The sequence below is a fragment of the Psammomys obesus genome, unplaced genomic scaffold, assembly GCF_907164565.1.
Source record: "Psammomys obesus unplaced genomic scaffold, mPsaObe1.curated_primary_1811, whole genome shotgun sequence".
In the NCBI taxonomy this organism is placed as follows: domain Eukaryota; kingdom Metazoa; phylum Chordata; class Mammalia; order Rodentia; family Muridae; genus Psammomys; species Psammomys obesus.
In genome coordinates, this window is record NW_026596073.1 from 22677963 (window position 1) to 22786203 (window position 108241).

The window sequence follows — 108241 nt, forward strand, 5'->3', positions numbered from 1 at the left end:
AAAAAAAAAAACACACAAACAAATAACAACAAAAACCCAAAGCATAGAAATCACCTCGCTATGCAAGCTGCAGTATGTCACGGCATGTTCCACAGTATATCCCTCTCTCTACACATCTTCACTTGCAAATGTTCATTGCAATGAGTCATCAGTCTGGTTCAAAATCTCTGGCTTCTGTGACATCATCAATATCGAGCCTCACGGGGACTCCTCTCAGTTATCCTGTTGTTGCCCTGTGTCATGGAGATCCCTCAGCTTTGGATCAGGGCCCTTTTATGTGTCTCAACCATTCGCAGACAATACAGATTCTGGGGTGGGCCAATTCAGAGGCCTGGATCTGAGCCTGGGTGGTAGCTAAGATGGTTAGTGTGCCAGATCTCCCTTGTCCACACCACCAGGGCATGCTCTCCACCACTGCTCCGGTTAGGCCACCCAATGCCACCATCACTGGCAGGAGGCTGAGTCATCTCTCTTGCTCTCATGCTTTCTGGTTTCTGGGGTGACTCATCTGCACCCATGCCTCAGAGCCAGTTCTACCGTGCTGCCCAGTTAAGGTGTGGGGACCACTCACCCAAGTGCTGCAGCCTTCGAGGGGCTGGGCCAGCTCTCTGGCTCTCCCCCTTATGGCCAGTTCACCTGTCCACCCTCCACCGGGGCCAGCTCTACTGCGCTGCCCAGGAGAGGTACAGAACCTGTTCTCCAGAGTGCTGCAGTTAGAGAGGGTCAGAGCCAGTTCACCCATTCTCATGACTCCAGGGCCAGCTCTCTTGACTGCTGCATGTGGTGAGGGACTAGAGAGGTAGGAGGCCATCACCCCTGACACCCAACTTTTTGTGTGGGCTCTGGGGTTACAGTTCAGGTCCTCTTGCTTGTAGGGTAAGCACTTTACTCAGTGAGCTATCTCTCAGGCCCAATTTGTTTGCTCTCAGCTTGTGCTCTTAGCGCTCACTCTTCCATCAGGCTGAGCGGCCATCTCACAAAAGTTATGCGGCAAGAACCTACATTTACAGGAGCCACTGGGGCAAGCAGGTGTTCTTAGAATCTAAAAAGTTTTTCTGCAGCACAGCTCTCTCTCCAAAGCAGAGAAGGGGCTCTCTATATCTTTTTAAGAGCCGCTGTGCACTGGGCCACCTGCTGGCTCAGTGAGAAAACAGCTTGCTTCCAAGTGACCTGAGTTACTTACTCCCTATGTTAAAGGAGAGACCCATATGTTGAAGGAGAGAACCAGCCTCCACATTTCATCCTTTAACCTTCACACGTGCACCATTGCACAATGATAAGCACACACAAAATTTTTAAAAAAAGTAAAAACAACTTTTAAAGAGAAGGGTCAGTATTTAACTCAGCAACACCAACTAAAAGAACCAGATATGATGGCCCATACCTTAATCTCAGTAGTTGGGAGGCAGAGGCAAGAGGATTGCCTCTGAGTTCAGGCCAGTCTACAGTAGATAGACTTCAAGACCCTATCTCCAAAACAAAACACAAACAAATCAGCTCCAGCCCCGCATGCCACCAAGGCACACATCTGGCTTCCTCTTTTACTGTGTGACCCTGAATGCATTCTTTAGCTTTCCTCTTCCTCGGTTTCCACATGTATAAAACTGAGGATAAAAACAGCATCTTATGCAGCTATTAAGAGCATTAAAGCCAGGTAATTACCAGAAACCTCAAGCATATCACCAACACATAAAGTTCCAAAGCAGTAATTGTTGCTGTTACTGACTAAAGTCAAAGGAATTTTCCAGCATTTGAGCTTCTTCCTGTGCACAGTGAAACCTTGAGTTTATGAAAATAAATGTACCAGAATGCAAGTACCTTCTCATGCTTTGGAATGAACACTAGTTACAACACCCACTCAGAATGTGGTAGGAAGGGAAAACAATCTGGTAGGTAAAAGCGAGAGTAAACTACACCATCTTTGTAGGCCAGGAGCTACAACCAGACCTATAATCCTAGCTCTGGTCTTGGGCAGTTTACTTAACCTCGCTCAACCTTACTTTCTTTACATGTATGTTCAGTGTAATTATATTTACTTTGAAGGAGTGTTGTGAAAATTGTGTGAAGAACACATACACAACACAAGAAATGAGAGAGATTTTTGTACGTATGTTTTGTTGTATTTTGGAACAGTGAGAGAGTACATCACCAACTATTTTTCATTTTATTTTATATAGAGAACACTTTTTTCATTCTATTCTCACTAATGTGTCTTCCCTGTCCATCACTTTAGAGTACCTTTTTTTCTGAAAGCACCCTTTGTCTTTGTGTCACTTGGCTTTCTGTGTGCTGTTAGCTTGTATAAATAGTCACTTGACATGGCTAGGACAAGGTAGCATCCTAAGAACCACCTCACTTAGTAGGGCTACCTGATACCTTGGGAAGTCTCTTTTTCCCAGAGGGGCCTATGGAACTTTTCTCTGCTGAAGCTCTGTCTTTTGAAAGATGCTTTTACCTATATTTCTTTCTGCCATTATCTTAGTTTCATATATGTTGCTCTGATAAAATACCTAACCAAAAGCATCTTAGGGAGAAAGGGGTTTGTTTGTCTTACGACATAATGTTGTAGACTATCATTGAGAGAAAAAAATAATAATAAAAGCAGAAACTCAAAGTAGTCACATCAAATGTGTAATAACAGAAAAAAATAAACATCCCCGCTGCCTACCGGAGTTTCTTATGCAATCCAGGACCATCTGTGCAGGGATTGATGCTGCCCACAGTGGGTTGGGCTTCTCATATCAGTCAACAAGACCATCCCCCATAAACACGATAGCCTAATCTAGGCAACTCCTCAGCTGAGGCTCCACTTCCAGGTGAGTTCTCAGTTGTGGCAAGTTGATATTTAAACCAACTACCATGCTCATTAATTATAACCCTATCATTACTATCAAAGCGGCTGTAGGAAGGCTTGCCTCCCACTAAGCTCTAAACAAGAGCCATAAGATAGAAATCTTGTCAGGTCTGAGAAGTAAGCTTTGGGCATTAGTCACAGAGAGCCCTTGGAGTGGCTATTTAACCAAGAAGATGGGTACATGGCAGCTTTGCTGCCAATCCCCATCCTGCCATTTTCTGCCTAAGTCATCTTGAGTAATCCCTCATTTATCTATCCATCAGTGTACTCGTTTACAAAATGGATAATCACTTGAGAGACCGAGTCAATATCTGGTAATACCCAGTCATGCTGGCACATGCCTGTGATCCTACCATGTGAGAGAAAGAAGCAGAATTATCGGGAGTTCAAGGTTAGTATAGTACACATAACAAGTTTGAGGCCAGCCCTGAGCTACACAAGACCATGTCTAGACAAACAACAATGAAAAGAGTGCCCTGATACTCAGTGAGTCCCAGAGAGCTTGTTTCTGCAGCGAGGTCTGGCTTTGTCTGCAGTTTCTGAGGCTGCTGAAGTGTGCACACAAACCCCTTTCTGTGTTTTTCAAGAATGATGGAAACTGCCTGTTATCCTATACCTACAGTATCTAATGTTACAAAAACAAGTTTGGAGTCAGAAAGGTGCCAGCCCTTGCTGTATCTAGAGTGCCTTCGATGCTGTGCATGCAGAATTAACCAAAGCCTGAATGAGCGTCACAGGTCACAGACCTGACCTCCATCATGCAGGGTCTTCTCCGAGCCTCCTTTATTATGACTAGGCCATGTGTCTTCTTGTACTTCCTAGTTTCTTTTTCAGTTATTCTTAACCTGAGCAGAACTGCAGCAGCAAAGTAGTTTGGTTTGGTTTCGTTGAAACATCTGTTCACATGACATTGAAATGGAACTGTTTTCATTTCTACTCTTGTGTTCTTCAGTGAGCAGCTTGAGTAGACCGTCACCTGGGCAGTGATCTCAGCCAACATTTCTCTAAAAGCCACAATCCCTTTCGACAGAGTTCTTCAGATGGGCTCACTTATCACTGCTGCCGCATCTCCTTACAAATCCATGGGCTTTAGGTAGCACATTCCCATTTTTTTAACAAATAATCTTGAAAAATGTATCTTGTTATTGACTGAGCCCATGTGATAACTCTGCATTCGAATACATCCTGCAAGATATCTAAAATGTCTTCGTCCTCAGCACAGGAAATGCTCAAAGAGTTCTCCTTTCTACAGAGGAGGTAATTTAGCACTTCAGTATCAGCACAGAGTCCTGGAGTGGTTCTCTGTGATTGTAGTATCCACAAACTCATTTATAAAGCCTTGTTTCCGTAGCACTCAATCCCTGAACCTCTCACTAGGCTTTGGAACGTTAGGGCAGGAATCTGAAGGGCTTTATGTGCACTTGACTTTTATGCTAAGCTAGGGCCTTATCTATTAGGGATGGCCACTGAGACATTCTTGTTCCCCTTTGTGGTATCTGGGAAGCCCCAGTATCTGTTCCTGGGGAAACTGAGCCTTGGGAGATAACCAGGAGCTCGTGCATAGTTACACTGACCACTATTTTATGACAGAGACAGAATTAGATTGCTTCATTAAGCTTGCTCAAAGCAAAATCGTCCTAGAGCCTTTCTTCCTCCATTTGTTCATAAAGACCATCTTGCACATCTCTACCTCAGGAGCTGAGCCCTGGGCTGCCTGCTGATCAAAAGGTGCCCTTGCATGTCGAAGAGTCTTCCTTCTGACTGCTGATTAGAGCAAATGCAGAAAAGATGGGATGGACTACTTCTAGTCTGTCTAGCTTCCCCAGGGCTCTCTTGTTACTGTTTCTGTAAAGAAAGGGGGAAGGATAGGGTCAAGACAGAAAACTAGGAAAAGAACCAGTCACCTGTCACTTGGTATATATGCATGTGCTAGAACTAGGCAGAGGGTATGCCCTGGCTACCCATTCACCAAGGATGGGACTGTGCTGTGTTTTCTTGTCTGTGCAATGGGAGTGGCGAGTGTACCTGGCTCAAAGGGAGGGGGAAACTACATGAGAACAAGCCTTGGAACTGTATATGATACCGCAAGAGGCACACAGTATCACAAACCCACAGAACTTTGAGCCTATTATTTGGCATTAGTATTCCTTTCATTCTTTTTATTACACTGTTGTGTTGTAAAATCAGAGGTGCCCTGGCTACTTCATCATTCTTGTGCTCTACCTGTCGCAAGAAACACATTGCGAATTCTGTGTTCAATTGCAAGGCACTGTGCCCTTGTTCTGCAGTGGTTAGTTGCCAGTGGTCTTTCCCGAATTGAAACTTGGTCAAATGCTAAGTCAGCACAGACTCTCTAACCCTATGAATGCCTGTGTCACAAGTTAGCTCCTGGAAAGTGTGAGGTCAACAGTCTTGTTTGAAGTAAGGAGTATATGTGATATGGAGCCCATTCAAAGAACAGTAGTGGCCCTTTCATCCAGACCATCTTTGATCAGAGAGCTGTGAGCTGAGGGGATGGTTTGAGGCACTTCCTAAGAAGCTGGATATCTCTCCCACTAGCTGCTTTTACAGTCTCAGTGGGGTCCCCACACATACACCATTTCCGGGAGTTAAAAAACCGGGAACTCTCCAAGGGCAGCCCAGAATTCTTCATCGCCTTCTCATTCCGAATCATTTGTTGTTGTTGTTGTTGTTTTTGTTGTTGTTGTTGTTGTTTTCCTTAGACTAAACAAATTTTGAAGGCCACCTATTGGGCCACTGCATGGAAAGTTTAAATGAAAGTCTCTAATACAGCCTGTAACACTGATTCATTCATTAAACAAATATTTATAGAGAACACTGCTGGGTTCTTATTGGAGGCTTTCCAGAATCTAGTCTTAATATTTCTGATCTAATGTGTCTTCTCCCCAGCCTTACTGACTCCTCTCCCTACCCCATAACATTAACATACAATTAGAAAATATTCTCAAACGTGGATGTTTCCCTGAGTTCAAATAATGGGAAATGTGGTACTTACAATGAACTTTTCTTCATTCTAAGAACAGAACTTAATGTGGAACCTCTGTATACAGAGGTTAATACAACAACTGAAAATATAATGGATAAGAAAATGAACTAAAAAGATGAGTTGAAAGCAAGAGCGGCTGGCTCTTAGGATACCCAGATAACTTGAAATTCAGTGAGCACAGCTGTCAGTTGTGGCCGCTGGTATGACTCTGAGCTTCCTAACACCCAGGAAATGAGGTAAACACAAGCAGTTGTCCATCCAAGAAGAGAAGGTGTGTCCTGTATTGAGCATGCCCAAGAGCGATTATTTACACCCATACCTGTGAGACATCTGCTGTTTAAAGGTGATAACCTCCAGCAAGAAGACAAAGACTGGTAGCTTTGATACTTCTTCATTAAAATTGACTAAGCAGTTTACTTGAAAACAGCATCCGCCTAGGAGTATCCTAAATAGACATGAAAGCAGAGGCTCAGAACTGGCCCCCTGTTGTGGCTGATCTTCCTTAGAGCTACCCAGGAAACATACCTCCAGGTGTGTCCAAGACTGTTTACAGAGAGGTTTAACTGAGGAGGGTGATACCATCCCCTGGGCCAGGGGTCCAGACTAGACAAACAGGAAGGACAAGGCAAGCCAGGTACCAGCTTTCATCGCTCTGCTTCCTGATTCAGCGTGAGCAGTTGCCTGGAGTTCCTAACTCCATGCCTTTCCCACCACAGTAAGCTACGATAAGCCCTTCCATCCTTAGGTTGCTTTTGTTCAGATATTTTTGTCACAGTGATAGAAAAAGTAGTGATTGTACCCCTCTCATTGGTGCAAGAAGGGCCGCTAGGCTACACTAAAATACGGCAATGATTGTATTAACCTGGAGAACATGCTTATTTATTCCCCAGCCAGGAAAAAATATGAAGACTCTATTACAATCTAACTGAGTTTCTAATTTTAAGGAGTTCAACTTTGACAGTGCCTCTAAGAGGATATGAACGAGAACTTGTAGGCTCCTCCCCATTGGTGACCTATCTGCTGTGACTAGAGCTGCTGTCTAGTTGGTTGAAGACATTCTTTTTGATGACAGGACCACGACAATCATTATACATAATTCAGATGCAATCTAAGAATACCGTTTTAGTTCTCTGCTCTCCATTCATTCCAGCCCAGGTTTGTAGTTCTTGTTTTATTTTCACACTTTTCTCCAATATGCAGAGTTCTGTCAGGACCAATTGCAGATGACTGTTTTGTTGATGTTGATGTTTGGGTTTTTGCAATGTTTTCAATTTCCTGTGTGCATGCTGTGAAGGACCTTCAAGCCTTCGAGAGCTGCCTCTGAAGGGCAGGTTTTTCTCAGTCTCTGCAAGGTTTTCTTTCACTCCATCCTAGTCCTAGTTTTCTTTCTGTTACTGTGACAAATACTCTAGCAAAAAGCAACTTTAGACAAAAAGCATTTATTTGGCTTAAAACTCCACCTTGCCATCCATTATTGCATGAAGTCAAGCAGATGGGCACATCACATCCACAAACAAGAGCAGAGAGAAACAAATAAACCCATGCTGCTGGCTTGCTGTCAGCCAGCTTCCCTCACTCTGTAGAGCCTAGCCCAGGAAATGGTGCTGCCTGCAGTGAGCTGGGTCCTCATCCATCAATCAGCAACCAAGACAATTCCCTACAGACATGCTCACAGGCCAACCTGATCTTATCCCTGAATTCTGGGTTGTGTCAAGTAGACAGTTAAAACAAACTAGCACAGTCCCCTTGTACTGTTTTTCAGCTCACAGTCTTCAATACAACAAATATGAGCAATGATACAAAGTATGAGAAACAGACAAAGCAAATGCTCAACAGTGAAGAGGGCTTACTGATCTTGCGGAGGACCAGAATTCAAATCCTAGGATCCAAACTGGGTGGCTAACAGCTGCATGTAACTCCAATTCCAGGGGCTTCCTACACTCTCCCTGATCCCTGAATGTATGTGGTATACATAATTCATTCAGGCACAAACACATACACAAATGAAAATTCAGGAAATAAATCTTTTTTTAAAAAAAAGATAAAACCTGGTATGAAATAGAGACACACAAATAACTATCAATCTAGATCACAAATTTGATAAAAACAAAAATAATATGAATTATAATATGCTCATTAATACTAATAAGAAAACTTCAAAACACTTTAGGAGGATAGTGTTAGGGTTTTTTTTTTCTTTTGCCCAAAGGTTTTTATTCTGTTGAGTGAAAAAAAAAATTTTTGAGACAGAGTCTCACTATATAGCCCTGACTGATCCTAAACTCGTGGCATTTCTTCTGCCTCAGCCCTACAACTAGGTAGGATTACAGCCATGCAGCACCACCGTTTTTTTAATATAATTTTTATTTTTTATATTAATTACAGGTTATTTACTTTGTATCCCAGCTGTAGACCCCTCCTTCATTCCCTCCCAACCCCAACCTCCCTCCCTCATCTCCTCCCTGCCCCTCTCCCTGCCCACTGATAGGGGAGGTCCTCCTCCCCTTCCATATGATCCTAATTTGTCAAGTATCATCAGGACTGGCTGCAATGTCCTCTTCTGTGGCCTAGCAAGGCTGCTCCTCCCTCGTGGGGGGCCGTGGTCAAAGAGCCGGCCACTGAGTTCATGTCGGAGACAGTCCCTGTTCCCCTTACTAGGGAAACCCACTTGGATGCTGAGCTGCCATGGGCTATGTCTGAGCAGGAGTTCTAGGTTATATCCATGCTTGGTCCTTTGTTGTCGAATCAGTTTCAGAAAAGACCCCTGTGCCCGGATATATTTGGTCCTTGTGGTACTCCCGTCCTCTCCAGGTCTTACTAACTCCCCTTTCTTTCATGATTCCCTGCACTCTGCCCAGGGTTTGGTTATGAGTCTCAGCATCTGCTCATGCAGCACCATCTTAGCATGACACATTTTTTAACATGCACCTGCCAGGTATCAGGACTCATGTGAGAGGTTTAATTTGAGCAGGAATTGAGCCTTGGCCTTGTCCTCGAAAAGCTGCTTCTAGCAAGAGCCGTCAAAGGCTTTGTAAGGGACCTCCTTGAAGCCAGAAATTTTTCTTGATGTTTTGATATGTCCCCCTCCAACAGCACCATGCCCAGGAGGAGAGACAGTAAACATCTTTCTAGGAAAGGCATCGACCTTGAGACACACAGGTGGGAGTTGGCAGGGTGCCCTCAGAAGGCTGGGGAAGGCAATTTATTTTTCTAACTTCACAGCAGGAACCTGGCAGATGCCTCTGTGTGACCAGTGGCTGATCTGAGTGAGATCATTATTAATTATTAGCCACTTTTGAGTGTGTTTCTCAGAAGCAGCAGAATACCTGGGAAGCCCTACCTTCTTCAGTTGCAGTCAATATTGTGTATACCTTATGTGGGATCCTGAGTGGCATGTAATTATAGAACGGTATCGATTCTTGGCAGACGGACTAAAAATGGACAGCTCTTCCACATAAAATTCAGCTAAATCTTCAAAGGGCTTGATTTTTTTTTCCTCGAGAAAGAAACCAGTAAGAGTAACAAGCTTGAAATGTTAGCTAAATGAGGGCCATTTCCTGCCAGGAGCCAGATCTGTACACATAATTATTTTATTCTCTGGGATTGAGCTAATTCACTTCAGTCGAGTGTTGGAAATGCCTCTAGCTTTGGGTACGTAATCCAAATTATTCAGTCAGTCCCTACGACGATGTTTTCCCTTCATGCTCCTCTAAATTATTTTTTTTTTCTGAGAAACAAATAATTGCCTGTCTGGCATCACCACGTTTCATCACCTGTTTCTCTCTCTGCTCTTGTTGCACTGTACGGGATGGTTCTCAGCCAAGAGGTCTACCCATTCTCACACACACTGTCTGCAGAACCGCCCTGTTGTAGGTTGGCCTGCTTGTAATTCCTAACTAGACATCCAGGCCATTCATTCTAGAGTGACTAGAAATCTAGAACCTTTCTTCTTCCTCTATACTTCTCCTTCCTCAGCGGTAAGGATGACAGATGTACTCAGCCTGTCTTTGTGACGTCATTGATGCATGTTGGCTCATGCCTAGATCTGTAAGAAGGCCTCACCCTGCTTCTTTGGTGTCTACTCTGACCCCTGCCCGTAGCTGTTGGAGGCCTTTTTGAAATAGCAGGTCCTGTTGTATCATTTGGCTGCACAGAGCCCTGCAGGGGGTCTTCATCATGTACAAGTGCAAGGTGGACACGTAGTTGTCAAGTCAGGAAATGGTGGACATTGAGTATGAAAGGACCACATCTCTCCTAAGGTTCTGAGGTCACTGATACACAGCATGTCTGGAAGATGGCAGCAGAAACTAGAGCAAAAAAGCTTTCTTGGCATTCTGAGGGTCTGGGGCAGACCAGACCAGACGGTGGGCTGGCTCTTTCCTTGCTTCTGCAGAACTGGCCTGTCAATGTGATGTGGTTGTAGGCTGTTCTGTCTGGATGATCTCACCCCTCCTCACCATGCACAGATGTGCCCTGAGAATATCGTGAGGAGTAGTCCCTGGCCTGCTTTCTCAGCACCTCCTGCGGAAGAAAAAAAGTCAATGCTAGTACAGGGCCTGACACAAGAGGTCACAGCTGTTCCCAAAATAGATGGTACCAGTGGTACTGGAGAGCACATTGTTTTAAGTATAGTACTAGGCATTGTAAGATACCTGGCATATCCGCCCCCTCATGCAAATACCAGTCATGTGGCTCAGCTTACTAGGACAGCCACAAAAGGCCTTCAAACATGCCCCTGCAGTTTCTACTGTCCAGAGATGGGGAATGCTACAACCCCTACATGAAAAGCACCAGCTCCTTAGCTCAGTTCTCAGGTCTCCTAGCCAGTTCCTTTTCTGAAAGTGGAATGAAGAATCAGAATAATTTGGTGTGCTTCATTTTCTGTCTCTCCATCTGCATAATAATTGAGCTTAGGTCCTGGAACACATGGCTGACTTTGAACAATTATTCTCCCCCTGCCTTAGTATTCTCCTATAGACCTGGGATAATGACATCTACCTCCAAAGATTAAATAAGATAGATACATAAGATGTGAATTGCTCTATACACTCTTGGGTAGAGCAATTGTGTGGGATGAGGATGACAATGACATCATGATGATGTTCTGTCAGCATAGGGCTGACCCGAGCAAGAAGGTGAAGTCTGCATTCACGAATTGAATCATCTGGCAAACAGAAGCAGCTTGGTGTGAGCAACAGAGATGTGGTCTGAGCAGGAGTCTATCAGTTCTGTTCAGCATGTGGCCTTAAATATCCACTCTTCTTCCCTATCCTTATGTCCTTGGAATCTTTGTATGACATGATATTAGGATGACTGAAGGATGTAAGTATTGTGATGGATTTCAAGAGTCTACGACACCTCAGAGATGGATGGTCTTTTCCAGCCTGGTTGGACAATTCCAACTTGCGTATCTTGGTGATAGTCCACATACATGGTAAATGCCAAAGTGGTCTACATAACCCCAAATCTTGGCATCATCCCTTCCTGCCAATATGGTGCCCAGCAGCCCAGGAGAAAAAGCCTTGGAGCGTTCCGTTATCTGTTCTTGAGAACTCGTGTCTGTCCCTGGGCAGATCTCATGCTAACATCACCAGCTCCCACTGCCATCATGATGTCTGCTTGTCATCCCACAGCAACAAAGGCGAGAAAAGGAGCTTCGGAAGCAGCAGGAGAGGGAACAGCGCCGGCACTATGAAGAGCAGATGCGCCGGGAGGAGGAGAGGAGGCGCGCAGAGCATGAGCAGGTACCGGGAGGTGGAAAGCCCACTCAGGCAGGGCCCCTTGGGAACCACAGCATCAGGGAGCGCTGGGTGTGGGACATAGTCTCCAAAGGCTGCTCTTCTATAGCTTTTGCTTTCTCTCAAGCAACAGTTCTTACCTATTCAAAAAGTCAAGTGCACAGCTTGAGAATACCCACCCTTCCCACCAAAACCAGGACCTCTTCTGGTGTACCTGAAATTTCTGACTTCCCGGCTCTGAACCAAGTTCCCACTCTTCCATCATTGAAGATGAGCCATGTTGATCAGGTCATCTCTGCTCTCCAGCTCTGAACCCTTGGTAGTGGCCTCTCTCTCACTGATAAAAATTACACCAAGTCAGTGAGCTGCAGAATTGGTTCTATTACAATGACCACGAATAAGCAAGCCTTGCACATGTCTTCTATCCTTGTTAATTCCTTAGATTTCATAAGAGAGGAGCCTAATACCGAGCTTTAACATAGTGGTTTCATTAAAAACCAAACAGACAGTGAGATGCCAAGTCAGCTCAGTGAGCAGAGACAAGCAATTGGGCTGTGCTTTTGACTGTGTTGAAAGGCTCGGCTTTGCTAAGGCCTCCTCTTCCTGTTCGGTGAGGTGTTGGGTATTTTTTTCTCCTCCTCTCTCCTGCATTTTACTTGAAAGCTCCTGTCCCTTTGCAATTACTGGTTCTTTCTCTCTCTTTTCCTCCTTCCGTTCTGCCAAACTCTCTGCTGCCGCCTCTCCAGGAATACATCAGGCGACAGTTAGAGGAAGAGCAAAGACAGTTAGAGATCTTGCAGCAGCAGCTACTGCATGAACAAGCTCTACTTCTGGTAATGGGAAAGTTAACACGCCAGCTGATCTGCTTGGTGTCCATGCTGCATGTGTGCGTGCGTGTGTGCATATGTGAGTGCGTGCGTGCATGTGTGTGCGTATATATGTCTGTGTTTCCTCCTCCTAATGTGCCACTTAAAAATGCGAGGTCTTTTCTTCCAACCTCCTAGACCTCAGAACCTCACAGAGGCTTCCTAAAATTGCCTGACCCAATTTGCTAACTCCTCAACCATTTAGCACACTTTATTAACTCCATCTATTTGAGAAAGTTTAGCATGAATCCAGCCTTATTATAAGTTCAAACTGCTTTCAAAACCCACTGTGTTTATTGCAGAGTAATTTTGAAAGCTGTTTGCAACATGCTGGAATACAATCACTGCAAATGCGCCTCGGCCACAGAGCCTGCTCAGCCCTGCAGTCATTTCTCATTTGCAGGCTCTTAGTCTTGCCCTTACAATGGGGAACAGTTTGTTTCTTGCTCAGGCTGTATTCACTAGAAGAACTTTTATTATTATTACTGCATGGCTCTCCAAATGGGCTTCTTGTTTTTGTTTGTTTGTTTGTTTGTTTGTTTTATTTCTTGGTTTTTTATTTTTAACTGAATTTTTTATTCGATGGCATTGTTATTTTTTTTAACTTTATACATAAGCTTCCTAATAGCTTTAGTAGTCCAGGTTTTGCTTAAAGGATGATTTAGATATGAGCGCTGGTTGTTTATTTGACTTTATACTCCGTCACATATGTCTGAATAGCTGATTTACCAAATTAGGTGACTCCTTCTACGAGTGACAGTCTGACCGTCCTGTATCTGCTTTGCAGTTCTCCAGGGTCCTGTCACTTCTCAAGACATGTTCTCTAGGGACTGACATTAAAGCAATCGTGGTTTTATTGACATATTCTTGTGTGGACACTAACATGAGGCCTCAGCTTACTTGGGGGCACCCCTTGTCCTTCTTGGAGTTCTGTTTGTTTTTGGTTCTATTTTGCCTCCACTGTATGCTTTACCGCTGCTTGGTGTGGTGTTGTGGTGCCCTGTGGTCTCACGACTTCTTTGCTCTTCCTGCTCCGGGTAGGAATATAAGCGCAAACAGCTGGAGGAGCAGAGACAAGCAGAAAGACTGCAGAGGCAGCTGAAGCAAGAGAGAGACTACCTGGTTTCCCTCCAACATCAGCGGCAGGAGCAGAGGCCCTTGGAGAAGAAGCCGCTGTACCATTACAAGGAGGGCATGAGTCCCAGTGAGAAGCCTGCATGGGCCAAAGAGGTAAGGAAGGAAGACTTGCTGTGTCCACTGGCCGGGCTGTTCCATGTGAGTCCCTTCACTGGGAGCACAGGATCCAGTTGCTGCTGAAGAGTTCAAAGACAGCCCATCATGAGAGCCATGCTTTACTCTAGAGGAGCCATGAGGTCATCGCAGAGAAATGGTGGTGTACCTGATGCTGTTCAGAGCATTTTTCTTGTGTACCCTTGCGAAGACAGTGGGGTTTTGTAGGGGAAAACAACATAGAGTAATTTTCCTTACAAGAGTCCATTTAGGGGAGCTAGGGTGATGGCCTGGTTGGTGAAATGCTTAGCTTGTAAATATAAGGACTTGAGTGCAACCCCCAGCACCCACATAAACAGCCAGGCATGGTGTCAAACCTTTATGATCCCAGAAATGGAGTAACGGAAACTGGCCATGTAGCCTATCCTCATTGAAGAGACCTGAGTCCCACTGAGAGACTCTGTCTCAAAAAAAAAACAAGGTGATAGCAGAAACCTGCGAAATAATAGCTGAGGCTGGCCCTTGACTTCCACACGCATGTACATGTACACACACACACACACACACACACACACACACACACACACACACACTGTCCTCTCACACAAAGAATCCTGTTGGATATGTGACATGAGGACTGTTCGTGGAACAATGTGATTTACATCATAGAGGATTCTGGGAAGAATTATATCTTGCCCATACCCTAGCTGCTGTTATCATGGGCATTGCTGCTAAACCTGCCTTGTCCATTATGGTCTCAGCGTGCCACAGACCTGTGGCTGTGACGTGCATTTCAGATGCATCCAAAGTAATGTTCCTGCATTTTCTCAACCCTTAGACTAAGGTGAGATTTTTAGGAGTATGACTCTGTAGTGAACTAGTTATGAAATATAATTAAAAACTATTTGGATCAGGGAAATTAAAGGAGTTATAACCACGCAGGTGAAGCAAAAACCAATAATCAAGACAGGATCAACCACCAGGGAGTCACTGTCATCTGACAGAGAGGGACGTCGGTTTTCAGATCTGTCTTTGTGACACCCGGTGACCTCCTGTTATTATTGCGAGCGTAACTAAACACCTAAAATGGTGTTTAGGCTTGTTTCTAAATTGTAAATAGCTTCTTCGGGTATTCATATCTAGGATGTTTTAAAATTATATAGAATACAATATTCCCAGAACCTAAGATGCTATTTTCTTAATCTTTTCTTTTTTCTGTCTCATCTTTGTGTGCATAGGAAATGCTAGAAATGATAGTTTCCTAGTCACAGTGCTGAGAGATAATGGTCAAAGAATAAGATTTTGTAATCTTTTATACCTTTATATACTGTTTGAACTCTTGTAGTTGACATTCACTATTACAGGGAAATAACGTTTCAAATGGCCAAGAACTAAGTCTATAGGGCAAATCATTTTGATTAGAGCAAGGAACATGTTCAGTCACTTTCTGTTACAGTGTATAAACACGATCTGTGTTGACCTTTGTCTGGACTTACTGCTGCTTTTACTTCAGTCAGTAATTCAGTTTTGTGCCTCTGCTCCCTGATAGACCATTGACCCCTCTATTAGTTAGTTCATTCTCTTTCTTATTGTGGTGATGAAATGCCCAACAATGGCAGCTTAAGAAAGGAAGGGTTTATTTAAGCTTACAGCTTCAGGAGATGCGGTCCATCATGGCAGAGAAAGGGTGGCAGTGGGAGCAAGGGGAAGCTGGTCACCTTGTGTCCTCACTGAGGAATCAGAGAGTAATGAATGCCTGTGCTCAGCTCACACTCATTTTTATTCAGTCTGGAACTCCAGCTCATAGCCTAGCACCACCTACATATAGGGCTGGTCTTCCCACCTCAGTTACTCAAATCTAGATAATCCCTCACAGATATGTTCAGAGATTTGTTTCCATAATGATTCTAAGTCTTATTAAGTTGCCAATCAAGATTAATCATAACTTCTTAATAATCGCTACACTTCTGGGTAGGCCGAGTCACTGTGCTATTAAGCAGTAGGCTTCCTGTCTGGCAGGGCACATTCCTCCTCTGCTTAGCCATTTCTTAGCCATGCTAGGTTAAAATCCTCAGCTAAGTCAGACTCACAGCTCCTGCCCCATCACTGTACGCAGAGCTAAAGTGCTGCCCTCTATAGAGCCAATGCCATCGCCATCCAAAGCAAGTATTAACTGCAAGTAGGGACTCTTGATTGACCGTCACTCGAGGAAGGAAGATAGGCCAGCTTAGTTTGGAAGAACAGCTGAAGCCTCAGGACCCTTTAAGGACTAAATTGGGACTGCCAGAGATCTCAATTCCCAGAATCTAGCTGAACTTGGGAATGAGATCTAAAGTCATTTGTATAACCCATTCAGCATTTTCAGTGATCAGCCCCTATTTGTTTATTACGGGAATTAAGGAATGTCATAGATAGCCTCATGGACCACCAAAATAAGAGGCATAAAACAGTCTGTCCTTCCTAGTGCCTGGACTCCTCTACAAAGTACCACATCTACGTCACCTCTTTGTGGTGCATGCCTCTGCCTTTCCATGTTCCTAGCACTTAGGGCAAGTTTAGGAAACAGACACCTATAGAGTGCAAAACTCCTTGAAAAGCATCCCAAAATTCCTTCTTTCTGAGGAAGAAGAGAGCACAGTGTGGTTTCCTCTTCTCCCCAGCAGCTTCTGCTCAGCTCTTACTTGAACTTGTCTGCCTTGGCTTCACTGTTTTCTAGTGTCTTTCTGCCCCCATCATTAAGTTCCCTGGCCTGTCCTCCCTGTGCATCATTAGTCCACAGTCCTTGAGCTGTTGGAAGCACTCCCAGGGGCAAATCTGTACTGATATCAAGGCAGTACTGTAGGCCTCCTGATTTCCCCATTTCTTGACCAGACTTCTAGCAGTAAAAGAAACCTAATAGCTGGGAACACATATCGCACAGCTGTGTCATCAAGCACTGCAGATGTGAGGGTCTCTGGCCACCACAAGTCTGGCCCACACATAGGGGATGACATCATTCAAGATACCAGGCTTCCCAGTCTCCCCACCTCGGGACTTGATACACCTCTAAACATGTGTGCGGACAAGTCCAGGCTCAGCCTTCTCTTCCTGAGTGGTTAACATACTCTGTATCCTAAATAGCCATCAATCTGTGTCCAGAAACTGATTTTTGTTTGTTTGTTTGTTTGTTTGTTTGTTTTTTCATTTTTAGATTGCTCCTCTGTCCACTTCATTCTGAACTGACTTTTTTTTCATCACCAATATGATGTAATGCTTTATCCTTGTGTGTTAGGATTCAGGTACATGCACACATACATACATGCATGAGTGAAGGCCAGAAGAGAATGTGCATTATTCCCTGAATACAGGCTCTCTCTCTCTCTCTCTCTCTCTCTCTCTCTCTCTCTCTCTCTCTCTGAAGCTGGAGCTAGGCTGGCAGCCAGCAAGAAGCTCCAGTCATCCTTCTGTTGCCATCTCCCTCCACCCAATGATGGGGCTGCGTGATCCCTGCGAATCTTGTCAAGCTGTCCCCTTCTTCCTTTGACTTTGTATTCTATTGGGCTTGGATGTTGCTATAGATTTGGTTTTCAGAAAGGAACACGAATGTATCTGTATGAAGAGTCTGGTGAGGCAGGTCCAGTCCTCTCAAATCCCACCATTGTGTCTTGATCTGGATGGGAGTCAGATTCTCTCTGGGGAAGCCTTGGCATGCTGTTGTGCTGTCCAGCGGCAGAATTTGAGCATTTGTTCACATCTTTTGGATCATAGAAATTCCTTTTGCTTTCTGTGTGCCCTGACATTGCATCTGACGGTCTGGATCACCTTTTAGCATGCCAGACAGTATTTTAACTCGCACCAGCGTGCAGCAGATACTCTATTTACAGGATTGCTGCATGCGATAGTCTTTTATTGTTCCAGCACTACCTCAGGTACTCTCACAGTGCACGTCAATCACTGCTGTGTACACGAGGCCACTTGATGTGTGAGCTCCCAGGAATTCTCCTGTCTCCACCTCTCATACGGCCATAAAAGCACTGAGGTTCCAGATGTGCACTGCAGAGACACCACATCTGGCTTTCCTGGGGCTCTGGGGACCTGAGTTCAGGTCCACTTTCCTCACTGGACCATCAGTGCCCCCGGTACTTCCCATCTTCCTGACAGCAGAAGTTTGGAGCAGATCCTCTGCTACTAGACTCCTCCCCAAGCCAACGGAGGCAGATCTGGACTATGCCCAGCTTAGCTGTGTTTGTTTATGCTCTGAGGAAAAGCCGCTTTCTTTTCTTCTCACGTAATTACCTTCTGCTCTGTTAGTAGACATGAGTTGTCATCAATCAGGGAACAGACTTTTGCCTGGTATCAGAAGGAGCTGCCCCTTCATCCAATGGAAGTGCCATTTCTAATGTTTGGTTTGGTGTCTTTCCTCCAGCACTTAAGGGGATATGTTGGTGCATATCCCAACCTTCTCAAAAACTTTAAAAGCAAGATTTTTCTTGAGACAAAAATATTGTCAGGGCCAGCAAGATGGCTCAGCAGCTAAAGATGCTTGCTTCCAGGCCTGGCAACCTGAGTTCATTCCCTGGAATGCACACGGTCGAAAGAGAGAACTAACTCGCCGAGGTTGTCCTCTGACCTCCAGTATGTTTTACAGCATATACATGTGTCCTCGTGCATGCGCACATGCACGCACACACGAACACACACACAAATACAAAAATCTTTTGAATGTGTAACCAATTGCCTCCTTGTTACAACCTTCTCATGGATTTACCATTTTGTTGTCCAAACTCCTACTTAAGACATTTCAGCACATTGAGCCATCTTATGTCACTGACTGAATATTAACAACTGGTTATTTACTTTACATGGCATAGAATTTTAAAGGTTAAGACACGCTAAAGGTAGAATCTAGTGTGTGACATGATTGAAAACATTTTTTAAAATGTTGCTTAGTATCCTCCATTCACAGCTAATCAAACACGCAATGTACCTGTGAAAATAGGCACTCACTTTTCGCCCTGTATTTGACAGTTAAAACTAACACCAATAATCATTCCAAGCATCCCTCACTCTGGATGCATTTGGTTCTGAATACATGAATATATGCTCACTTGTATACCAACAGAGTACCCTGAGCTTGGGATATTCGGTTACCAGAGTGTAGAAATCTACATACTCCTTTCAACTCTGTCTACTCTACAGGGTTCCTGAGTGCAAACACCAGTGGTTTACGTACTATGATTTAGGGGGTGGGGGAGGAAATAAAGAATTGCAGTGGTCAAAGAGTAGTCACTTTCCTTTCTTTCAAGGACTCCATCATTTAGAAGTAATGGATTGCATGCCGTGGGATTCCTTTGCCTGTTGGCATCTTCCTGGGGCTTTGAGGTCTGGTAACAATCGCTGGTTTTGCTCTTCTGCTCAGTTCAATGGACAAATAAATATTGCTGATACAATGCTTTATGTCTTCACAAAGTAAACTTTGGCTAGTTTATAGCCCTGACCTTTGTAGCTAGTATAATTTGGTGTGTGGGGAACTTCGAGGACATGGAATTTGAGAACCAAAGTCAAGTGGAAGCCAATTGGACATACCTCACAAAGCCATTGTGAGGGAAGAGAGGTTCAAATTACACCTCATAGAGGCAGGGAGGCCACTTTCTATCTGTGGCTTAATGTAGCATGTTTAAATGTTTGAAGTTAAAACAGACTTACTGTGAATAGGAAATTTGGCTTGTGTCTAGAAAGATTTTTAGGGTAAAGAAGCCAGGTGCAGTGGTGCATACCTGTAATCCCAGCGCTCAGGGAGACAGAGGCAGGTAGATCTCTGTGAGTTCGAGGCCAGCCTGGTCTACAAAGCAAGTCCAGAACAGCCAAAGCTACACAGAGAAACCTTATCTTGAAAAACAAAATAATAATAACAATAATGTTAATATAAAATAGGGTAAGGAAGATGAAAACTAGTAGGACTTTTGAATTTTGTTTCAAATCAGGCAGCAAAAAAAAAAAAAAGAAAAAAATTTTAAAACCTTTAGCTGGTACATAAAAATATGCGCACAGATCTGAAAATTGAGTAAACCAAAGTGACTCAATAAGAACTCACTCTAATAAGTCATCAAAGTAAGGAGAATGGTACGTGCCATTGTCCTGCAGGTTTGAGAGGCACAACCATTATACTGACCCTAAAGAAATATAAGGTAGTGTAAGATAAACCTCGAACAAAAGTCTTAGCCCTTTGGAGTTAACGCCTTCCATCATGTCTTTTGATGTCCATTTTGTTAATTTAACTTTCTCTTTAAAATCATTCTTTGTAACAGTCTATTTGCTGCTAGAAATATGGACTGACTGATAGTGACCTCTTATCTGTTTACAGAAAGCCACTAGTTCTCTGAACTTCTTCTGGGAAGTCCTTAGGCTGAGAGAAACCATGGAAAATCAGACATGGCAATGGGCTGAAGGGAGAGAAGGTGGGGGTAAGGAGAAGAGGAAGGGCCAGAGTGTAGGGAAAAGGCAGGAGCAGAGTTGGAGGGAGTGGCCAGCAGAGTCCATGCCAAGAATGGAAAGCGTGGGGCGGAGCAGTGTATTTTGGGTATCAGAGAGAGACGTCTAGTTGAAAGGACAGGGCCCTAAGGAGAAAAAGAAAATGATACAGGAAGTCTGTGTAAGACAGCCATGCCATTAAGCAGTATCCAGGACGCCCACGTGCCTATCAGCAGCATGCAGAGAGGAGCAGAGCTCCTGGATGCAACCTTTCCCTCACCAGGCCTTGTGTGGCTCCTGCCCCCCTGCCTCATGAGTCAACCCAAAGCAAGTTTCTATTTTCCCCTAAGCTGTCTCAATGCCTCCATAGCCCCCTTTGATCACCTGGAGCGCACCCCATCTCCCTGCCTGATCCCATGGCTTTGTGACTAATCAGCAGGCTCTTAGCTCAAGGACTACAAGACAAGCTCTTAGCAGGCCAGGAATGCCCAGGCAACTGACGTAACACAAGTTAATGGGTAACATAAGGACAAGACCCCAAGTGTCCTGCATGCTTACTAGAAGTACTTTCGTGAGGAGAATGTAAAAGAGTAAATAGAAGAAAGAAAAAAAAAAAGAGGGAGAGGAGAAAAACAATAGATCTTGTTGCAAAAAAGAAATGGCAAGTTTGGGCTCTTTGAATTCATAGAGGGACATGAAAATGGCTGTGTGGGTTACTTCAGAAAATTCTCACTGGAAAAAAAAAAAAAGCGCTATTCTCTAGCCATTGAGGCAATCTTTTCCTTTGACTTCCAGGTAGAAGAACGATCAAGACTCAACCGACAGAGTTCACCTGCCATGCCTCACAAGGTTGCCAACAGGATCTCTGACCCCAACCTGCCCCCAAGATCAGAGTCCTTCAGCATTAGTGGGGTTCAGCCTGCTCGGACACCCCCGATGCTCAGACCTGTTGATCCCCAGGTATAATCTCCCGTTTGTTCCAGTGGACACTTGTGCCTGGGAAAGCTTATTAAAAGCTTAGACGAGTCTAGCGTGGCATAGGACCAAGGAAGCAAGGACCCTTTTTAGAGAGCTCATGGGCATGGAAGCCGATCTGCATTGGGAGGCTCCAGAATATATAGAGCTGTTGACTTTGAGTCAACTTCAAGGTCATTCTTGGTAAAGTGGTTCTGTGGAGGAGACCCGTGCTAGTGCTGCCGGGTACAGGGTGGAGACAGACATTCTTTTTTTTTTTTTTTTTTTTTTTTTTTTTTTGCCCTACCACAGCTCAATTTTATTGGCAAGTGAGCAAAGAATTGGAAGCCTAATTAATCCAAAATTGACAGGGATTACAGGTGAGTTGGGCCATCAATGCCCTTCAGAATTTAAGTTCAAATACTTAAGAATTAGTCATCATATTAAAATTTCTATTTAGGCCTCTGAGGTAGACTATGTACATGAATTCTTCCCTTCCTTGAAATGCGGGTAGAAGTCTAAACTGGAGGAATGAAATGGGCTTGGTGGAATAAAAGCGTGCCTCTAGAGCCAATGGTTCCAGACACGCTCACCAGGCCAGGAGCCAGGCGCAACCAGCGAGCTTGGTAAAGATGCCTACTCCCAGGTCTGCTTCAGACTTGCTGAGCAGAGACTCAGGGTTGGACCTGGAAGTCTGTTTTTAAAGCCTTCCAGGTTGATTTTGGTGCCCTTTTAGAGATTGAGAAGCACTCAATCTCTGTGTGAAGATATTTGGTAGGGAAAGATTATTTCAGTATTAGGAAAGAAGCTTTCTGCTAAGTTCTTCAAAGATGAAATTCAAAGTGATACAGAATATGGAAATTCCATGGGGGGGGGGGGAGTAATACAGCCTTTCTCACCCAAACATCTTAAATTTCTTCCCGGCACCCAGCTGTGGCAAGGCTTCTTCAGTGCATTTTGAGGTCACCTTTGAAATGTGTACTGCTGTTTGAACTGGAGCTTAAAGGAATGATGATAAAAATCAAGGCTTTCTTGTGTTTTAAGTTGGTAGTAATGAGCAAAATTCAAGATTTTTTTCAGCATCAACCAACTTAACATATTTTTCTCTGGTTTTTTAAAATATGGATATAATTCTTACTTGCAGACTCTTTAAAAAAGGGATATTTTACAAGGTTTCTCTTCTTTTAAAAACTTTCTACTTTGACCTTGTAATGAGCCTTTGTGAAACGAAACCCCTTCTGAAACGATGAGGGAATGAAACTAGACCTTCTGTCAAAACATTCTCTGGTGCTTCAGTTTCTAGGGGTGCTTTCCCGTGGTCTTCTACAGCGAGTTTGGGTTTTGCACTAGATACTGCAGTGTCTTCTCTTTTAATGTTACTTAATATATTTTTTGCTATTTGCCTAAGCATGAACTTTACAATGTCTGTTCCAGTTGAATCAAAACACTCAGCAGAACAAAGCGCTCCCATGATTTTTCTGGTTTGTCGCTGTAAATTCCCAAAAGGCATTATAGACCAAAGGGGGTTTGGCAGGACCTTGGATGAAGCCGGTAGGAAATGGATATTGCTTGAATAAGCAGTTTAGCTTAGGAAGCACTCTAGACCCCTCTAGATTCCTCTTTCCCAGGCATGATTTCTGGATTACAGGCCAGGCCCGCAGATAGACTTGGGCTCCAATGAATGCAGTGTCCGCCCAGAGTTCGGGGACTCGCTGCAATGTTCACAAAACACAGTGGCTTGTGAGCAGTGTGGAGGTGTAGGGATTTTGGTGCACCCTGGATTTGGGTGCTTTTACCTAAGAGGCCAAATGAAAACCCCCTACATGAACAACAGCACCACATGCCCAAGTGTTGAACTGACTCCTCAAGAAACAACCTGGTATCAGGGAATGTGTGTGTTCTCAGTGGTGATGGCCAGCCCTGTAGAGATCAGGACAATACAAGGCCTGAAGAGATGGCCCTTTCAGTAGAATGCTTTCTATATTAGGACCCGCTTCAGTTCCTAGACACACATATAAAATTCATACATGGCAGTGCATGCTTGTAATCCCAGCGTGGGGAGGCAGAGAAGGAGAAACCTTGGGACCTGTTGGACAGCCAGCTTAGTCAAATTGGCAAATTCAAAGCCAGTGAGAAATCCTGTTTTAAACAAACCAAGTGTTGTAGGTGGCCCAAGCCTTTAATCCCAGCACTCAGAAGACGGAGGCAGGTGGATTTCTGTGAGTTGTTAAAGCTCAGCCGTGACTAAGTTGTGTTCCAGACCAGCCTTAGCTACACAAGCAAACCCTGTCTCAAAAAAGAAAGGAGGGAGGGAGACAGACTCAGACAGACTATAAACCAAGTAAACATTCTGAAATTGACTTCTGACCTCCACATGAACATGTGCACCTGTGTGCATACACACACATACACACACACACACACACACACACACGGCTGGAGAAGAAGCATATATGGATGGAAAGATTAGACTACAGAGGTCAAATGCATGGACTCTGAGGTGGGATGCTGGGTTCCAGCTCAGATTCTGGCCTATCAGCTGTGAATTCTAGGCTATGGCTTAATCTCTCTCTACCTGGGACTGCTCATTTCTGAAATAAGGAGGTTGGCTGTGTCGACTCCATGGTGGGACTCAGTGAGTTCACAAAAGGGAAGACATTTAGAGCATTTCTTCTTTCATAAGACAATGGGATTTAAAGTCAAAGCTAAGGACTTTACAGGAAGGAGCCGGGGAGAGCTTATAAAATAGCCTGTGCTGCTGTCCAGGAAGTGCTGAATAACTTTAATTATTGTTCCTGCTACCATTCCGCTCCCAGACCTCTCAGCTGTTCCGGCTAAAACACCGAACCTGTTGCCAGGAACCTTGAGTTAGCCCTACGTATTTTCTGAACTAAAGATTCTGAACAGTCATGAGACGTGCTCCAAGGCAGCTCTGATAGCAGGAGTACCTCAGCCAGTGAGGCTTATGCCAAGCATAATTATTGCTAACAGAACACTGCCCTGTCGATAGCTCTGGCGGATCAATTCTTGCAGAACGTTTTGTTCCTTCCGTCTGTGGGCTTCTACTAATGCTGCTTCTGTACTGTGTGCTTAGATCCCGCAGCTGGTCGCTGTGAAATCCCAGGGACCAGCCCTGACTGCCTCCCAGTCGGTGCACGAGCAACCCACAAAGGGCCTGTCTGGCTTCCAGGAGGCTCTGAATGTGACCTCTCACCGGGTAGAGATGCCACGCCAGAACTCGGATCCCACCTCGGAAAACCCTCCTCTCCCCACTCGCATTGAGAAGTTTGACCGAAGCTCTTGGTTACGACAGGAAGAAGACATTCCACCAAAGGTAACGCCAGGCCTGCTGTGTGTTGGTGTCACTGCGGCCGCCATCACCACCATTTCTTCCCTCTCAGTTTGGACAACGTGACTGTGTGAAAGCACTTTCCCTCTCTCACTTGTCATTGTCCCTTTGCTAGGCCAGTCTTGGGGAGTCACCTATGACTTCTCATCTCTGTTTTCCCGAAGTGGCAGAGATTCATTATGAGTGACAGAGAAGTATATGTCTTAAAACAGAGTTAGACCTCTCAACCCCAAACACGCTAGGCTGTTCATGTTAGAAAATAGGCCAGTGGATATTTTCAATGATTATTGCATTTATAGTCAGACAAACCAAATAAATGAAAGAAAATCTGCTTACTCTTATATTTAATGACGTAAAACTCGACCGGATTTCAAAGGCTCAGAAAATGGTCTGGGGACTGAGAAGTTGACTCAGTCACTAAAGTGTTTGTCATTCAAGCACAAGGATCTGAGTTTGAGTCCCCAGCACTCAAGTAAAAGCCAGGCATGGTGACATATGCCTAGAATCCTAGTGCTGAGGAGATGGAAACAAGAAGATCCCTGGCCAAAGAGTCTAGCCAAATTGGTGAGGGCCAGTTTCAGTGAGAGACTCTTACAGAGAGAGATAGAGAGGGAGGGAGACAGACAGATATAGAGACAGGGGCAGAAAGAGACAGAGATATTGAGAAAAATACCCAACATTGACCCCTGGCATCCACAGGCACACACACACAGAGACACAGGCTGTCATATTCATATATACACATAATACATACAAACAGGCTGGCTTTGTCTTTAAGCATTTCACTTGGCTCCATTTAAGGAGTGCTCCTTCTAGGCTAAGGGGTTCTATATTTCCTGCCTTAAATAATGAAAAGGATTGGACTTCACAGTGAAATGACTAGCTCTCCCACTCTACAGACAACCTTAAATTCTCTTATTTCATTTTACATTAGCTGTTATTTGTCGCAAGCAATGTTCTAGAATACGTCTGTGAATATGTCTACAGGCAAACTGAATGTCTTTAACATGCTGAAGACATTTTTGCACCAGATGCTTCCTGGTCCATGCATCTTTTCTCCCAAGCCCAGCATATGAAGCTGTGACAATTGGAATGTCCTGTGATTTCTATAAAACACTGTTGTTGTTTATTAACTCCAGGAGAAATAAAATGGTTTTAATGATTGACAAACAATTATCATCTCCTTCTCCAGTGGATGACGGGAGGATTGCCATTGTTTTGAGGATGAAAGAGTCACAGTGCTGTCCCTTGTGATCATCAGGGGGGAGTCAGAAACCCCATCCAAAACTGTTACTTAGAAGAAAATTTGAATGTGAAAAATAAGCTATACACAAGAGCAGGAGACATGAAAGAGATGGTGTCTCATTGACTTTCTAAAAATTTCAGGTAGATACCTATATAAAGCTAGGAAGAAATGTTAGGTCAGCTTAAATATTCTAGTTTCAGTCAGTTAGTAAGCCTTTCTCTACGAATGTTTTTGTTTACAGAAAGAAAAGTGAGAACTATCAGCAGCAGTACTGAATTTGAATAGGTGTTATACCAACTTGGTCATTTTGTTTTGCTTCCTTGATTCCACTTTATTTTAAAAGGAATTACAATAAAATGTTTTTTTTTCAGAACAGATGAAGCATAACACTTACATTGAAAATAACTTTCTGCACTAATGTTCATGTGATTTTTATAAACAATGGACTCCCTTTGTACAATACCTGATCCCACAAGCAGGTGTCTGTGTGCTCTGTGAGAGGAGACACATTTGAATTCTACTCCATGCTTTACCTAGTTGAGCTAGTAATATGTTCTTCTGCTGTACTTCCCACTCTTGTATTCTTACACAGGCATTTTGAAGACCCTTCCAGTATTTTCAATATTAATTCTGTTTTGTAAATAGCATTTACTAATTAACCACAAAATCACATTATTTTGGGTTTCGGTTTTTAATCAGCAATAGCAACTTGCTTAGGTAGGAAAACCACATATGTTTTCATGTTCTAAGAATGATATGAAGTGCAGGGATTACCACTGGTTGAACACTTCTGCTCTTGAGAGAACCCTGATTCATTTCCCTACACCCACACTGGGTGGTTCAAAACTACCTGTAACACTGGTAGATCTTATGCCTTCTCCCAGCTTCCATGGGCAACCAGCACATACATGTTATGCATACATGCAAGCATAACATACATGGACTCACACATACACAAATATTTAAAAGTAAATAATGAAGTCATAGATCCTCTGGGCTCCCCAGTATGTGATTTGTTGTCCAAGGCCTGGACTAGTACCCCAGTTTTTCGTTAGCGTTCCTAATCTCTTTGTTCGTTGTGATGATCTAAAATGAAATGTGCCTTCCTCTGCATGGCTCCCAGCTACTGCAGCTTCCCAGGAAGGGCACTCCAAAGAGGTTTCTCCTAGCTTCCACTCTTTCCAAACAAGAGACATTTTCTTATAGCTAATTAGGTCAAAGTCATTAGTGCAATCTGCCTTTTATTTTTAAGATTAAGATGACCTTTCCTGGCTATGGAATGTCTCCCCATTGACTTCTGGCGGCACATCTCCCCTTCAGCCTTGTTTCAGGAGGTCACTGTTTCACTGAAGCATGAAAGACAGTTGTTTCACGGACAAGGCAGCTTCTGTAACTTTTGACCAGTCTTCATAGAGGGGGCGGCTCCTCAAACAGTAGCCTGTCTACACTGGATTAAGGGAAATTTTTGAATTCTGGTTTTCTTCCAGGTGCCTCAAAGAACAACTTCTATATCCCCAGCACTAGCCAGAAAGAATTCCCCTGGGAATGGCAGTGCTCTGGGCCCTAGACTTGGATCTCAACCTATCAGAGCAAGGTAAGAGGAGGAGGTCACCATGATTATCCAAGATGCCTGCTTTCCTAAAGACTGTCTCCGACCTTCTCTTCACTTCTGAAGCAAGTGCACTCGTCTCCTTGACTGTCAGCTTTGATGGCCTTTAATAACTTCAATACGACACTGTTTTAAATCTGGGCCTAAACTTAGACATACAGTTGTGGTTACAACTGTAAACCATTGCTTTGGAGACTTCATTCATGGAGTCAGAAGTACAGAATTAGAGTTGAATCATGGTACTGGGTCAAGAAATGTGTCCCCACTGAGGCATTACAAAGCTCTTGCCTAGAAAACTGTAAGGGACTGCAGAAATTCTATAGCTTGCCCTGACAGGACCAGCTTTGATCAGGAAATCATCCCAGTGACATTATGGAGGGTCTTTGAAATACAGTTATGCTTCCATGATTTACTCTATGTTCTTCCAGAATTTTCTATCTACCATGCATATTCCTATAATCAGGAGGTTGTATTCAACTTCCACTGGTTGGTGCAGAGGTCTCAGAGGATTCTGGGAAGTAAACAGTATCTGCACAGTATCCGGGCAGACTTTATGTGGCAACAGATGCTGTTTGTTGCTCTCGTTCAAGTTTCCCTCGGGTTTGTCATGATGAAGACATTCTTTTTTAGGATCCACTGAAATAGCAAGCGGCCTCTGCCGAGGCTATAAAAAGGATGCACTAGGGCAAGCTGTTTTCTTCCTCATTGTGTTCACGACCAGAGAAAGACCATGAAGAGAAAGGGGGGAGAGTAGAAAAAGAGAGGGGGACTTGTGGCTTTGCTTGTACACAGAATGCTTTTTATCTTAACACATTCACTTTGCTCCTCTGTTGAATGGCTTTAGGAAGGGATCATTTGAAGGAGAAGGAGGCACTCTACTTAGAGCAAATATTCCAGTCTTGTTCTAAGTGGAGTTATAAACTGTAGGTATCTGGGAACCTCCTCTTGTCAAATTCGTGTCCAGCTGGTGTGACTTAGCAGCCTTGGGTTCACTAGACAGTGCTGTGGCCAGGGGACAGAGGCGTGCTAACTCTGGGTGCAGCTGAGCCTCATCAACTCGTCTCTTCCAGTGCCCAGTTAGCAGCACCTCCTGATCTTTTGAGCCACTTAGAGGCTGTTTTCAATTGATTAGTTGCTTGGAATCAGGCTGCTTAGATCAAGCATCATTTCAGCCTGAAGTATTTGTTTCTCTTCTGTCAACCAAAAAGAAAGACTTGCTGTTATAGTAAAGAAGCAGCTGTTTAATTTCTCTGAAATGCTGTTTTAATAACATTAGGGCCTAAGATAATCGGTATCTGATGGTCAGCACCTTATAAAAGGTGAGAGTTTCCCTTGAAACACTAAAATGCTCTATTTTGCATGGAGAATGTAGATAGCGTGATAGATGACCAGAGTCTTTCTACTTACAGTAGAGGGGCGGTGAACTAAGAGGTTGCAGTTATTCCACTACAATGCACATCAGAAATATTTGGGGTGACATTATCTCTTCCTATGAGTCAATCAGCAGAACACCCATGCTTCTGCCTACATTCACCTCCACATGACCAGCACTTAAAATGTAAATCACTGGGCTGATAAGGTGACTCATAAAAGCACTTAAAGGCAATTAGTATAAAAGCCTGGCAACCTGAGTTTTATCTCTAGAACCCATATACAATTAAAAGGCGAGAAGCCCATAAAGTTATCCTCTGACTGCCACAGGCTTGCCAGTAGCTTTCTCTATTTCTCTCTACCTTTTTGAGGCAGGCTCTCTCATTGAACCTAAGAGTTCATTGATGCTACTAGGGTGGCTAGCCAGCAGGTCCCCAGAGGTCCTCCTGTCCTTGCCCTCCCGAGCACTGGGTTATAAGTGGTGCTACTGCACTTTTCAAGTAGATACTGAGACTCAAAATTTGGGTCTTCGTTTTTGCATCTTAAGCACTTTATTGACTAAGCCATCTGTTGAGATGCCGAGCTTTTCTGCACCTCTGCTGTGCAATAAACAGCCCTAAGACTTGGTTGGGCTGAAGTCACTGTTCATACTTCTCACAGTTCTACAAATGAACTAAAAAGTTCTTCTGCTGATCTGAGCTCATTCAGACCACTTCCCTGAGCTGCCTGCTCAGTCGTATATTCCTCACTCTCCAAGTTCTTGCCTCTTGGCTTCTTCAGTTTCGTCCATCTCAGAAAAGAATTTCAAAAGGAAAAACACCAAATACACAGGGTTTTCAAATCCTTTGCTTAGGCCTTCTTCCTGGCATCATAGTGGGTCCCATGGCCAAGACCTGGGCATGGAAAAGAACTTGATGGAGGCATCAAAACGGGGATACATACCTCCTATCTTAATCCTCACAGTTGTTTTACTACCATTCAATAAATGGTCACGCATCAATGAAGCCTTTAGGCGGGGTGTGCTTTTAAGAGATTTGTACTGTTTTACAATACTTGTAAGCTGTATTTCCTATATTTGGTCAATATTTCCTTTATTTCTTTACCGACTTTTCTCTGAAGTGATTCCCAAGGGAAACTGGAAAAGTTAGAGAAGATTTCAGTGAAAATTACACAGCCTCGTCGAGAAAAGATTCAAGAAATTTAGTGTTATTTGTTATTTTGTTTGCTAAATTTAACTAATATATGTCAATGCCATGCTATGTGCAAGACTATATGTGGCCTTGGGACTAAGTGTTCAGAGAGGGACTCCAGGGCCCATACGTCTAAGTGTACCTCATGTTCTTCGGGCTGCATATACCACTGGGCACAAAGGAAGTCTTGCCTCTTTCTTATCTTGCTTTGGAGTCAGTATGTATAAGAACTTACTTAAAGAAATCATCAGTTTGATACCTAGAACCCATGCAAAAATATCAGGTGTGGTAATGTGCTTAGAATCTCAGCAGTGGACAGAAACTGGAGGATCCCTGGGGCTCCCTGATCATCCAGTAGAGCCAATTATGATGAGCTACAGGCCAATGAAGAGCCTGTCTTAAAAGAGTTGGGCAGCTCCTAAGGAATGGCACCTAAGGTTATACCCTGGCATCCATAAACGCACATACACCTGCCTGCACACAAACTCTCACATACATATGCACAGCATTATTTTTAAAAGCAGGACTTCTCTCTTCCTTATGGACAGTTTAGGCACCCAAAGTTCAAGATGATAATGTTTTAACAAAATAGGATCCTGTGTCTCTGAGTCATCCCATAGAGAAGAGCCACCATATTCTGATGTGGGTAAGAAACAAACTATTTGCTAACTGAACAAAAGAGGAAGATTAGACAGAGCCTAAAGGGTAAGAAGTTTGTATCGTGTTTCCTCAATTTTATAATGGTGAATCCCAGATCCTGGGGGCAAGTGTTATATAGTGATGATCAAGAACAATTTGAAAAGCACGTGCTTGAATAAATAGTAACTATGTAGTATCCCTGAATAGAAGAATCCAGAGTCAGGGTGTGCACTTGAGTATGTGTGGCTAATACAAGAAAGACAGAAACTTGCTATTCTGGGAACACTTGCTTCTCATAGGACTACCTCTTCATTATCTCAGTCTTTTGCTGCCTGAGAACAACAAGTATTTGCAGGCAGGCCTTTCAGTACCTTGTCTTCTCTTTCTGAGGCAACTTGTATTTATTTCAGCATTTAATAAACAGCGCTGGAGCACTTACATAGGATTTTCATTGTATTACAAATATTTTTAAATTGTGGGTGTGTGTAGGTGTGTGTAGGTCAGAAGACAGCTTGGTGAAGTTGGTTGTCTGTGGGTCCCAGGAATTGAACTCAGGTCGCCATGGTAGGACAGCAGCAAGTGTCTTTACCCTCTGAGCCATCTTACCAACTAGCATTACAAATATTAACTGTTAAAACCATATAGTGACTCCAAGGTTATGACTTTTCATCACTCTCCTTTAATAGATATGGTGCTGAAATAAACAGAGCTTTAGCAAATTGCCCAATGGGTCAAAGAAGTGGTAGGAGTGGGATTTGAACTCTGGTAGCCTGCCTGACAGGACACCATTTTTGCCCCTAGCTTTCTCACCCTGTTCTATGGTTCTGTTAACAGTCCTTCCTACTCTTGAAGGCATTGACCTCTGCCGTGCTACACTCACTGTCTTTTAAAGGATGTGGTCCTATGGGATTTATCTCTATCCCAAATGCTTCCCACACACCTAGAAACAGTATTTGACAGCTTCCTTCCAGGGGTAAGAGTGGGTGATGGCACAGTCTCCTGCCCTTTTAACTCCTGCCTGTGAAACTGGGCATTGGCTGAGCTCGAGTTTCACATCCAGGACCCACATGCTCCTGGATGTCAATGGCCTCATTATATGAGAGTGATCAGCAGATCTTAAAGAAAGATTTATTTGATCACATAAAAATAGTGCTATTTTAAAACTTCTGGACACTTTAATATTTAATTTGATTTGTGTGTCTTTCTTAAACCGGATTAAAATGTTTAAATACTTTTAGAATGAAAAGATTTACATAAAACCAGAAATACCCAGTCAGAAAACAAACAAACAAACAAACAAACAAAAAACCAAATGATCAGTGATTAAATATTCCTTGTCCCATTCCAAATCTCATAGTAATTTTCCTTATTGGCCATGTTGTCAAAGAACAAAGTAAAGAGAACTTTGGCAGTCAGCCAGTTAATTAAAGACTTGGCCCAAAAATTTGGGCGAAAAAAAATCTTGTTGTAATTCTTATTTTCTGTTTTGACTTTTTACACAATTTAAGTACATAGGATAATTGCCACATATTCCTTCAATGTTGGTCTTATAAAGCAAACATCACTGTTTCCTGGATAGAAAATGTGCAAATTTAAAGTTAGCATTTAAAGAAATGTATTTGGATAATTTTCAGTTTTTGCCTGCATAGATCCAAGTAGTCTTGGTTAATATGTAAACAAGGGAAATCTTTTATTTAATGGAATTCTGAAGTTGAACCCCTATGAACATTTCTTTCAGACCTTTCAGCCCGTAAGGCAGAGCATGCATATGTAATAGGGAAAAGAAAAATATCATATGACAGTTGCTCACATTACTCATATTTTTAATAAAAAAAAAAGTAAGGTAGAAAAAAAATATTAAGTTCTCCTGTTCCTCTGTGTCGTTACACAGACACGAAGTATTTCTTAGTGTGAGGCAGCAAGAGTAGCAGCTTAATACAATCAGTGTCTGGGATGCTGAGCTGGAGTGAAGAGGACCTGTGCTAATGAGGCCCAAGTCAGGATTTAAATGCTCATGGGATCTAATTAGAGTCATACTAGAAGAAGCTCCGAGCTTCATCAAAGACGCATGTGCATCCCAGATATTTCTGCAAATAGCCAGGACCCCTAACATGCCTGCAGCCTTCTGTCTGTTCATTCTTTTCTCCTAGCTAGGCACTCACAATGGGCCCATCATGGGAGGCAGAGAGCATTAAGAGCTTGTGCTGGCCGATGCACCCTTCTCTTCCGATCTGCACCTCCTGTTTCCTACCACAGACTTGGTGATCTGTCCTGCTGGCCCCTTCTTAACATCCATCCATGTGCATAAGAAAAACACCAGCTTTTGTCTCCGCTCGGGCTGTGCCCGGTCTTTCTGGTACTATGCCAGGTTCCCAGAATGTCTCACTCCTCTCTAACGCTACCTGTGACCCCTCAGTGCGCGTGAATTACCCCCAAACAGCAATGGCATTTATAGTCTCTTTTCACATAGCTCTCAGGGTTGCAGTCTGTTAACTATCGTCTCTGCCACATGTTTCTCCTTGCCATGGAAATGGTATTGCTTGACTATATACCTCCTGGCCTGGCCTCCTCTAGTCTTCATCCTAATCCAGGACTCACTGTAGGTGTGAGTCAACAAGATTTTGACTGAGGAATCAAAGGAAAGCTCAATAGAGCAAGTAACTGAATAATGTCACCACAGTCACCATAGAGAACATTTCAGAGAATGTCCCACCAACATTCTCTCAATATTTTTTTAAATACAAAGAAGGTGACATCATCATTTCACAAAATCAGAACTGTATAAGAAACTTTAGAACCATCCACCACTCTTAGTCGATAAGATGTTTGGTTATAATAGCTTTTACAGCAAATAATTTGGGAATTTATTAGTAATTTCCTGATCACTACTGTTTCATAAAAGAGAGCGTTGGGGGAGAAGTCATTATTTGAGGATTAAAGACAGTTGTTTTCTACGAAAAGTAACAAGTTAATGATGTAAGATACTTAGGAAAGAAATATTTATCATTTTAAGTATTTTCTAATTTGGGGGGATTTGCATTTGGGACCCAAATTTATTTCAACCCTGTAGATACAAACAGTTCCCACAAAAATAGTTACTGTACACTAAACAGCATCATTTTTATCAAAAGAAATCCTGGTGCTCATGAGCTTTACCAGCAGTCACTCAGAGCTACTGCTTGCGGTGTGTTGACCCAAGAACTGAGTGTGGAGCTCTTCCCCTGCCCTTCCAGCAGCTGGCTATAGCTGCACCAGGAAGGCGTAGCTTCCGTCTTCCCCCAGCCCTTTGAGTGCAGGGTTTCAGCAGTCTCTACCAATAACACATTAACCCTCCCACACACAGCCTTGTTAATGCATACCAAGTAAAACCTACGTATATTTATGTGTACCGTGTGATATTCTGATAGATGTGTAAATTGTGAACCCAAAAAGTTACCTTTCTGGGGCATGAAAACGTTTAGGATCTGCTTCAAAGCTGGCTGTGGTACAGCAGTCATGTGTACAATGAGATCTTTTCTGAAAAAGATTCTGCTTTAACCTCGCACACTAAATAAAGGCACCACAGTGCACGACAGAGCTCCAGAGCTCGCTCATCCTGTCTATTTGAAACTTTCTTTGCTCACATCTCGTTATCCCCTCACCAAACCCCACAGCTGCTGAAAAGCCACGCTGTACTCTCTGCTACACCGAGTTGTGCCCATGCATATGTAAGTGAGATCATGCAGAGCATGTCTTCTTGTATATACATATATACAAAATATGTATTGCTGCAGTTATGAAAAATATGTCATATTTTCTTTCTCCACTGGTGCATCTGTGGATATATTCTGATTCTGTGTTTTGCCGTTTCAAATAGTGCAGCAATGAATACATCCATCTCTTTCATACGGTTTCCTCTAGATGTATACCCAGAAACAGAATTGTTGGGTCACGTCATAGGTCTGTTAATAATTCTTAGAGGGATCCCCATAGTATTTTCCATACTGGCTATGCTAATTTGCATCCTACCAACAGAGTATATAAGGATTTCCTTTGCAGCATCCTCAGCAGCAATGGCTATCATTCTTTTTGCGAAACCATCTTAGTAAACTCAATAAAAGTAAGGTGATGCTGAGCATTTTTATATACAGCTCTTTATGTGTCTTTTTTTTTATGTCTGTTCAAGGGTGTAGCTCATCTTTAAAGCCTGGGAGTTTGTTTTCTTGCTGCTGAGTTGTTACTGCAGCGCCTTGCATAGTTCAGATGTTGACCTGTAGCCATTGCTTTTTGCCGTCCATGCAGCAACCCTGATCTCCGCAGAACAGAGCCCGTCCTGGAGAGCCCCTTGCAGAGGACCAGCAGTGGCAGTTCCTCCAGCTCCAGCACTCCCAGCTCCCAACCCAGCTCCCAAGGAGGCTCTCAGCCTGGGTCACAAGCCGGATCCAGCGAGCGAACCAGAGTTCGGGGTAAGTCTCCATTCTATCATGCCTGGGCAGAAAGCTATGGACAGAGCGGGCGGGGGGGGGGGGGGGGGGGGCGGTACTTCCTCACTCTGGCAGCCGGGCGGCTGCTGTTGTACGAGGCTGGAAATCATCTAGCGTCTCATGCTTGTGTCTCCTGAAGGGAATGGTCTACCATCCCTCACTATGGGTGTGACATCAGAGTGTGAACAGCAATCCTGTCAGCCTATCGAAAATTTCAGCTTGCAGTGTTTTCCAGACAGATCACCAAGCAGAGGTGTTATTACAAAATATGGCTACTTCCCAGTTCCCCAAATGTCCATTTCCATTTGACTCCTCATTTTCAGTCTCATGCACCCTACTGTCTAGGTCCCATGGTGCCAGAAGTCCCTTCCGGGATTCCAAGCATGCTTCTTGATCTTAGGTATTTCTCAAAATGAATTTTCCTAAAAAACCTATATAAGATAAATACTCAAGAGAGAAGGAAATACCTTTACCTTAAAGACAATGTTCTGGTTGTTTCTACTAGTTAAGTAAAAAAAAAAAAAGTGTGTGTATATATATATAACATATCCTAATATTAAATTCAAAGCATTCATCATCGCCTAGTTTTCAGTAATGAAAAAAAAAAAAAAACACACATGGGAAGAACATGATATAATTAATTAATACCTAGCAAAATACTGTTCTTCCTAGTCGAAATTCACTCTTTCTGTGAAGATCCTTCTTCAGAAGATAAATTTGGTTACAAGTAATTAATACCAGACTTTCTGAAGTACAAGTTGATAAATATTAATGTGCTGATAAGTTGCTATCCCAGAAGAAAACCGCTAATTTCCTTCATGGCCCCTTTAGTAGACATAACCATAGTTTACCTCCTCTATTAGCCTTTTGGGTTTCAGTTAAGTAAAATCTCTGTTTATGTCATTTTTTAAAGTTTCAACTCTAACATGTGACACCCATGCCTTCGAGTTGAGTGTGGATTGTCCCACAGCTGGCTCAGTGTTTCCCTGACATCGGTGGTCTATCCCAGAGTGCTGTGTGTCGTTGTGACACTGATCCAGACAGCTGCCATCCCATCAATATTTTTTAAATGTCCGTTGGAGTCTTTATATCTTTAGAGCAAATTATAATGAAGATCAGGGTTACCCACTCCATTTTAATTTTCTGAACAAGTTCAACTTTAATTCTTATACTCTTTCCTTCATCCCCCTACTTCTTCTGACTACAAATCATCCCCTTCTGGGAATTCACGCCAAACAAGAAACTCTGAGCTCTCCTGCTGCTCTGCCTATGGCATGAACAACACAGCGGCTCTCACTCTGTGGCTGCTGGGACTCTTCCCTCCAACCCCGCCCAGGCCTTGTTCCACAGCTCTCCCTCTATTCCTGGGCCCTTTATCATCAACACCTCCCTCATCCTGCATCATTCCTTTTTCCTTATAAACCTCGGATCACTTTGCAGCCCCTCTTAAAACTCATTCCATCAAATAAATCTTTTTATATTCTTCATAAACTTCCATCAGAATAGCCTGTTGTGATGAAGAGATGATAAGGGAGGAAAATACGCCTAGAATTTTAATTTGGAAGCTCATTTGAAATAAGGATGAAGAGGACTTACAAAATTCAGAAGGATTCCCAACTAAGGTCACAGCTTTAATGTTACCTCGGGTCAGGTGTGTCATCTGTCGAGTCTGTACTCATCTAGAGAATAAGAAAATAGTGCCACACCATTGGGTTGGAGCAAGGACTACTTGCAATAAACAACAGAGAAAGAAAGCATTTGCTGCTGTGCCTGAGATCCAGTAAGCACTGGGTAAACAGCAGGACTCCATGCAGTGCTCGCTGCTGGTCTCATCTCTCCCGTCGGCCTCTGGGTTTCAGGCCTAAGTTGTTTCTGGATTTGTTTTTCTGAGCATTTGTTGTTTTCCCGTAGATATACATGGGCTTGCCTAGTGGGTAGTGTCTCTCCAGTTACTCATTCAGAAGGCAAGGCAGGCTTTTCTAATGGTCACACTTTCTTTCTCGTTCCTGTTCTCTCCTCCAGCCAACAGTAAGTCAGAAGGATCGCCTGTGCTGTCCCATGAGCCTTCCAAGGTGAAACCAGAAGAATCCAGAGACATCACGCGGCCCAGTAGGCCAGCTGTGAGTGCTTTGCTTCCTAAGAACGTTGAACTCTTCACTTACCTAAGCATCCCAATATAATGTAGTTGGCCTTGCATTCATGGCTCAAAGCAAAAAAATAAAAAAATAATAAAATAAAATAAAACAAAACAAAACAAAAAAACAGAGGACAAAGAAGACCACTGTGTCATACATGATTAGCAAGGAACTGAGTGGATCTTAGGCTGCTTCATCTGACTTTTAGTGCTTTTGTTCTCAGCAACATTTCTGTAAAAAATAAAAAAGAAAGAATAGCTCAAACCCACAATATTTGCTCAGCACTTTGACAAAAAAAAAAAAAATGTTAAAAGTAGCAGTTCAGAACACCTAGGCTCTTCCTGTACATTGCTTCATCCACTTTCCACACGGGTTTTCATATGAACTATCATGACAGTCTTCTTCTATTTGTCAGGCCTTAAGGACTAGTCTTTTCTGGTCCCAAATTTAGTATGTTGTGACACGGGGGGTGGTTATCTGAATACGGCGTCATTGCTGGAACATGAAGGGCCCAAGTGTATATAAACAGGGCGTTTCAGCATCAGATGTATAAACTGATAACATAACAGCTCCAAGGTATGTTTGAGGAGATGGTTTTTGTTGTAGATATGAAGGAGCAAATAACCAGAGGTGTTTGGAAGAATCCAAAGTAGGGAGAGAAAGGCTGGCAAGACTGGGCCAGACCGTCAGAGAAAGTCTGAGGATAGTGAGAGAGGAAGACCAAGGGAGTGCTAGCAAAGGAGATAGGGTGGAGCAAGAGGTGTAGACAAGAGCATGGCTGAAATGGCAGGGTTATATGGGAGTGAGAAGGTGGGGGAAGGGAATCCTGTGAGTTAGAGAAGTTTAGGATAGAGGGCTGAGTAAGAAGTTGAGAATAGCCACAGGAAGTTGTGAGCCTGAGGGAGCCTACAGCCCAGCATGCCCTTTGGTATAGATAGATAACCATTTGTTCCTTCTGGCAGGATGATGAGGCAATGGCTACTTTAGTAATGGTGTCAGAGTTTGGGGGGGGGGTGTGTGGAATTCCTTTAGGCCCAACACCAAGCAGCTTGAAAGAAAGAAAGGATATGGGACAGGGATGTAGCTCAGTTGGTTAAGTGCTCATTCTGCACAGATGAAGCCTGGATTCAATCCCCAGCGCCACGTAAAACAAGCATGATGGCTCATATCAGAAGTTCAAAGTCATCTTTGGCTGAATAATGAGTTTAAGGCTGCCCTAGGATACATGAAACACTGTCTCAAATAGATAGATAGATGATGGATGGATAGACAGATAGATGAAATGAAAAGGAAAGGGAAAATAAGGAAAGGAATGGAAAGAAAAGGAAAGCAAAGGAAAGGAGCATGCTGGCTGAAAGTAGAAAATTAATCTGGATGTTCTGAAATGCTGTCCTCTAAATGAATGCCTCTTTCATTTACTATTCCTTGCCTCTTAAAGTAAGGAAAATGTTAAGTAATAACAAAGGAAATGTGCATTGTTCTGGCTTGAACCTGTCTTTGTGTCAGTTTTCTATTAACAATGCCAATTGTGTGTCTAACCTGCTTCTTTCCTTCTGGCTTTTTCCTGCCTGTGGACTCTTCTGGATCTGGTTCCTCTTTTCACAGAGCTATAAGAAAGCTATAGATGAGGTTAGTACTTACTGCCTTTTCTTGCTCATTCTTTCATGAGATGTGAATATTAAACGCATTTCCTAATGTTAATATTTAGAAAGGAGGCCAGTGGAACTGTGGGAAAAGCCTTCTTAAATACAGCCTTGTTTTAGGGAGGAGAGCTCCTTCAACAGGAGCCAGCCCGAGACCCCCGGGCATACCCATAAGATGCTCCAGAGTCCTACTAAACAAAAACATTGCTGTCCCAGTGTCCCAGCTGGGCAGACAACAGGTATTAGTGTTTTGTTAATGGTGTGGTCTCTCTTTCCAGTACCTTCTAATAACAAACCTGTTCTCCAGCCTTGCTGGAGATGACTCTCAGCATTTTTACTAACAACACAAAGAGGCATAATTCTAGCACATCCCAAATTTACAGTGTGTAATTTGGGAACAAGGAGTTACTGGGTATTGTTAGATTAATTCTGTGGGACATTAACAGCACCGTAAGCAACAATATCACCCTTAGCGAATGAATCCTGGCGAGTTTAGTGATCCCTTTCCTTATCTGTGGAGGCATTTTCCGTTAGAAAAATAGGTGGCTGTGTCCCTTGTGGATAGCTTGCTGAGAAAGACGACTGCCTCACTGCTGGTTTGTCAGACCTGCATGAACACAGCACAGCGAAATGGCTCTAAACAGGCAGGCCTTGCAAAGAGTCCCAGATACGTGGAATGGGAGGCTCGCCACTACAGCTTTGAGGCTGGGGCTCTGCAAAGTATATTTCTTGTGAAATTATGTGGAAAAAGCACTAGCTTCAGGGGTCAGCAAGCTACATTTCAGGCTTGACTCCCTCCAGTGGATGCTGGCTAGGGTAAGTCTCATAATCTCAGCCAGTTTAAAAACACCTGCCCTCCTTTACCTCCATGATTGTTTAGGGTCCTTAAGGTCATGTGTACCGAAGCATTTTTTCAAGTGGAGAATGCTATAGAAAACAGATGTGATTGTTCAGGTTTGGGGCATAGGCACAGAACTGATTTTGCAAGTAGGGAAACATGGTTCTGTGAGGTTTTCAAGCACAGCCGTGACCACCCCACCATTTACAGCAATTCGGAAAGTCACTCTCCGAATTAAGGGGTTGCCGTTTATAAAGCAATGTTTCTCCACACATCTACAGCAGAGGGGCTGCTTCTTCTCACCACTGCATGCCATGGCCTTGCTTTTTCCTACAGTAGTAAGAGGGATAGAAAGGCTGTCACAACTTTATATCAGTCACCCAGAGCAGACCAAGAAAGAAAATTATTTTCTAGTAGTGGGTACTGTAACTGTCAATTTAAGCAGCATTCATATGAACAACGTAAGGCATTGCAGAGTCCAGAAATTGGCATGGAGGAGGCTGTCAGGAGGAAAGTTCTCTCAAAGGTTTTAATCTGGTAACCCTGGATGTTCTAGGATTTGAAAATCACTTCATTTACTTTGGTGTGCTGTGCCACAATTGGATAGGGATGAGAGAGGGGAATTTTATGCCAAAATCTCTGGGGCTGTGTATCAGAGCAAACGCCCTCAGTGAACTTTATCACTGGTGTGGACCACTCAAACCACAGGGAAATGATCCTGTCTACGCCAGCAGTTCTTAGCCATGATGGCTACCCATCTTTCACCTAGCTGTTCAGCAAAATCTAAAGTCAGTCTTAGTTGTTATATGAGAAAATACGAGGCAAAGCTACTGGCAGCTTGTGTATACACAAAAGGGTTGTGTATACAACATCCTACAACTTACACAGGAATTCCTCACGACAGAAATTCTCCTAGCTCCAAGTGTTAAAGGTGCTACTGTTGGGAGGTCTTGACCTCAGCTTTCCCATCTATTTCCATTCCTGTTTTGATCTGACTTCCCTTCTGCAACAGTTTTCTTACATGGATGACCCTGGATGAAATGAAAAAACGTCTTCAAATATATTTTTCAAACTTACTTCTTGTTATTGCTACATTGGTAGTTGAGTTTTTCATAGCAATGAATCACAAAGGGTAGCTAGCTGGTAATGTGGCATTACTTTCTGAAGAACTGTGAAATTTTGCAACACTCTGCAGTCATTTAATGCAACTTTTGAAAACAGATACCTTTTACTTTCTCATAACTGAATGTGTGGCATGAAGTCTATGTGCAGAAGCAAACGTTGGCTGTGTGGTTAGTTTTGTTTTGTTTTTATTTAATTGGCCATTTTAAAAAAAATCTGAAATTTTCTAAAATCACCCAGAGGTAGGTTGAAACTTAAATAATAAATTAATTAATAAGCTGGACTTCTTTTCCTTCAGATGAGTCTATCGACATTAAGAGTTGCTCCAGTGGCATTCCTGTAGCTTTCCTTTAAAAAGGGGGTAAATACAACACATAAAAGAGACCAGATTAAAATTTTTTAACAATATAATGGCTCAACCAGTGGAAGTAAAACTTGAATTGACTACATTATTAAAAAAAAAAAAACACTAAAATGTGCATATTTTGACTCAAACCATATGGAAATGTCAGATGAAACAAGCTCACCAGGATGAAGAGGTATAGCATGGAGGAGCTAAGAAATGCTGCATCCGCGGCACCTTTGGATAAGAGCCTCCTACGCCTTAGCATTTGCACTGTCCTATGGGAGAGGGAACAACGAATGGGGCAGTATTTTTGCCATATTTCTCTTTTAGTTAATGCCTTCTCAAATATTTTCATGCTAAATAACACTTTTATTCCCCCTCTTCATGCCTTTTAGCTTCAGGCTTGAGACAGTCAAGCAGTAAATTACCATAAAAGGCTCATTATATAGAGGAAATTGAACTTCTAAGAGAATGAAGTGTCTGAAAACGATATGAATCCAGTGGTGACAATATTACGTCATGTCTATTTTCTTCATAATGAGCCGATTAGAAACAAAAGTTCAGCTAGCCACAGAGGCTACTGGCAACGGGAGATTATTTTTCTTCAGGGGGATTGCTTTTGATTACTCATTATTGCTTCCTTGAAATTTTCATTTGTGCCCCGCTCTCCAAGCTCTTACCAATTAAACTGAAAATAGATTTGCAGTTATTTTTAATTTTTCAGGGAAGAGCCTTTTAATAACACAGAAGTTAAAATTCTTATTAAAAACCAAAATTATAAAGCAGGTCATAATTTTAAAGCATTGCTAAATGCAGTATATATGAAAACGTAGGTCATTATAACAAGTAAAACTTTCTTGAAAGTGATCAGGTTATGGACTTAACTAAATAATTCTACATAGATTTGATTTGTAAAAATCTCTCTTAACTTGTTCTGAAATGTCAGAGATAAGAAGGACATGTCCTAGGGTGGGGGTGGGGGGGAATGCATCATTAATTTAAATGATTACTAGTGATAGTATTATATTTTACTCATACTTTTTGATAGTGGAAACAAACTCCTTTAAACCATATTCTCTCTTTAAATTATAATAAAGTATAGTTTTTAATGATAAGTAACATTTTAAATGTTAGTTATATTCTTTGATGGTCTTCCCTTATAAAAATCAAAGTATGCAGTACTTGTGTCTAATTTGTCATTTTTGCTAGTTCGGAAGCTCACCGTGTCCTCTTGCTTTCAGAGTCTTGACAAACGTGTTAACAGTTCGCTCCCATTGTGCCCATCTAGCATGTTCTCCATACTCTTTTTGTGTGAAAAAAAAAAAAGATAAATGTATCAGTAGCAATCAAGAGGAAACACACAGAAGGCTGAAATTGAGTTCTTAGCCTTTCCTGGTTTGGGTGCATTGCGTAAGAAAGGAGACACGAATAAAGGTCTATGTGTGTGAGGAGGCTTTCCCCTTTCATAGTATGTTTTCTCTCAACACTGTTCAGTCTTTTGGATCCAAGGCTATATTCACTTTCACAGAGGGCGGAGACTGGGGTTGTGTGTTTGAGGGAGTGTGCATGGATGGGAACGCCCCAGCAAGTGTGTCTATGAATAGAATGTGCAGTTGGAATTTCCAGAAGCTTGCCCTTCATGGGCCTTAATTCAGGTGGCTTCAAGACATTCCTGCTTTCTGTTTGAGACATGAAATTAAAAGGGAATGACTCTGACACATTCACTTGACTGCTTGAATTTCCTAAATTTCAGGGAAGCACCAAAGTGATTGCTCCCTGGGCATTTACCAAGATAATGGTGCCTGACAAGCAGCCACAGTACCGGAATGTCATGGCATATGGGTGCCTCAAAATTTCAATTACCATTAACTGTGCATGTTTATCATAATTTTTCTTCTAATTGGGGTCAATTAGCTAATATCAGTTATGTCACTGGGGTTAATCCTACATCAGGTAAATTGGACAAATACATTTCTGGACTGAAATAAAGAGAGAATATGGCCAATTTTTTGGGGAAAAAAAATGTGGGATTTAGTATTTTTCAACGAGTTTTTTTCTCCCTAACTCCCTGTCTCTTGCTGAATGCTCTGATTCCCACATGGGTCCCTAAATAGGGAGAAATGGTAAGACCAATGTCAAATTGCTTTTTCCTCATTTGCATGCTTCGTGCCATGGGCAGTTTAACCCATGCAAAGTAGAGCGGCCATGCTTCTGCAGAACTGCCTCCCTCCGCCTTGCTCTGAAAGCATGTCCATCAAAGGTAGTCAGACGTTCAGCACACTGCCTTGCACTATGCCTGGTGACTAAGCCCTGCCTCATCACATCCATAAGGCTAGAGGTCTCATCACACTCACGGAGAACTGGAAAACTATCTCTTCCTTTGGGTGTTCACACATTCATTTCAGCATTACTTGTAAGGGTGTCCGCCAGGTGACTGGAATTTATAAGTTAAAAATGAAACACCTGTCGTTCTGGAAGAGACTTGTTTGTTTGTTGTTTGTTTGTTTGTTGTTTGTTATTCCTCTTGATTTACTCAGCTCTGTGGCTCTAAATTTCAGTGGCATTAGGATTTGGGGTGGGCTGTCATTTGATGTAGTATCTTTGCTCTTTGGGGAATAATTTTACACCAAATGAACCTTGGAAACTCTGTTCTATGAGTGATGCTAGCTTTCAATCCAGTAGCCCTCACAACAGAAGAAAAGCCATCATCATGGCTTTGGGCAAGAATTCCAGGATACTTGGGGAACAAATTTTAATCCCATTTATTTTCCCATTCAACTCTGAGGGTGATCAACTTCACCCTTTCAAAATAACAAGAAAACGCAACATCTGTATGTATGTGCATGCACATAGCATGGCATGCACATATGTGTACATGCGTAGTCAGTCCCAGGATAGCCAGTGGTTTTGAACAAAGTTTGAATTGATTTCATCTCCTGTCTCTTAGCTCCTACACACCACAAACATCGTTTTCTTAGTTCCATACAGTAACTGTGTATGTCACAGTTCTCTCTAGAGCTTCTTTCTTTCTTTTTCTTTTTTTTTTTTTCTTTTTTTCTTGTTGCTTAAGCTGGAGCGATGACTGGCTGGGAGATACAGCTTCAGTTGGAACTACACTTCATGTGCTTACAAACTTTTCTTTTGTAGGATCTGACGGCATTAGCCAAAGAATTAAGAGAACTCCGGATTGAAGAAACAAATCGCCCACTGAAGAAAGTGACGGATTACTCTTCCTCCAGTGAGGAGTCGGAGAGTAGCGAGGAAGAAGAGGAAGATGGCGAGAGTGAGACACATGATGGGACAGTGGCTGTCAGTGACATCCCCAGACTAATGTAAGAGCTTTTCTGGCTGTTGTTTTTCAGATAGCGTCTATAATAGGTTGCACGTGAATTTCTGTGCTTGAGCTAGCCTTCTGCTTCAGCCTCCAGTGTAGCTCGGATAACAGTTACATCTCACCACGCTTGGACCTAGACTGTTTCCTAAATGAAGACCAGGAAGGAACGGAGTTTCCAAACCAAAGCATGAGAAATGCTAGCTAAATACAAATGACACATAGGTCACTGACAAAGGGAACTGGCTTCGGGGAATTGAGTTCTCATTGGAACATAGTTCTATAACTATCTCTCTGCATAGACGCAGTCACCTAGATCACATAGCACTTCTAGGCCTGTGTGTGCTCTGCCTGCTCGTTGCTGTTGGGCTTGCTGTCCTTTAGATGGCTCTTTCTTTGTTCTTTTCACCCCTAATACAAACGATATTGACAGCAAGACTGCTGGCACATGTCTCTCCACCTATGAATAAAAGAATAAGATTGTGGACTGTGGTGACATTTATCGATTAAAATGAACAGATGTATACCCCACCCACCACCATGGCCACCAATAAACAAGAATGAATGCATGTGGCAACGGGTGTTAACACCCCCCAATGAGAGAACCAGGAGGCACATAGCCATTCAAGGACGTTCAAAGAGTCATTGTTTTTCACTCCATCCTCTTCAGTGTCTTTTTTTTTATTTGATCCCTTTTCTATCTTTTTGAAAATATATATACATATGTATTTACATGTATATTCATGTTGACATGCATGCAGTGTACATGCTGAACACAGCTCCATGTCCACATGGAGGCCAAAAGTCAGTGTTGGATGTCATTCTTCAGATGTTGTCTATGTTTTTTGGTTTTAGACAGATAATCTCATTGGCCTGATGCTCACTGAATGGATCCCCTGTCTCCACCTCCCCAGTGCCAGGATTACAAGTGTGTACCACTGCACCTGGCCTTCATGCTCGCATGGCAAGCATTTTACCAACTGAGTCATCTCCCCAGACTCTGATCCTTTTTTTCTGTCACCAGCATCTTTATATACTCTTCTCAAACTCTTCACAATCTTATCTTTATGTATTTTTGTCTCTGTATGTCTACCTAAATCATAGTCTTTGTTTAGTCTTAGTTTTCTTTCTGCCTCCAACATGAATAGGAAGCACAGTGAGTCTTGTTCATTAGAGTGGAATCTTGGGTTGGTTCTTTCTGTCCCTTTTTTTTTCCTTTTCTAAGGTGTCATTGCCATGGTTTGACATAACACTGATGAAATACAGTGCTACCTTCCCCATCTTCACTCTCATTCCCCTTCATTTCTTTGGATTAGCTATCAGTATTGATCACCAGGACATACTCAGTCTGCTGAGAGAATATGTCATCACACTATAATTATTGTCTTGCTCAACAGACTACAGAAAGATGGGGATGACCAGACAATCTGTGGAGGAGGCCTCCCCAAGCAGTTCTGAGAGGCAAATCCAATAACCATTATTGTAAATCCATGCTTGTGATTTTACTTTTGGTTATTCAATTATCACCAGCTATAAATATACTAGGATATGAGATTTGAAACAGTTTGTATTAAATTGTCTTTGAACAGCAAATAAAATTGTTCTAGAGGCAAAACTATTAAGCCAGAACATCTCTACAGAACATGCTTTTCTGTTTTGTCTTGACTCATCATTGTTCAATTCTTCTAACATATTCTAACAAAATTCCCTCTAAAACACTGAGGATAAAACACTGGGATAAAAGTTGGTGATGAAATTAAAAGAATTGTAAACTTCCTACTATGTGTTAAAGACTGTGCTGAAGGGGATGAGATTGGAAAGTGCTTACTTATATTCTGCCTTCAAAGTTCATATTCTTCTTTATAGAGATAAATTACACATGGGAGGATTCAAGATAGTCTAATCGTTTGGGACAAAGAAAGATAATTTGTGTAAAAGTGTAAAAATAGCATTCTAAGCCCCTACCATTTTCTGTAACTCTTTGAATGATGTTCCCCTCTGCATTCTAAAGGAGAATTAAAACTTATTTTCCAGAGCAGAATGTCCATCTTTCTAACATTCCCTCAACTGCATTGTGCTTCTCTCTGCCTTCTGCTAGCGTATCCCTTTGAAAGTCACAGCTCAGCCTGCTCCTAAGAGCCATCCCCTCCTGCCTTCTCCACCAACTTCTCCACTGTGACTATTACCTCACCATTAGCCCTAAGTTTGCATGTAATGTGTTGAGTCAAGACTGTCACTGTGCTTGCCTCCCTGTTTGAATGGTGGAGGTCCCTGAGGATGAGCATAGTGACTTATCCATCTCTCTACTCTGAATACTTTGTTGTGTCTGGAATTGAGAGGCTTTCCAATAACCATGACTAGACCACAGAGTGGGAATAGCAAGACCAGACCTCAAAGAGCAAGTGAATGGCTTGATCGAAAGGATAGGCATGCATGTCAGTAACCTGAATAACAGCAAGGAAGACAGATAAGAACACGCAATAAGACTAGAAAGCCCAGGCAGGGAGAAGAGTTGAAGGGAAACATGCCAAAGACTGAGGGTGGTGTAAACATGGAAGCTGTGGCAATGATGGAGAATCTGGATTAGAAACACCAAAGCAATAGTGGATAAGTTAGCATGCAGCCACTGGGAATCTGTCTGTGTCTTGAACCAGGGTGTGACATGATCAGTGCTATGTTTGAGGGAGGGTACTTCAGCAGGACAATTTTGGAAAAGACACCGGCAAAGACCTTCACAGGACCTGTTGCTGCAACTTGGGGAACAAATGATAAGCTGAGGCTACCAAGGAATGCTTATGGTGAAGGCAAGATCTGATGTGGTTGTTAAAGTCTTGAAAGTTGTAGATAGATTGAAATAATTGTCCATTAAAGACAACTGAAAATAGTATATGTGTGAGATATAAACAGAGAAGGGAAACAGAGGGGTAGTGCGTGTGCGTGTGTGTGCATGTGTGTCTGTCTGTCTGTGTTCCAGTTGGCCTGAACTGTAGATGTATTTCCATGAGCATTTAAAACAGAGACAGTCTGCTGTCCTCTAACACAGTACTCGCATGCATTAGGAATTTCACACTATTAAAACTCGATTATAACATAGCTACTTCTGTACAAACTGAATGCTTTGGAGCTATAGTATCTCTACACGTTTTGAACCACCTTTTTTCCTTTGTTAAGGTAAAATGCTCATGCTTTATGTTACCTATATTTTAGAGGGAAAAATAAATGTATATTGTAACTCAGTTCACTTCTGTGAAGTGCAAACAGAGCCAGTGTCTCAGAGATGAAGGCTCAGGCTTTCACACAGGCAGCCATGGGTCCCAGTGTTCAAATAAGAGATTGCCCTGCTATAGCTTCAGATTATTACATGCCCTTTAATCTCTAACAGTGTGTTGTAAGTTTGAGTTCCCTGACCAGCGGATTGCACTTCACAATGCTTGATGTGTAAGTGGGCGAAAGGAGTGGAAGAAAATACCCCCAAGCATAAGTGATCACCACTGACCTAAGAGTTGTACAGAACTTTTATTATATTCATGTCACCAAATATATGGTAGCCATGGCCTGTGCTTATAGTCAGGAAAAGCATACGGCTTATATGATAGGAAGAACAAGGCCAGTTTGCATCATGAGGAGCAAGCTGAAGAGGCGCCCTAGTGTCAGAACCCTCCCTCCAGTGCCAACCCACACTCCAGGACAGTATAGTAAGGTCCTGTCTGTGGGCTGAAGAGAGGGCTCAGGGATTAAGACTCCTACTGTTTTTCTGGAAGTTGGAGTATAGGCCTGATACCTACTTCAGGTGACTCACTGGAACCCGTAGCGCCAGCTCCCAGTACCCAACATGCTCTCCTGGCCTCCACAGGCACCGCCACACATGCGGCATACACTCACAAATTCACATAAACGAAACCCGAAAATGATTTTTAATAAAAAGGTAACCATGTGACCATGTACTTCAAACCCAGTGCATTTTGTACAGTCTCACATGATGCCATCTAGATAATGAAAGCCCCATGGCTTTTCTTTTCCTCCTCTCGTTCTCAATAAAACACCACAGTCCTAACCCATTGTCCATATCCCCAGCTACTGCAGTGCCTCCTTCACAAGTCCTGTGGCCTCTTGTGCCTTTTATGCTCTGGGGTGAGTGGCCGTGCTTTATTCTTCAATCGCTACATGCCTGTGCATTCCTGTGGCCAACGATGAACTCTTCAGTGTCTCTACAGATGTGCCTTTCCCAGTACATCCGTTTCCTTGGAGCAGTAATACCCACCTTATCCCTCTTTCTTCTGGAAATGGAACGGATCTGTAGCACTCCTATGCTCTTGAGACTATATGCTTTAATTGAGGAATCCTCTCTTGCCCAGCTTTTCTATCCGCTACCTTCGGCCAAACCAAGGACCTTTTGGAAAGCAGGTGCCCAAAAAGCACGTATTGAATTGAATGGAGCTGAATTAAATCAGTGCCTCCTGGAGCACTTTGACAAATCCAATTAGAGGGAATTATTGTTCCAAGCCAGTAGTCTAATTACAGGAAATTTCCTATACTTTTTCATTTGAATCAGTGGTGGGATTTTATTGTTTGTTTTGATTTAATTAGGTTTGTTGTTGTCTTTTTACCATCTTCATAGGATTTTGGATAGTTTATTTTTTCCTACCCAATCTCTATATTAAGAAAAATTACTTCTAGAACAAAGGATAGTTAATGCAATAAGGTTTCCTGCGTAAGCTCTATATTAAGAAAAATTATTTGTAGAACAATGGATAGTTAATGAAATAAGAGGTTATATTTGTTGCTTGAGCCTTAGCGGGTTTTTTTTCTCCCAGTCCCATTCTTTTATTGTTAGTAAGCATTACATTTTAGTGGTAGTTGCAGTTTTATAGGAAAATCAGGTAATGCCAGGGTTCACTGTTTCTGCCCCATCACTTTCTCCATGCAGTCTCGAGGCCGAATCAGCATGTGTTGTAACTACTGAGCAGCATCAACAATGACCGCTCAGGTTGGCCAGGCTTGCTTAGCTTTGACCTTAAAGGACTTTGTTCTTTCATGTTGCATTTAGTTATTACAACTTCTTAGACTCCTCTCATTGGCTGGGACAATTTCTCAGACTGTATTTCCGTGTGGAAAGAAGTGCTAGGGGTTATTTATGTGTGTTACAGATTGTTCCTCTTTGGAAATTTGGAGCTTTATTTTATGTGTATGACTGTTTTACCTGCATGTATGTCTATGCAGTGTGTACATGCTTGGTGGAAATCAGAAGAGAGTGTTGGGTCCCCTGAAACTGGAGTTAGAGATGGTTGTGAGCTCCCATGTGGGCGCTGGAAATTGAGTGCCAGTGCTCTGAAAAATCTACAGGTACTCTTCATTTCTGAGCCACCTATCCAGCATCAACCAACCTCATTTTTTAAATGTATACACCTTAGATTTATTCTTTGTGCTGTAAAGTTCCATGAACAGAATTATTTTGCTTTTCCATACTAACTGGATTATATCAAAACTTAAGTTGCTACATTCCAGCAAACCCAATACCAAAGATACCTTCTTAAGTATAAGACGACAAAAATTAGAACTGGGTGTCTAGTTGTCCAATTGTTTTTACAGCTAAGTACTCACCACTATACAAAAGCCCCGTGCTTTGACAGTAAGCCTGAATCAGATCTCTGCTAGGGACACTAAGGACACTAAGAAAAGCCTTTGGCCCTAAAACTTTCAGTCATGCACTGAACACTCACTAGGTGCCTCTAGAAAATCATGCGTACCACACAACATCAAGGACACAAACACAGATAAGATCCGATCACTAAAGAACTTTATGTTGATGCAGTGATAGAAAATCTCAGAGGACCATGTACAAACAGGGTGGAAAGCCGTCTGAACCATCCTATGTGCTAAAAGATGTATTATCTAGGCAAAGACAGAGATTAGAAAAATAAAGGTACTGGGGAACAGGTCAGACTTAAATCACCATGGGTTTTGTCATGTAATATGCACAAAAAGCAACTGTAAGTTAAATGTTGCCAGGGTTAGAAGAGAGTAGGATTTCCTTTAAAACTTCCATTTGAGACAAGAACCCAGTAATAACTTTAGAGCCACAGGAAGGACCTTTAACTTTTAGCTGCCATTGACAAAGGCCTACTGAAGGTTAGGAGACTTAAAAAAAAAAAGCCACACAGTCCACTGCGCAGTGAATTTGAAGGGAAAGATTACCATTAATGAAAGAGAAGCCAACCTCATTGAGACACCAAGAAAAGAAAGGAAAAGAAAAGAAAAAAAAAAGAAAAGAAAGGACAGAAAAGTATTTGAGATATGGTTACAACACAATAAGAGGGACCTAGGTTGAACATAGAGAATGTGAGAGAAAGTGATATCAAGAATGGTGAGGAGTTTCTAGTACAATAAACCAATGGTTTTAAAGTTACTTATTCAATAACTACTACATGAGGAAGGCCATGACCTCAGCTGCTGTCCAGGTATATAAATGTCCAACTGAAAGTAAAACAATTAAGTGATTGAGTAAAAAGCTTAGATGTATTTATTTATTATTTCATGAGAAATAGGTGGTCATAGCAAAGACCATTGATTAGAGCCTGCCAAAAGACTGTACAAAAATGAAGCAGAGTCTTAGAGACCTGTTGCAGTTAAGAAGATCCCACGAAGGAGATAGTCACAGAATAGCAAAGGAAAGGAAGACCAGAAACAGGTCAGGGAACAGAAAGAATAAGCCACGCAGACTCAGGCCTGCTGTGTTAAAGCGTGGGCTGCACTTTGCCTTTTGAAAAGAAAAGTGTAGGGAGGTGATTTGAATATGTGGAAAGTTTTGGAAAAATTCTGTAATCAAAAGCCATTGCATTATCTTGAACACATACAGAAAGAATAGTTCCTAGTAGAGGCACTTAGCATGAGGCACAGAACCTAAAAACATATGTACAAAATGTTAATAACTGAACATTCCTTCATAGCAGGACTGCCTTGGGCTAGCTAAGAGGAGTTGCTTATGATATAAAAAGCAAATTAACTAAGGAATAACTACAGATTGGCTTTTGTTCCACCTATAAGAAATATTGTTAATCAAGGTAATATAAAATATAACTTCAAACAGTTTAAAACAGATGAGGTAGTTATGTCCCATAAAAGGCAAAGTATAAAAAAGGACTTGAGCAAAAACATATCCTCAGTTAAAAATATTTAGCAAGGATTAAAATACACAGTGGACAATAAAATGCCTGTTAATACCTGCTATTGGCTAATAATTGACACATAAATCAGATCTCCTCAGTGAATTTTAAACCTTTATAATGACCCAGAAAAATTGGACTTGCCAAAAGTGACCACATAAGCATTTGAAAGAAGATATTGGCAGAAGACATTATTATATTTAATATTTAATTATTTAATTATTATAATTAATATTTAATTGTTGCTATGAGATTTACATGGAAAAGAAATGGCCAAGAAACACATGAGGAAATGTTCAACATCCTTAGTAATCAGAGAAATGCAAATCAAAACGACTCTGAGATTCCATCTTACACCTATCAGAATGACTAAGATCAAAACCTCAAGTGACAACACATACTGGTGAGGTTGTAGAGAAAGGAGAACCCTCCTCCATTGCTGGTGGGAGTGCAAACTTGTACAACCACTTTGGAAATCAATCTGGTGCTTTCTCAGAAAATTGGGAACAGCTCTACCTCAAGACCCAGTTATACCACTCCTGGGCATATACCCAAAAAGTACATACGACAGGGCACTTGCTCAACTATCTTCATAGCAGGTTTATTTGTAATAGCCAGAAACTGGAAACAACCCAGATGTCCCTCAGCTGGAGAATAGATAAAGAAACTGTGGTACATCTACACAATGGAATACTATCCAGCTATTAAAAACAAGGACATCATGAAATTTGTAGGCAAATGCATGGATCTGGAAAAGATCATCCTGAGTAAGATAACCCAGAACTAGAAAGACACACATGGTATATACTCACTTATAAGCAGATAATAGTCATACAATACAGGATAACCAATATTATAATCCACAGACTTAAAGAAGCTAAATAACAAGGAAGCCCCTAGGGAGGATGCTTAATTCTCATTCAGAAGTGAAAATAGGCTAGACACCAGAAGCAGTTGGAGAGAGGGAACAGGATGGGAGTCTACCATAGATGTCCTCTGAAAGACTCCACCCAGCAGGGAATGGAAGCAGATGCTGAAACTCACAGCCAAACTTGGGGCAGAGCACAGGGAGACTTACCGAAGAGTGTGGGGATAGAAGGAATGGAAGGGGACAGGAGCTGTACAAGAATACCTACAGAGCCAACATATCTAGGCCCAGAGGGTCCTGAGGAGATTGATGCACCAACCAAGGACCATGCATGGAGAGGACCTAAACCCCCTGCTCAGATACAGCCTATAGGCAGCTCAGTTTCCTTGTGGGTCCCCTAGTAAGGTAACCAGGGACTATCTCTGACAGGAACTCTGTTGCCTGGTCTTCAGTCACTTCCCCCTGGCAGGCAGCCTTTCCAGGCCACAGAGGAAGAGGATACAGGCAGTCCTGATGAGACTTGATAGTCTGTGGTCAGATGGTAAGGGAGGAGAGCTCCCCTTTCTTTAAGGACTAGTGAACAGGCATGGGGGGAAGAGGGAAGGAGGGTAGAAACAGGAGAAGAGGGAGAGGGCTACAAATGGGATGTAAAGTGAATAAATTATTTCTTGGAATTAAAAAAAAAAAAAGAGAAGGAGCCAGCAGAGAAAACAAGCAGGTTCAAAAAAGTAGATCAAGGTTCTCAATTGTCAAGAAGGTTGTGGACTGGGGGGAAGCATGAGGACCCATGAGTTCAACATCCAACATCTATATAAACCTGCCATACAGTGACACATGCTTTTAATCCCACTTCTGGGACAACAGAGACAGGAGGATTCCTGAGGCGCACTGACCTAATTGACCTAGCCTAATTGGTGAGTTCCAGGTCAAAAACCTTGTCTCAATGGAAGCAGATGGATTTCCTTAGGATAAAACCCAACTCCAGCTTCCCCCACATGATATGGCGTGCATACATGCTTGTGCACATGCAAACATACACAGAGATAGAGAGAGAGAGAGACCAATCTTAAAGAATTAAAAATGGCAGTAAGCATTGTTAAAGAATTATGAAGGCTGGTGGGATTGGACATAGACAGCTCTTGAGACAGTGTCTTAGATAAACTATCTCCTGGAATAAAAGTAGAGGAAGAAGGAGCCAGCCAAGAGCCAAGCAGAGGAAACAGCGGGTACAAAAGTAGGTCAAGGTTCCCATTTGTCAAGAAGGCCATGGACTGGGAGGAAGTCAGTAGCACCTCATCTACTGGAATACTCTTTCCATTATTTTCTTGAGGAGCAGAAAGCCCTCACAGTCTGAGTTGAGAACAGGGTGGAAAAATAAGATGCTGCAGAAACAGAAAGCCCAATCTAGAAACGTTCATTCAGAATGTCCTTAAAGTCATTGCAGTAATCACACAAATAATATAAATGGCAAATGTTATGTCATGTATATTTTCCACAATATCAAGTGGTGACAGGAAATGGTATTTCCCTAAATTTATACCATGCCATGACCACTGTTTCTTCCCATCGCAGACCTACAGGTGCTCCAGGAAGCAATGAGCAGTACAACATGGGAATGGTAGGGACGCACGGGCTGGAGGCTCCTCATGCGGACACCTTCGGCAGCAGTATTTCAAGAGAAGGAACCTTGATGATCAGAGAGGTGAGTCGGTGTAACAGCTGTCAGAAGGAAGTGCAGAACTAAAGTGGGTTTTCTGTTCGAACTTTTACATAGAGTGCTTATAGCATATATTGGAAATGTGCTAGCTAACGATAGAAACCTGTGCTTCTAAGCACTTGAGTGATTTTAATCGTCTGGCATCTTCTTTTTTGTGTCCTCCAAGTTTCTGCAGAGTGACTTAATTGCATTAGTCCCAATTCTTCAATACGAACTATGCAAATCAGAATATAAAATCTGAGTCTGGGGACATAAAATTGGAAAACACAGATGTTCCCAACACCAGGAAAACAGAAATGAATGGCCTCTTAACAGCAATGGCAGTTTTGTGAGCCTCTTCCCCCATGGTTTCATCCTTATGGATTCCATATAAAATGCTCAATAGTTCTAAGAAACTGCTATATTTGTATCTCGTTAAATTAACTATTGAAAACAAAAACAAAACAGTGAACTATTGGGCCTAGAGAACAAAGAAACACAGAAATCAACCAACAAACATACCTTTGGCATGTATTTTCAACTTTGGATTTTGAGGGTTTTTTTTTTAATTTTGTTTGTTCAGTTATTTCTATATGTATCTTTATACATACGACCTGCATGTAGGTCTGTGTAACAGGTGCATGTCTAATGTCTGCAGAGGCCCGAAGACGGTATTAGATCTGCTGGTTCTGAGGTTGTAGGCAGTTGTAAACTGCCATGTGGATGCTGGGAATGGAACCCGGGTTCTCTGGAAGACCAGCCAGTGCTCTTAACTGCTATGCCTTCTCTCCAGCCCTTGGGAAGATTTTTTTTGCTCATTAATTTTAGGGACATGATTTCATTTGGTGGGAATCAAATGTTCCTGTCACCTGTCCTTCCACTGTGCTTCCTATGGTATCTTTATCAACCTGAAATACCCCCCCCCAAGAAATGGGAACCCATCTTCTCATCTCATTTCATGCGAGTTTGAGAAAATAATGGCAAGCAACATTGGGAAATGTCACCACATCTTTCCCTACATGTTTTTATCCTCTGTAAAATTTCGTAAATAGATTACAGAGATGTTTCAGTGGATAAAGTGCTTGCCACACAATATGAAGATGGGAATTTGGATCCCCAGAACCCACAAAAAGTCAAGCAGGTGTGGCAGCCACTTGAAGTCTCAGCACTCTGGAGGCAGAGACAGGGAATCCCTGGGGCAAGCTGGTTACTTAGACTAGCCAGAATTGACAGGCTCTGGGTTGTGGGGAGACTTCCACAACTCATAAAAGGGACAGAAATCAAGGGATTGCATCAATTGTAGACACTACACACACAACAAACCCTTCATAAATAGCAGCATATGTTTTGTAAGATGATTGACAACGTGAAATGGGCTACTTAGTAAATGTGTTTGATAAAACTTAACTATTTTCATTATCACCATAAAATCCAGTCCCCTCTGGCTTCTTCTCACAACCCACTCTTCCCTCTAAAGCACAGACGGAATGGTCATTCTCTCTCTCCAAATAAGACAGGGCTAGGAATCTCCAGTCACAGACTTTGCTCTCCGGAAAGGCAAAGGGCCTCTCATTTTTGTGAGGAAGAAACTGCGGTTTTGAAAAGAACAAGGCCTTTGAGGTAAAACCGGCAGTGTGGCTGTAGCTAGATGACCAGCTCACACAGCATCTTGCTCGGATTTATTTTATGGCCCTGTCAAATCTTTCAAGAAGACTCTGAAGAATGCTTTCACATATGCCTTCGATGAAGAATGGACTTGGCTGCCAGGGTTGGCCTTGCGTGGTGCTGGAAAATAAAACTCCCAGAGCTGTGAATGGGTTATTTTAATGCAGGGGGAGGGGGTTACTATCCGGAGAGCTTACCACACAAGAGACGGCGTTCTAGAGTGACTTGCTCTTCTACTCTTCCAAGTAGAAACAGCCCAGTTTCTAACATGAGTGTTTACAAGAGTCATTTTCTACACAGAGACATTTAGAGCCGCGCACTCATTCCAGCACCCAACCAGTCCATATTACCATATTATGGAAAGCACCCAACGTTTGATGACCATGACCACCAGCACCTCAGAATCATAGGCCCCTGTATCTTGTGTGGAGCTGACCTCCTGAGGAAACCGTGGACCATTTGTCTTCTCACTTTCCACATTCCACTTTTACCAGTGTAGGTTTTTAGTTTGTTTGTTTTGTTTTGTTTATTGTATGTACAAGTAAGTATGAGCACATATGTCTGCGTACATGAAGAGGCCAGAGGACCACTTTGGGTCTCTTTCCCCAAGTTTCAACCTTTTTTTCTTTATTGAGACAAGGTCTCTCACTGGCCTGGGTCTTGCCAAGTAAGCTAAGCTGCCTGGCCAGCAAGCCTAGAGGTCTACCTGTCTCTGCTTCCCAAACCCTAGAATTAACATGAATCTTGGGAATTGAACTCAGGTCTTCAGGCTTGCAAGGCCACCACTTATCTTGTAAGGCATCTCTTCAGCCCCAAAGTATGGGGTCTTAAAATAACAAACTGTGTTAATCAAGATACTCCAGATAGAAGGAGACGAGAAGAGAGCAGAGAGGGGAGGAGAAAAGAGATGGTAGGGAGAGTGCGAGAGTATGAGGAAATGGCTTGTGTGATTATGGAGGCCAAGAAATCCAATAGTCCCTGCACCTATGGTACTATGAATCCTAGTGCAGAAGGGGATAAGGTTGAGATAAGATGTCCCAACTCCCATGGTGAGCAGGACTGGGACTAGGCAAGTTGTGGGCTCCGGGAATGGCTCAGTGGGTAAAATACATTTGCCACACAAGGATGAGAACCTGAGTTTGAAACCCCAGAATCCATGAGAAACCAGAACTGATAGTTCGCATACATAATCCCAGTGCCTCTATGGTGAAATGAGAAGCAATGACAGGAGAATCCCCAGAGGCTTGTGTTCAGATATCGTGGACTACACAGCACTGGCCAGCAAGAGACTGTCTAAATAGGCTGGAAAGTGAGGACCAATACCAAGGTTATTCTTTGACCTCTGTAGGCATTACTAAGACATGTGGGCCCACATTCACAAACACACCCCACATGTATCACGCACAACATTTATTTATACAATTGCTTTGTTATCTTCTGGACCTCTTGCTTTTGGCTAACCCAATTTAGGAATGATAAACTACCTGCCAACTCCATCAATTCAAAAGCTCATCTTCTTGTTGATGCTCAAAAACAATGTAAGACACACCCAGAAAAAATGTTTAATCTGGACAACCTGGTGGCTCAGTTAGGTTGGCACAGAAAATTAACCACCAAATGAGCTTTAAGGTTTAAAAAAAAAATCTGTTAAAACACATGTATTTTAAAAACTTAGTTCAGACTACAGGAAAAGAAAACAAAATTGACAAACCTGTTATGATAAGGTTTAGCTTAAGTGTGAGTTCACTTCCACAGGGTTGATTGATATCAGGGACTCATTCAACTCATTCTTATGTGAGTGCAAAAGAAAACTCTATATGCTAGCCGTGCTACCTATGCTGTGTCACACACAAAGTGCCACTGTGTGTACACCCTGGGTGCTAGCCTCCTGCTTTCCCCTGTCTGATTTTATACCTCCATGACCATTTTTACTCTGCTAGAGTGTACCATGTCAGCCCTCACCAGCCATCTTGTCTGCAGTGGCCCATCGCCTGGAAATGCTCTTCTGCTTTTCTTACTCCTTCCCATTCCTTTCTGCCCCAGCTTTCTCTCCTGAAGCCTTTCCTGCAGCTCAGTGGCCCTCTGCTCCTAGTACTTTCCTGAAGCTATGCATGCCATCTCCACTAGCCGCCTACCCAACTAAATGAGAGCACTAGTTTGTACCATGAAGCCTCTCTTTATTATAAATAAAAAAGAAAGAACACACTTTTACAGAGTTTAAGGGGAGTTGCAGATAACACACAAAGAAGAGTTGAAATTCACAGGCTGTATGCATATTCCATGGAAGGAACTCAAGGTAAAGTCAGTGTGATGCCTGAGTAGAGATGGAACCTGAAGCTAAAAAGAAACAAGGGATTAGGTGGCTTCCATGTACACTCTCCTTGCCCTCACCTTTGATTGCCTCCTCCCTTCCCTGTTCTCTTCACAGACCCCTTTCCTCCCTGTCTGCAAACAGGTGTTCTCATCTCTTCTTGTTCCATTATAAGATCTTCACCATAGCCCAGTTGAGCTGCTGACAAAGATTGGTCCACATCTCCCAATCTACATGGTCCATTTTACTGGGAACTTGCTCCCACTTGTCACGGGTTTCCACTCCTGCTCCAATAAGCTGTGATAGTACGGCTCTCATGGTGCGACAGCGCATCCCAGAGCCACTGCACGACACCACCAGACAGCCGAGACTCAAAGCCTCACTCGAGAAGAGTCCTGCACTGCGCTGTCTCCACCTGTAAGGCGGATGAAGGCCAGCTCACGGTGCTCCTATGTTCACTCAACGGCACACAGGGCAGAGCATTCAACACAGTACCTGGCATATGTTACAGTACAGAGAAAGTTTGTGCTCATTCTAGTGGGAACGGTGCAGCTATCAAAATCAGGGAGGTTAGGATCCTCTGAATGAGGTTCAAGAGAGCAGGACTGTTGTTCAGTTTCCTTTGTGTTCCCAGGAGAGAGCCTAGCACACAGAAGGTATTTGATGAGAAGATGCTGGCTGATTGAACCAAGGACGATGACTCAAAAGTGGGCAGATTCAAGGGTCATTGCTTCAGGCTCTTCCATCTCTGAGATATATCCCTAGATAGCCCTTCAAGTCTTTCCTTAATAACCAGTGGGAGAAAATGCCACAGATACAAGAGACACTGAAAAATTCTAAAGTGACAAGGTGTGATTTATGCTTTGGGGAAATCGGAGGAAAATGTCAGAAGGCTTTTCAGTACTGAACGGAAGTTGGAAGGAGGGAAAAACTGTTTAGTGCACATAAAAAGCAAGAACACTAAGATGGATGAGAGCCGAACTCCCTAAATGTCACTTTGAAGATGAAATGCCCAACGCTGAGAATAAGCACCCATGTGGGCTCCCGATAAGGCTGTGACAAAATGACTGAGGAAAGGACTCTCACTGGGGCAGTTTGCAGTCCAGGAAGCAGATGGCACTAAGCTTAGCGCTCGTTTCTCAAGCTTTCTCATGGGTGAATCACTCCCTCTTGGAATGTTGGAGGGTTTTGGTGGTTGTTCTGGTTTTTCTGTTTTGTGTTTTGTTTTGTTTTCTTATTTATGGTTTTGTTTGTTTGTTTGTTTTTTGTCTCATACACACCAAAGTGGCTACTTGCATTCCCAGACAGAGGCAAGTGCAGGCGAGAACCGTACACTCCTGTACGCTCAAGACAGAGTCTGGGGGAAGCCCAGCTCAGGGCATGGGGAACACAGTGTGTCACGGTGGAGAAGGTGGTGGTAGATGGGGGAGGTGGTTGGTTCCATGGTGTCTACAGTCAGGAAATAGGGTATGGAGGGTGGGTGCTCATCAGACTCTCCTATTCCTTTCCCCCTTTTCTCAGACTGGTCACCCAGGACTTGTTTGGGGGTGGGGTTCACTCCCCAGTCAAAACTCTCTGGAAAGACCTCATAAACCCACCCAGAGATGAGTCTACTAGGTGATTCCAAATCCAGGGGGTTGATGATGAATATTAAACATCATACTGGACCAATGAGGTGACTAAAGAAATGACAAGCATTCTTGCCAATAACAACTCCAGAGGATGGGCAACATATCTGCCACATCCCCAGCCGTTCTGTGTCAAGAAAACTGTTTCATACTTAGCCGGTATTTAGCAATGCTGAGCTAAGAGATGAGGAGGGGAAGAAAAGGAAGTGTGAAAGGAAGCAGAGGGGAAATCATCACTTGGGTCTGCCCTAAGGAAACTAGTTACATGCTCAGTAGAAAGGCAGCACTAGGCACAAGGGACATCGGTAGTAACGGAGACAATGTACCGAACAGGGAAACTATTTGCCGGTGTGTTTACATCTAGAATATAGAAGGAACTCAGAAACCTCCACAGAAAAATAGTAATTCATAATTGAGCAACATTGATTTCTTTTTAAGTTCATTCATTTATTCACTTTACATCCTGATTGCAGCACCTTTTCTTTCCCCTCAGTTCCCACGTCTCTCTCTCTCTCTCTCTCTCACACACACACACACACACCCATTTTCCCCTCTCCTTCTCAGAGGTCCTGTCTGTAAGCATGATGTCTGCCCTGGCACATTAAGTTGCTGCAGAACTAGGCGCATCCTCTCCCACTGAGGCCACACAGGGCAGCCCAGTTAGGGGAACGGGATGCAAAGAGAGGCCTCCCTGCTCCAATTGTTGTGGGGTCAGCATGAAGACCAAGCTGCACATCTGCTCCATATGTGCAGGGCGCCTAGGCCCAGTCCATGCGCGCTCTTTGGCTGGTGGTCCAGTCTCTGTGAGCCCCCAAGGGCCCAGGTTAGTTAACTCTGCAGGTCTTCTTTTGAAATCTTTGACCCCTCCAGCTCCCTTAATTGTCCCCCCAACCCTTTCATGTGACTCCCTGAGCTCTGTCTAATGCCTAGCTGTGGCTCTGCATCTATTTCCATCAGCTGCTAGGTGAAGCCTCTCAGAGGCATTACGGAAGCCTCCTGTCTGTAAGCCCAGCAGAGTAACGTTCATTCCGTAAATGGCTACTGGACACACGGAAAAATATTCAAGATCGTTAGTTGTCAATGAGATGTAAATCAAAACCAAAATGAAAGTCAAAAAATAAATCAGACTGACTATCATGAAAAAGGCTGAAAGTAGCAAGTGCTGGCAAAGATGTAGAGAAAGGGACTCTGCATATTTTTTATATGAAGGCATTGAATAACTAAAAATAGAACTACCGCTTGATCCATCAGGCCCACTGCTGGGACACTATCCAAAGCAAATGAAATCAATATGGCAAAGTGCTGTCTGTGTTCCTATGTCAGCACTATTGACACCTGCCATCAGGTGAAAACCACCTTTGCATCCATCACCTTCTACATGGAGAGAGCAAACGATCCATAGGTACAATACAGGACTCCTCAGCCATTAAACGAGTGGACTCCTGTTATTCATGACATGATGGATGGATGGTATTCGGGGTCATCATATCAAGTGAAATAATACACATGACCTCTCTCATGTCCGGAAACTGAAACAGTGATCTCATACAGGCTGAGAGTAGAATGCGAGGTGCCTGAGGCTGGGGCGGAGCCGAGAGTGAAGGACGTGGAGAATGGTTGATCTGTGGGTACTAAGTTATGCTTAGATAGGAGCTAAAGGCAAATATAAAACTAGCCAACTACGTGCACTGGCTTTGGAGGTTTTCTTTTAATCTTTTTTATTCCCTTGGATTTAGGGAAGGGGCTGATCTCCACACGAGTGGTTTTGAAACATTTGACTCTTGCCCTCCTATCAATAACAATTTTAGCACATATTCATAGTGCGTATGTATGGCTCCGCCCCACTGCATCCATTTGTGTATTATGAAGTACCTTTCTAAAGAGTCTTCTTAGCTATATGTGTATGTGGGCACATATGTGCACGGGAGTGCAGGTGCGCACAGAATCCAGATGATGTTGGGTCCCCTCGAGCTGCAGTTACAGGCAATTGTACACAGCCCAGTGTGGGTGCTGGGAACTGAACTGAGCTCATTTGCAAGAGCACTGTGCGCTTTTAACCACTGAGCCGTCTTTCCAGCCCCTCGTTATAAATTAGCTTGAGAGGGTGTTTAAAAGAAATGCCGTAGACAATACTTCAAATACTTTCTCAGTCGTAATGACTTTATCTCCTCACAAGGAGCAGCAGTTATTCGCTGAAAGGGTGAACACTATCGATAGAAGATGGAAGTCCCTATTTTCAAATAATCTGCTAGATCATTTCAGTGATTTGGGATTCCTGCCGGGTATGATCAGTTATTGTTTTGGCCTCATAAATGACAAAGAACCCTATGCGTTGGGTAAATAACAGCAGCATTTTCTTGAGATAGGGAGGGTCTTTGAGGGTGGGTATCATTTCACCCTCATACTTTTCAGGTGGATTTGAGCAATTGTTTCAGTATAATCTGACAATATGGTCTGTAAATCCAATTATCTGGTACACACATACCAGAAGAGAAACTTGGCGGGTCTGGTCCTGACTGCCTCCATCTTGTGACATCCTTTATGCAGTAGCATAAGACCTGAAAGTCAGTCCACTTCCGTAAATATTAACAAGGCTTACTGTCTTTATTTTCTTAGGCAAAGTAGGAATTTCAGTGTTACCATCCTAAACTCCCCAGTAAATCAATTTGGAGTCCATTGCATTTGTGGCAAATATCGATCTGTGCCCCATCTTATCCTCCCTGGTGGATCAGTTTGGAACCTGCTGTGTAGAATGTGTGCAGTGACATCACCTTTCAGTTCATTCTCTCTCTCTCTCTCTCTCTCTCTCTCTCTCTCTCTCTCTCTCTCTAATGGCCCCTGTGTATTGAATCCCTCAGACAACTGAAGAGAAGAAACGATCTGGCCACACTGACAGCAATGGCTTCGCCGGTCACATCAATCTCCCAGACCTTGTGCAGCAGAGCCACTCGCCAGCTGGGACTCCCACCGAGGGACTGGGGCGTGTCTCCACCCACCCCCAGGAGATGGACACGGGGGCTGAAGTAGGTACCAGGCAGTAGCCATGAGAGATTTGTTTCTCTCCCTGGGGTTCTACACACTGATGTCGTGAAGAATCATGCTTTGCCCCACTCTTTGAAACGTGTTCAGTTGCTTTCCACTATAGAGCTGCTTATACCATTACTTAGAGAAACCACAGATACAACAACAAAAAATTCTCATTTATTATCTGGCCCAATTCCTTGTATTATGGATGGGACTTGAGAGTGTTGAAACTTAGGTTAAATGACTTGTCCAGAACATACAGCTAGCTTATGGCAGTGCTTGAACCAGAACTTGGCCCTCCTGGGACACAAAACATGGGACAAACTACAGAGTACTGATATTTCAAAGCTAACAGTTGTGATTCATATGTGTGTTGATTTAGTCAACCTAAGCTTGACTTGACTAAAGCAAAGTTGAAATGATTATGAACGACAGGGTCCCTGCTGTTGAATGGATAAGAGATTGGTTCTTCAGATTGTACCAGGAAGATAAAATAAGATCTCTTTCCCATGTGGAAGCAGTCCTAGGAAGGTCTGGGGGAGCACGGGCAGTTCTTAGACATCACTGGATGAATTCAAGGCTATGTCATATTTTGTGGTAGGCCTGAGATTCACACATAAGGCCCTCAATATCTTTATAGAGCACTGGTGGGTTTGATACTACCCACTGAATTTCTGAGATGCTCATGCTCTTAAGAGGCCTCGAGGGCAAGAGCATCTTGAAAAGCTCAGCATCCTGTTGTTGCTTCAATGCAATGTGGGCAGATGATTTCACCTAACGTCCTCTATCGCTACCTCTGTCTGCCGAGAGAGCAGGCCCCCGAAGAACAGAACTTTGGTTCAAATGCTGCTGCTGTCGCAGTTCTAAGAGGAACTGTCTTACCACCTCCTTTCTGGACTTCGAAATATGCAAAAGTGGTGCTTTTGGGAGGGGTTTTGGGAGGGGTTCCTACCTGAGGAGGATGAAAGGAATTTGATTCCAAAGGAGAGAGGGAAAGTCTTAAAGGGAATTAAACTGGATCTTTGTGAATTAGGAGATCAAATTGGATATTTGCAAGTTTGTCCTTATATGATTAGGGCTTAGGAATGTTGATTTGTTTTTAAATAAAAATCTAATAAGAAAACTAAAAATGCATGCCTAAAGCAGGAATCGCACAAAGGTCTCTTATAATGTTGAACACTGGTGCATTTGTGATATAAAAAGGATGAGCTTGGGAGATGGCTCTTTGGTAAAGTGGCTACCTCACAACCATGAAGACCTGAGTTCTGACCCCCTGGCATGCTTGTAAAAAGCCAGATGTGGCATATGGCTTTAGGCCAGCACCAGAGGAGGGGGAGAGCAGAAACAGTCTCATAGCCAGCCAGCCAGGCCAAATGGATGAGCTCTGAGCTCAATCAAAGACTGTCTCAAGAAATAAGGTAGATGAGTGGTCAAGGAAGACACCTGACAGGGACCCCTGACTCCCCACATGTACACATGACACATACACAAGATCAGTACTGTAGAAGGAAAGAAGATAAGAGACCAAATGGGCAAATAGTTCTAGCACCTTTTTTGACAAAATTCAATTACATTATGACACCAAATGCTAATGCCGAATCTATTTCTGTAGTCTGCTTCTGACTTCATGCCTTTATGATGCGTTCTAAGCCCCTAGGACTTCTTTAAAGTAAGCCCTCAAGGTGTATTGCATACAAACTCAGTGGCTGCATCCAAGTCCCCACATAAAGCATGTGATGTCAGCGTCCTCTTAAGCCACCAAGGGAAGGAAGCACCAATCCCTGGATAAATAATCTCTTATTAAAGCGTTTAAAGCTGTTAGATCAGATTCAGGTCCACATGCATCGTCAGGCCGGATTGGAAGGGCCCACAGGTTGCCTTCCACAGGGGGATTCCTTGAGCTGACTGTTCCGGGATGGATTGTTGCTGTGACAACATGCCTTAGATTTTGCTTTCCTTAAATTTGGTCAAAGCATGATGAAATAAGTTCTATACGCAGAATGACGAACAACAGTAATACAGATACTAAGGTGCCACTTGCCAATTTGATGTAATTTTCTTTCTGAAAACCCTTAGTCTGATCACTAGTGAAGCCCCCATTCCCTTCCCCCCCAACACACACAGTGTCTGGAGAGTCCCAAAACTGGGAGAGCCCAGACAGAGGTCCGTGCTTTGTGTAGGGGTTGGAGTGGGAACGGGACAGCATACGAGTCTGCAGTCCCTGTCAAGAGCGAGCGAAACCATGTCGGCGCCCCCTGTTGCCGCAGCACTGATTCTCCTTCTTGCTTTTTGGTCAGTATGGCATGGGAAGCAGCACCAAAGCCTCCTTTACCCCCTTCGTGGACCCCAGAGTGTACCAGACATCCCCCACTGATGAAGATGAAGAGGATGACGAGTCATCCGCTGCTGGTAGGCGAGCTGGCCCCGGTGTTCTAGAAACAGGTTTCCTTTCCGGTACAGCCCCATGACAGAACTCAAGTCAGTGGCTGCACCACTTATTTCTCGTGCCCTGTCTTAAGATAAAGACATTTTAAATTTTATTATTTTGTGGAATTCATAAAGCAAATTCTTTTCCTTCTCCCCTCTCCCCAATTTTTTTCTATTATGTTTCTGGAAGAAAACCAGAGGTCTCCCAGGATGCTAGGAAAAGCCTCCCCGCAACGATCTCCAAACGTACCGCATATTTCACAGAAACAGTTTCTGGGTATAATCCTATGCTCCAAGTAATGTGGTGCTGAACACTCCATAAATGCGTGTTGAGCTGTGTTGAGCTCCAGGCGTGTGCATCCCTCGAGGGTCTGGCTAAGAGGATGGCCTTGCTCCTTTGCCTTCTGCAACTCACTAACCACTGAAGTCAGCTTATCTGGGTTCTCAAAAAGGAACCGTTCCTTGCTTGTGATTACAGGAATGGCGTGTTTGTTTCTGTGAGATTAGTGTTAATATTCTACACCATCCAAAGGAGTGTCCCTAAGCCTGTTTTGCTATTGGATAAAATACTGCTTCTGTGAATGACATGCTTTGAAAGCCTACTAAAGGTGTGAAATTGGTATAGGTTCATGGTTCCTGTGCCTTTGTTATAACACACCCCAAGCCAAGCCCTTCCTCCATGTTTCCACTGGATGCCTGTTTAGACGCTACTAACGTCTCTCATTCTTTTTCCCAAAGCTCTGTTTACTAGCGAACTTCTTAGGCAAGAACAGGCCAAACTCAATGAAGCAAGGAAGATTTCAGTGGTAAATGTGAACCCAACAAACATTCGCCCTCATAGTGACACACCAGAAATCAGAAAATACAAGAAACGCTTCAACTCAGAAATACTTTGTGCAGCTCTGTGGGGTATGTGGGTCGTTTTTTTGTTTGTTTATTGTTTTGTTTTTCCACTCATTAGTCAGTTTAGCTTCAAGTGTTAGAAGCCTTTGGGTCCTATCATCAGAACGCACTAGGAGAATCATAGCTGTTGGCAACTGATGTGGCCTGAGGAGTGATGGAAAGTAAATTATCTGTAGAAAGACCTGCTATTTAAGATGGCAAGTAGAGGGATGGGTACATAGCAACCACAGAACTACACTATGGTAGAGAAAACATGGCACCCCACATGTTTTCTCTGTGACTCAATTAGTATTCTGCCAGGGGTCTAATGGCATTGCCTTATCTCACATCTCAAAAACAAGCCCAGCATATTTTAGTGACTTGCCCAAGGCCACACCATCAGCAGTAACTGGGCAAAACTTGAAAGGAACAGCAAAGGATGAGCCTTTTTCTTTGCAGTTGAAAACATCAGTGTGACGTTCTCATCAAGTCGATCTGTAAATGTTAGCTAGGTTCATACTCAGTATAGGTGTGGGGAGACTCTGTCCAAGTCTTGACCTCTGTTACTCACATCATCATAGGAAGATCAGGGTTGTGGTCCATCTGAACCCGTCTCCATCACTAGGCTTGGATTGGGACATCATAGTTTTATATGGCAAAAGGCATTTGCCATGTCAGTAAGGAAGAAGAATGAACCCTGGGTATTGTTCCATGTGAGACACCACAGCTGTAGCCAGGTCTTTTAGCTACTTTACTTGGATTCATATATCTACCACACTTCTCCACCCCAATCCCTTTCTTTCAGCTCTCCAACACTAGGTAGGCGAGAAAGAAAGTTAGAAGGGAAAGCAGATATAGAACTCTTTAGACTAATTCCTGCTGAGTAGGAGCATCAAGTTCCTTGGATCAAGTCCACTATTTGTCATCAGAATACCACTAACCAGCAATCTATTAAACAGCAATACAGCAATAGCAAAGGCAGGGACCAGCAGCAGGGGGAGCAGCCGCTACCGTAGGCCCTCTCTGGGGCCCTCACATGTATACCTTCTCATGAGTCCCCCAAATTCCTATAAACTATCTGCAGCCAGCAAAAATCACATCCCTCCTAGAGCATGAGACAAATCAAAGTTAGCAGCTGTGGACAATCTGAAGCCATCCCATATCCCACAGCTGGGAATAAAACAAAAACATATTCACATAACATAACTGGGTTTTTTAAGAAACCAAAATTCTCACTACAGTGGCTCTGTAGTAGGAATGTGAAGTTTGGAGATCAAAATAACCACAATTAATGTCGTAGGGCTTGGCATTTTCAGAATACAGAAGTATACCAAGAAATGTTCAAGATGTACTGCACAGTGAATCTCTTGACACAGGCACATTTTAGTAACTGGATGACTAATTGTTTAGGTCTGCTTACGGGTATGCTGGGGTAGAACTAGGTAACTGAGAACTCTTTGAAATCAGTATCTCTATGACTCAGCCTCTTGTGACCTGGCTTATCATTTCCTGGACGAGAGCAGAACCATTAGTGTGTGTGTGCGTGTATGCGTGTGTGTGTGTGTGTATGTGTGTGTGTGTGTGTGTGTGTGTGTGTGTGTATGTGTGTGTAAGTAGAACCCTTTGTATTTTGAAGGTGGATAGATTAGCTGTCTTAGAAATCATTGAATGAATAGGAAGAAAGAAGTTTCATATACAGGGATCACCAAGGAAGAGGAGACCCTCCATAAAGGGGGAATGAGGAAATTTGCTTATTCGCACATCTCTACCTAAGGTTCCTTTTGGCAATACTCTCTGGGCCAAGTGTAGTGGATAGGTGTGACGCATTGCTGCCTTCACTTAACATGATGAAACTGTAGTTCTGTTACCAGAGGGACAGTGATGTAACTAGTGAGCTGTACCTTCCACCTCTACACTGTTTACCATCTTACCTACTTACGCATTTTTTATTTTATTTTATTTTATTTTATTTTTACATTAGCACCAAACAGTTCTCTGGGCTTTTGCAGGGATCCAGGTCAACCTGGGTAAGGCCCATTCAAAAGTCGGTCCTTGAGTGCTTCTTAAATTTGCAGGTGTAAACCTTCTGGTGGGAACCGAAAACGGCCTGATGCTTTTGGACAGAAGTGGCCAAGGCAAAGTCTACAACCTAATCAACCGGAGGCGATTTCAGCAGATGGATGTGCTGGAAGGACTAAATGTTCTTGTGACGATATCAGGTATGTTGCTAAGCTGGCCTGACTGCCAGGTGTGCCCAGGTGGGCAGGTGACATCCTGGTCTCCGCCCAGCAAACCGCAGGAGATGCACAACACTGTAGCTGGGGGGAGATCACCCACATGCATTTGTAGTGCTGGAGGGTCTGGCCTCTGAGGAAGACTTACCTGCGCTTTCAACCTGAGTAGCAAAAGAAGCTGTGCATTTTGGACTTCACCTCCTTTAAGACTCAGCAAGGACTTTTTTTTTAAATTATACTTTATTTACTTTGTATCCCCCCTCTAGTTCCCTCCATCCTCCCCTCCCAATCCTTCCCTGCCTCCCCTTTCTCTACACACTCCCCTCCCCAAGTCTGCTGATAGGGAAGGGTTTCTTCTTCTTCCTTCTGATCCTGGGCTATCAGGTCTCATCAGGAGTGGCTGCATTGTCTTCCTCTGTGGCCTTACCACACTCTTCCCCCCTCAGGGGGAGGTAATCAAAGAGGAGGCCAATCAGTTCATATCAGAAGCAGTCCCTCTTCCCATTACTACGGACCCCACTTGGACACTGAACTGCCATGGGCTACATCTGTGCAGGGGTTCTAGGTTATCTCCATGCATGGTCCTTGGTTGGAGTATGAGTCTCAGGAAAGACCCCTCAACAAGGATCTTATTAAGCTGTCAATCCTGCCGTTACTATCATACTCTCAGATGGAGACTATAAAAAATGTAGGCCTCTGGGAGAAGAATTAGCAAGCAAAGGTTTCTTTAGTCTTTTTTCTCAAATTGCTTATAATCCACTGATGTCTTAAGGACGATTGAACTAGTGGGAAAACAGTTCTACAAAGAGGGTGGAGGGGCGACATCCTTACTGTTATGTTTTTACCATGGGGAAAGACTTTGTTAGACAACAAGTAAGCCTCATTACTAACAAATGAAAAATGCACTGGAGTCTGTTTATTGATGAGAAGGTTTTTTTGTTGTTGTTGTTGTTCTTCCTGATAGTGTTTGAATAAATTACCCTCCTCCTATTTATTTCATCAGCTATGAAATCAAGTACTACTTTTGTGTTAGAACCACTCAGAAGATGTGAAAACCAAAACTGCTCCCTAGACTAGGGTCAGAATCTCTGAAATAAGGTGAAAGCATTCAATATTGGTGGCTCTGGTACATTCCCATCAGGCAACTTAGTTTATGAGCTCTATTCTTCATCTTTATTGTGCAAAGAGAGCACACAAGGACTTCTGGGTTGAACTTTGAAGATGAAATTTTAACTCTCCAGGTGTGCTTATGGTTTGAGAAGAATGCAGTCTCTTGCCCCATAATCCCCTCTGTTTTACCTCTCTACCGAGTATTTAGAGTTTCATCATTGCAAAAAAAGGTTAGCAAGTAAATTGTTCTTGTACTATGATTTGAATTGAGTTCTATGTGGTCTTTGTTTCTGGTTAATTGCTTTTTTGATTACTACACTCCCAAACCAAAACTGAAGCCATGCATCTGTCTTGTCATCTATCCAAAATGGAAATGCTACCAGAGAACTCAAGGTCAGGCTCTCTTTTGCTGTTTGTGACAAGTCTTCGTCCTTCAGGATATAACAGGTTCCTCTTATCATAGACCAAAAAGGGAGAAAAGAGATAATAAAAGTGAGAAGAATCTTGAACTGCTCAGGCCTTGTTGGCACAGGAAGATGGAGCAATGGTTGCTGTCATTGTCCTAAGCACCTGAGCACTAGGCTTCCACTGGCACGAATGAACAGCAGCTGTGCTGTGCTCCCGCAGGTTAAGTCTCAGTGTGCTCCTCTGTCAAGCCAGTGAGGGATGCTCTCACGAATTCTCTTCTTCTAGTGCATAGCCCATCTGTAGAACATAAAAACCTCTTTAAAGTCAGTGGGAAAATATCTGAGAAATAAAATCCATAAGCCCAAATTTCTCATTAAGGAAGAGCCACAGAAATGCTCGTTTTCCCTGTGGTACTCAGATAATCAAGTGGAGTGGATGCATTTTGCTCTCTATAAAGTCTCTCATAACTTCAAGCTGCTATTTTATCGTCCTGAGAATGGTCTTATTCGCTTTACCAAAGTGAACTTTCAACCATTTTTTGAATTCCGAGTCCACATCTTTGATGTTTTTATTTACTTCTCTTTTTGATGACCGCAGCAGTGTAACTTTGTCTAATACCATCCTCTAAACTCAGATCATTTTACTGAATTTGTTTCTGTCTTCTGTTAAATCCCTTTGTCTTACCAATTAAACAAAACTACTAACAACTGTTGATGTAACAGAAGAGGTAAAGAGAGGGGAGAGAAAATGAGAGGAGGAGAGGCGCACATAAGTTGGCTAAAATGCCCGTTTGCCGGTGCTCCTTCAAGATTAAATCTAGAACGTTCTGGAACTCTGTTTTAGAGTTAGAACTTATCAAGTTCCGCAAACCAACTTGCTCAAATAAGAAATTGCTTAAAGGTAAAAAGTAGAATTTGTGGGTTTGGCCGAAATACTAGGGACTGTCTTTACAAGTGCTGACAGAAGTGACAGTGAGGAAGATCTAAGCACGCTGGTTGTTCAGCCCCCACAGACACAACACCGATGGCAGCAAGAGTCCAGGAGAGGTGAGGGAAAGAAGAGAGAGCAGGCTATCACAGGGCTTGAAATTAAAACTCTGTTGTTTCAACAGGAAAGAAGAATAAGCTCCGTGTTTACTATCTTTCATGGTTAAGAAACAGAATACTGCACAATGACCCGGAAGTGGAAAAGAAGCAGGGCTGGGTCACCGTTGGGGACTTGGAAGGCTGCATCCATTACAAAGTTGGTGAGTCTCAGCTCAGCAGCAGAGTCTGATGCTCAGTCCCAGTTGTTTGGTTAAATTTATTCAGAACATCTTATCTGCTCTTAGTTTATGTCTCACCAGTTGAAAATGTTCCTGGACCCCAGAAAATACTTGAATTATCCTTCCAAAAGTCAGATGGTGAAACTCAAAGAATGCATTTAGAGAAAATGCTAGACTCTTTAGCATTTACTTTAGCACTCTTTAGCAAATACTAGAAAATGCTAGTACTACTTTATATGTACTTCTTCCAAAGTCCCCCCAAAATAACAATAAAATGATAAAAAAAAAAAAAGATGCAGTGATTCTCCAAGAATCAAAAGAAGAGAAGGCGGAAAATAAGAGATGGCCATAAAACTGGACAAGAGTAACACTGTGACTAGGGTCAGCTATAGCAGATCAAGGATACTGGATTCTTAATCTACAGGGAGGAGCATTATCAAAATTATCCATCTATTCCACAGAGCCCAGAAAGATCAGAAACTCAGGGAACACCACAGTATAGAGGTGCACAGCAGAACTGAAAATAGGATCGCTGAAAAGCAGAGAAGTTAAAAGTCCTCAAGAGCCAGGCCCTTCCCCCACAGGCAGGCCACTGTCCTCAGCCCTGCAGCAAAAGGGGAAGAGTTTGCACAGCCAGTGTGATGGCAAAAAGACTTGGGAGGGCACATACCTGCACCTACACACACATATAGACCAGCCTTCCCCTGCAAAGCTCCCAAAAGGCTGGCTGCATGTTTATACTCCCAAGAGGGAGGCTGAAAAGTTTATCTTTAGGAGAAACTACAGATACTAACATTCCAAGTCCTGGGGGGAAGCTCCCTACCTTACTTCTCCAAAGTAACTGCTAGCGGCTGATTAGCCTGCTTCTACCAGAGCCTAGATAGGTAGATCTCATGAGCAGGAAGGAGGAACAAACAGGAGGTAAGGATGTCAGAAAATGATGCATGGGGGAAATTTCAGAAAAGAGAAAAGAAACTACATTTTACCAGTATTTGAAAAAAAAAAAGTGTTTCAATAAAAGAATAGGAGTATCTTTAAAGATGGAGTAGAGTTGGCTATATCAGTGAAAGACTAAAACTATCTTAGCAGGAATAAGAAAGATGAGAAAAATGAGAATGAGGACTTACCTATGAAGGGGAACTGAAAACAAAATGAGGATCTACCTTGAGCTGCACAGCTTTGGGGATGCCCCAACTGGATTGACAGGGAATGAAGAAACAACAGACACACATACAAAAAAGCTCAGCTCGCATGCGTTATGAACTGTGAGGGAGATGCTCTAGTGTCCGTGTTCATTTTACATGGCTCCTCTAAGTCTCAATCTAGGGAGCAGGTTTATTATATACAGCTAAAGGAGGAGGCAAAGTTAATATGTACAGATGAACAAGGAGGAAGGTTTCCCTACAGGTCTCTTTAGGGGAGCAATCTCAGACTATAACTATCCCAGAAGAGGAAGCAGTCATCATTTTCTGTACATACTACCAACATCCACAAATGGGCCAAGGGAAGGCTTTGTGAGTTCCCTGAGCCTGACCTGGGGGAGGGAAGGCTTTGCTGTTCTCATGAGTCTGGAGATCTATGATCTTTGACATGGTCACACCCATGTGAACAGTGCACATTCACGCAGGACTTCACCCACTCCCTACCAGCAGAGAAAACGCAGGCTTAAGAGCACTTACTGCTCTTCCAGAGGATGGAGTTGAGTTCCCAGCACCTAGTCTAGGAAGCTCACAAACATATCTATCCAGTTCCAGGGTATCTGACATCCTCGTGGCCTCCATGACATCGGCACACAATTGTGTGCTCACACACCCACATACACACGCACCATCACCTCCTGCAACAACAACAAAATATCAATAAACCTTTTTTTAAAGGGAAAAAATATGAGGAAATTATCAATCCAAAATATGAACTTCAGTAAGAGAGAAAATAGTAAGTAGAGATGGAAGAACATACCAGAGTGAGAATAAAGAACATCTTGCAGGCAAGAGGCATTGACATACAGCTTCAAATTATCCTGAGAACCTAGTATAGCTACTCAAAAAGAAAGCTCACAATGATGCTATTTAACTACAGAAGAAATGAGACAGGCCTTAAAATTCCCAGGTTATAAAAAATTTAACAAACAATATATAAAATAGTTTCAGATCAGAGAATCTTGGGACTTTTCAAAAACAATACTAGATCCTTAGAAAGTATATCCAACAAGGCCTTAAAATTGGGGCTTGGAATGTAGCTCATTTGGTAGTACACAAACCCTGAGTTCAGGGCTAGCATTAGACAAACTAGATGTGATGGTACAGGAAGTGGAAGCAGGAAGGTCAGATATTCAAGATCATTGCAATACATGCGACATTATCACAGAAAATGCACTCCACCCACTCTATAGCACAGAATGTTATTAGAGGTAAAATAGCCCTCCCCCATATGTATATAGAAACTGAGGCAGAGAAATGCAGACCGTGGCAGAGGTTCATTATGAGGAATTGGCTCTCATAATTTTGAAAACTAAAAAGTCCTGAACCCCCCCCCCAAATGTTCCGGTTGGGGACCTGGAGATTTAGGAGAGCCAACTGTGTGAATTAATTCAAGTCCAAAAGCCTGGGGACCCAGTGAATCGAATCGATGGTGGGTTCCAGTTAGAAATCCAGCAAACTCAAGACAAAAGAAGAAGGGGTGGTTCAGCCTGAGTTTGGAGGCAGAAAGACTCATGTCTCACCTGAGGAGAGGAGGAGGCGTTGGCCTTCTTAGTCTATTCCAATCTTCAAGTTATTGGCTGAAGCCCTCTGCACTCTGTTTTGCCCAGCTACTAATTCAAATATCATTCTCATCAGGAAAACTCTTATAGAGACACCTAGAATAATGTTGGACCGAATTTGACTAGGATGTGGTCCAGCCAAATTAGCATATAAAATTAAACATCCTGCTATCAAATTATGCATCCGTGCTAAGAGCAGAAGGAAGACACTTAGTGACATGCCATATCTCCAGAACATTTCGTTTCATGCACCATCTCTGAGAAAGCTACTGGAGGATATGTCCAACAAAAAGTAGAAAATGAAAAGGTAGTGATTCAGGAAGAGAAATAAAGGAAATGCCCTGAACAATGGCCAAAGGAACCTAAGGAGACCACTTTGCCACAAACCTGCAAGGCAGGATTGCGTAGGGTAGCAGAGCAGTGCCACAAGAAAAAAATGAAATGACACGGATAGATTATAGCTGTTGGACCATGTTGAAAGACACGTCCTAGCAGAGAGTTCACATCGACTTAAATCTGTACAAAGAAAGGAAGTGGGGGTGTGGATGAGAAAGAGCAAAGAAAGAAAAAATGTCATCATGGTGTCCTACATGTCTTAGATGTGAGCAGAAATTTTTTTGGAGTTCTTCGGACTACTTTAACACAAACCTTGAAATGAGAACATTCAGGGCGTGAGGTAGGAAGCAGGGTAGATGAAGGCACTTTGTGTGACAGCTGCATGAAAAAGGAAATGGTTTTTAAAAACTGATTGTTTCCATGCTGTGAAATCAGCAGTGACTGTCCCTAGTTGGAACTGGGAGTGACTGTGTGGCTTCTGAGAATATTTACCTATAAAACTTGTTGGTTGAGAACTGAGATGAGTAAGGAGGTTTCTTCGGGTTTGTGAGATGTGCACGGGATTTAAGGACCAGTAAGAGGCATCACCGCAGCCTGTTTGTACCGCTTCCCAGCGGGAGTACGGTGAGAGGCACATGGAAACCTGCTGAGCAGGATTTGTGAAAGGAAGAAGGGCTCTGAAGGGATGCTGAACAGTACCATTCACAAGGCAGACCACATGGGGGATTATGTTTTCCACAGCAATCCGGTGACATTAAGGCTCCACAGGTGCTTTTGTTTGGGAATCAGGATTATCTGATCCTTTTTTTTGTCATACTCTGAAACTGCAGTTTTCTTTTACCTTGGTCTGAGTGTGTGGCAAAGTATCAGACACAGCCATACCATCCCCACCAGGCAACAGACAGCTGCATGCCTGCATGTGGTACTCTCTTGAGGGTGGTGGGTTTCTTCATGGAAGATTATTTGCAGAAAGAAGCAGGCCAATTCAAGGGTGACTGTGGAAAACGTTTAGAATTGCATCTAAACATGGCTATGAAAACACTGTTAGAAGTTCGTTTAAGTAGAAGTATTTTGCTATTATTATTTGACATATATTTTAGTCTAATATTTTAGTGATCAGATTTTATTACATATACTTACACACAATTATTTAACCCAAATACTTTGGTGATCAGATTTTATTATATAAACTAGGACTGTGTAATTACAAAGCCATAAAGTGGCAGGATATAATGTGTTTCAAAAATACAGGGCTGTCTGCCTCCTGTTTAACCTACACATCTCCCATTAGCCTTCTGAACATTTCTAATTTGGTCCTTCTGATCAAGGTTATCTCATTTCATTCCCTTGACATCTCAACTTTCATCAGAAATATAAATAATTATTTCCCCCAATCGTTATAATTTGAATGTGAGTAAGCAGATAATAATACGTGATAAGCTTATGCCTCTACAAGTTTGTTAATTGTTCTAGCATTTTGTCATAACTACACTCAAGTAAGCATAAAATGCAGGCAAACTAACAAGAAAATGGTGTAGGTCCTTATCAAATTGAATATCCATGTCTAAACTGAAATAGTCCCATCTTTAGATGAAGAAAAGAAAAATCCTTTACTATCAACCTAAAAACTTCTGGCATTCTATAAACCAGGTACAGGAAAGGAAGTTAAATTTGCATGCCAATGATTATAGTAACAATGACAATAGTCATAACCTGTTCCAAGAACACCACCCTCAACTGTAAACACATAAAGACAGGTGCTTACATTCATTAATACAAACAATCATGGATAAAAGTTTAGACGTGGTTTCTAAACTCCTACTTTTTTTTTTATACTTCAGTTAAATATGAAAGGATCAAGTTCTTGGTGATTGCCTTAAAGAATGCAGTAGAGATATATGCGTGGGCCCCTAAACCTTATCACAAGTTCATGGCATTTAAGGTAAGCATGGATGTTTCTTGTTTATTTCTCTGTTTTCATCCGAGTTCTGTTTTCCACATAAGTCAATATCAGTTTTATTATATAGAGAAAATGTGTTTTAAAAAACAATTCTTAAATATATTATCTCAAAAGAGTTACATATTAAAAATGTCATACAGCTCATCACATTAAAATCAGTGATTGCCCTTCTCCCTTGGAGGTCTATGACTTTAAGAGGAATTTAGTTTGGAAATACCAGGAAATACCAGATACCAGGAAAAGTAGCAAACACAGCATTACACAACAGTCTCTGTTATAAAGTCCCTGGATGCCAAGTATTGTCTGAGGTTCTCCCTGAAAAAGGCAGCTCTGTGGCAGTACTGGGTCTCCAGATATGCTAATTATCGCTAACATTTCAGAATCAAGTCTCTAAGACTTGGTTGGTTCTTTGATTAACCCTGTTGCATAAAAATGTCTCTGAACTGAATCCTGAAGGCAGTCACTTGCAGGAAAGATCCTACTCCTCTGAATTTCTCTTCTGATAGCCTTTGCATCCGTTTGCCTTGACTTAGTCTGTACTCAGCACAGATAGGTTGGGTATTCGTGAGGTTCAGCGAGAATGGGATGTGATGTGCTTTATCCCATTGACCCCAGATTATAAAACATGAACCCCAACTGCCAGAAAAAGTAATCACTTTCAATCACACCGTGGTATTCAGATCATATAGCCTATGTCCAATGTGAATTTCTCTCCCATGTTCTCTTTGCAATTCTCACTGGTCCTCACTGCCCCTACCTTTGTGACTTTTAGCTTTTGTAATTGATTTTTGGATCTTTATGTATTATTTCATGTTACCTATGCTATGTGAAAGCCAAATCTGTCATGGAATTTTGTCAGTACTCTTAGAGATGAATCACTCCACTCCCATCTTGATCTTTTAGTTCAAATGGCGCATTTGTGATGTGCTCTGGATGACAGATTCATCCACAGAAACAGGGTCTCCTCCACAGGCCTGCTCTACTGAAAGAAATTTTTTGGATTATATTACAATGAAAGGCTGACTCACAAAGCTAACATGGTGCTACTTAGCTGCCAAAATCTCTCTCTAGAAAAGCTTTTCAGTCAAGATCCCCTTCCTATCCTGACTCTGAAGCCTCTGCCCTCAGTCCTAGGCAAAGCCTATGAGAGAAAAACAGCAAAACACTCCCCTCAAACAGATCAGACCCAACCTGGAAGAGGAAGTGCAGAGGCCAGACCTTGAACAGGAAAGACTGGCATGGACCAGAGGTGAAACCTTCCTCTAGGGCAAGGACAAAAGCTGTTAACTTTTTGTGCTGTGAGAATGACTTTAAGAGAAGTGTTTAATGGAAGCTGTGGTTTCTCGAATCTTCTCCGATAAAAAGCACAAAATCATGACAAAGGTAGAGAGACATGAACACTTCATAGCTATGGAGCTTAGGCCCTGAATCAATCAAACAGAACTTCGATAAACTCTGCCAGAACTCCCCTCTTTTCCTTCTCAGTTAAGTCCTTGGAGATAAGCCAAGCCATGAGTATGACAAGGTGTCTTCTACATCTCCTTTTCTTTTCCCAAATCTGTCTCTCAGAATGCAGTATGAAATTTAGAGAAATTGAGAGCCATGGAAAGAAAGTCATAACCAATGTATTCCCATTCATCTCCGACATATTTAACATAGCGCTGCTCTGTGCGGGAAGGCAGCAACCACAGCTAAACCTGGTTACCACATGGGAAAGAGGGGGCCGCAGAGATCAATGCACACTCTCTAGAGCATAAAGGCCAAAAATATACAGGAAAGAGCAACAGCAGGCAGACAGCAAGCTTTTAACACACAATTTTGATGCTATCAAAATTGATAGCTGTAAATTCTTTACTGTGAATAAGAAAAGAGAGGAACAGAAGTAAACAATACAGCTTTCTTCTTGAAGTCAGACATGAACAGAGACCTAAACCTGAAAGTGACCTTTCCCAACTATTCTTTTTTGTTAATTAATTCACTTTACATCTCCCCCATACACTCCTCCCTCTTCTCCCAGTCCCACCCTTCCTCCCACATCCCTTCTCCCATATTCCTCAGAATAGCCTCCTACCTGCACACCCCAGCTCATCTAGTCATATGTGGACTGAGTTTGTCTTCTTCCCCTGTGGCCTGGTAGGGAAGTCCCACCACAGGGAAATGATCAAAAATCAGGCAACATAGTCCATGTCAAAGATATCCCCCACTCCCCTAACTAAGATGCCTCTGAAGTCTAAGATGCCCATCAGACTTGTGTTTTTGGAGTTTGCATTGTAGTATGTCTATCCTGTACTATGTGACTAAAATCCTGTCATAATTGAGTGTGTGTTGTGTGTGTCTTTCTGGGTCTGTGTTACCACACTCAGGATGATCTTTTCAACTGAAGAAAGCCACTTCCTTCAAACAGTGGCCAAAGGAAACTCTTAGGAATAAGACAACCTCTTTGAATGATATGGATACTAATGGGGTGATTTTTAAAGTCTTTTGCAGATCTACAGCATAAGCCTCTGCTTGTTGATCTCACGGTAGAAGAAGGTCAAAGGTTAAAGGTCATTTTTGGCTCACACACTGGTTTCCATGTAATTGATGTTGATTCTGGAAACTCCTATGATATCTATATACCATCCCATGTAAGTTTCAGGAATTGACTGTCTCCTGCCCCCTGCATGACAGCCTGCTTGTAGAGAGATTTGGTTATACTTCTTTTTACTTGAAATAATGCTAATCTATAAATGTTGGTGAATTTTGGGTATCACTGAGTAGAGAGAATGTTCTTAAAGTATTATTCCTCCATCAAGCTAAGTAGCACAAAAATTAACTTATTTTGAAGACATCGTCTTGTCTTTTTGGACTTCACATGCCTATGTCAGATCATAGCTGAGTTCCTGTTTTCAGTTTTCAACAGAAGTTTGGTTTCTTCTATGTTAGAGAAAGAGAATGGTTAGATACTAAATTCTAGGAAAGATTCTCTTTCCTGCTATTAGTAGTCATGCCAGGTGACTTCTCCATACAGCTTTTCCAACTGTAAGATAGGACTCCAACTCCCTATTCTTTAGGGTAGTTACCATGATCACTAAATTGGCTCAGCATCCAGCATGTTCAGGTTCTTCTTGTCAACAATATGATACTCGATTTACTCTGCTAATACATTGCATAAAACACTACCCTCAGTGGAAATGCTGCATGGATCTACATGTGAGAGCTGTTGTGGTGTAAGCAATGTTTCACGAATATAACCTCAAGGCTAACAAACTCTCAGGATAGTCTGGGGCTGGCCCATACCTGATTGGCATTTTGAAGTCTTTAAAAGCCCAGTGCTTAGGCATGCTGTTTTGACACATGCAGCTGTCACCCACTGATGCATTTTCTAGCTTTTTCCTTGCATGTCTCTATCACAGCTGAGATGCTGAGTCACCACTGTGATTCTCTTCAATCCCCCAAAGCCCTGTCTGTCAAGCATATGTTGGAATGATGTGACATTGTCAACCAGGAGGAGGAGTAGCGCCTCCTTTTCCCCAGAACCAGTCAATCTGTGCTTAGTTTAGCAGTGTGACAATGGTAACGTAATTCTCCATTTTTTTTTTTTCTCTAAAGAACTCGTTCTGGTGTTGGAGCTCCCAGGTGAAATTTCTAGGTTATGTATTCACTGCCTTTTGTGGGCACCTGGCATTCTCACTTTATGTGGAAGCAGTCGTTCTAGGGGACACCCATGAATTTCAGTGTTAGAAAATGTACTCAGAAACTACTTCTATCACCGAATAATTGTGTAGCTTTGGTCAAGTTACATAACCCAGAGATGTAGTTCCTCATCTGCAACAAAGCTTTCTGTGATGGAGAACTCTTCTAAGGACTAGAAATGATGTATACAGTGGTCCAAAGACTGGCACACTAGGTCCTCTATACACTTGGTGTTAATGTTCTTAAGAACCATTGTATTCTTGCTCAAGTAACTTTGTGTTTGCCTGCTGCATTTGACAAGAGCCATGATTAAACTAAAGTAGATTTCATTATCTACAGTGAAAATAACATAAAATTTCATTTGTAATTTTAAAGGTAAAAGTCAAGAGGTTGTCCTGTTTTTAAGTAGAGTAATTCTTGGCCTGTCTTTGTCTCCTAGATTCAGGGCAATATCACTCCCCATGCTATTGTCATCTTGCCTAAAACGGATGGAATGGAAATGCTTGTGTGCTATGAGGATGAGGGGGTGTATGTGAACACCTACGGCCGGATCACTAAGGATGTGGTGCTCCAATGGGGAGAAATGCCCACATCTGTGGGTAGGTTAACCATTCCTTATCTCCTTCAGCAGTTACATCCCCCAAATGAACCGAAAGTCAAGAAATGTGAAACAACCATTTGAGTCCACCAAAAAAAAAAAAAAAAAAAAAAAAAAAAAAAAAAAAAAAAAAAAAAAACAAAAAAAAAAAAAAAACAACAACAACAAAAAAAAACAAAAACAAATTTGTGAATAATCCTTGTAAGACTTGCTTTGTCTGTTTAATCTCATGTCCTTTGTCTTTTTGTGGTTAAGATGTGAACAAATACTGTAAGTTGTTGCCTATCTAATGTTTTTAATGCAGTTTTGGAAATTCCTTTTGACAGCCTACATTCATTCCAATCAGATAATGGGCTGGGGCGAGAAAGCTATTGAGATCCGGTCAGTGGAAACAGGACATTTGGATGGAGTATTTATGCATAAGCGAGCTCAAAGGTTAAAGTTTCTATGTGAAAGAAATGATAAGGTAAATCCGTTTCAACTTTGCTTTAGTGTTTGCATTTTAAGAGACCGCCAGGTACCTGTGAAACCTTCACTTTCCTTTATACTGACTTGAGTCACATCTGTTAAATGATCAATAACTATCTTGAAATGGCATTTACTTGGCTTGATTCATGCGACCATTCAGAACCTTATAACTCGTACATCCAAGCCAACATAAAACATCTAGAACTTCCTTGTAAACTCTTGCTAACTTTTGTGGCCCCAGGGCCTTCTGGTAATTTAGCAACCATTGCAAACTCTCTGATGCACTTAGAGCAGCTGGCCCATCATTAATCATCTCACAGTGGGTTAGCCTTACGTTTTCACTTCTATGCCTTTCACAGAAATACTATTGGGACCTAGTTTTCATATTAAGTGTAAAAACATCTGACATGTAGAAATATGAACTTCTGAAAAACGTCACTCATTTCCAAGACATGTAGTCACAAACTCAACTCCTGCCATGTCCTTCCTGTCTCATTTCAGCCATGTGTCTCCTGACATGTCACGGGGGGGCTACATTCCAGTACAAGTGACCATGCCTGGCCAGCATGATCTGTCACCTTACGGGAGTATACTGAGGTGGTCATGCTCAGCCCTGCCCTCCATGTAGAGTAATTCAGTCTCTAGTAGCTAATCTGATTTGTGAGCCCACCCACTGAGATCATGTTCAGCCTAACAGCCATGTCCACATAGAAAAGAATGGGATGGGTCGAACTGTTTACATTTCTTTGTTCACCCCAGTTCCCCAGAGGCCAGGCTAGTCGTGATCCAACCCTAGTAACGTGGGTCTGGATTCTTTGAACCTGGCTAACTGCTTCTGACCTGGTGTGGTCTAGTGGACAGTAGCTGTGGAAGACAAGGCTGGTTACCAGGGGTCTTATCAGAGTATGTCTGAAACTAGATTTATCAAGTAAGACTCCAACACTTCTGCAGTCGTAGATACTCAGATATGAAATGTTACCAGTGTAGACAACCATACTCTAGTTCTTGATGACCAACTCCAGCAGGCCTGGTCCAGCCCATACACTCAGACTGGAGCCTCTGGATAAATCCCTGAACCCACAACCAGGGAAAACAGCAACCCTTTCCTTTCAGCAAATCTTCACTGTCCTCTGACTCACTGACCCCGTAGAGTAGCCTTACTTTCCTCTGTAGCTTTAGCTAAATGTCAAGCAATTCCAGAAGCTTCTTGAGAAGCCATGGAGACATAGTAGCACAGACTTTTCACTAGTGACACCTACTCGTTCCTCAGACCACAAACACTGGCTGACTGAAGGGCTACTGCACAGCCCCAAATATTATTTTCCCGGGGCCGTGGTTCACTGACATTCAGCTCAAGTAAGCAGTAATCTAAATTCTGCTCACTTCTCCCAGGCCTTTGATAAAGTGTTTGAGCTGGCTCAGACCTAATGGACTGTGGTTTTGCTTATTAATGCCATTATCTCCTCTGGCCCGGGATCTGCCAGCATCAGCAGAGACAAAGTGTTAACCCGTAGAGCACCAGACTGAATATGCATCCAACACCTTAGCCTAATCAACCATAGCCACTCTTGATTTCTTTGTTTTCAAGTTTAAAAATTGAACACTGAAGTTGTACAAACTGTAGGTAGGCCCCCAAATTTTGCCCATAACTTCAGGTATTTAAAGGGATTCTCTTCCATCTGCCTCCATATCAATTACGAGGGAGAGAAAGATAGCACCTGTACCCTTTTTTAGAAATCGTCATTGTCCCCGCCAGAAGTCCAGCAATAAATAATAATGTTCGAGAACATACGTGAGGGCCTGAGGGTCTCCAGACAGTGCGCTATCTCAGAAGTCACTGCCAACACTGGCCACTGAAACAGCTGACACGTGGTGAGGATAGGGCATGTGAGAGAAAATGGCTGGACAGTTGAAGAAGAAAAGGGGGAAGAAAAAAACCATGAAGTTGAACTAACTTGTTTTTAATTTCAAACAGGTATTTTTTGCATCCGTGCGATCTGGAGGAAGTAGCCAAGTGTTTTTCATGACCCTCAACAGAAATTCCATGATGAACTGGTAACAGAAGAGCACTTGGCACTTATCTTCATGGCGTTATTTCTATTGTAAAAGAACATAACTCATGTGGACGTATGCCAGTCTAGAGGCAGAATCAGAAGGCCTGGTTGAACATACCGCTTTCCCCGTTTCCTCTCCCTCCATCTCTCCCAATATGGTCCTTCTTTCAGTGTTGCAGCCTGGTTGAGGAGGAGAGAAAGGTGGCAGGCGTGTCTGGGAGATCCCGAGGATGCTGCATTGTCTGTGGACAGAGATGGACTGTGTGCCCTTCGGGGTTAGGGATAGAAACAAATATTGTGTGCTCTTATGATTAAGCTGTGTTTATGCTGGCTCTTCAGTTCTCTTGGTTTGAATTTTTTAACATTTTTTTTCTTTACCACCTTACTTTGTAAGAATGGGGAGAAATGCGTACTGGGAAATTAGTCTTTTTTAAATTCTGTCTGCCTGCTAGCTTTAAGTATATGGTTTGTTGTAAATTTTCCAATTCCCAGTAGTGAGAGACAGCACAATAAATGTACCTTATCTCCCTCCACTGAAGGCCAAAACCGCAGAGGCGGGTAATTTAAGAATTCTCTTGCCTTCACCAACCCAAGAGGCTGTTTTGTTTTGTTTTGTCTTTTTTATTATTATTATTATTATTGCTACTGACTAATGAATTTTTGAAAGAGAAGCAAAATAGCTGGTTTTCTCCTCTCTGGGGAAATAGATTTTAAATGGCTAAACTACTAGCCCTAATCTAATAAAATCAACTACCACTTTTGTTGAGTCTGACAGGCCGTATTTTGATATGGCCCTTTCTAGAATGGAGGGTGTTGAATGGTACAGGGATGCCATTGAGTTGAGTGGGCTTGTGATTGGGGAGGGACTCTGGGATGTAACTGTCCCTCGGTTATTATGCAACAGATCAGGGCAAAAGATGGGATGACAGGTGGGTCACCCAGAAGGAGCTTCTGAGAAATGAGCTAATATGTCTATGTAAATACACACACGTTCTTTCTTAAAGGCACAAAGCCTCCTTGCTAAGAGGTCCCTTCAGGCTTTGGTAAGACTGAGACTGACTGAGATTTTTCTTGGAGCTTGGATAACATGACAGCCAAGCTCTGGAAACCCAGCCCCCTCCCAAGGGTGCCGCTTTCTCAAGATAAAAACTGTGACAGGAAAGAATTGCTAATAAATGTTTCTGAGCTGCCTGTGTTTTCACTGGGTCAAGTGACTAGACTCATAAGCCTGCCACAGACACAGCAGGCACCAACAGCTCAGATTTTAGGGAAACTGAAGGCAAGGCTTTGGCCAAAATTCTGAGACCCTAATCACATTATGTTCCTCCAAACTTCCCAACATACTGTTAACAGCATCTGTGCAGAGATGTGTATGTATTTAGTTCAGGTTGACTTGTGTCCTTATTAAAAAAAAAAAACAAACATAAAAAAAAACAAAAAACAAAAACAAAAACAAAAAAAAAAACAACCCTTACTCGAATGATTTGAACCTTTATGTGACTGACTGGGATATTTCCCAGAGCTATAAGCATGGCCGCCTACGGTATCCAGGTGTTGCAAAACGGTATCTGTGCTGTGCTTCCTGTTTTAACCTACCTCGTTTTGTTTGTTTTTGTTTCTCTGTTCATCACAGCGGTGTTATATCCAGGAGACATATAGAGAGCTCAACTGGCAATCTCAGCTGTATTGAATATTTTCAAAACAGTAGTTGACCAAATTGTTCTTTAAAATTGGAGGGAGAAAAAAAATCTCCAATGACAAAAATCTAATGCAGTTTGTTTTTAAAGAATGCAATTACTGTAAATGGATCAAAAAAAGAAAGACAGAAACTGTGATTCTACTGATTTTTGCCTAAACAAATGAGCAGCTTATGTACTATAAATGAGAACGAAACACATGGTAGGAAAATGGTACTTTTTTAATCTGGTGGTTTGGCCAAAGGGGATGAGAAAGGGAAAGTATTCTGAGCTCTGGACTAGGTGATTCTGTAACCCCTGAAGGTGATTGTTGTTTGCAGTTATCTGACGAAGGTAACACGCAGGGATGCAATGAGGGTGGTCTTCAGGCGATCACCACGGTGTGCCCATCACGGTCCCTCTAGCTCTCAAAAGCAATGAAATCCTCCCGTTCTCATTTTTACTGCTGGGGTTATGCTGCCAGACAACACTGTCTTCTTCAAATTCCATGGGACAAATTCAGCAATAGCTCTGGGTTGAATTCAGCAACTACTGTAATTGGATGCTGACGTGGACAAAAATAATACGAATGTGTCTCCAAATGTGATTGCCACCAGGCTCTTTATATTGCTGCTGTGATAGTTCGAACCAGAGGCTTCCTTAAATTATGTTGCAAACTGATCTTTGTTTTTATGTTTTGTTTTGTTTTGTTCTTATTTCTAAGCGATACATCTAAAACACACAGCTTTAAATGATTTTTTTATTGTGGGACTTTGGGTACAGTTAAGAAATAAAAGGGAATCATTGTGTTTAAACATAAGGTAGTTTGTGAATGTATTTTTTAAAATCTAGATTCATTGGAACAAAAAAATCATAAGAAAACATACTAATGCCGTCTTGTTTACAGTATGTACAGTGACATAACATGACATGAGCTTTTTCTGGTGCCAACAAAATAAAACACAGACGTTAAACATCAAGCCATGCCTTTTATATTTTTGTACAAATATTTTGCACTGACCATATGGCAAAACCAAATTTAAAAGGACCCCGCTAATCTCTGCTCCTTAAAATACACTATAGAGGTCCCTGAAGCAGTTATCCTCACAAGTAAATATTCTGGCACTTATGACAGGTCTCAACCCTGACATCATGAGACCTCGGTCATGCAAAATACATCAGAATGGTGCCCTTGTGGTTCTTCATGCAGTTCCCAAATTTGGGATTGATTTTTGTTTGTTTGTTTTTCTGGTGGGTGTGTTGTAATTTAAAATGTTTTCTGTTTTGGTCTTTCCTTTAAAAAGGTTTTTTTTTTTCCTCGTAGAAATTAGCCAAGTTTCTGTTTTTCTACAAGGAGGAATAGCCTTCCCCAAAAATTAAGCTTTAGTAGACCTGTCCATTCTCAATGCAATTGACTGTGCAGCAAACACACTGAGCGTGCCCACACCACAGCCTTGGTCCGGGTCCTAGAAGGAAACCACTGTAACCGAGTGCTAGCCAGGATGTTGTGCTCAGATTCCTGTATTCAGTGAATGGTAGATATGGATGAACTGTGAATCTTCCCCCCCACTGACTTCATCCAGGTCATACACAACCATCTTACACCAAACAAACAAAACTTACATCAAGCACCACATGAAATCTGATAGGCCTAGTTAGATGGAGCTCAGTTTCTTCCTGGGGGAATTTTAAACAAACGTTAAGACCTAAACTTGTTGTTGATTCAATAGCATACATAGAAGTAAGGGCAAACTCTTACAAGGCCACGTGGACAGGGCTCTGTGTCTCTAATGCTATCATACTACCGTTGATTTCTGGGATGACACACCTTGCATCAAGGACACATTTTTTTTTTTAAGTCGCTGTAATTCCTGGCTGTCACTACCTTCTAACAGTTTTCTGTCTGCTCTTGTGGTGCACTGATGATTGTGTCTCTGGTCTTTCCTGTGCACTAGTGTAGAAAGAGGCGTGATACTCAGGCCTGAGCCATTTGAGTTTTGTCCATTGACAAAGAAGGGCCAAAGTCTGACTTCACAGTCCACAAAGTTCTCCTTACAAAACCGCTTTCCCTGCTGCTGTGTGTACAAGTTCCTGTCGTTGTACTCCCAAACCATGCAAGCATTCTGTGTGCGCTGTCTTGGAAAGTCTTCGTACACAGGCACCGTTGCCTTCATGCTGACTGCTCTGCACTATACGTTGTGCTGCATTATTCTTAAGAAAGAATATATAGGTGTTGATCAAACTTGATCTTGATGAGTTTCAGGAAAACATGAGAAAATTGACCCTGGTCCAAGCACTCCAGAGACTCTCTGGTACTATGTTCTGACCATCTCAACAGTTGTAAATTATGGATTACCTTTTGGTTCATTCCTGAAAAGTTAAATCTAACTGTCTCAAACAACACGTGCAAACCCCGCTGTCCTTGAGACTACGTAACTGTAACACAAAATTTAACCCCGAAAGTCTAAGTCTTTATTTACCTGCTGGAAATTCATATAAATGCCATCAAATTTGGCCTTGCTCACTTCAGCAGCAATAGGGACCCTACAATGAGTTTTCCTTCCATGAGTCTCGCATAGTGTGACTATAAGATGCTCTCTGTTCCAGAGCCAAACAGAGAGTAGGAGCGTTTTACAGTTTGCAGATCCAGAGCTGACAGCACGGACACTTCTGCCAAGTATTTTGTAGTGTTACTTTTATTATCATACTGTGATACTGTTCTAAGAATTTCTCCATAGACATTTTTGAGATTCAACAGTTTGCACAGCATTAAATAATATGAGATCACGACCCTGTGCTTTGAACTTTACCCCACTGCCATGCCAGTCCATGAAGGCCCACAATACAGAACAACAAAGATCTCCCCAAAAGTTTCTAAATGAAAGCTCCCTGGATAAGGTTTGTACTATTTTAAGTCAGATCAGAATCTCAATAAACATTTGGATGACTCTAGAAAATACAGTTGAAAAAAAAAATGCCCTGAGGTTTCCAGATTTCTGGCTGTGTGTAATCCTCTTTGCACTCATTTACTCTGCATGAGTTTGGTTTTGATGATTTATCTCTTACAGACAGCAAATATCCATGCTTCGATAGCCCCATTTGAGAATCCCTTCCCCAGGTTAAAGCATAGCAATGCATAGTGTAGTTTGCTTAAGGAACCTGAAGCATTTGCCTAAGTTAGAATTTCACATGTCGGATGGCAGCCATGGGGGAGAGGACAATAGCCTACATACATTTTAAAACTGCATGTTTTAAAAGGACTTTTCTTTTGGACGTTTTAGCTGTCTTACGCTGTTAATATGACTGCAGAGAGATGGCAGATCTACAACACTAGGAAAGTATTCTTTTGCAGTGTGTGTGGTTGCTTACATGTTTAAAGCTCTAGTTTTCAACAGTGTTCTGAATGGTCAAAGAAATCTGCTGAAACTGGATACAGTTGTCCCTCTGTATCTTCCTGAAAAACTTCCAGCCTGAAACTTTTATTTTTCAGTATGCTCTTTCCTTCACTTATACCACAGTTCTTCCAGTGCTTTCTAGAGGTGTCTGTGCTGCACTTGGGAAGCCTTTGGCAGGCTCTTTGCCAGAGCACCTAGACCTGTATCTCGGGATGTGTTATTCTACGTTATTACAGACAACATGTTTACACTGAAGAACTAAGGGGAACAAGACACATGCTAACTCCTCATCGCCATTCCTCCTTGTTCTTCCCGATACCCTCTTCCCTGAAGCTCTATCATCTACTGAGAAAGTCCCTGAGTCCCCTTCAGTCACTCTCCCAAGTCTCCATGTGCTCGTCCCATGGCCCCTGCCATTTCCCACTACCCTTCGGATGCTTGACGATTTTAGTATTCATATGACACACCTACAAAAAAACTCTGGCTTCTCGTTTTCCTGATCCTGACTGGTGAACCTTATTATGAATGACTATAGAAGCTCCTAAAGCCATAGTGGAAAATTCTTCCCATTGGCTCATGGTGCGTCTTATACATCCTTTTCGAACAAAGGCCATGGTTTCACCCATATCCCCTTTTCTTTGACATCACAAGTGTCTTCCATTCTCCTGGAGGTCACACACATTAATGATACAGGGTCCTGAGTTACAACCCACTCCTTGGCCCTACCACTCCATTTCACTTCCACCTCTCGCTCCACTACCCCAGAGTAACTGTGTCTACTCACTAACTGAATTTCTTTCCTCGGCCTTTTGAAACCTTTTAAATCAGTCTTTCATCTCCAGGATAGTCGCTTTGCTGAGGGTTTTAGTGACTGCCTCCCTGCTCAGCGCAGCAACCAGCTCCCTGGCTGCATGCTGCTAAGCTGCAATCTTTGACTCGGTCAGGAACTGGTTCCTTAAATGGCTCATATGCCCTGCACTTCCCCATTTGCTGGCGTGTGCTAGTAGCTAGGACTGGATAGCCCTTTTCTTCAGTCTTGAGCCTTGGAAACCATCTATACGATGTCATAGGACGCATTCTCATCTCCAGCCCCAGCCTCTTTCCTGAATGCTGGACTCACATGCCTAATTTCCTAAAAAGCATCATCATGTCCATATGTGCTGGGTCCCAACAGAACAAACTGATCCATCGTCTTCCACAGATTATCAAGTGTCCATTCTTCCACACCAGAAAATCTCTCTGTCACCCCTAATTTTCTCCTTTCAAATACCGTATTTTGGAAATGTGCCCTTCCTTAGATTCTGGGAATATCATGATCTTATCTGGGGCCCTGGCCACTTTCTACTTGGCATGTTGCTTTTAGAACACAAGCCATTCTATTAAGCTCTACAGTACCCCCCCTAGATGGCTTAAAATAACATATTCATGTGGCAAATAAAACCACTGAAATACTCTGCCCTAACTTTTGACCTTCCTCAACTACCATAACTCCTTCTTTGACCCATTTTTTCTCTGTTCACTTGGATTTGGCCATGCAGTCTATGCTTTACCCAAAATACCCTCAAAGCATGGCCCACTGTGGTATCTCATCCAGAAACCTCATCCATCACATACTTACATGGCTTACCCCTCTTCCTTGAGATCCTGCTCATATATATTCTTTTTCTTTCAGAGGGCTGTATTATAAAAGACCACCACCCATAACCATTTTCTGCTTTACCGCCACTCAGCTCTTTTCATCAGCTGTTTTACTCTTGGGTCTGTCTTTAAAGTGCTTTGAAGAATACCTAGCAGACAGTAGCTGCTTGGTAAATGTTTATTGAATGGATACATGAGTGAAAATAAACAATAACTGTTTGAAATCAAAATGGCATCAAGCTATGTGGTTAATTTTAATTTCTATACCAAAATTTAAAAAAGCCATCTGCAGAGGCCATTAAATTATTGACCATAGCTATATTCTTCTATAAAAATAGAAAACCCTGATACTTTACAGTCCTGGCAGGAAAGACACCTGACTTTGACCCTGGCTATCCTTTCTTGCTTCATGAATCATTTCACAAACTAAGTTGTGGGATTAGAAGAGAAGCTATACCATAGACCACTAAGAAAAGCAGCGGTTTAAAACTCTTAGACCAACACAAACAATGGTCCCTTTAAAGTTATTGTCATTTCAAAGAAAAATATGCAGATTCGAGGGTGTAGGGGGGAAGGCCCTTAATTTTATTTTATGAAATAAATGTTTAAAAATCACAATGGTCAAAGACCTTCTGTTTCAAAAATTCCTGATGACAGTTGGGTCTTAATAATCTTTCAAGTGGCAGGAGTTCTGAGGCCTCCCTGGGCAGCCTTTTACATCTGTATATATTCAGTGTCATTAAATGTTGTTGCATGAAGTTTCACTGTAGGATATTGACACACGCCTTCTGATGGATTCATTGTTTCACCGAGTCTTGTAAAGGGCACACCTTGTAGTTTAATTTGTTCAGTCATGTATTTATCTCCTCCCTTAATAAAAAAAAAATATTTTAAAAAAAGAAGTTAGTGAATGATGTAACTGAAGCAGCGTAACAAAGAAAGAACTGTTACTCTCTTCCTGTGTCTTCTCACAAAGATGGTGAGACAAAGAAAGATGCTGTATAATTCATTCTAAATAGCCAGGGTCAAGGTCTTCATCTTTCCAGGACCAAAACCGTGTAGGGGACTTGCAATGCTCAGATGCAGATGTCTGAAGTCCCTTCGAGGTGTAGATGGGAAATAGAAGTCAGACGCTTCAACATAGCCAAAATGTTACCATAATCCAGAACAATCTAGAAATCAAAAGTCCCAATTGTTAAAAATCCAACATTATTTTTAAAATAAGTTTTTAGTATAATTTACATTAAAATATTGTATTATTAGCTTTCTTTAAAATTGTATCACACCACCTTGACAGAATGCTTTCAATTGTTACAAATTGCACTGTCCATGTTTTGTGACAACAACAATTTGAAACAGGCCTGACTCCCCCAAAATATAATTATCTTGTTCCATGTCAATCTACCAACTAAAGTCTAAGGACAGAGTTGGTATAATTGTGGTTTCAGCAGAGATTGCATGATCCCAGGTTTCCTTTTCTTCATAGCCAACTTAATAAAAGGAGTTTTCAGAGCTGGAATTACTGAATTATCAAAGTTATCACCAATGTAGTAAAAAATGGCCAAATGGGTGAGCACAGCGAGTTTTCTAACCGTCACTTACAGACATTTGGAGTTGGTAATCATCATGTTGGTATTCAGACATATTTGAGACTGATGCTGATAAGGGATAATTGCCCATTTCATTAAATGTTCCCATTTGGCATATAATGTTGGGAGCCTGGAGGCTTCAGTTTTGATTTTGACACTTCACTGGATAGTGAAATCCAGAAGGACATGGGAGCACTGCTCAAGAGATCACAGTGTCCAGACTTATTTCAGTCCAGGAATAGACCGCCCTTCTCAAAAGTTGTGGGGACAAGACCCAACATCATGCTCCCACAATGAAGCCTAGTGGGTACCTACCCAAACTCTATAACCTAGGCTGGCCACATCACGGTAAGTGGTAGTGACATTCCAGAGACCTCTATAAGTGCCAGGACCATCAAAGGTTGGCCATGTTGTGAGACAGAAGTCACCACAAAACTTGCCATATTCCAAGTGCCTTGTCAGATAAAGACTAATTCCAGTCTTTCCAAGTATGATGAGTCCTGTCATATATGCCAGAGGAAAAAAGCAACAAAAAGTTCACAAATACTTGCAAATAAAATTCTATTTCATAAGCAACATTTCCACAGGAATGACGCAACTACAAACAATGCCTGGGGAACATACGGTCAAGCTGAACCCTTTCCTACAACTCCCAGCCTGGCAGAGGCCCTTAAAACTTCCATTCGTAGCATGGTTGTGTTTTATGACAATGTCTGTATGTAGAAAATATGCTAATGGTCATTGGTTTAGACCATTCTGATAACACTATCTCTTTTTTTGTTTTGTTTTGTTTGTTTTGTTTTGCATGTTAAAGGACTCAAAACAATAAAGTTTTTATTTTTATTTTCTGGTCAGTTCATATACCATCTGGAGGCAACTATGATCTTGCTAGAGCATGGCATGCCTATTCTATGTATGCGATGATAAGCAAAGTCAAGCTGCCTGTGCTACATACAGCCAGCCCCACACTGGAAGCTGAGCTAGAAGCTGCTGAGGAAGAATTTACCCCTGCCTACTCCCATTCCCCCTCCCAAGGAGCAATAGTCATTTAGGTAGCTGAGATAAAGAAGGCAAAGGACAGGGAACACACATTCTTAGATGATAACAGAAGGAGAGTTTATCCTTTGACAGAGGAATGCAGAAACTTTGGTGTAACCAGAGAGAAGTGTTGTTCTGAGTTTTCCTAGAAAGACACAGGCAAATATCTGTTCACCAAGGTAAGTCACTAGCAACAGACCAAAGAATGATTCCACCAAAGTCTAGTTTGGGGCACAAGACAGTTTATTGAGGTTATTTGCAGGAGCATGAATGACTCAAAGGTACTTGCATCACCAAAAAACAAAACAAAACCACACATGCCTAGAGTTCTGTATATAGTTAGCAGTTTGACAGGTTGCAGAGTTTTTTCTCATAGCAATTGTTACTGATTATGTAACTGTAGGGGAGCCCTTATAAAAGTTCTAAGATTCAAGAACTTCCTAAGCCTCATAAGTTTCATGTATTTCCTGAGTTGTAACAAGCTTCCCAAAAGACAGAATTTTCAATATGGAGGACATTGCCATACAACAAAGGTTATGGAAGTTTATGGACACTTTAAAAAAGTGATCTTCCCCAGCCTATTAGAACAGAAAACAAGGAGGTCTTCTAGCTAGCTAGAGCAGTTGAAGCAAAGACCCAGAGGAATGGAAGAGCATGTGGGTACAAAAAACAGCAAGTGGTTCAACATGACAAAGAAAGTGCTGGTAGAGCCAAAAATCAGTCAATCACATCTTCTGGGGCCCATGTTCACCTTTCTCACAGGCCACAGGGCTTCCAGAACACAGAGGTAGCCCACTTCCTGACCTCTAGTGAAAGAAGAACATCACTTAAGACAGTTGATTACTTCCACATGTTGATGCGATGTGCTCCCAAGCCCCTGTCCCACAAGGGGATTCTTTCAGCTGCTTCTTGCAACACTAAGCAGCCCAGTTTTCCTCAGGGAGCTCTAGCCTTGCAGCATGGAACCTCCCTGTTGTCCCACTGGCTCAAATGTTCCTGATCAAAAGACTAAGTCGGGTGCTTATTACTAGAGCACCATTCTCACAGCCCCTCCCCATGGAAGCCAGCACCGGGTATGCTCACACCGTCATCCTAGACAATGCGTCACAACCTCAAAGAAACATGACATTTGGACACTCGTTCTTTCTTTTTCCATTCTGCACAGACCACTGATTTTCCAGAGAGTACAGAGACCCAAGTGCCTGGGAGCCAGGTAAACAAACAAGTTAGAAAAGTGTTTGCTTTGCGAGCATAAAGATCTGAGTTTTACTTCCAGAGCCCATGTGAAAACAAAACAAAACAACAACAAACAAACAAAGTAGCCATTGTTCTTGTTTGTAATTCTAGCAGTAAGTGGAAAGAGGTGGAGCCATGGGGCTCACTGGCAACCAATCTAACCAAGTTGATGAACCGTAAGCCAGGGAAAGATCCTGTCTGAAAAATAATAATAAGGCACCCAAAGAATGACACTCAAAGTTGACCTCTGGCCTCTACATGTAGACACACACCTGAGCATACATATGTACCCCACACACACACATTAATATAAACACACATACACACACACAAAAAAAAACAAGTCTTCAAACCACTACTTCCTCATCTTCGCTGCCGCTTTTTTCCTGTGTAACACTTTGAGAAGAGAAGATGCGGGGTGATTGAATTGGCCACCTTATGTCCTTGTCCTCACAGGTCACCTACAGTTAAAACTCCTGAGTAGGCTATCACTGGAAACACCCCTCCTGCTCCCTAAGGCACTGCCGTGCTTTAGGGACCTGGGCCTCCTCCTGGGAGACTCTGCCCTGCGACACACCAACTCAGCCAAAAGACGGCCAGGGCACAGGACTTGCATGTCAGTCATTTCACTTTTATCTTGAAGTTAATTCTATAACACCTTTTAGTGTGCAGAAAATGTTCTTTTAAAAGCACATTTAACGGCTGTCATTTTCATTTACAGACATTCTCTTTGACATCCCTCTGAACTGAGTCTTTATTTGTGTTTACGGTCTTATTAATCTTCAAGTCTGCATTTATTTAGGTTCCGAGTAAAATTTTGGTTATTTAACACTCATCTTTTATAGATGACTTTTTCAATCATTTGGCCTCTATATTTGGTTTGGTAGCTGTCTTTATTTCTGCTTTATTTATTGTCTTTATTTCTGCTTCTTTGTGATTCTAAATTCTTCATTTTGCTTCTCATGTTCTTTGAATATTTTCTACTTCTGCTTCTGCATTTACCTTTCCTGCTGTTTATTTGCATTGTATCTGGTTTTTTTTAATGTATATTTATGCTCCCTTTCTCATAGATACACATTTTTTCCTAGTGTCTTAGAAATTTGTCATCATTGTGTTTGTGTCTATGTATTTTGGTTATATTCCTGTAATATTTAAATTTTCTCTCTGGTATTAATTTTAGTCTGTAGTTTATTCTGTGTCCTCCATTATTTTAGAGACAGATCGAGAAAGAACTTACCCAGTTCTAGCTAAGGGTTCTGAGTAAGAGGCCATCTGGATTCACAACACCAAGGGAGGAGAGGAGAAGAGCACCCCATTCTATAAAACAAGAGAACCACCACAATAGCTCACCAAAAAGCAGGAACATCAAAATCAGTGTCACGAACATCAACTACAGCACCTGGGGGCAGCTTGTTCCCAGCAAATGTGAAAAGAAATGAAAAGAGGGGCAGGGAGAAAAAGACATTGCTTCCCAACATATGGAAGGACAGACTTCCACAGCCAGAAGAGTGTGAGTGAGTCAGGTGGTAACACCGGTGACTCAACTTCTGCGAGTCTGATTCTTTCTTGCTCCTGGCACAGGGGTCAGACCATCTCTGCCTGCCCCTGGATAAGATCTGTGCAAACTTGCTCCACAGTTGCTTTCACAAGGTACCCGTAAGACACAAGAGAGAGTTTAGAGGAGTCGCTACATAAAAGAATTATTATTATTAAATTATATTATATATTTACGTATATGTAGGAAAGAAAACTGCGTGTTTATATATGTGTGAATGCATATATATGTATATTTGTGTGTGAAAGTGTATGTATGTATGTGTGTACATGTGTGAAGATATATATATGTGTGTGAATGCATGTGACTGTGTATGTATGTGTGTGTATTAGTATTTATGCTGTTCTAAGTAGCCAAGATCAAATGCTTTCCTGTCCTCAAGCATACACTTCTAAAACACCAAATCACAGCCAGGCAGTGGTAGCACACGCCTTTAATCCCAGTGCTTGGGAGGCTCAGGCAGGCAGTTCCCTGTGAGTTCAAGGCCTAGTCTACACAGTGAGTTCCAGGACAGCCAAAACTACATAGAATAACCCTACCTCAAAAAACCAAACCAAACAAATAAACAAAAACACCAGATCCCTTTGTTGACTATCTGTGGTCTGGTGCCTTGAGCTTGTATTCCTGCTATACTATAAATCTACTTCACCTTTTAAACTTTAAAGATGTTTGATTGTTTGGGGCATTTTTGTTTGTTTGTTGTTTTTCAATATAACTACTTCAATGAAAGACATTTTGCAAAAAAAAAAAAAAAAAAAAAAAAAAGCCCATTCCTCAGAAGATTCAGTTTTGCCTTGTCAATACAACAGCTTTCAAGACAAAACCAGTTTCTTCCCTTTGCAGCTGCAATCTTTGTGATAGTTCACAGTGACAACAGACAAGGCCTTGCCTGGCACATCTGCTACCGAGATGCTCTCTTCTTCCCTTACTCAGTGGCTATTTCAAATATCAGTGTTTCAAGGTCCCAGTATCTGGAGCTGTTATCTCCAGCGGAGCTCAGCAAGAAAGAATTAAAATGCTAAGCAGGCTTTCTTTTGACAAGAAGTGGGGAAAGCTGGTGGGTGAATTGGTTGATGAGCCTGTGATAAGGCCAGGAAGGTTAGAAGGTGCACCTCTTGCCAGGATTATCAACAGAAATGAAGTAGAAGAGAATCTGCCACTCAGGGCACTAACCCCAGTGGAACACTTAAAACTCATTGCACTTTTCAGAGTGAAACATCAGCAAGAGACCCAACCCTTACCCTTGCATAAACTCAAAGCATAAAATTGAGAATCCCCCTGGGAAGTTAGGGCCTGACCTTTCAGAGCCTACCCACACGGTGAGCGAGTAGCTCAAGCAGCCCAGAGGCTGCAGCGGGAAGGGAGGTGGGCTGGGGCTGGGTGCCAGACCACACAGGCCTGGACTCCTTCTACTTCACCCGACTCTTCTAGACACCCGGCCTTCTACCTGACAAAACCTGGAGCCATTTGTTCCCATCAAGGCAAAGGCAACGGCCTTGGTGTGTTGAGTGGGTTCTTGCAGATGGCTCAGAGAGAAAGAAGCTCGTGCCCAAGCTTTCACTACAGAAAGAATCTCCTGAGGAGAGGTGTTAAAGACAGAAAGAAGCGAGGGCAAGGGACAGAGTGTAGTCACCGGCTAGACTGCACATTTTGTGAAGAGAGGCTGGCTCATGCTCGCCATGGTCCACTTTGGTGCAGCCCAGAACATCCAGAAAACCTTAGAGTACTGCTCCAAAGACCACAGAACTGCACTGCCAGCTGCAGTGCCCTTGGATTCTGGTTCCAGCCTTGCTTTGGATCTCTGAAGAGCCAAAATGCTTCCTTCCCAGCCCCAAACACCTCATAGTGCTTGACCAAATCCACTCATCCTGCTCCAAAGCAGGAGGTAACTTCAGGTTGTGAAGGAAGGGGCCGTGTTATTTGGGCTTAATGCGCTAATCTTACCGCTGACTCTCAGAATGCATCCGAAGAGGTGCATTCAGTGTTTGCACTTGCATTTAGGGCTTTCCGGGGAGGACAAAGCTAATGAAGTTGCTCATTTCTCAGAGATCCATGAGACAAAGGAGCCCTTGGGTCAACAACTTGTCCGTGTGCACGGGATTGCACCATCTGCTTGTTTTCGTGCATTCCTGGAACTCCTATCTCATAAACAGCTGACCTGAGACTCCTCTGGCCCTGACACTGCTCCTTTCACTGGTGACCTGTTGATCAATAACACCGGGCAACACTGCTTGTTAACCCTCAACAAGGACCTCATGATCTTCGCTCCCTTTTTTTTTATGTCCACCTCATCAACTTCCCTCAGCAGCCTGCAAATGAACTACAAATGCTTTTCAAGGCAATGGCAGAAAATAGCTCCAAGAGTGTCTGGAAATGATTAACCTGAGAACATTAAAGAGACACAAGCTCATAACAGAAAGATGCCCTGCAGAGTATTGTGTCCATTTAGGACATTCAATTGGAAAGAGTGGTTAGGAACAGAGCGTTTTAATTGACTTAATTTAAACGGGGATGATTCAAGGATTATAAACAAAAATTTTCTGTGTGCAGCAGTAGCATTCAATTTAGATTAAATTGCCTGGTGATTAATTAATTTAGGACAGTGCTCACAAGAAATTGCCATCCATACATATCTGTCAAATCGATTTGCCACAGATTGTCAAACCTCTGGGGTATAAACAGTACAAGGCCATGGGACACCCATTCAGCAAGTGACCCCTTGCTCTTCCAACTAAAAATTCCATGATGGCCAAATATCAGAAACTGCAGGTGGAAAAAGACAGCACGGCTCATCTAGCTAGGCAGGCCAGAGGTCCCCAGCCACGCATATCAGCTGCTGGAAAGGGTGTCTTGTTGAAAAGAAAGAGTCACAGAAACTGGGAGCAAACACCAGTGACCACTGTGTGCTTGGCTTTGCTCTGAGCACACGCACACACCAGCTTCTTCCATTCCACAGCAATCCCACAAAGCCGGTGCTGTACCCACCTTGCAAGAGAAGACAGTGGGAGCTCATCTAGCTTGTCTCACAAAAGATGTCTAAAGAAGTGAAGCAAGGCTTGTTTGTGCTCGCAGACCCAGACAAAGGGCAGAGCCAGGACTCCCCTCCCTGGTGTGGTGCCCCAAAGCCTTGTGAGCATGACTTCTATTTCATAAGATGCCTTGGGTTCTGAAGAAGCATCCTAGAAGGGTTGACTTCCCTTCTTTCCAAAGCCATGTGCAGCAAGTAGAGGCTCACCAGTGGAGCAACTGACATGGCAGGAGTGGTGAGGCACTGGGTTCCTCCTTGTGCTGATCTTAGACAAGCAGGAGCCTGCAGTGCTGGAAAAAGGTATCCAGACATTCAGGCTTGCACTGAGGAACTGTGTGTTATTTGTCTATGGATTTCGGTGCCATACCGAGGGAAACAGATTCAAGCGACCTAGACTCTAAAAACCAAAACCTTTTTGTTCCTTTTATGTGCAGACTTTAACCTGTTGTGTATACATGTATATGAGGGGTGTGTGTGTGCGTGTGTGTGTGTGTGTGTGTGTGTGTGTGTAAATGTAGATAAAGCCTAAGAAACTAGAAAGCAGAAAGCAGATAAGAGAGGGTAAATATAGGTGATGAAATATGGTAATAGACTAAAGGACACATGGGACACAACAGAAGAGAAATGGGGAGGAGTAGAATCACAAGAAGGGACTGGGAAGCAGGGGTTTTGGAGAGATAGGTGAGGAAAATCTACTAAAACAAACTATTTGAAAATGTCATGATGATATCTACCTAATATCTTGTATGCTAAGTGTTAAAATTACATATTCCAGAGAGTATAGATCTTATTAATCATTCTTACCACATTTTAAAATAAAATGCCAACAACACCCAGTGTTACTCAAATGATAATTTCTGTTTTGATGAAATAGATGAAGATTAATAAACTGTAAAATTGAGTGTATTGTGTCCCTTTCGACATAATGGCCCATGTGAGGTGATTGATGGCTTAGAGCACCTCTAAAATGAGAACTGCTACTCTCATATGTGTGAGAATTACTACTCCTAATTAAGTTATGGCCCAAGAGCTTAAACACAAGAGCAGAATTCTAATAGTCTGAACCTTAGTTTTCCTGTTATTCATGGTGAGGAATGAAAGACGAGCAGTGCATATGTGACAGATTTCTTAAGGCAGTGACAAAGTATTTGAGCAAAAATAACTAGAGAGAAAAGGTTTTTTTTTCTCATAATTACAGCAGTCCTGGTCTGTTGTTAGAGAAGGGACATGATGGAGCACCTCACTCCATGACAACCATGGGCTACTTCCTCTTCTTCCGTTTATTCCATTCGGGCCTCCAGTCTGTAGGACGGTGTCTTTCCCCATGGTTACTCTTCTTTGATAATGGCCCTCAGGCTTACCATGCAGTGTATGATGGAGGAGGGAGCTCAATCTTTTTACTCTTCTCTTGTTAGAGTCATTACTACTTCACACACTCTGGGCTTCTCTGTTGTTCTGCTGTGGTTCTGGATCTACCATTGTCTTATTGGATTATTATAACTCCTGGATATTCCTCCCCTTCCTCCTTCATATCTATTCTGTCCTTGTCTGTGTCATATGCATTCTCTCATTTCAGCACTCTAAGCTTTCTAAAGTACTTTTTACTAAAGTACAATTTATCTATTAAAATCATCAGATTGCTGTCAAAGAGAGTGGTCCCATGAGACTGATGCCTGGTTCTTCTCTTTGGATCTTGTTAGCCTAACATTAACCAGCAGAATTCACAAATTCTTCATTAATCTATCCACAAAGAGCTGCTGGAGCAAAGTTTAGGCAACTATAAAGAAGGAAAAGAAACCAGGAGTGATGGCATACTTCTATAACCCCAGCACTCGGGACAGGGAAGCGGGAGGACCAGAGTTCAAGGCCAACCTAGCATACATGAGACCTTATTTCAGAAAACAAAAGAAACAGCAGGAGGAGGAGGAAAAGGAAGATTTTTTTTTAAAGAAGAATAAAGAAAATGGCATGTTTATTGTCTTCCCTTCTTAGTTTAATACAGGAAGCTCTTTGTAAGAATGTCCCTGGATCACAACTGCCCTCTTTTGTTCCCTGCTAGGGCTCATTTCCAGAGAAAGTCCAAGAAGTCAATTTGGTCCCAGAGCATCCACAATAAAGAATCCACGTCAGCCTAGTCAGGCTCTTCTGGAGACTCAAACTCTATTCCTTTTACTGTCCTTTCATCCTTCTCCATCTAGTTTTTCATGCAATCAACATTTATCTTATTGTCTGTCAGAAAAATAGCTTGTTTTTGTTTTTGTTTTTTACAAAATATTCTTTCTTAAATCTATGACATCAAAACTCAGGCTTCAGTTCTTATTGGCTTATTTATCTCTAAGACATACTCTAAGAAGTCGTGACCTAATTATTATTAGCATAACTGATTTTCTATCTTTCTAAGAGATACAAATTTTGCTTGTTTGGTTAGTTGGTTGATTGGTTTAATTTTTTGGGAAAGGGGTTCTCTGTGTAGTCTTGGCTGACCTGGACTCACTTTATAGACCAGGCTGGCCTCAAACTCTCAAGAGATCCACCTGCCTCTGCCTCCTGAGTGCTGGGATTACAGCCATGCACCATCCCACCTGACACAAGATACAAAATGTAATAAGGCTTAAAATTAAAACTTTATTTTTCAGACAAATTCTGAGTGTAACCCTAGGTGGTCTAAACCTCTCTATGTAGACTAGGTAGGCCTTAAACTCACAGAGTTCTGGTTTAAAAGTGTGTACCACCACACCCAACTGAAATTAAAACATTTGTGTGTGTGTGTGTGTGTGTCCAGTAAATCATTTCTCACATTTGCTCAAAATAAAGCCTTCTAAAACTGAGTCATCTCAATGGTTCAATCTCAACAGCCTCAACACTGCACTCTTCATATCTCTCTGAAACAAAGAGTATCTGGGAATTCTTACTATAGATAATTCTAACAGAAAAAGATCTCTTTTGACTGTGGGTGGGGCTAGGAGTATGAGGAGGTAAGGGGGTCCTAATGCCCTTCATAGTGTAAATGTCTCATCACGGTGGTCAACGCTAGTTACTGACTGTTCAATAAGAGGCCTACAGCACAGAAATGTAGAGAGGACCGAACATCCCACGGTGTGGGCCACAAGAACTGTAAGATCTATGTTTTCCAGCAAAGACAACGCAGAAGAGGCCAGAGCAAAAAAATCCTAATCCAGATGGATCTTAGACACTACCTAATCCTGTGACACCAAACAGATTGCTAAACCACTTCAACTATCTGCTTCTTCATCTATGAAGTGAGAACATCAGAGTATACCACATCAGAGTATACTGCCCTCAGGAGATGATGGAATTGGAATTTGTTGAAATGAAAAAAAAAAAACAAACAAACAAAAAAAAAAAAACCAAAAAAAAAAAAAAAACAGCATTACCTTTTGGGGAATCACCATTAACACAAATAGAACTCAAAACAATGAGGTTCTAATGGATAATTTAGTTCAATTAGCTTAATCGGAAGGAACTCCGGAGGGATTCATTTACTGCATGTGGGTAAGTAATGTGGGTGTGAAAAGACATCTGTGTAGGTGGGATTTGTAGATTCCACATTAATCATTCTTCAGGGCTCTCACCTGCTTTCTTTGAAATAAGTCTTCAGGCTCCCTTCAAAGTAAGTCCACATTCTCAAGTTGATCAGGTGGTTGGAACCCACAGCACTAAGTCGAATCCCCTAAATGTACCATCCTGACACTGGCTCGGTAGCTCCTCCCACTAGCCATGGGTATGAGAACTATTACCTCCCTAGGAGGCTTTTCTAAAGCATTGAGGTATCCAAGGAAATGTAGATGAACTCAAGTAAAATATAACAAGTAATCTGAGTTACACAACATAGCTCAGTGTTTCATTATCTGAATCAATAGGCTTATACATCTCCTCAGAGGATGGACAGCTGAGAGAGAACATGATTAGGTCGCTGCTGCTCTTAGGCCCTCTGAAGACCTCTCCTTTCCTTTCATCGTGGGTCCAGTTCTGGAAGAACTAAAGGATTAGCCCACCATTTATGCACCAATTACCTTTGCTCTGACCACACAAGTCCACTGGTGCTGGATGGTGAAACCGTCTAACTGCCACCTTGGAGCAGCCTCTCCACTGGTCACAAGAAGCATATGAGAGTTACATTTCCACTGTCAGATCTTGAGTAACGCAGAATGTTCTCTTAAGTTTTAAATCATGCTCGATACAGTAAAATCATACAATTGGAGAAAAGTATGGTTACCCTGATTTAAGAGTCTGGAAATTTAACAGGAAAGTGGGTTATGGCTACAGAATACAGTGTGAGGGCCCTTGTGTTGCCAGGGGCAAACTGTACCTTGACCATTCATAGTAATAACCTGGCCGTGAACTACAGCCATGGTCTTATAAGATGTTGTCACTATGGGAACAAAGGCACAGTGCACATGGGCTCTCCATGTATCTTAGACCTGTACGTAGAATGACAAATGCCTGAAAAGTTTAATCTTCACTCTTTTGGGGTCTGGGAGGGAGGGCTGGATTGCTCTTCCTGACTAAACCTCCAGCACCTCTAATTGTAAATAGTGTCTGTTACCCCAGATTGACAAGCAAGAAAGTGGCCTGCCATCTGCCATACCCCTTCTCCTAAAAGTATGACCATTTTCTTTGTGCACCAAAAACACACCTTGAGTTCATTACTTCTCTTTCTCCCTACCATTAGTTCTGGCAGCCAGAAGCAAGCATAATGATCACCATGCTCTTGCAATTTGCTTCTCATATTTCTTGATGCTCCCACCCAGTCCACCTTTCACGCAACAGCAGAGATTATATTTTTGTTCTATTTTGGGGTTGTTATTCTGATTGGCTTGTTGTTTGTTTGTTTGTTTGTTTGTTTGAGCCAGAGCTTGATGTACCCCAAGTGTTCTGGAACTCCCTAAGTAGCTGAGGATGACTTTGATTCCTAATCCTCCCGCTTCTGATTCCCAGATGCTGGGATACAAATCCGAGCAACCTCACTGGATTTCCTGAAGCCAGGCAGGGGACCTGACCTTCAGGGTAAAGCTCTTCCCCTGGAGAGCTTGCCCTCTTGGTTTGCCTAAGTTTTCACTCATGCTTTTTACCCCTACCTGCACCTGACTCAATCAGAGAGGAATGCAGCAGGCTTCTCTTAGAGAGAAAACAAAAACAGAAACCTGATTCCTCTCACTTCATAAAAAAGAAAGATAATAAAGGGGAGAAATGGAGGCTACCATTTACAATTCTTAGAATTTCCCCTTCGAATTGATGATGTAATCAGGATGTAACCGGAAAGATTTAAAAGTATACAGCCAGGTCTGGGGAGACCACCTGGTGGGTAAGAACATTTACTCTGCAAATTAAAGTTCCTGAACTCAATCCCTTGCTCCCAGGCAGGTTGTTCCTGCCTGCAACCTCAGCACTAAGACAGGGGATCCTGAACAGAGCTAGTTTTGCAGTCCAGGGCACTCGGTAAGCAGATTGACGTCATCCCGGGGCAAAGTGCAAAAAAGCCAAGTTTTTTTTTTTACCAGGCTTTATCCCACAGAAGCCCGAAGCTCCTCTGTGCGCCGTGAAGCTACGTTTGCAGCCTCTCATGAGGTCCGACTGCGGTCTGAGTCCACCTGCCAAAATCAACCTGTGCAGTATGCTCCCTCCGTCGTCAGCCTGCAGTGACTTTCAGCCTACCCTAGAAGCTGCGTGGTCTAAATGAGTTTCGCCCCTCATGGGGGAGGAGCAGCGTCCCTGGCCTCTGGCCACTGCTGGAGGGGAAGCACCGTAGTCACGGACTCCAGGGCGCAGCTTCGGTGAAGACAAACGCCATTACTTCAAAGCAGACTTCAAAAAACAAAGGTAGAAAAGCAACGCGGGGGGCAGCTGTCGTTCCTGAGCATGGCACAAGTGTGTTTCGTGCAGAGCCAGGACGGTGGAAAACAGTTGCCAGGGTGTCTCCTCTCTGGAACGTCCGTGGTGCTGCTGAGGACTGGGGGCGCGCATCCGCCCGAGCATCCTAGGGTGCTGGAAAGTCTGGTGCCAAAGCAGAGAACAGCAGCGACTCTTTCGACACCGCCGCCTACTAATGCCAGCACACCAACTCTGTGACAGTTAAGCCAGTCAAGCCCTGAGAAGGGCTATACTGCACTTCAGTGTAAAGTCCCGGCCGGAAGTGACTACACTCACTGGTGACACGTCAGCTGAGCTCCGCTCAAGTTTGGGCTTTGACTTGGGTTATTTTCCTCCTAAACCCAAAGTGCTCCCCGAGCTGTCTGTCACCTTACAGAAATGAGGGGCTGAAGCGAGAGCTCGGTGGGTAAGAGTACTTGTGAAAGCAAGAGGACCTGGGTTCAAGTCCCCGACACACATTTAAAAAACAATTCTAGGCATGGCCTGGCAGTGCCTATAATGCCTGCACTGGAGTGGATCTCCTGGCTAGCCGGCCTGGCCCAAAAGTGGAGTTTCCAGAGCCTCTGGGGTCGTTTCAAATAACGGGAGAGCAGGATACTGCACATCAATCCCATTTCCGGATAGAGGAGTACACACATGTACACATAACACACACAGAGAAAGAAGAGAGCAGAAATGGGTAGAGGTGGGGGAGATGTTAGACCAACTGAACCCAGTTTCCTCCCCACCTTCGTGTCCCTGTCCTTTGCTGCTGCTTCTTTTCGTCTGCTGTGAGCTGGCTCCATATGGACCTCTGTGGAATCCAGCGACCACAGCTGCTGGCAACCATGAAGCTGCACTAACGTTGGCACCTCCTTCATTAGTTTTGGATCAGATGGCATAAGGGATTCCTAGAAGGAAACGGGCGTAAGACATATGAGCAGAGTTCATTGGAAACTCGAGGCTATCACAAGCACACTTTCTGCCCCAGCCAGGGTCTCTCTATGTAGTCAAGGCTAGACTGCAAGTCTCGTGTGATGCAGCGGGCCCCCAGTTCACAATCCTCCTGTGGCAGCCTCCCCAGGGCCAGCATTTCAGATGTGTGCCGCCACATCTGGCTCTGCCTTCACATCCTGAAATACACTGAATTAATGATAACAATAGAAAGGGTGTCGCCACCATCTATTGAGAACATTGTGTGTGCGTGCCAAACACATCAAGTTGTCTTCTGCAATCCCCTCAACAAAACAATGGGTGTATGCTATCATCTCTATTTTACGGGGTCAAAAAAAAAAAAAAAAAAAAAAAAAAAACCAAACAATACAAACCTAAGGCACAGAAAAGTCTCAGTCACTCACTTGCTTAGAGTCACCCTCAGTAAAACACTGTGATTCAAACCCAAGCGCAGACCCTTCCAAACCTTGTCGGGTAACTGATGTGGCCCCACTAAGGACAAGCCCCACTTCACTAATTCTCTGCAGAGCAGACAGCCCCGCACCCCCCACCCTCCCATCTTTGTCTTCCCCACAACACAGCCTACCTCGGCGTCTACAAAAGACCCCATCGGTTTCTCCTCTCACCTGTCCCTTTCACAACACACTTAGCACCCCTTACGATGTGCCTGCATCTGGTTTGTAACTTACACCTATGGAGACCTATGATCGTTTTCTTTCCTGGTGGGACAGAGGCACTCAAGCCACAGGTCACTGAGGTAAAGGGCATATTGATTGGATTCCCATCAATATCCAGCCTCTGTTAAGAAGGTTAGCATTCACCTCTGCTTGCTCCTCCTCCTACAATGTATAACCAGGCAGAACTGAGGACTCTGGCTGGTCAGCTGTTCACACACATTCAGTACAGGACCTGGAGTAAGAGGACAGCTCCACACACACACAATGTCGAAAGACAAGGTAAAGCAACCTTGGGTTACTTTGAATTTGGTTTTGAGGAGGTTGGGAATCTCTTCATATAAGCTGTTGGTGACATTGGGTGCAATTACCACAGATCCAAGCTACCTCTTTACCTAGTCAGTTGCTAATCCAGTTGGCTGCTAAGCAGACCCAAGTTCTTCAGCAACTGGAGTTTTAAGGATGCTTGCTAATTTGGTTTGGTTTGTTTTTCAGTCTGCGTAACTTTCCCAAGTGTCTCTAAATAGCCTGTTACTGAAGGAATCTGCTCCTGCCCCCAAGATCTAGGATGAGTTAAGAAGAATCTAATCATGCAAGTAGATCTGGACTGTTCAAAAATCCCGTATATGAAAGACAAAAGAGAGAGAGATAGTTCTAGAGAAGAGGCTGAGAGCTGACAGCACTATTGCAGGTTACCTTAGACCACAGGAAGAAGAAGAAAAGATCCTGTGAAGTGCTAGCTGGGGGATTTCAGCTAATGTTAGTGTACTCCGGTGGATTCACGCATGTGACAGTACTGCAACCAGACAGGAAGAGGCCTCTGTTCTTAAGGAGAGTACCTGTCAAAGTCTTTAAGAATGAGGTGCCATAAATAGTCCACGGCTGATTTTTAAGTGGCTCAGCCAAAACAATAACATTAAGAAACAAATGTGGTGAATGTTAGGTAATCGTTGATGAGAAAAGTGAAAGTCGTGGGCATTTTGTTTCTCTGGTATTTCAATGTCTCCATAGATAGGATCCTTTCCCAAATGAAACCCTCAGAAGGATATGTCATTCTTCTGTGCTTACAAGCTCTCCCCAACCCCTGAGTATGATGATAAAAGTTGAGAGCTCCATACCCCTGTTAAGAGTGGGGCTCTTACATACTGACCTGGTAAGGACTCTGCCGAGTAGTCCTTTGTGAATGACACCAGGTGCTGAGGAATCAGCCAGGTTTGGCTGTGGATCCTAATGCTGTGTGTGCTGCTGAGACTGAGATCAAATCAACTGAGCTTTGTGTTTTCTATATTGGGCTAAAGTAAGAACTCTGGGGGTAGGATATGGTCTGTCTAGGCTTTATTTTAGTGATCTGTGAACGAAGTAATCTCCCCAGAGCTTGAGAATAAGTAAAAGTCAACATGAGACAGGCTTAAAGGGCAAACGTCTAAATGTCAGTTATGTATTTGTATAATGCATATTTAAAGAGTGATTCTGTGAGTATTACAGCTCAGGATAAAGCTATAGTAGAGAAAACTGTAATGATGGATACGTAACTGCAGGCATGGCGTTCAGATTCAGTGACTATGATAAGGCAGCAGCCATATGCCTAGACAATGTTGTCAGAAGGAAGGTCCCATGCTTACAGCACCAGTTCAGGGTACACGTTCAGACTTTGGTAAAACCCCTCATGCTTTAGAGACTAAGATGTGAGAAAGTCTTTCAAGGACCAAGGAACTGCCAAATGACAGAACACAGAAGGTGTGAGGACCAACATAAGGAGCAACCTTTTCAGCTTTGTGAATCCACTGGAGTTTAAGGGGATGACCAAAGGGTGGCACTCAGGAGAGTTAGAGTGTCAGTGTGGACATGCTCAAAATGCACAGAAAATTCAGACAAGGGGCATGGTCTCCGAGACCTCCATTTCTCCCATAGAACAGTGGAGGTATCAGAAAAAAACATCTGTGACTTCTTAAATTTCTTTCAGTCTGAAAACTCTATGGTATGAGAAGTATCTGGCCCTTTTCAAAGTTGGATGTGAAATCGCCTTTGGCCTGACTCTTGGAAACATGTGAAGGTGAATCATGTGTTTCCCCCTTCCTCATCAATCAGCCTTCACTAGACAATCTGCTCTTTTACATAGAACTGGAAGTTTAAATGTTCTCTCCTGGGATGCCTGCCCCAGGCTAGTTGTGGTTAATTAACCCTCCTGAACATGGCTTCCTCGGCCACAGAGCACAGATAGTCTCACCTGCTCTGTGTGCCCGTCTGGATACTATTAATGATGTATGAAAGTTGATAAGCAACCATTCAAGAGATGATGGCGATCTGGATAAAATGCATTTGCTGTGTCTACTTAAAGGAGACCACGTTACTCACCTCTTGGTTTTTACAATAATTGTATCCAAGAGCACAGTCATGGTATGCCAGTCTTGTAATCCCCACTCGTTGCCTGGCATGGCTGTTTCATAGGTAAAGGAACTAAGGCACAGGGATACCAGAGGCCGTCTAGGACCCCCTTCTCGGTTTTCTGGCATTTATAATTACTTGTCTCTGCCAATAGATGACATATAACATCTAAGCCACAAAATAAATGCCACATTTTGTTTCATGTTCAAGCTCAGTTCCTTCCTTATTCTAACATTTTTATTCTGTGTGTGTGTGTGTGTGTGTGTGTGTGTGTGTGTGTGTGTGTGTG

General features: G+C 42.7%; 2 protein-coding genes across 2 annotated transcripts in view; both read left to right on the forward strand.

The window, feature by feature from the left end:
- The first annotated feature begins 10590 nt into the window (after positions 1–10590).
- Positions 10591–85569, forward strand: Tnik (TRAF2 and NCK interacting kinase). The gene is made up of 22 exons (XM_055626212.1): positions 10591–10728; positions 11495–11605; positions 12346–12432; positions 13507–13695; positions 20941–21105; positions 24194–24433; positions 27182–27288; positions 34785–34948; positions 36989–37086; positions 38707–38730; positions 44198–44382; positions 53985–54114; positions 62571–62735; positions 65034–65145; positions 65902–66072; positions 68121–68264; positions 70909–71043; positions 76000–76100; positions 78596–78745; positions 80233–80392; positions 80718–80857; positions 82835–85569. The coding sequence occupies exons 1-22, from the start codon at positions 10591–10593 to the stop codon at positions 82916–82918; spliced, it is 3000 nt and encodes a 999-aa protein (XP_055482187.1). The 3' UTR covers positions 82919–85569.
- A 20183-nt stretch (positions 85570–105752) lies between these two features.
- The window catches only part of Slc2a2 (solute carrier family 2 member 2), a 29346-nt gene continuing 26857 nt past the window's right edge, over positions 105753–108241 (forward strand). Inside the window, exon 1 of the mRNA XM_055626144.1 lies at positions 105753–105849. Coding sequence (XP_055482119.1) covers positions 105835–105849 — 15 coding nt within the window. The 5' untranslated portion in view covers positions 105753–105834. The remainder of the gene's footprint in view (positions 105850–108241) is intronic.

What these genes read in the sequence shown, in the direction of transcription:
- Tnik (XM_055626212.1), top strand. Translation starts at nt 10,591, where the DNA reads ATGCCCCTGCAGTTTCTACTGTCCAGAGATGGGGAATGCTACAACCCC. An exon ending in AGATGGACACGGGGGCTGAA is followed by an intron (nt 62,736 to 65,033) that starts GTAGGTACCAGG and finishes CTTTTTGGTCAG; the next exon opens with TATGGCATGGGAAGCAGCAC. An exon ending in AGAAATGCCCACATCTGTGG is followed by an intron (nt 80,393 to 80,717) that starts GTAGGTTAACCA and finishes TCCTTTTGACAG; the next exon opens with CCTACATTCATTCCAATCAG.